Here is a 144,179-nt window from a genome sequence, read left to right on the forward strand (position 1 = left end):
GGGCCGCCTGGGTGGCTCAGTGGGTTAAAGCCACTGCCTTCGGCGTAGGTCATGATCCCAGAGTCCTGGGATCGAGCCCCACATCAGGCTCTCTGCTATGCAGGGAGCCTGCTTCCTCCTCTCTCTCTGCCTGCCTCTCTGCCTACTTGTGATCTCTGTCTGTCAAATAAATAAATAAAATCTTTTAAAAAAAAATAAAGACTGATTTGAAAGAGAGGGGCATGTGTGGAGGGGGAGAGCAGACAGAGAGGAATAAGCAGACTCCATACTGAGTGGGAAGCCCATCACAGGCTTGATCCCAGGACTCTGAGATAATGATCTGAGCTGAAATCAAGAATCCAAGACTTAACTGACTGGCGCCCTATCCCTTTTTAAAAATTATTAATTTTTATATTTATCAAAGTAATGCTGTATTTAGTTACTAAATGGCAAAGAGCATTATAAAACTTACTACCAGAAAAGGGCTAGGGCACCTGGGTGGCTCAGTCAAGAAAGCATCCAACATGATCTCAGCCCAGGTCATGATCTTAGGGTTGCAAGACTGAGCCCCATGTCAGGCTCCACACTCATTGGGGAGTCTGCTTCAGATCCTTACCCTCTCCTTGTGCCTCTGCCCTTCCCCCTGTTCATACTTGCTTGCCCTCTTTCACCCTAAAATAAATCAATAAATCTTAATTTTAAAGATTTTTATTTATTTGACAGACAGAGATCACAAGTAGGCAGAGAGGCAGGCAGAGGGGGCGGGGTGTGGGGGAAGCAGGCTCCCCAGTGAATAGAGAGCCCGATGTGGGGCTCGATCCCAGGACTCTGGGATCATGACCTGAGCTGAAGCAGAGGCTTAACCCACTGAGCCACCCGGTGACCCAATAAATCTTAATTTTTATTAAAAAAAAAGAGCTGATTTCTTTCTTTTTTTTTTCTTTCCAAAGTAGGCCCTCTGCTCAGTGTGGAGACTGAACTCACCACCCTGAGGTCAACAGTTACACAATCTTAGGACACCAGGATGGCTCAGTGAGTTAAGTGTCTGCCTTCTGCTTAAGTCATGATCCCAGGGTCCTGGGATCAATCCTGGCCAGCTTCTCCCTCTCACTCTGCCTGCTGCTCCCCCTGGCTTGTACCCTCTCTCTCTCAAATAAATAAAATCTTTTTTAAAAGACAAAGAAAAAAAGAGTCACATGATCTACTGACTAAGCCAGTCAGGTAACCCAAATAAGAGCTGATTTCTATGTCATACCCTAGTATAATTTCCCAGAGGCAGTCATTTTCAAAACGCTTCTAGCACTATAAATACCTCATTTATTTTTTTAAATGATGCTTTAAAAGATTTTATTTATTTATTTGACAGAGAGAGAGAGATCAAAAGTAGGCAGAGGGGCACCTGGGTGGCTCAGGGGATTAAGCCTCTGCCTTCGGCTCAGGTCATGATCCCAGGGTCTTGGGATCGAGCCCTGCAGCGGGCTCTCTGCTCAGCAGGGAGCCTGCTTCTCCCTCTCTCTCTGCCTGCTGCTCTGACTACTTGTGATCTCTGTCTGTCAAATAAATAAATAAAATCTTAAAAAAAAAAAAGTAGGCAGAGAGGCAGGCAGAGAGAGAGGGGGAAACAGGCTTCCCTGCTGAGCAGAAATTCCCCATGTGGGGCTTGATCTCAGGACCCTGAGACCACGACCTGAGCCAAAGGCAGGGGCTTAACCCACTGAGCCACCCAGGCACCCCTAAATATCTCATTTATTAAAGGATTTTTATTTATTAGGGATAAAGAGAGAGAGTATTCAGGCATAAGCAGAGGGCGGGGAGAGGCAGAGGGATAGAGAAAGAGAAACCCGAGGGGACTCCACACTAAGAGCGATCCTGATGCAGGGCTTGATCCCAGGACCCTGAGATAATGACCAGAGCTGAAATCAAGAGCCACTACTTAATCAGTTGAGCCACCCAAGTGCCCATCTTCTTATTTTTAAATAGAGCAATATGCTTGTACAGCTATTTCTTGATTTAACAATTTTGAATAGTATTCATTAATGTCCTTTTATGTTGGTTAAGGACTTAATTCTCTCTTAACAGCAACCTCCACACTTTCTCTCTTCCCACCTTCCCAATACAGTTATATCATAAAGAAGTGTATGCCTATACACAAATGGTCATAGCAGCTTTATTTTGTAATAGCAAAAAACTGGGAACAGCCCATCAAATGGTAAAGGAACAGACAGATTGTGACACATTCATACTATGGAATACTACTTCGCAATGAAAAAGAAATGAACTATTAATACGTGAAACACGGATGAGTCTCAGAATCCTTATACTGAGTAAAAGAAGCCAGATGAAAAAAAGAATACATACTGTATGGTTCCATTTTTTTAAAACTAAGGAAATGCAAACTAATCTAGCATATCAGTCTTTACTTGAATTCAGGGGTTGTTCAGAGGGATGGATTATATGGGAACTTTGGGAAGTGAGGGAAATATTTACCTTGGTGACGGTTCCATAGGTGTCTACTCAGGAAAAAGCTCATCAAACTGTATACTTGGCAGTTTATTGTAAATCAGTTCACTCAATAAAGCTGTTTTTAAAAACTGTTAAAGCTAATTGAAGGTTTTCAGCATGGGGGAGATGCATTAGTGGGGTCCTGTCCCTAATATAGGGATGATCAGATGAGCTGGTAATTTCTTTTTTTTTTTTTTTTTACAGATTTATTTATTTATGTATTTATTTGAGAGAGAGAGAGAGAGAGAGAGTGTGTGCGAGCGCACAAAAGAGAGCGGAGGGGCAGAAGAAGCAGACTCCCTATGGAAGAGGGGGCCTGACATGGGATTCTATTCCAGGACCCTGGGATCATGACCAGAACCAAAGGCAGATGCTTAAAGGAATTGAGCCACCCAGGCTCCTCTAAATTCCTGTTTTTCATGGTGCATTGTGAGTTCATAGAAGAATGTACTAAAGGAATCTGCAAACTTACTCTCAAATGGTTTATTGAGGGGGGGAAAATTGCATTGTATTTGTGATTCTTCTTATGTCTGAGATTTCTGTAAATTTGAGTCCTCAAAATTAAACATATGCAGCATTAATTAAAGTGTTACAAGTTACAGTCAAGATTAGAATTATCTCTTAATTGGAATGCCTGGGGTGCCTGGGGGGCTTAGCGGGTTAAAGCCTCTGCCTTTGGCTCAGGTCATGATCCCAGGGTCTTGGGATAGAGTCCTGCATTGGGCTCCTTGCTCAGTGGGGAGCCTGCTTCTCCCTCTGCTTACCATTCCCCCTGCTTGTGCTTGCTCTCTCTCTCTGACAAATAAATAAAATCTTAAAAAAAAATTGTATATTAGAATTATCTCTTAATTATTTTTGATTAGACAGTAGTATTTCTTTGAGTCCCTATTCAAAAACTAGGTACTATGACTTACTTAGTTGTAGCCAGTTGATTCTAAAGAATGTGTTAATAGCTTTAAGTATGCCCACAGGGGAGTGAAGAGACTAAGAAAAAACATTGTCAGTATGTGCCCAATACAGTTCGAAGCTTTCTGAGAAAAGGCTGGAGAGAGGGGAGAGGAAACCTTGGCCGACTAGATAACCAAAGTATTCTGGACTGAATCCCTGTTTACCAAACAACTCTCTGGTTACGACTTGATTTTCCAACTGTTGTAATCTTCAGAGCAATTATACCCTTATTGTAAATAAATAACTTAGCGAGTTGCTTTATGTGCTTCTTGGAAGTCTTATTAGCACGAGGAGTCTGTGACCCTGAATCTGCTCACCTCTGGGTAAACCTGAAAAGTCAATTCTAGACCAGTGTGATGCGATGGAGATAAAAATGTGTAAACCCTGCCTGCTAACCAGCTGGCTTCTTTTTTTTTTTTTTTTAAAGATTTTATTTTATTTATTTGACAGAGAGAGATCCAAAGTAGATAGAGAGGCAGGCAGAGAGAGAGAGGGAAGCAGGCTCCCTGCTGAGCAGAGACCCCCGATGCGGGACTCGATCCCAGGACCCCGAGATCATGACCTGAGCTGAAGGCAGCGGCTTAACCCACTGAGCCACCCAGGTGCCCCACCAGCTGGCTTCTATCGTTGCCTCCTCTGGTTACTAACCAGAGTATTTGCTCCAAAGTTGAAAACAAAACATCCCAAAATTTTAAGCCCCGGAGGGGTGGTTTCATGAGATTTTCTCCAGTGTTCTTTGTATTATTTTTCTGTATAATGTGGCTATATTAAATACATTTCCTGCCTCCCATCAATCAGGTCAAGGAAAGAAAGCTGAATGAGACCAAAATTAGTGTCTTGGACTTGTGGACGTTTCCTTTTGATTTTTCTTTTTTTTTTTTTAAAAAGTTTATTTTTGAAAAGTTTTTTTATTTTTAGAGAGAGAGTGCAAGCCTGAGTGGGGGAGGGGGGTGGAGAGGAAAGGGACAAAGGGAGAGAATTCTCATGATTATCCATCCACTGAGCAAGAAGCTTAATGCGCAGCTTAATTCCAGGACCCTGAGATCATGACCTAAGAAAAAATCAAGAGCCGGAGGCTTAACAGACTGAGCCGCCCAGGCACCCCAGTTTGTTAGTTTAAGTAATCTCTACACCCAACATGGGGCTCCAACTCGTGACCTTGGGATCAAGTATCACAGGCTCCTCTAACTGAGCCAGCCAGGTGCCCCCAATTTCTCTCTCTCTCTCTTAAGATTTTATTTATTTATTTATTTGACAGAGAGAGCGCATTGAGATCACAAGTAGGTAGAGACACAGGCAGAGGGGGGGGGGGAAGCAGACTCCCTGCTGAGCAGAGAACCCTATGCAGGACTCGATCCCAAGACCCCAATATCATGATCTGAGCTGAAGGCAGAGGCTTAACCCACTGAGCCATCCAGGCGTCCCTCTCTCTTTTTTTTAAATTTCCCACAGTAAAGTCTTCTGGGGTGGGATCAAATTCTATTCAAATGAGCTTTAGAAAGCACACAGAACATACTGTGTTCAAGAACATTTAACAAATGTTTTTTACTGACTCAATCCATGCGGAAACCCTCCTATCTCCTTGGACCATTTGACTCTCTTTTCCCTTGATTTACTGTCAAAACCTCTGTAAAGGTCAACATCCTAATTCAAGCCTCTGTCATATAGCTGAACTAATGCCTATGGTCTTTCCTAATTTACTACTCCATCCATCTATCCTACGGATTTTCATTTCACTGAACAAATATTTATGGAGAATTTACTGTTGCCAACCCCTACTTTATTTTTAATGAATGTTATTTATTTTAGAGACAATGTGTGTGGGTGGGTGGGGAAGGAGCAGAGGGAGAGGGACAAGGAACCCTGTGCTGAGCTTGGAGCCTATAGGGGGCTTGATCTCAAGGCCCCTTGCAGGACTCGATTTCATAATAATCCTGAGATCATTACCTGAGCTGAAATAAAGAGTCTGGCGATTGCTTAGCCGACTGAGCCACCCAGGCGCCCCAGACTCATCACCTATTTTTGTATGACCCCCTCAGGGAATAATGATTTTTATTCTTTAGTTCTTTTAAAGAGGAAGGGAGAGAGAGCTCATGGGGCGGAAGGAGAGGGGGAGCAGAGGAAGAGGGAGAGAAAGAGAATCTTTAAGCAGGATCTAGGCTCAGCACAAGCCAGACAAGGAGTGGATCTCACCACCCTGAGCTCATGACCTGAGCGAAATCAAGAGTCCCCTGCTTAACTGAGCCACCCAAGCACCAACATTTTTATTTTTAAATAGCTTTACAAGGATGCAAAGAATATTTTGTGACACGCGGAACTTATGTGAAGTTCAAATCCGCATCTGTGAGGTTTTATTTGCACACGGTCACGCCCATTTACCTCCGAGTTGCAGCCGAGACAGGATGGCTCACGACGCTCCCACGTTTTACTACTTGCCGCTTACAGAACGAGCTTGCTCACACCCATCTTGGACTTCTGCCCGGATTGCTGTACCTACCGCTGGTCCTGCTCCTGGCTCATTAGACTGCGAGCTTCGGGTGGTGTGCTCTCGTCTGACCCTCTGAGCACGGTGCCTGGGTCCCAGTAACCTTCTAAAACGTCTGCAGCTGCGGGGACGTTCCTTTGCCGGGGAGGTGGGATAATGACCATTCAAGAGCCGTCTGGGTGGAAATTCCGACGGCTTGACAAAGTGGATTCCCCTCTCTGCCCGTTTCCTCCTCCGTGAAACGGAGACGCAAGGGGAGCTGGTCGTGAGGCCCAAATGCGAAAAGATGGGACAAGCACTCTGCGAGGTGCAGTTACTAAGCTTTCGCTGACCCCACGCGTCTCTGGAGGAAGCACTGCGGTCGGACGCTGAGCGGGAACCAGGCTACCGCCGCGTGGTCTCGGCGGCGGGAGGCGCCGGGACCCGGAGGCAGGTCTTGCGAGGAGCCGGCGCGGCTGTCAATCAAGGCGGCTGTGGGGCGGGGCGGGGCGGTGCTTCCGCCTGCGCGTGGTGAAGCCCGGCCGCTCGCCGGCGCCGGGGACTGTGGGGGAACCGCGCCCGCAGCCGCCGGCCGTGCGGCCCGACGAGGGGGTGATGGAGCTGGAGCCCGAGCTGCTGCTGCAGGAGGCCCGGGAGAACGTGGAGGCGGCGCAGAGCTACCGGCGGGAGCTGGGCCAGAGGCTGCAGGGGCTGCGGGAGGCGCGGAGGCAGGTCGGAGGGCCTCGCCGGGAGGGGTGCTGAGGGCGCGGGGTGCCGGTCGGGCGGGTGGGTGAAGGACTAGGAGGGCTCCAAGGGGCGGGAGCTGGGCGGAGGCTCTGAGGGTGCAGGGAGACCCAGCAGGGTCTGGGAACTAGGGAGGTGGTGCGAGCTGGTGGGGGGGTGGGGTGGGTGTGGAGGAGTCTTAAGGGGAAAAGACAAGTTTGGGGGATCGAGGGAGAGAGTGAGGGGCGTTCCCTAAACTGTATGAGGCGGTCTTGGTGATAGGGGCGGAGGTTGGGGGAAGCGAGGGAGCAGAGCAAAAACGGAGGCGTCGGCACAGAGGGCACTGGGGACTGGGGAGAGTTGGGGGGAGGTGGACATCTTTGGGCAAACCTGTCTTGGGGATGAAGACTGATTTTAGAGAGCCCGAATGGGATATATGGAAGGGGAGGACTAAAGAGAGAGCTAATTGAGAAGCAGTAGAGTTAACACTAAATGAGTGGGATGAATGCCTGAGAGTAGTACTTAATTTATAACCTTGAGTGCATTAAAAAAATTTAACATAACCCTATTCTAGATGGTTTAGAATTTTTTAGGTGGAGCTGTGTTGGAAGGGCAAAAGAAGGAAAATTGAAGTACTTGAGGGCTGGAGTACAAAAGTGTAAGGAAATGGAAAAAGATTTAAAGAAAGGAGTGCTGAAAGGAAAAGCTAACTATGCTTTCAAGTGACAGCATTATCTCTTCTGTGGGGACATGGTTATCAAAGACATAGGAACACCCTGGAACATATACAGAAAAAAGATACAACCCACTGCCAATGTGTAATAGCACAGATAATCCTCAAAGAACTATTAACACAGGATCTTCATAAATGTTTTACCAGTGAGTTGGGTTCCGTCTGAGTAGAATCATTTGAGTGAGTGGGATTTTTCTGTATCACACTTAATATTAATCCTGTGGGGTTTTTTTTTTTTTAAAGATTTTATTTTTATGTAATCTCTACACCCAGTAGGGCTGGAATTCACAACCTGGAAATCAAGAGTTGCATGCTCTTCCAACTGAGCCAGCCAGGCACCCACACTTCATAGTAATCTATGTTGTCATTCTAATAACTCCCATACTGCACTTATTCTGAAAATGTACAGCTGGTAGAATAGTGCTGTGAAAACAGTGCTTTTGGAGATCCTCATCATTAAGAATACTTGGCATGCTCTAGGTTTTCTATATTTTGAAAACCTTGTAGAGCTCCTATAGGCTGGGCATTATTTGTAGTCTAGTCTCAAAACTGGGAGCGAAACCTAGATATGATTATCCAGTTTGGTGAATGCTTTTCATAGCCTTCCAGTGTATTCATCTTGACTTCCATTTGAAAATCTCTGCCTTATTCCTTCTGCTGTTTTGAAGTAGAGTTTCTAAATCTAGGACATTGTTTCAAAAGAGATTAAAGTATCTCTTATTATATGACTAATGTTTCAGCCAGTTAAGGTATCTTCTATATGAGCAGGATGTTTACTTAACTGTGTCTGCAACTAAGAAACAGTAAAGTTGACATTAAATGAATGAGCTTAGCACCTGAGAGTAGTACTTACTAATTCCTAGTGTAATTTTGGATTCACTGAACACATTTAGAATGATCACATTCTGAATGGCTTAGAATTCAGTTTCCAGCCCTGTATTCTTTTAAATTTTATATCCAATAATATAAACACAGGACATACTTTCCTATAAGTTAGTGTAGTTCAGAATGGGTTTTTGTTTTGTATTTGAGGCCCACTGTCTCAGGCTGGAGGCCGAAAACACTAAGAGAATATCCATCACAGGTCCCTGATGACATTGCCCTCTGACTAGACTAATAGTGTAGTTCTCTTTTGTGAACTGAATTGTGTTTTGTGCCAGTTACAAGGCATCTCTCCTCAAAGCTAATTCTAGTGGCCTGTGTATATTTGGGTTTGTAAAATAAGTCCTCTGTCAGCTTGGATTCTAAGGAATGCCCGTGTTACAAGAATGTTATCAAAATAAGCAGCTGCTTTTGTTTGGTGGTTAGGCTATTTTTAGGGTTTCAGTCATTTTCAGAATAACTACCTAAAATTTGGCTTTTTAGTGAAAGATTTTGCATGGGGGAAGGATGAGCAGAGAGGAGAGATGCTCCCCTTTGTGTATATTTTTTACTTGCTGATTTTATTTCCTTTTGGTGTATGATTTTTTTAAATTGATACATAATTTACATATCATAAAATTCATGCCTTAAGATATGCAATTCAGCATTTTTTAGTATATTGACAAAGTTGTGCGACCATCACTACTACCTAATTCCAGAACATTTTCATGTTTCGGAAAGAAATCCCATACTGACAACCAGTAAACTACTTTCTTTATTCGGATTTGCCTGTTCTGAACATTTTGTATGAATAGAATCACAACTTGTGGCCCCTTGTGACTGGCTTCTGGGACTCAGCATGTTTTCAAGGTTCGTCCGTGTGGTAACATGCGTCAGTACCTCAGTCCTTTTTATGGCTGAATAGTATTTGTTGCATGGATATACCGCATTTTATTTATACATTCATCAACTGGTAGACACTTGGATTACTTTCACTTTTTGGCTATTATGAATAATGTTGCTGTGAACATTCGTTTACAAGTTTTTATGTTGATATGTTGTTAGTTCTTTCAGTATATACTTAGGAATCGGAGGGTTGTATGGTAACTCTGTTTAACTCTTTCAAGCCCTTGGGATCCTTTTTGTGTTTGCCTTTGTTTCTTACGCTTTAAAAATCTCTGATGAAATTTGTCTCATGTTAAGAAGCCATGTCTAGGGGTGCCTGAATGGCTCAGTGGATTAAAGCCTCTGCCTTCGGCTCAGGTCATGATACCAGGGTCCTGGGATCAAGCCTCACATCGGGCTCTCTGCTCCACAGGGAGCCTGCTTCCTCCTCTCTCTCTGTCTGCCTCTCTGCCTACTTGTGATCTCTGTCTGTCAAACAAATAAATAAAATCTTAAAAAAAAAAAAAAGCCATGTCTAGAGCGCCTGGGTGGCTCAGTGGGTTAAGCCACTGCCTTCGGCTCAGGTCATGATCTCGGGGTCCTGGGATCGAGTCCCACATCGGGCTCTCTGCTCAGCGAAGAGCCTGCTTCCCTTCCTCTCTCTCTGCCTGACTCTCTTGTGATTTCTCTCTATCAAATAAATAAATAAAATCTTTAAAAAAAAAAGCCATGTCTATGAAAATCGAGAAGGGAGAAGAGCAAACATACGTTGTTCTTCTGTCAAAAACAACTGCCAGCATGTGGCAGTTTCTCTTCTTGTGGTTAAGTTAGGCCCCACCCTCTGTCTTTATAGAAAAGGAAGTGCTGTGTAGGAATGTACTGGTAGTCTGTAACTCTTACTGTTCAAATAAGTTAAAGGCTAGAGAGGTGTTCTTGTTGTCTTCAGGAAACCAGAAAATATTTACAGCCAACCTGGCCTAAATGATGTTGAAATCATTAAGAATAGTTCTCTATAGTTCCCTGGAATCCTTGGTACTGAGATGTAAATACCGAAGAAATTAACACCCACTCTTCCTAAATTCATTTGTTCATTCACCTGGTAAATATTTACTGGGTGGGTCAGAGATACTTCTAGCTCTTAGAAATACCATGGTGAGGGAAACAGATTAGTATTCTCGCAGATTTACTCTTCCCTTTGTTGGTGGGTGTTGGGACCATTACTCCTAAAGACAAAACAAATAGGAAAAACCTAAATTCTTGTGTCTTCATTTTTAGATTTCACTTCCGTTGTGTTTTTGTTACTTATTTATTTGTACAGGTTGGCTTTCCCGCTCGTTGTGATAGCTGATCAAGATGTCACATGGTGATGTCAGCTGGCCAGTCAGATGGGCCTCACAGAGTGATACCACCTGGACAATATTGCCATTGTCTGGGGCCTAATCCTTAAGCTTTGCAGGTCCAGAAACTCCTTTGTACATTACCAAAGGGGGATTAGTTTGCGGCATGGAGGTGCCTATAGTGAGAGATACTACTGTTCTCGTCTGTATACAGTTATAATTCTTGCTAGAAAGTGAACGTGTCGGCCTTCATGTGCCTTTTAGTGTGAGTCAGTATCTCTCAGGGTGTTGATGAGAGCAAGCAAGTCTCTTCTCTTCAGAGTAAAGGGCCAGATCCTGTTACCTAATTAAGATACTATTTGCTGAGGAGCCTACCTAGCTCCGGCCAGTGGTGTCCTTTTGATCCTTGCTACCACAGGTGTGGTCCATTACCTGAGAGCTCGCGAAGAATGCAAGAATCAGGCCAGACCTAACTAAATCACAGTCTACTTGAACAAGATTGTCAGGTGTGATACAAATGCACATTAAAAATCGAGGCACAGGGGCGCCTGGGTGGCTCAGCGGGTTAAAGCCTCTGCCTTCGGCTCAGGTCATGATCCCAGGGTCCTGGGATCGAGCCCCGCATCAGGCTCTCTGCTTGGCTGGGAGCCTGCTTCCTCCTCTCTCTCTCTCTGCCTGCCTCTCTGCCTACTTGTGGTCTCTATCTGTCAAGTGGATAAATCTTTAAAAAAAAAAAAAAAAAAAATCGAGGCACACTGCCTTAGAGTATACCATTACCAATTTGTCAACTCTGCACTGATTTCTATAGTTTAATCAAACTGTAAGTGTGTTGTTATAAATTGCTGTTATTTATCCTCAAGATTAAAACCTGGCTGGCTCAGTTGGTAGAGCACATGATCTTGATGTTGGGGTCATGAGTTTAAGCCCTGCGTTAGGCATAGAGCCTCCTTTTTTGTTTTGTTTTGTTTTGTTTTTTCCCTAAAGATTTTATTTAGTTATTTGACGAAGAGAGAGACAGCAAGAGAGGGAACACAAGCTGGGGGGTGGGGAGTGGGAGAGGAAGAAGCAGGCCTGCTGAGTAGGCCCAGTGCATGGCTGGATCCCAGGACCCTGGGATCATGACCTAAGGCAGATGCTTAATGACTGAGCCACCCAGGCGCCCATAGAACCTCCTTTAAACAAAACAAAATGTCATTTGAAATATCATGGGTTTGTTAGATAATTATGCAGTGATACACAAGTGAGTAATTGACAATAAGCTAGTGCTTGTCCTATCATGTCTTAATATCTTAATGTGACCATTTGTCTTTATAGTGTTTTTTCCCTTTTTTAATAGTTGATTTCATACAATTTTTTGAAGATTTAACGAGCAGTCTTGATACTCTTAATATACAATACCATGTCTTCTCTAGGTGGTTATTCCCACAGGGTTTGAAAACTCATAGCATACTAGTTAAAGACTGGGACAGATCTAGAAGTCCGTGAGGGGGAGAAATGTTATTTCAGAAAACCAGGGCAGGAAGCCTTAGTAGCTCAGCAAAGAAAAGAACGCTATTATTGCTTCTTTTATCTCCCACTTCCCCTTCTGTTACCCATTTTCAAAACAGCCCAAAAATCTGTCTGAAAATGATGTTACTGTAGTAGTACTTACCGAATTGTCCTAAGGAAAGGTTAAATCTAGAACTGATTTCTAGATGAACAGATGAACCAAGAACAGATGAAACAATTTAAAAATAACCTATAATTTTACTACTTAGACAACCACTGTTAACATTTTGGTGTGTCCTTCTAGACCTATTATTTTGCAAAATTAAGAGACTACTCTATATGCAACTTCATATCCATCTCTTTTTCTTTGGGTTAGTAGTATATGGAGCATTTAGCAACTTCTGGAGCATTTGTTGGTGGTAGGCTGAGATGTATTGACTTAGGTGTGCCAAAATACTGGAAGCAATGCTCTAGAAGCAAAACTAAATAGTCAACAGCCAAGAGTGGGGAGAAAAGCTGCACACACATGTTTGTGTTCAGAAGACCACATGTTTATATTGGCTTTTCAGTCGTCTTTTTTCAAATAAGTCTTTTCACAAATGTCTTTAAACATGGCACTCTGAAAGCTGCTTATTGAGTCCAAAACTCACTTGAAATATAGGATATAGATGAGAATTAAAACCTGTATTCTGAATCAATAATGTTAAAATCAGTGATGTTAATGATAAACTGTTTGTCACAGAGGTGCCCAGGTTTTCTCTGTGTAGATATTTTTTTCAATGTAACTGTAGTATAGGTACATAGATTTTGATAAAGAAAGGGGCACCTGGGTGGCTCAGTCAGTTATGCCTCCAACTCTTGGTTTTGGCTCAAATCATGATCTCAGAACTGTGAGATTGAGCCCCGTGTCAGGCTTTGGGCTTAGCACAGAGTCTCGTAGAAATTCTCTCCCTCTCCTTCCCCCTTGCTCTTCCTCCTCTGTCTCTCAAAAATAAAGAAAATCTTTAAAAATTTTTGATGGAGGAAGTGCTGAGTGGCTCAGTTGGTTAAGTGTCTGTCTTCAGCTCGGATCATGATCCTGGGGTCCTGGGATCGATCCCCGTATCAGGCTCCCTGCTCAGTAGGAATCCTGCTTCTCTCTCTCCCACTCCCCCTGCTTTTGTTCCCTTTTGCTCTCAGTCTCTGTCAAATGAATAAATAAAATCTTTTTTTTAAAAAAAAAAAGGAACTTAATACTTTTTGTCGTAGTTACGTGTGCAGGCAACTAGCTCCTTTACCAGAATGACAGTTTTTTTGAGGTCATGGCTATGCTTTATTCATCTTTATAATCCCGGCTCCTGGCACATACTAGATCTCAATAAATATTGAATAAGTGCTTTTATAAATGTCATGGGTGTAATTTTGCAGATATTTTTAGATTGTTCGTGGTCTTGATCATACACACCCTATTCATTAATGCAGATAATCAAGAAGTAAACTTTTGTTTTCTTGTATGGTTTGGTTATTTGTTGCTACCTAATAAACTATATCAAAGCGTAATGCCTTAAAAAGCCATCCTACTTGCTTACTATTCTGGGGAGTGACTGGGCTTGGTTGGGCGGTTCTGATTTTGCTGGTAACACCCAAGTAATTGCAGTCAGATGGCAGCTAAGGCTGGAATGCTCAAGAAAGAACATTCACCTACCTGTCTGTAGCCTCAGTGGCTGCAGGACTCCGTTGGAATGCTGGCATGGCTGGGCCTGGATGCCAGCCTTCTTCCCTTCTTCCCAGCCTTCCCTCTCATCTCCCCCTTCCACTCTCCAAAAGGGTAACCAGATATCTTACATGGTGGATCAGGACCCTCAAAAGTGCACGAGTGGCAGTTGCTAGGCTGCTAGACCTGGAGCTGGCACAGCCTCCGTCCCACTCTGTGGCTATGCACATCAGCCTGCAAGTGCTCGTCACAGCCCTGCTGTGCTCCTGGGGGCAGGACTGCACGGCGATACAGTATCAGGACAGGGGGTTCGTGGTTCACTGGGGGCCACTCACATAACAGACTGCCAAATCCTATAATGAAGATTTTCTTTCTGAATGTTTTCAAATAGGCATTAAGAAAAAGAAAGCCAAACTGTAAGAAAGGCAAGAAGGACATGTGGCAGCACTCACAAGTCCCTAAATGGGTCATACAATTCAAATTCTGTCACTGTTCTCGCTTTCTGATGTGGGCATGTTTATGTCTCTGACTCCACTAAGTTATTTATAGATGCTTTCTTCATAGGGTTGTGGTAGCATTTAAGTGAGACCATGTGTGTAAGGGGCTGGCACAGGTGTCCAGTAGATGATAGCTGTCGCCGTATTACTATTGCCGTACCATCGTCATCGTTATTTTTAGCGACTAAGGTCTTGGTGTCAGTGTGAAGATGAAGAGCTGATGCAGTACATTTCACATGAACCAAGAATAAACATTTTGGTTAGTTTTTTCAATTTCAGTTGACTATTTTATATATTTACTTTGTCTTTTATTTTTGATCATTATGTTCTTATTAGCTAAGTGTTTAAAGCCATTGTCTAATTTTAAATAGTTTTGGGGTGCCTGGCTGGCTCAGTGGGTGGAACGTGTGACTCTTGATGTCAGGATTGTGAATTTGAGCCCCACCTTGGGTGTAGGGATTACTTAAAAAATGAAATCTTAAAAATAAAATAAAATCATTTTAGTTTCTTATTACTAGTTGGGAAAATAAATTCTTAAACTTGGAGGTTAAAAATTATTTTCTTCTATAAAGTTATAAAAATGCATGTTTTAGGGGCGCCTGGGTGGCTCAGTGGGTTAAAGCCTCTGCCTTTGGCTCAGGTCATGATCCCAGGGTCCTGGGATTGGGCCCCCGCGTCGGGCTCTCTGCTCAGTGCAGAGCACCGCCTGCCTCTTTGCCTACTTGTGAGCTCTGTCTGTCAAATAAATAAATAAAATCTTTAAAAAAAAATGCATGTTTTAGGGTGCCTGGGTGGATCAGTGGGTTAAGCCTCTGCCTTCAGCTCGGGTCATGGTCTCAGGGTCCTGGGATCGAGTCCCGCATTGGGCACTCTGCTCGGCAGGGAATCTGCTTCCTCCCCTCTGTCTCTGCCTGCCTCTCTGCCTACTTGTGATCTCTGTCAAATAAATTTAAAAAATAAAAAGAAGAAGAAGAAGAAGAAAATGCATGTTTTAGAGGAGATAGGGGAGATTCTGGTACTTTTTTCTAAAATATGCTGTTATATTTATTATTATTGTATTATATTGATGTAGCAATTTTATATTGCCACTGAAGACCACAGATGTTTTAAGTCAAATTCTACATAGGTTTTATGAGCTTTTTAGTAGCTAAACTGGAGGAAAATGTGTCAGTCACTGTTGTCTTGGAGGGCTGTGAAGTATATATTTACTAGGCTTTTGCAAACCTTAGTATCGATGTGTAAACTTGATGACTCTTTGGCATTTTGTGAACTCATCCTCCTGTTAAAACTTTAAAAATACAGTTGCTTAGGGATTAAACTGCAATAAAGGTAAGTTTTTTGTTTTTGTTTTTTTGGTTTTTTTTTTAAGATTTATTTATCAGAGAGTGTATGTGTGCGCGCTCAGGAAGAGGGGTAGAGGGAGGGGGAGAGAGAGTGCCTATCAGACTGTACAAAGTTCGGAGCCTGATGCAGGACTTGATCCCACAACCTGAGATCATGACCTCAGTTTAAATAAGAGTTGGATGCCCAACCAACTGTGCCACCTAGGTTCCCCAGGAAGTGAGTTTTAATGGTCTATTACAGTAGAGGCTTTAGTGAAAAATTGGTTTGAATATTATTAATCAGCATAAACAGTGTATATGACAGTTTCCTTTTTAAGACCTTGAGTTGTGTATCATTTGTTCTACTTAAATCTGCTTTGGGGGCGCCTGGGTGGCTCAGTGGGTTAAGCCTCTGCCTTCAGCTCAGGTCATGGTCTCAGGGTCCTAGGATCGAGCCCCGCATGGGGCTCTCTGCTCAGCAGGGAACCTACTTCCTCCTGTCTCTCCACCTGCCTCTCTGCCTACTTGTGATCTCTCTCTCTCTGCCGGATAAATAGATAAAATCTTAAAAAAAAAAAAAAATCTGCTTTGTTACTAACATCGCAGTTGTTTTGCCCTAGAAAGGCTAGGTAGCATTTGGGGCTGTGTGGTTATCTACCCCATGATTTTTGGTATGCAAGGATAAGAAATACAAGTTACAGCAGGAAGTGTTTGCAGTCCGTACATCATTTATAGGTTTGCCTGGGAACTTCTGAAAATGGGAAAAGTGGGAAGACCATGGTCCTTGGAGTCAGACTTTTTCTGGCACTGTGAAACCTTGGGAAAGTTATTTGACTTCGTCAAGGTTCACCCTCTTAAGTGTAGACAGTAGAGACCCACCTCTCAGAGTCCTTGTGAAGTTAATGAGCAGACAGGGCACACATGGACCATGGTACCACATCAGATAAGAAGAATCACTCAGCAGAGAAGTCCGCATAGTTTATTTCCTTCAAGCCAAGCAAATGAAACAGCAGTGGCTGGTGTTCTATAAACGAAAGGGACTATGTTTATAATGGAAGTATAGGAGGTGCGTTTGGAAATGGAGTCTCCCCTGCCCAGTCTTCTCAGTGCTTTATGTTCACGTACTTCCTCTTTTTCTTTCCTCTGCGGTTCTGAAACAAAAACAAAACATAGTTGCGCACTGAAACTGTTCAAGCTTTTGAATTCTTTCTAAAGAGGAAATTGACTTTACCTAACCAATGCACTTCCTGTGTGTGCCGTATCCGTTAAAGAGTGAGACGGGACCTCATTGTATGCTTCTCAACTGCAGAATTTCCTCTTGGTGGTGGGGGTGTGAACTGTATTACAGTGCTTCAACATGTCTTCGTTTATTTTGGTATCTATAAGGTCTGTCGTGATTCACCTGGGGATCTTGTTTAAAATGTCCGTACTGATTCAGTAGTTCTGGATGGAGCCTAACGGTCTGTATTTCTAACAGTATTCCAGGCGATGTATTAAAATCATAAGACATACTCTCCCTGGTTCCTTAAAAAAGGTCTTATGTGGGCACCTAGGTGGCTCAGTTGGTTGAGCGACTGCCTTCCACTCAGGTCATGATCCCAGAGTCCTGGGATCGAGTGCTGCATCAGGCTCCCAGCTCTGCGGTGAGTCTGCTTCTCCCTCTGACCTTCTCCCCTTTCCTGCTCTCTTTCACTGTCTATCAAATAAATAAATAAATAGAATCTTTTTAAAAAAATGTAAAAGGCCTTATACATGTACACAATTAACTTCATTTTTACTCAACAACATTTGTTTCCCAGGTGCTATGTATGTTAGGGTGTGAGTCTTAAGGACCCAGGATCCCACAGATGAGTAATGAACCAGAACATTTTGAGTACAGCCCCCTCCCTTTCTTTTTAAATTTTGGCTTTGGTTTATTTCATGGAAACTCCCTTGTAAGTGTACAGAGACTACGTAACAATTAAACTTATAGCAGGGTCTCTCTTTTTCTTTATGATTTAACGAATTCCACTATTTACTACACATATACTGTTGTAAGTTGCATTACTGTCAAAAGGAGAAAAAATATTTCCATTATCCACTTCGGCCAATCACACTCATCTTTTTTTTTTCCCCTGTATTTTGTTTTTGTACTCCTTGAGCATTGACACCTTTTGTTTTTACATGGTTGTGAACGTTTCTGGAAAACAATTTTGTATTCTGCTTTTTAATTTTAATTAATTAATTTATTTATTTATTTTTTACTTGATAGAGCACAAGTAAGCAGACTGGCAGGCAGGAGTAAAGAAAGAAGCAGGCTCTCCACTGAGCAGGGTGCCTGATACGGGGCTCCATCCCAGGACTCTGGGATCATGACCTGAGCTGAAGGCAGACGCTTAACTGCCTGAGCCACCCAGGCGCCCCTGTATTTTGCTTTTTAAATTTAGTGTTAGAGAATAAATGGAAAACTTTCTAAATTTCTCTATTAACTGTTGAAATCCTGTGCTTTGTGGATTTTCTTGGACTTTAAACTCTCTTGGAAAGATAAAGTTAGCCAGAGGGTTAGAGTAGTAAATGTAATAATGTCATTATGAAGCTAATATGGTAATATCACCAAAGTAAAATGTGTGTTTGCTTTGATTCACAACTATTTGGTTTTTAGAATTTTCCTGTTAAGTGAGTGACTTGTGTGTTGTCTGTATCTTAGAAAAAAAAAGGTGTTTTATCTGTGTAGACAACTGGTTTGTTTTCAAAATATGTGTGAGCTGTAAAGATTTCCCTGTCCTATCTCCCAGAGCAGCACCTCTTAATCTGAGCTCTGTGGACCAGAGGGCAGTGTTTCTCAAAGTGTGAGCTGCAGAATCACAGGGGTGCTTGTGAACAAGAACTCCATCCATACCCTCCAGCCCTCTTCAAAGGTTCTGGATCAGTAGGTCTGGGATGGAGCCCTGCACTCTAAATTGTATCTGGCAGCCTACATGATTCTTCTATAAACCGAGTTTCAGAATTACTGCTGCAGGCCAGCCGTGGTTGAGATTTGAGGGAATTTGTAAGTTCTGTAATTGAATTAATTTCTTTAGGGTATGGAGTATGCATTTACTGGGAAGATAGGGTCTGTAAACCTTTCATTGAGATTTGCAAAGAGGAAAATGACTCAGAAAAGATTTAAATTATTGTCCCAGAGGTGTGTTTTCATGAAGATTTTCTGCCTTCTATGAACCCCTTTGAATTTTAAATAAGTTCTTAGCTTTCTCTTAGTATAATGAGAGCATTTTATCCCTTAGGTGATTTTTTTTTTAATTATGGCTTTTATTTATTATTTAGTTTTTATTTATTTTAGAGGTGTGGAGGAGTGGAGGGAGAAGAAGGAGAGACAGACTCTCAAACAGACTCCATGCTGAGTGTGAGTCTGACACAGGGGTCTGTCCCACAACCCTGAGATCATGACCTGAGCTGAAACCAAGAATCAGATGCTCAACTGACTGAGCCCCGCAGATGCCCCTATAGTATGCTTTCTGATTTACCATTTATTTACTACTTTTCAGTAAAATGAATTTCAACCCCCTCCTACTTAAAAATTGTTTTGTACTGAAACATACTATTGCCAAGAACTACTTTGTGTGATAATGATACTTTCTAATATTTTTTAAAATTGGGAACAACAATGTGCCAGTAATTTTACAAAGCATAATACATAGATTATTTAATCCTGTTAACAGTAACTCCATGAAGCAAGCATTATATTCATTTAACAAATAAGGAAATTGAGGTGTGGTGTGCTTAATTAGTGTGACCAGACGGATGTAGTTTGTGAATGACAGAACCACGGTTTTGAGTCCATTCTGTCTTACATGAAGGCCAGTACTGTGCATTTCTGCAAGTTTGTGCAAATGAATCACATTTGATTTGTCAACAAATGGAAGGTGATCGTTGTGTAGTGCCTTGGGATTAGGGGTGATACCTGGGGATTAGCCTTTTCTAGAGATTCTAATTCTGAATTTTTGTTTTCTTTCTTTTCAGATCAAAGAGAGTGCATCACAGACAAGAGATGTCCTCAAACAGCATTTTAATGATTTAAAGGGAACCCTTGGGAAGCTCCTGGATGAGCGATTGGTGACCCTTTTGCAAGAGGTGGACACGATTGAACAGGAAACCATTAAACCTCTAGATGACTGCCAGAAGCTCATAGAGCACGGAGTTAATACTGCAGAGGACTTAGTCCAAGAAGGTGGGAGTCCAGGGAGCCTATCAAGTGGGGCACATTCAGTTTGGCTCTTTGCTAATTTCTCAGGGTGCCAGCAGGTTTGTTGCCATCTGTGGGGCACTTAGCATGTTCCTACCTCAGAATAGTTTGTAATATAGGATGACAGATACACAGTGAGGTCTCCCAGGGTGAATGTAGTTAAAGTGTTAATTACAATCAGTTTTAAGACAAGGGATAATGGTTTTTCTCAAATGGTTTTTTGGTAGTATCTTATTCACTGCTAACACTGTGACTTTTTTTTTTTTTTTTTTAAGATTTTATGTATTTATTTGACAGACAGAGATCACAAGTAGGCAGAGAGGCAGGCAGAGAGAGAGTGAGAGGCAAGTTTCCCGCTGAGCAGAAAGCCCGATGCGGGGCTCGATCCCAAGACCCTGGGATCATGACCCGAGCCGAAGGCAGAGGCTTTAACCCACTGAGCCACCCAGGCGCCCCTAACACTGTGACTTTAAGGTCCTTTTGAGTCTGTTCATGTATTTTTCAGAGTGTTCATAGAATTTAATTCCATTGTTAGTTTTAGAAGGTTAAAAATTATATTTGGTGTTTACTCCTGACATCGTAGTGGTTATATACCTATCTGCAGCCAATTACTGTGGTTAAAGCATGCCCAGATCTTGCCTTGCTATCTTCCTGTCTTCATGTCCACTTTCCTCCCTTCACACAGATCTTTGTCAAGTACATTAAATAAAAAGGTAGCGGTTCTGCCTTTTGGGGCTCACAGCACAGTGAGAGGCATACGTGCTGAGAGAGATCTAAGACCTACAGGAGCAGGGAAGGGAAAGCGCTTCACTGTGGGAGAGTGAAGGGTAGCTTTCTGTGGGAGGAGTTCACAGAGGCTTGAAGGACTTCATTAAGTGAGGAAGAAACGGAGGTAACAGCACGACTGGAAGCAGAAGTAACATCACGAGTGAAGTGAATGGCATATCAGGGGTCTATTGAAGGTATTTTAGGCAGCAGAGTTACACAATTGGATTTGCATTTTTTAAAAAATGATGCTGCCTGTAGTTTGGAGATTGTATTAGAGGTCCTAGGACTGGAAGTCAAAGAGGCCAGTTGAGAAGATGTAGCACTACTCCAGCAGGAAATGAAGAAGGCAGTGGGCTTCATCATGGTGGAGACAAAGTGGGGCTGATTTTAAGACTTTTCAGAGTTAAAATTATTGACGAGTTTACCTATCAGTGAGTGTTGATTATTGGTGATTGCCTGGAGCTAGGTTGGAGAATAAAGGGAGGGGTTTAGGATGACCAAAACCAGCCAGATTTGGGATGAGCAGGTTGAATTATGCTGTTTACTGATGTAGGAAACAAAGGAGAAAGGTGGGCTTCAGTGGGTAGTGAGGCATTCAGTTTGGGGCGTGTTGAATCTGAGGTGCTCAGGATGCCCAGACGGTAGTTGGGCATGTGGCATGTGGCTTAGGAGAGAGATCAGTGTGGCAAGATGGTAATTGGTGGTGTGTACATCAAGTTGGACTCCGTGGGAGCTAGTAAATCTTCCAAAGCTAGTGTGTCCTATGAAGAGAGAGCGTGGTAGACGATGCCAGCATTGAAAGGACAGTTGAGGAAAAAGGGCCAGAGCCAGAGCCTGAAAAGTACCCGTCCTGCCCTGAGTGCTGTGAATGGCATGGGACGAAGAGGGTGCTCGGCTCATGGGTCTGTCACTCTCACTGGAAATTCATCCCCTTTCAGTCCCATTTAGAATGTGGCACTGCTGTTATCTTTACGTGCTGATGACATTTTGTCTCCTCTTCAGAGAGAGCTGGTTCTTTGCCGCTGACCCTAACACTGCCTTTGAGAAATTCTTTTTCGTGGGGCCACAGAGTGTCTTTCCTGAGAGACTTTGTATTGGGAAACAAACCCAAAAGCAGTTCACAGGTCAGGAGTGTCTCCTCCTCACCCTGAGGACTGAGAAATGTTCTTATTTTAGAAAAGAAATCCTTTGAGGCACAAACTTGTTTGTTACAGCATCTGATGCTTAAATGGTTTTAGACTTCAGAAATATTTGGAATTTCAACCTCTTTCCTCCCTCCCAAGGGATAAAAACTTATTTATGGAATTTTGAGGACTTTGAGGCAGGGTTCAATATGTCCTGTTTTCCTCTTGCTGAGGGAGAATGTCCTGTCCTATGGTCCCAAAAAACTTGAGGCATTCCAGGGCACATTCAGAGGGAATGGGGATGTGGAAGGCCATAGAAGTTGGTCATTTTTTTTAATGCCTTTAGATAATTTTTCTTCTTTATTTTTCTGTGGAATAATTTCTAATATGTGATACTCATTTAGGAAAACAGCTGTATCATTTGATTTTATGAGACCTCGTGCCCGTGGGGCATCTGGGTGGCTCAGTCAGTTGAGCGTCTCCCTTCGGCTCAGGTTATGATCCCAGGATCCTGGGACTAAGCCCCGCATCAGGCTCCCTGCTCAGTGGGGAGTCTCCTTCTCCCTCTTCCTCTTTCCCTCCCCGCATCTTCTCTCACTCTCTTTCTCAAAGAAAAAAAAACAACAAAAAAACCCCATGCTCTATTTTTCTATCAGCGTAATATCTGTCCTGGCTCGTGTTGGAGTTCTGTAAATCAAGATTCTGTAGGAGACATGGAAAAAAGGACCTAGACCCTCTCCTTTGTGTAAAAATGGTCAACAGATCAGATTTCTTCATACAGAGCAGAATCTTTCATTCCTGGTAAAATGTTACCATTATTTACCCCTTTTATTTGTGAGCTTTACCTTAGAGTCACTTCTAAAATAGTTTTTACTTTCACTTTTTGGGAATTTGACTGTGGAATCACTTAAGAATTATTTGCAAGAAAACCAGAGACCACCTAGACATGAGCTGTAGTGATTACTTTATAATGTGACCATTTTTTGGTGTATTTATTCTCTTATTCCTGATTGTAGGGGAGATTGCCATTCTTGGTGGTGTAGGAGAACAGAATGAAAAACTGTGGAACTTTACCAAAAAGGCCTCACACATTCAGTTGGACAGGTAAAGGAGTTAGTGCTGTTCAGGCTTAGTTTTAAGCATTCAAACTGCTTGCATTCCCTCTCCTTCCCCCCCATTAAAGATTCTGAGTAAATGAGATAGAAAATATATATTTCAAGTTTCACTGCCCAGTACCAGTATTAGTGGTATGAAATAACTGCCATTGTAATTTTTGGTATAGTATTACTGTAGATTTTCTTCAATTCTAATGTGTAAAAGAATTACCAAATTTTAAGAAATTCTAAACATACTGAAACTGATTTTTTGGTATAAACTTGACAGTGGTGATCCTACCAATTTTCTCTTCTCTTGCTTATATTTATTTGGGAAGAGGATCTTTATGTAATGCCTTCCCCAGCCCCTACTGTCATCAGCATTATTTCCTGAGGGCTTCAGCATCATTATGTAGTATGTGACTGATCTAAACTGTGCTTCATATTCTTAACCCTTCATTAAAAGCCTCGTAAACACATAAGCTTTGTTTCCTCAGCTTACCAGAAGTGCCTTTACTGGTTGATGTGCCTTGTTTGTCCGCTCAGTTGGATGACTCAATTCTGAACATAGTGAAAGACCACATTTTCAAGCATGGGACAGTAGCGTCTCGCCCACCAGTCCAGATCGAAGAGCTAATAGAGAAACCAGGAGGCATCATTGTTCGATGGTGTAAGGTGCGTGATTAAGAATTGTGGAGACGGCTTCAACATTATGGATGTGAAATCTGAGGGCCTTTTAGAGTTTTTTATTAACTACCTTTGGACATTTTCTTCTCTTCGCAAACAAAAGTCCCTTTTGCTTTACAATTGAATTCACAGGAACTCGAAAGCAGGTAGCTCTTCCCATTTGAGGTAAATTGTTTTTGAAGGTACATTTAACAATCTCTATATCACAACAGTATTTCCCGTCACAGATTTCCTAAAGTTAACCCTTAGTAAATTGAAGATCTCTCCCATTTCTGTTTATTACAAAAGCCAAAAGATGATAGCTAATATTGGGTATCTGATATTTTCTGTTCCACACTGAACTGATACTTCTGAAATAAAATCCTGGGGGCACCTGAGTGGCTCAGTCAGTAGAGCATCTGCCTTTGGCTCAGGTCATGATCCCAAGGTTCTGGGATGGAGCCCTGCATGGGGCTTCCTGCTTGATGGGGAGCCTGCTTCGCCCTCTCCCTCCACTCCTCTACCTGCTTGTGTTCTCTCTCTCTTCCTCTCTTACTCTCTCTCAAATAAATAAAATCTTTTAGAAAATCCTAAAATGTGGTTTCTTCATATTCTCAACAGTGCTGAGAATTTTCTGTATTAAATCATATTATGTATATGAGTTACCTGTAGATAGAAATCATGTCCAAATGAGTCATAAGTGTCTTGGCTGTTGACAAACACATCATTCAGAGTGGGTACTGAGTGTCTGGAAATGATTGTTTTTTCTTAAATGGATTTTTAAAGAAGATTTTATTTATTTGAGAAAGAGTGTGTGCCCGAGACAGCGAATATGAGCAGGGGGAGGAGCAGAGGGAGAAGAACAAGCACTGCCCTGCTGAGCAGGGAGCCTGACACAGGCCTTTGTCCCAGGACCCCGAGATCATAACCTGAGCCGAAGGCAGACATTTAACCAACTGACCCACCCAGGCGTCCCTCAGTGGATTTCTTTTTAAAGATTTATTTGAGAGAGAGACACACACAGAAAAGGGGAGAAGGGTCTCCTTCCTCTCCCCTCTGCTTGCAAGGATGAGCAGAGTCCTTGCCAAGCGTGGAGCCCAGGGTGGGGATGAATCTCAGCACCCTGAGATCAGACCTGACCTGAAACCAAGAGTCGAATGGTTAACTGACTGAGCCACCCAGGTCCCCCTTCAATGGATTTTTTTACTGAAGTCTTGTTATAGAAGAAAGAAATAGATGTTTTTGTTGGTTCAAAACAAAGACTCTTACTGCATTTTTATTCTTTTCCCTGTCAGTGGATCTAGGGTTTCTAGTTTTTTTGCTATAAACAGAAGATTCATGTTCCCTTGTATACATGGCTAAGAATTTTCCTCAAGTATATACCCGGTAAAATTTTGAGGTCCCAGAGTATTGGATTTATACTGTACCAGAAATGCCAAATTCTTTTCAAGGTGATTGTACCAGGGTTTCCTTCTACCAGCAGTGTATGAGTTCCTGGTACTCTGCATCCTGACCAATGCTCGGCGTTGTCCCACTTGAGCGTTTTTGGCGATATGGTATCTCATTTTGGTTTCAGATTGTATTATCCATATTACCAATTAGGTTAAATAGTTTTATGTATTTTTTGGTAGCATGTATTTCTAATTCCTTAGAATGCTTATTTGTGCCTTTTGTTCATTCTCTTACCGGGTAAGTTTTAAGTTTTAAAGGAGTCCTTGACATATTCTGGATATGAATTATCTTGGTTTTGATAGTTGTGGGATTCTTATCTTTGAATTCCCAATATTTTATCTTTCACCTTATTGTATAGAAAATAAGCCATTTCAGAGCACCTGGGTGGCTCAGTCGGTTGAGGGGCCGGCTCTTGATTTTGGCTTAGGCTGTGATCTCAGGCTCCTGGGATCGAGCCCCACATCAGTCTCTGCACTCGGTGGGGATTCTGCTTGGGGATTCTCTCTCTGTCCTTCTCCATGCATGACTCCCTGCCTATGCTCTCTCCTCTCTCTTTTAAATGAATAAATACACTAACATTTATTTATTATTATTATTATTTTTAACAGTGTATTCCTTTATGAGGGGGGTTGGGAGGCAAGGCACCATGGTGAGGAACAAAACCAATTAAAGGAAATACAGGTATAGGAAGCAATAATGTTAAAATAGTAATACACAAAACGGGTAACTGTAATCACTTTCTTAAGAGGACTTGTGGAAAAAAAACTTTAATTGCTATTGTAAAAAAAAATCTGTATGAAGTAGAAACTGGTTTCAGTAATATTAGTAGAGAATATGTTCTGGAAAGTGGAGATAACAGGATGTAGAATCCTGGCAGCAGTTTAATAGAACAGTCCCAGAGGATAAGGCTAAGGCCAATACCTCATGAAGACGAGAGCCTTGTCTGTGGGGAATTTTGGATGATACCTGCAGAAATATTCCACTGGGCGTAAACCAAATTGAATTGTTTTCACAAGTGCTGTAAAGTTTCGTATAATAAAAGTTTTTTTCTACATGAACTTCAATTTCACAGCAAGAGTGGAATGGGATACCTGAACACAGAAGAGCGCATTCATGCAAGACAGCTAACTCCTTGATATAATAATGCATACAATTCAGAGATTACACTATCATTACAGTTAGGTTTTTGCAGCTACGAGGTGGTGGCTATGGAAAGCATGTGGCCCCCGATATCAATATCTAAGAAGCAGCCGCCACCTCCTTCTGTGTGTGTCTCTTTTTGTGGTTTTTTCTTCATTTTTATTAGTCAACTCTGTTGTTGTTACTGCTGCTTGGGAAAACTGGTAAAAACAAAATTGTAACCACTGAACCTAGGCAGTGCTCTGGCAATCAAGATGTTTAAGGCCTTTTAGAATGAATAAATAAGTCTTTAAAAAAAAAAAAGAAAAGAAAACATGCCGTTTCTTCAAAGGAAGCCAAGTTCTGCAAATCCGACCGGGAAGTATAGAACACATGGTTCAGTAAAGAAAAGACGGGCAGTTAGGATGGCTTGTTTCCTATGACCTCCCTGAGAGTAGCCCATGTTCAGCACGTGGGCTTCTGTGCATGGCCCCAGAATTCTTAAGCCGTGATGCTGAGAGAAACTGCTCCCTGATCTTACCTAACACAAAGCCTTTCTCCTTAGGTGGATGATGACTTCACGGCCCAGGATTACAGGCTGCAGTTCCGCAAGTGCACTTCCAATCATTTTGAGGACGTATATGTAGGCTCTGAAACCGAGTTCATAGTGTTGCACATAGACCCCAACGTTGATTATCAGTTCAGAGTCTGCGCCCGAGGAGATGGCCGGCAGGAATGGAGTCCTTGGAGCGTCCCCCAGATGGGTCACTCCACGTTGGTGCCTCATGGTATGCTGCTGCCTTCTCTCTCCTGAAGCCCAGCCGTGTCTCAGAATGCTGGTGCCTGTCTGTGCTCGAGGCAGCACGGTGTTTGCACACCTCCAGCCAGGTTTTCTGACCGTAAAACCTGCATTGGTGAGAACAACGTGGAACATCTCCTATTCAAATTACTTGATGGGAATTTTGAGACCTTTTCATCCATTCTTATCTCCAGAGTCCAGAAATAGTGCCAGGAGGATTATCAGCATCCCTGAAATCTAAAGATTTGAAGGGTTGTGACAGGATACTGATTTTCCTGACCTTCAGTGACTATCTGAATGGAGGTCTTATGATTTGAAATCGGTCTGTCCTATATAACTGTTTTAAAATATTCAGACTCATTTGTTAACTAGTTGTTAATCAGGCTTGGATTACACTCAGACAGTTATGCTTCACCCTGATTTCATTAGCCAGGAGACAGCACTCATTTGATCTTCTGTCTGTTCCTGTCAGAACTCTGCAGGAATAGACTAACACATTTTTTGTGATTTTTTTTTTTTTTTTTTTTTTAAGATTAACCAGGATACCCTGTCACTGAATCTCTTCCTTTACAGAACTTGCCCATGACCCCTAAATGTAGCCTCTTCTGCTTCCAAGTTTTATGTAGTGTGTCTGTGTTGAAGTACTCCTCAAAAGGTTTTAATAATTTTTTATCTCTTTGCTTTCTAAAAAGAGTGGACAGCTGGCTTCGAGGGGTACAGCCTGAGTAGTCGAAGAAATATAGCCCTCCGGAATGATTCTGAGTCCTCAGGTGTGCTCTACTCCAGCGCTCCAACTTACTTCTGTGGGCAGACATTGACGTTCAGGCAAGTAGATGTTACAGTATCTGTTGTCATGCCTCAGGCAGTAAAGTGACGTGCCTAGAACACATACAAGCTTTGGATTCAAAGTAGCCTGGAGTTTATTTCATCATTTATAAGCAGTGTTCCTCTGGGGAGAGTTCCTCTTTTCTCTTTGTTGTGGTTTTCTCAGACGTGTTCATAGAGCTATTACGAGGATGAGCTGAGATAAAGTGTAAAAAATGCCTTGCTTACGTCTCATACATAGCACATACTATGTTTATGTCTCTTCTGGAAGGATAGAGGTAAGTAGACTACCTCTCAAAAGTCAGTCCTAAAAAAATCAGAGTCCAAGAATTTTTTTCCTTTGTGAAGCGATATGAGCAGGTCTCTGTGAGAGACAACCCTTCAGTGTAAATGTACTGAGAATTACATACATAACATATATAGTTATCCATAAAATACATGTGTATGTACATAGATATGTGTATAATTCTCTGTAAAACCAGAAGCAAGCTCTCCTACCACCAATCTGTTTTCTATTTCTTCATCCATTTCTTCCTGTATTAAATAATTTCCCTGTTTTCATGTTCTGAGATAGATTCTCTATAGCCCTATTTCTGAATAGCTCATCCTAGAAAGCAAAGCCCAGTTTATTTGTTTTGAAGATTTTTACTTGAGAGAGAGGGAGAGCACTTGGTGGGGAGGAGCCTGTTGAGAGGGAGAAGCAGACTCCCTGCTGAGCAGAGAGCCCAATGTGGACTCAATCCCAGGACCCTGAGATCATGACCTGAGTTGAAGGCAGACACTTACCCTTCTGAGCCACTCAGGCATCCACAGTTTTGATTTGGAAAATTAGGGTAGCAAACTCTCCTCTAATTTGTAGTCCTTGAGATCATGAGGTTTTATGGTGAATGCTTGCTCCAAGTTCCTGTTCTCAGTCCCTGGTCATATGAAGCATGGAGAGTAACTGAAAGCTTCATGTATGCTAATATGGGCATGTTCTGTACCAGCCAAGTCATTTCAACTGTCATCAGTTTCAGAATGCACTAGTTTATACTTTGTCTCATTTTTAAAAATTTTATTAACATAGTAATGTTTTATTTCAGGGGTACAGGTCTGTGAATCATCAGGTGTACACAATTCACAGCACTCACCATAGCACATATCCTCCCCAATGTCCATAACCCCACCACCCTATGCCTCCCCCCGTCCCCCCACTGTCTCATTTTTGACATCTCTCACCCCTTAAATTATGAAGAATGACTTAATAACCAGAAAAATACTGACAAAGAGAGGGGGAAATAAAGAGTCTAGTACCTGAAGTCCACTTAGTTATTTCCCAAAGGTGAATTCATGAGTTTTATATGCTAACAAGCGCTTTTTTGGCTTGTGTCCTTTGTTTCTAGAAATACTGCCATTAGTGAATCTCCGGAGAACATTGTGCTCCTGTCTAATGGTAGGGCTTCCTGCGTTGATCTCTTCAGGTCAGGTGTCTCGGCAGGAATAGTAATCATAGGAATACTAATTGCAGTTAATAATTAAATAGCACTTACTGCACATGAGGTACTGTTTTCAGCCCTTATATCAGCTCATTTGATTGTTACAATAACCCAATGAAATAGGTGTAATTACCCATTTTAGGGATGAGAATACTAAGGCACACAGAAGTTAAGTCACTCACCCAAAGTCACATCGCTGGTAAATGGCAAAGCTAGCCTGTATCTTTTCTTTTTGTCTTTTTCACAGCAGAGTGAGTAAATGTGATTCTAGTTAGTGTTGCAATCTATAGTTTGTCTATGTCTGTATGCTTCCCTCTTTTGCTTTTCCCTCCTCTATGACCCTTTCCCCCCGGTGATGGTGACCTAATGCTCCCCTGATTTTAAATCCTTCCTCTGTGAACACAGGAAGGTCTAATAGATGGCATACTTCTGTTTTGTTCTTTTCTGTCATTCAGTAAATATTTAAGACATTGGAAATTACCCAAATGGATGAAAATCCACTTACTATCTCTAGGTAGTTAAGTGGATTTAGTGCATTTAGTAGGCCTCAAGAAATCATTGGTTCTTCCTCCTTTTCCAAAGATGTCTAACCAGGCCCCATTTGGAAGGGTGATTAACTCCAACTTCATTCGGCTCACTATTACCATAGCCAGACCTTTGCATTTTTGTCATTTTTCTTTTGAATGTGGAATGGAAATGTCTTCTTTCCCTGTTGAAAGGAATTGCAGGCATCAGCAGTGAAGCCAGAAGATGGGGGTGCAGGGTGGCCTCTATGGGGGAGGAGCACATGGGTCCACTTGAGTACAGAAGGTAAAACTTTATTCAGCTTTTTGAGGGTGTGTGAACGCATCGCAGAAGGAAGATTCTACTCCTGCAGGCAGTGCCTTGTTACTCAGCTCAGTCGGTTCCTGCTGAAGTTGCTGGAATGCGCAGAGTTGTAGAAGCCAAGAAACCTGTTACTGGCGGGCTCTACCAGTCTCTAGAGCCTGGTCTCATTTGGCAACCAGGTCTCCTAAGCAACCCTCTCCTGCCAGGCCGCTTCTTGATTTTCTGTCTGAACAGTCCTACTTTCCCTTTCCTTGCTTCCAAGATTTCCTGATCTTACTGTTTTGTTTTGTTTTTTAACCATATTTTTACTTTCTCCTCTCTACCATCTGCTTTCTTTAAAACAGCATCCTTTCAAACAGCCTTCGTTAATCCTCCTAACCTAGGAGGTTACTGTCTTCCTTTTACAGATAAAGAGACAGAAGCACAGGGACCATGGGACGTTTAAGTATTCAAATCCTGCCAGTCTAGCCTGGAAAGTCTGTGCTCTTAACCTCCCCATAGGTCATGTGAGGTGGGGCACCAAGAGCCGATAACAGGCTAGCTATTTTTTGTTATAAACGTTTTCTTTAAAAGAACATAAAAATTTAATATTACAGTTACAGTTATTGATTGCTGTGTAACAAACCACCCCAAAACTCGAAGCTTAAAACCGTAGTCATTTATTTTGCTCAGGAAGCTGCAGTTTGCAGAGGTTGGTGAGGACAGCTCATCTCTGCTTCTGTTAGTAGCTGCCGTAGTTTGATTAGAGATGGTGGGTCTGCTTTCAAGATGGCTCGCTCACATGGCTGACAAATGGATTCTGGTTCTGGGTGTCTCTCCCCATGCAGACCTCTCTGTGGGCTGCTTGGGCTTCCTCACAGCATGGTGGCTGGGTTCCAAGATTGAGCATCCTAAGAGATAGGAAATGGAAGCTGCAGAAGCTGCCAGTTTTTAAGGCCTGGGCCTAGAAGTTGACATAATATCACTTCTACCATATTCTACTGTTCATTCAAAGTCTAGATCCCAGAGGAGGGACATAGATCCCACTTTTTTTTTTTTTTTTTTAAAGATTTTATTTATTTATTTGACAGAGAGGTCACAAGTAGGCAGAGAAGCAGGCAGAGAGAGAGGGGGAAGTAGGCTCCCCACTGAGCAGAGAGCCCCACGCAGGGCTCGATCCCAGGACCCCAAGATCATGACCTGAGCCGAAGACAGGCTTAACCCACTGAGCCACCCAGGCACCCCATAGACTCTGCTTCTTGATGGAAGAAGTGTCCAAGAATTTGGGGGCTTTACTTTAGAAATGCTGTGGTTGATAACTGTTAGGGGCCATTTGGTTTAATGCTTACCTTTGGTTAAGTGTTAGCATGCCCTTTTCTGAATAAATTTAAGCTTAAGGAATCTTTTTTTGTATAAGGCTGGTTTCTTTCATTTCATCACCAGGTATATCTTCAATTCTAACTGTTAGCTCCTCATATTAAAAAAAAAAAAAAAACTTACTAATTTATTCTTTCCTGAGAAGATTAGGAATAGGGCATAGTCCCTACTAGGATAAGGAAGTTAATTTGTTTTGGGGTGACTGTCTGGCTCAAAGGAGCATGTGATTCTTGATCTCGGGATCATGAGTTCGAGCCCCACATTGGATATAGAGATTACTTAAATAAACTTAAAAAAAAGTTAATTTAGAGTCTTTGAAATCTTGTTGGTTTCTCCTTATACTGAGAGAGAATGCATTGTCCTGGGAAGAATACAGCTTTGTTAGGATTTATGTTTTGCTAAAGTGGTTTCCTCTAGAATATGATACACAGTCCTTTCAGTTTAGAGTTTGATTCTTATGACAGATATGGGAATGCCAGACAGAAGAGTTTTCCCCCATGACTCTTGATTATATAGACTTGGGTGAGGTAAGACAGCTGGTTTCCTAAGTAGATGGCCTTTAAGATTATATACTCTGGGGCGCCTGGGTGGCTCAGTGGGTTAAGCCGCTGCCTTCGGCTCAGGTCATGATCTCGGGGTCCTGGGATCAAGTCCCACATAGGGCTCTCTGCTCAGAAGGGAGCCTGCTTCCCTCTCTCTCTCTCTCTGCCTGCCTCTCTATCTACTTGTGATCTGTCTCTGTCAAATAAATGTTTAAAAAAAAAAAAAAAAAAAAAAAGATTATATACTCTGGCTTTTAGTTTGTCTCTAGATGGAGTGTTTCATGATATCATGAAGGTGTATCTGCTTTGAAGTCTTCACCTATAACAGTTCTTCCATATAATATAAGGAATGTTTCTTAGGCCTTTTTCCTACCCATTTTCTCTCTGTCTTAAACTACTTTTCTAAAATGTAAGGACAGATCTTCTAATCAACTCCAGTCTTTGAATGAGGGTAGTGATTTCTGTTCAACCTTTTCTCCATTCACATGGTATCTATAGTACTTGGCTGGGAATGTGGCATTTAAGAAAAAAGGCGGGGGAAAACCCCAGAATCTTTGACTCAACATAGAGTAATGCGTTTATAAATTAGTATAAGAAAGATCCAGGGGCGCCTGGGTGGCTCAGTGGGTTGACTGTGAATTTCGGTTCAGGTCATGATCTCAGGGTCATAAGATTGAGCTCTGTATCAAGCTCTGAGCTCAGGGTGGAGTCTGTTCGTCCCTCTTCCTTTCCTCCCCCAACACACACGCTGTCTCTTTCACAAATAAGTGAATAAATAAAATCTTTAAAATGCTAAAAAAAAAAAAAGAAAGAAAGAAAGATCTAGACTGCTCTGCAATGCAGAGGAAGGAAAAGTTACTTTTAGTTGAGGGATTGGTGAAGGCTTAGTGCAGCTAGAAGTGGACAGGACAGTTCAGGTGGGGAAACAAAGCAAGAACCAAAGATATGGAGCAGGAAAAAATACAGAGAGCAAGTAGTAAGTCTGGATCAGGTTAATGGAGACAAGCAGTATGGTCAGAGAGGGTCCCAGACAGGTAGGAAAAGCCTTTGAACAAGCTGTATATATCTCTTTTTCTTTTTTTTAAACATAGGCATTTCTTTTTTTTTTTTTTTTTGAAAGATTTTATTTATGTATTTGTCAGAGAGCACGCATGAGAGAGAGCACAAGGAGGGAGTGGGAGAGGGAGAAGCAGGCTCCCTATTGAGCAAGGGAGCCCAGTGTGGGACTCGATCCCAGAACTCTGGGATCCTGACCTGAACTGAAGGCAGATGCTTAACTGACTGAGCCACTCAGGTGTCCCAGTATTTCGTTTTTAATTACTCAAACATATACCCTTTGGGAGGTCGCCTGTGCCCATTTACAGGGAGGATATTTGATACTGCAGAGGTCTCCATCCCTCCCCCTAACAAGACAGGTCTCACCAAATCAGGTTTATGTTACATTGTTTTGGGGACAGGAGCATGCTTTCCATTTGACTTTTCATGAATTCACAAGTTGAGCTAGACTATACAAAATGTTAATAGCCAGCTAGCATTTGTTGAACCTTACTGTGTGTTAGTTGTTTTTTTTTTTCTTTTTAAGATTTTATTTATTCATTTGACAGAGAAAGACCACAAGCGGGGGAGTGGCAGGCAGAAGGAGAAGCAGGCTTCCTGCTCAGCAAGGAGTGCAGTGTGTGGCTCCATCCCAGGATCCCAGGATCATCACCCGAGCTGAAAGCAAATGCCCAACTGACTGAGCCACCCAGGCCCCCCTGTGTGTTAGTTCTTAAGTACTTAATGAGTTGATGTCTATAAATCCTCATTACATTCTCATGAATTAGATATATTTTATATATATGGAAACTGAGATGTCAAAAGATTAAGCAACTTGGGAGGCCTGGGTGAATCCGTTAAGTGCCCTACTCTTTTTTTGTTTTTTTTTTAAGATTTTATTTATTTGAGAGAGAGATAGCAAGAGAGAACACGAGTGGGAAGGAGAGGGATGGCAGATGCTTAACTGACTGAGCCCCCCAGGTTCCCCAAATGCCTAACTCTTGATCTCAGTTCAGGTCTTGGTATCAGGGTCATGAGTTCGAGCCCCCCATTGGGCTCCACACTGAGCATGGAGTCTACTTAAAAAAAAAAAAAAAAATTAAGCAACTTGCCTGAGGTTGTGCAGGTTATTATACTAGTGTCAAGATTCGAATCTTGACAGTCTGGCCCTGTAGGACTCTGCTGTGACTTTGTGAGGTGGAAGACCATTGGAGGACATAGAGCAAACCTCACCCGACCTATGTTTTACAAGTCGATTGGCTGCTGTCTGGAAAATAGTCTGGGAAGTGGTATGGGTACAGGCCGGGAGACTAGTCAGGAAGCTATAGCGATAATGCTGGTGAGAGCTAATGGTGGCTTGAACCAGGATGGGGCAGTGGAGGTAATGATGAATGGTCAGAATCTGGTCAGATCTATATATATTTTAAAGATTTTTATTTATCAATTTGAGAGAGAAGGAGAGAGAACGAGTAGAGGAGAGGGGCAGAAGGAGAAGCCGACTCCCTGCCAAGCAGGGAGCCCCATGCAGGGCTTGATCCCAGGACCCCGGGATCTGACCTGAGCCACACAGGAGCCCCTGAATCTGGATATATGTTAAAGGAAGGACTGGCAGGATTTACTGGTGGATTGCTTGTGGTAGGTGAGTCAAGTGTGACAAGGTTTTTGGTCTAAATAACTGTTGGGAAAAATTATCATTTACTGAGGTTTGTAAGACTGTAGGAGGAGCATACTTCTGGTGAATAATCATTTTGTTCTATCAAATGTTAAATTTAAGTTCCTCATTAGACCTACAAGTGAAGATGCTGAGGAGACAGTTGGAAAATCTGGAGTTCAGTGAAAAGAGCCAGGTTGGAGAGTTTTTGATAAAAAAATTTAGATTAAATGAATAATCTTGGATTGCGATTGCTGGGTCAGATTAGGTTTATCTAAGGAACTATCAAACTCTGTTCTAAAGTGGCCATGCCATTTTCCATTCCCACCTGCACGTATGAGATTTTCGGTTGTTCTTCATCCCTACCCGCATTTGGTATTGTCAGTTGTTTATGTTCTTTTTTATTTTTATTTTTTTTTTTTAAGATTTTATTTATTTATTTGACAGACAGAGATCACAAGTAGGCAGAGAGGCAGGCAGAGAGAGAGTAAGAAGCAGGCTCCCTGCTGAGCAGAGAGCCCGATGCGGGGCTCGATCCCAGGACCCCGGGATCATGACCGGAGCCGAAGGCAGAGGCTTAACCCACTGAGCCACCCGGGCGCCCCTATGTTCTTTTTTAAAAATATTTCATTTTATTCTTCTAAGTAATAGTGATCAGTGTGGGGCGTGAACTCACGACCCCAAGATTAAGGGTCACACGCTCTACCAACGGAGCCAGCCAGAGTATCCCCCCTTATTTTTGCTTTCAGCTATTCTATATACATGTAGTTGTAGCTTATTGTGATTTTCATTTTCTTTTTGATAGCCAAAGATAGTATCTTTTCCAATGCTCATTTATTGTCCATTTGTATATCTTTGTTGGTAAAGTGTCTTTTCAGATCTATTGCCTATTTAGAACAATTTTTTTTTATTATTGAAATTTGATGAATATAAGTCTTCTGTTTTTGTTTTTGTTTTTATTAGTCTGAGGCTTGTCTTTGTGTTTTCTTAGCAATGTCTTTTATGGATTATAAGTTGTTAATTTTGATGAGATACAATTTATGCACTCATCCAGTGCTTTTGGTATTGTATCTAAGAAGTCTTTGCTGTAATACTAGGTCACAAGATGTTTTTCCTATGTGGGGTGCCTGGGTGGCCCAGTCAGTTAAGCATCTGCCTTCAGCTCAGGTCATGGTCCCAGGGTCCTGGGATCGAGCCCCACATTGGGCTCTCTGCTCAGCGGGGAACCTGCTTCCCCTCTCTCTGCCTGCTTCTCTGCGATGAGGGATGTGATCTTGTGATCTTGTGATCTCTCTCTCTGTCAAATAAATACAATTTAAAAAAAAATAAAAAAATAAATTTTATATTCAGATCTGTGAGACATTTTGAGTTACTCTTAGTGTAGTATATGAAATATGGGTTGAATTCACTTTCGTTTAGCATCTAGTCCAGTAGTTCCTGCACTGTTTGTTGAGAGACTGTCCTCTCTCCATTGAATTGCCTTTGTCAAAGATCAATTGATCGTATGTGTAGGAATCTGTTTCTGGACTCTTGTTTCATTGAGCTGTGTGTTTCTCCTTTCCCAAAACTGTAATCTTGATTACTATACCTTTTTAGTAAGTCTTGATATCAAGTAGTAGGATTCTTCCAACTTCATTCTCTTTTTGTTTTAGTATTCTAGTTCCTCTTTCTTTCTATTTAACTTTAGATTCAGGTTTTCTATTTCTAAGAAAATTTTTTTTACTGGGATTTTAATCAAGATTGACTTATGGGGCGCCTGGGTGGCTCAGTGGGTTAAGCCTCTGCCTTCGGCTCAGGTCATGATCTCGGGGTCCTGGGATCGAGCCCCGTATCGGGCTCTCTGCTTGGCAGGGAGCCTGCTTCCTCCCCTCTCTGGCTGCTGCTCTGCCTACTTGTAATCTCTCTCTCTCTCTCTGTAAAAAAGAAAAAAAAAATTTTTTTTTTCTCCTAGGGTGACTCTAACGTGCTGTGGAGTTTGAGGACAGCCGCTTTAAGTTCATTAAAAAAAAAAAAAAAAAAATTTTGACTTAAATCTATAGATCAGTTTGGGAATAATTGGCATTTTAATATTTTGATTGTTTCAATCTGTGGATATGGTAATTTCTTAATTTAGTTTTTTAAAAAATGTCTTTCATCATTGTTTTGTCATTTCTCTTTTTCCTGTCTCATTACATTATTATTATAAGAAGTGTGATTCTGAATAGCAGTGTTGAAAGCTTACATGCTTATTCCACATCTTAGCAGGAAAGCATTCAGTCTTTCACATTAGGGATGATGCTAGCTATAGGGGTTTTTTGTTTGTTTTCTTAAGGATTTTATTTTTAAGTAATCTCTGTACCCAGTATTGAGCTGGAACGTAATTATAACCCTGAGATCAAGCATTGCATTCTCTACTGACTGCCAACCAGGTGTCCGAGCTGTAGGTTTTTGTAGATACCTTCGGTGAGGTTAAGAAAGTTCCCTTCTTGCGGGTGCCTGGATGGCTCAGTTGGTTGGTGTCTGCCCTTGGCTCAAGTCATGATCCCAGCATCCCTGGATTGAGCCCCACATCGGGCTCCCTGCTCAATGGGGCGTCTGCTTCTCCCTCTCCTTCTGCTCCTCCCCCGCTCATGCCCTCTCTCTCACTTTCTCTCTCAAATAAATAAAATTAAAAGTTCCATTTTAATTATGCTTTGCAGGGAGTTTTATCCATAAGTGAATGTTTAATTTTGTCTAATAATTTTTATACTTTTCTTAATGTAATTATGCTGCTTTTCTTTTGTTAATATGGTGAATTAAAGTGATAAATTTTTTGAACATTAAACCAGCTTTGCATTCCCCATAGAACCTCCACTTTGTCTTATATTGTCTTTATATGTTCTGCCAGATTTGGTTTTTAATACTTTTGGGGGATTTTTATATCTCTTCATGAGAAAGCTATTTCTCTTTTTTCTTATGATGTTTTCGGTTTTGGTTTTAACCAGACTAGAAAGTGAGGTGGAGAGGCGCCTGAGTGATTCATTCGGTTAAGTGTCTGCCTTGGGCTTGGGTCATGATCCCAGGGTCCTGGGATTGAGCCCCACATTGGGCTCCCTGCTCAGCGGAGAGCCTGCTTCTCCTTCTCCCTATGCCTGCCACTCTGCCAGCTTGTGCTCTCTCTCTCCGTCAAATAAATAAAATCTTAAAAAAAAAAAAAGTTAATTGAGGTGGGAAGTGTTTCTTCCTCTTTTCTTTCCAGAACTGTTGGTGTAAAATTAGTATTATTTCTTCCTTAAATGTTTGATAGAACTCACCAATATGCCATTCTACAATTTTCTTTGTTGGAAGATTTCCAATATCTGTAGTAGATAGAGGACTATTCATGTTACCAGGTTTGTTTTGAAAGAGGACAAAAGCTATTTTAGGATTTGTATCATGATCATTGTATTTCTGTTTCAGATATATTTCAGAAATCCTTCTTTCCAATGACTTGTTAAGGCACCTCTTCTTTCTCTTATTCCTGATGCGTCAAGCCGGGCAGGGATCTTGTTGATATAAGGCTCATTCTCTATTCCTTGGGCTAGTTTTCCTGTTAGTGACACACAGACTGACTGTCTGTGTTCCAGGGAGCACTCTGCAATGTTCTCAGCAGTGTGCGAGGGTACTGATGTCACTGCACCAAGGTAATTGATGTCATACTTGTCAGAATTGAGTATTGTTGTTTCTAATCAGTCTGTAGCTGATAGGCTAAAATAAAAATTTCATTTTATTTCTTATATTTATCATAAAGTTGGATATTTTTCATATATTTATTAGCTAAGCAACTGAATTTTTGGATTTTGCTCCAAGCATTCACTGTGAAGAAAAACCTTTTGAGACTGTGTAAGAACGAGAATGTGTCACTTAAATCCAAAGTGGGGCGCCTGGGTGGCTCAGTGGGTTAAAGCCTCTGCCTTCGGCTCAGGTCATGATCCCAGGATCCTGGGATCAAGCCCCACATTGGGCTCTCTGCTCAGCTTCCCTTCCTCTCTCTCTGCCTGCCTCTCTGCCTACTTGTGATCTCTGTCAAATAAATAAATAAAATCTTAAAAAAAAAAAATTCTGTCTTTGAGTTTGGACAATTTGATTATAATGTGTTTCACTGTGATTTCTTGGGTTTATCCTATTTGGTGTCTATTAGGCTTCTTGAATCTAAATGTCCATTTCCTGCTCCATATTTTCAGTTGTTATTTCTGTAAAGATTTTATTATTTATTTAATTTGACAGACAGAGATCACAAGTAGGCAGAGAGGCAGGCAGAGAGAGAGGGGGAAGCAGGCTCCATGCTGAGCAGAGAGCCCAATGAGGGGCTTGATCCCAGGACCCCGAGATCATGACATGAGCCAAAGGCAGAGGCTTAACCCACTGTACCACCCAGGTGCCCCTCAGCTGTTATTTCTTTAAATGAACATTCTGCCCCTTTCTCTCCTCTCCATGAGTCTCTTAGACTTTCTTCATTCCTTTTTCTTTTGTCCCTGTTTTGGATAATTTCAAATGACCTGTGTTCGAATTTGATGTTTCTTTCTTCTTCTTGGTTGTGTAATGTTACACTTCTCTTGTGAATTTTTCAGTTATTATTGTACTCTTCAGTTCCAGAATACCTGTCTAGTTTTTTTTAGATATATATTTTTCATCTCTTTGTTGGTATTCTAATTTTACTCGTGTCTTATTTTCTTGACCTTGTAGAGCATCTTTATGATGGTTGTTTTGAATTGTTTGTCAGATAATCCATGTCTCCATTTTATTAGGATAGTTTTTTAGAAGACTTTATTTATTTGAGAGAGAGAGAGAGAGAGCGTGCATATGAGCTCAAGTTGGGAGAGGGAGGGGGAAGAATTGCCAGGGGTGAGTGCAGAGCCCGACATGGGGCTTGACCTCACAACCCTGCGAGCATGACCTGAACTGAAATCAAGAGTTGGATACTCAACCAACTGAGCCACCCAGGTGTCCTCATTAAGGATAACTTTTTTGAGATCTACTTTAGTTTTTTATTTGTTTGTCCCATGTTTTCCTGTTTCTCCAAATGTTTTACAATTTTTGTGTTGGGATCTATACATACGAGAAAACATCCGCCTCTCCCAGTTTTTGACCTGGTTTTATGCTGGAAAAGACCCCGCAGATGAATTCAGCTAGAGATGCTGGGAGCCTCTGACACCTCTCTTGGGAGGATGTGACTTCCCTGTGCTAGGGAGTGCAATTTCTCAACCAGAGAGCTTCCTGGGTCTTTCAGGAGCTCGTATCTCTTGCTCCCTCTGGTGCCTGTTTGTGGCACTGCCTATTCTGATGTTTCAGCAGCAAGCAGCCCTGTTCTGTCTTGTACTCAGTGGCCACCAGGCATCCAGAGTTTGCCAGCTCCCCATCAGTGCCCACATGCAATGAGACAGATAGCATCCCTTTGAGCATCCCTGTGAAAAGCTGGTGCAGAAGAACATTCAGTTCTTTCTTCCTCCCAGGGTGAGAACTCAAGTTATGCACCTGCTCTGAGTCACACCCAAGTTGACTCCTCTTGTTTCTTTGGTCTTAGCAGCATTCAGGCAACCATGCTGTGCTTGTTCTGTCCATGCTCTAAATGAGGCGCAACAGAAATCAGTCCTTCAGGCAACTTTCCAAAGAGCTGGAATGTTGGATGCATGCTCCACTCCTCTTTCTCTCCCTGTCCCAAAGGAAAAGTCAGAAGCCCGGGTGTTCTTGCCAGGCACTGAGCTGTGTAGCTTTGGAGAGGGACTGACTTGGGAAAGTGAAATTTCTCTTCTTAACCATTTCACTGCAGCTGTTTTCAGCTTGTGGTCCCTTGAGGGACTGCAGCCTCTTAACTAGATTCTGGAAATCTCATAAAGGTTTTTTGGTCTGTATATCACTGTTAAAGCAGTGTTTCTGTGGTAGAAGGAGGACTGGGACTTAGGAGTCTGCCATCTTGCTGACATCAGTCTCCTCTTCTCCGTACTTCTTAAGACTGCTGGTTTAGAACTAAGTGAAATGACTTCAGAAACCTGCCCACATGTTTATTTTGATCCTATGTGTTTGCCACTTTGTAACAAAGACATTTTCAGGACATAACAAGTATAAATAATCACCTCTTCCCTTGGTACAGCTACATTCTGTTCCTTGCTAATTTTTCTTTTTCTATACTTGCAAAATCTGGCTTTCTGGAACGGAGGGAAAGATGCATCTGGTAGTAGAGATACAGGTTGACTTTATATGTAAGTTTCCTATTTCTAGAATGCATAAGGATGTATTTTGAGACTAAAACACAAAAAGAAATGCTTGAACCTTCCACATAGGAAGTTCAGCAAGCAAAATGTGTTAGTAACTATTTTATCTACTTCTTAAAATTTATGTCTATTTTTAGAGGCTTTTAATAGTTGATTAACAGTAATCAAACCACTGCATAGACTCTCACTTTGAAGGTTTAGGTGTGATGGCAGGCAAGTATCATGGCAAGTATGACAAGTTTTCTGTGTGTCTAGAGCCAGAACCTAAAAATGGGAATGCGCTGTCGTAGCTGTGAATAGCTACCGTAGGCGTCTACAGTCAGAATGCCTCAATTCCTGTCTTGGGTCCAGCACTCAGCCAGGTGAATAGGGTCAGGTTACTTAGCCTCTTTTTAATCTTGTTTTTTCTCATGGATAAAATGGGTATGGTAATAAGAGCACCTACCTCATGGGTTATTAGGGGAATTCAATGAGATGTTTGATATAGATATAAAATTTTTAGATCAGTGCCTGGAATTTAGGAACTGCTGAATTTTCGTTGGGTATTATTAAGAGCAAGTTTGATGAGATTGCTCTTTTTAACCTTAGTGACTGTTAGATATATAAAAAAAAGGAGAACAAGGAGACGATTAATGATCTCTCTCTACCTCATTTCCAGAGTTGAAACCGTGGGGCAGCCAGACAGAAGAGACAGTATAGGAGTGTGTGCAGAAAAACAGAATGGATATGACTCTCTGCAGCGGGACCAAGCCGTGTGCATCAGTACAAATGGTAAGAGACACACGACTGCTGTTCTCTTTGAAGTACGTGAATTGCTGGAGTAAGATGTGAATCTGTCCCAGCCACCACACGTCTATAGCAGGAGATGAGAAAGTTTAAGTCTTTATGATATACCTGTATGGCTACTATGTGCCAGGCATTACTCTCTTCCCTTTACAAAGAATAAATCATTTACTCCTTTTAGCAATTTGTCAAGGTGGGAAGTAGTATTCTACCCATTTTATAGGTGATGAAAACCAAGCCACAGAGAGGTTGAGTGACTCGCTTAAACTCCCATAGCTCAGAGGTGACTGAGTTGGGATTTGCACTAGGCAGTCTATGTCTGGATTCCGTGGGCATAGGTCATCTGAATTCAACAATTGGTGAACTGAAGAGAGAGTTTACTTAATTTGTTATACCTCCCTAGGGTTCTTTGGCCCCTTACTCGATAGTCATCACACATTTTTTTTTTTTAATTTTACTTTTAAAAAGATTTTATGTATTCATTTGCAAAAGAAAGGAGAAGGGAAAGGGAGGAGGGAGAGAGAGGAGCAGACTCCCCGCTGAGCAGGAACCCAACTTGGGCTCGATCCCAGAACCCTGATATGACCTGAGCTGAAAGCAGACACTTAACCAATGAAGTCACCTGGGCGCCCAGTGATACAGTAATCACACTTTGGAAATCCCCTCTCCAGATGTGTTAATATGTTGTGGTGTGGGTCAAGCAGTAGGTAGAACAAGATTCTTGTTTATTTCATGTGCAACAATATTGCTATTCCACAGGATATAATTTTGTAATGGAATCAAGTTTCTTTTGATGCCATCCATGTGGGAAACTCAGTCTCTCTCCATTCTAGAAGAGTAGAACCCTGAATCAGAATTCTAAAATATGATTAAAGCTTTAACTTTTTCTCCTGCCTCGGGGATGGGGGTTAATTAACATGTTGAAATGCATTCTCTTTGATCAGTTGGCATTCCAAAATGTTTTCTTGATCTGAGTTGGGAAATTACCTATGTTATTGGTAATCTAGAATCCATTTCCATTCTTCATTATCGCTCACATGTAAATGACTCTTTACCTTAACATTTTAGGTGCAGTTTTTGTAAATGGAAAAGAAATGACTAATCAGTTGCCAGCAGTTACTTCTGGGTCCACTGTCACGTTTGACATTGAAGCTGTGACTCTAGGATCCACCAATAATAACGAAGGAGGAAACTTCAAGCTTCGAGTGACTATTAGCTCAAATAACAGAGAGGTGGTTTTTGATTGGTTGCTCGAACAATCTTGTGGTTCTCTTTATTTTGGTTGCTCGTTTTTCTATCCTGGATGGAAAGTGTTGGTATTCTAGATTTTGGGGTGATTACTTTGGTTTTGCAGGGTTTTAAATGTAGCTGTCATCAGCTGAGTTTAATTATAATTGGTTAAAAAAATTGTTAGATTCATCTCTCATTTAAGCCATTGGAAATGGAAATTGTTGACTGGATTTATTTTGGAGTATTTTAGCGACAAGAGATTTGACTATTGTGGACAAAATTGTAGTGCAGTCAGTCTTACAGCATAGGGTTAATTGAAATATCAGCATCATAATACAAATGAAATTGGCTTTTAAAGTATGAGGAGATACAGGAAGCCCGACACCCTTCCACTGCGTACTTCTTAAAAAGTTGATTATTAGAACACAAAAACTTAATGTAACATTATCTTACTAAATTTCTATCCTTTTTAAGGATCCCAGGCCATGTAACACTTTAGGATCAAACAGTAGAACTAGAGCAGCCAGAAGCTGGAGTTCTGTAACTTACAATCACTCGTGTGCTCTCCGCATGAGTGGTCAATATGCTCTCCATGTTCAGGTATTTGTAAGCAGTATTGAATTTTATCTCACGTTCAGTAATCTTTAAAGTCCCAAAAGTGTGATAATTTTTGCATTGTTAAAAATTACGGAGCAAATGTCTACAATAGGCAGAGTATTTTCTTTCTTCTGTCAGTGCAGTTCGATCCATGCTAGACTAGAGGACTTTTACAGGGTAAAACTATGCATGAAAGTAGTATGTGATTGCAGCAGCGGCCGTTCACATCGATGTGACGTGCACGTGTGCATAGCCCGCCTCAGCCATGTGCATGTTACTACCCGGAGGGTATGAGCTTCAGTCCAGTTTAATGTCAGTTTTATAAACGGTCTTTCAGTGGACCAAACAGATACAAGATAAATACTTGACCTATTTTTTTGAAAGACTTAAAATTTGTTTAAGATATTTATTTGAAGGACCTACTTAGTATGTAAAAATGATTATCTTAACTCGCTCTACCAGCCTACAGATTTTTTTTAATGTGAATTTTTTTCCTTCATTTTTAACAGTACAAATGTGGAAAAGCAAGTTTGATATTTTTGTAAGATAATTTATTTGGGGATTCGGATTCCCTGTTAGACAATCATGACCTTTTCCCCTTGCCTTTTTATATATAAGTCAGCCGTCTTTCATTTGTCTAGTGGTTGTTAAGATGTGCTAGAACGTCCAGCTGTCGGAAACAAAATAAAAAACTGAAAGTTAAATGTGTGTGTTTTTTCTTCTGTGAGATTTGATGAATTCAATTTTAATCTTTTAGGTAAAGGGAGAAAAGGATTTCTAATGTCTTTTTTTTTTTTTAGATTTTATTTATTTGACAGAGAGTGAGAGAGATCACAAGTAGCAGAGAGGCAGGCAGAAAGAGAGGGAGAAGCAGGCTCCCTGCTGAGCAGAGAGCCCGATGTGTGGGGCTCAATCCCAGGACCCTGGAATCATGACCTTAGCCGAAGGCAGATGGTTAACCCACTGAACTATCCAGGTGCCCCTGTTTTTTGTTTGTTTGTTTGTTTTTTTAAGATTTTTTTTCATTGGGGCGCCTGGGTGGCTCAGTCAGTTAAGCATCTGCCTTTGGCTCAGGTCGTGATCTCAGGGTCCTGGGATCGAGCCCCATGTTGGGCTCCCTGATTGGCAGGAAGCCTGCTTCTCCCTCCCCCTCTCCTTCTCCTCCCCCTCTTTGTGCTCGCTCATGTGGTTTCTCTCTGTCCAATCACGACTTAGAGAGAGAGAGCTTGAGAAAACACAAACTGGGGGAGGGGCAGAGGGAGAACAACACTTCCCACTGAGCACAGAACCTGACAGGGTCCCAGAACCCAGTGTCCCAGGTCCCAGAACCCTGAGATCATGACCTTAAGTCAAATGCATAACCAACTGAGCCACCCAGGCGCTCCTTTCTCTGGTCATTTTAATACAGTATCATTGTAACTTGTGACAAGTTACTTATACTTTCTTATATTCTGTGTATCGGATACCGAACATAGTGCCCGACACATGACATGTGTACGGTAAATGTTGGGTTGAGTGAATGCGGATGGATTATTTTCTCTAGAACATCTTCATCTCGTTCGCTTCATTTGTCAAATATTTACTGAATGTCATTTTTTTCTTATCCTCCACAGGAGAGTCACGTCTTAAATTTATATGTATAGGATCTGCCTTTTCGCAGAAATGATTAAAACCTAACTTATTCTAGATGGGTGTGGATTGTAATATTTTGACCTTTGAAAATAATTTAAATATTGCTTTCTTTTTTGAAGACTTATTTTTAAGCGATCTCTACACACAACATGGGGCTTGAACCCACAACACATATGATCCAAGAGTTTCATGCTCACTGACTGAGGCAGCCAGGTGCCCCTGCCCTTGAACTGTGAACTTACGATTTTGTTCAAAGCCAACTCATTTTCTTTAAACAGATAAAGGAACCCTGTATTGCAAATCCATTGTGTGCTTGGAGGGACGAGAGAGTTTAGGTGATGATAATTATAACAACTATAAGAATTGACATTTATTGAGCTCCTACTCTGTGCCAGGCACAAATGCTAGATTTTCAAAATACATTTATTATATCATTTAATCCACATGTGCTCCTTACTGTCCTGTTATTACCGTTGTTTCACTCTACAGACAATAAAACTTAGGTTCAAGAGATGTGAACTAATATATCTAAGGTCCGGACCAGTAACTAGTCTAGTCGGGATCCTAGCCCAGAGCTGATCCACTCTGCGGCCCCTGCTCGTAACCATTGTGCTCCCAGGAAGAGTGGACACTAAGGGGAAAGGCTCAGGGGTAGATAAGAATCACCAACGGGATCCAAGGTAGCAGTTGCTGGAATGGCACTGAGAAAGGAAAGGCTGACTGTCTCTGCCTGAAGATCTCAGGGAGCAAAGTCAGTCTCAAAAGGTGAGTGGAAATTGGTGAAGCCCAGCGCTGGCATCTGAAGCAGAAGGGAAGGAACTTACCATTCTGGCGGAGGTGGGAACTGCGTGTGTCACGGCGAGGGGCATGGTGTGTGAGGTCTCGGTGAGGGGCTGAGGGGTGCGGAGAAGTCGCATGGCATGTTTGTTTTGAAACTGACAAATTTGGATACCTGGGTGGCTGAGTGGGTTAAGCCTCTGCCTTCGGCTCAGGTCATGATCTCAGGGTCCTGGGATCGAGCCCCACATTGGCCCCTTTGCTCAGCGGGGAGCCTGCTTCTCCCTCTCTCTCTGCCTACTTGTGATCTCTGTCTGTCAAATAAATAAATAAATAAATCTTTAAAAAAAAAAAAGACTTGCATATTCTACTATTAATGGGTAGAATGTTTGATCTTGTAGAGTTCTACTGTATCTTTGCTGGCTTTCTGTCTAGTTGCTGTATCCGTTCTCCAGAGGGGAGTGTCAAAGTCACCAGTTATAACTGTGCATTCGTCTGTTTCTCCTTTTAGTTCTTTCCATTTTTGACTTATATCTTTTGTAGCACTTTGTCTTATGAATACACACTTAGAATTGCTGTATCTTTTTGGAGGATTGACTGTTTTATCTTAATGTCCTTCTCTGTCTCTGGTATTTTTCTTTCCTCCAAGGTCCATTTTATCTGATAATAATCTAACCTCTCCTTTCCTCTAATTAATGTTTGCATGATACATATTTTCCATCCTGTGCTTTCAACTTTTCTATATTAATATATTTGGAGTTAGTTTCTTGTAGATAGCATATAGCTGAGTCATGGGATTTTTTGTTTCGTTTTTAATTTGTTCTGTCAATCTCCAAGTTTTGTTTGGTCTATTTAGACCATTTACTTTTAATTTTATTATTGATATGTTAGGACTTAAGTTGGCCATTTTTCTTTGTTGTTTTCTGTCCTCTCTGTTTTTTTTGTTTTTGTTTTTTTTTAGATTTTATTTATTTGACACAGACACAGCGAGAGAGAGGGATCACAAGCGGGGGGGGGGGGGGGGGCCGGGAGTGGGAGAGGGAAAAGCAGGCTCCCTGCTGAGCAGGAAGCCCGATGCAGGGCTCTATCCCAGGACCCTGAGATCATGACCTGAGCTGAAGGCAGAGGCTTAACCCCTGAGTCACCCAGGTGCCCATGGCTCTCTTTTTTCTGCCTTCTCATGGGTTGCTTCAACAATATTTTGGAATTCCATTTTGATTTATCTATAGTGTTTTTGAGTGTCTCTTTGTGTAGCTTCTTCAGTAATTGTTCTATTAATATTATTATTATAATATTATATTTATTATATTATATATATTATATTATATATATTATATTATATTATATATAATATATATATTATATATTATATTTATATTATATATATTATATTTATTATTTATTATATATTATAATTATATTATTATAATAATATAATATAATAGTATAATAATATAATATAATAGTATTAATATGTATATATAACATACATATATACATAATAAACATATATATACATTAATATATGTGTGTTATATAACATATATTGTGTATGTGTGTTTATACAGATCTATGTGGAGCTATATCTACATTAGTATGGTAATGGCTTTTTTAATAATCAGGAAAGTTTTGGATTTCTGTGCATTAGCGAAAACAGGTACTAATGTAGGTCTTTGGTAAAGTGAAGTGGCGTAATGTGACCTTTCGGAAAGCAGGGGATATTGTTCACTTTACCCTGTTTGAGCTTATGAAAAGTGTCGTGGGAACACTCCGCTTTCAGAGAGCAGGGGATGTAAAACTTACCAGTTAATCGGTGTCATCGTTTCATCATTTCAAGTGAAATAATCCTTACATCTCTTTATCTTTCTCCATTTACAGCAACATTTTCTTTAAATATTTTCTCTATATACATTTAGAACCTTGCTAGACAATGTTGCCTTGATCATTAAAAAAAACTTTCAGAAAACTCAAGAGAAGCAATGCTTATTGTATTTATCTGTATTTCTCCTTACTGTGTTCTTTTTTCCTTCATGCTCTTCCAAGTTTCCTTCTGTTACTATTTCCTTTCTGTTTCAAAAACTTCCTTTAGCCATTCTTTTATGATAAGTCTGCTGGTGAAAAATTTCTCTTTGATTTCTTCTGTATGAGAATGTTTTGATTTTCCCTTTATTCCTGGAGGTTGTTTCACTGAACATAGGATTCAAGGTTGAAAATTCTTTTGTGCGTTTGTGTGTGTGCTGGGGGGGGGGGGGTGTCTTAAACTCATGACCCTGAGATCCAGACCTGAGCTGACATCAAGAGTCAGACACTTGGGTGCCTGGGTGGCTCAGTGGGTTAAGCCTCTGCCTTCGGCTCAGGTCATGGTCTCAGGGTCCTGGGATCGAGCCCCACATTGGGCTCTCTGCTCAGCAGGGAGCCTGCTTCCCCCTCTCTCTCTGCCTGCCTCTCTGCCTACTTGCGATCTCTCTCTGTCAAATAAATAAGATAAAATCTTTAAAAAAAAAAAAAAAAAGTCTGACACTTGACTAACAGAGCCCCCAGGTGCCCCCAACAATTCTTTTCTTTCAATACTTGGAAAGTATTACGTGACCTCCATGGCCTCTGACGAAATATCTGCTGTCATTTTCGTTGTTTTTCCTTGTAGATAAAGTGTCATTTTTCTGTAGTTGCTTTCGATATATATGTATTTTTTTGTCTTTAGTTATTGGAAGTTTAATTACGATGTGTCCTTGTATGGGTTTCTTTAGGGTTATCCTGTGTGTGTTCTTCAGCTTCTTGGAATGTTGGGTTTATGTAATGTGCCACATTTGGAAAGTTTTTAGCCATTATTTCAAGTACTTTTTTCAGCCCTGTCCTCTTTTTCCTTCTAGGACTCCATTGACACAAATTTTACATCTTTTGTGTATTCCCACTGATTCCTGAGGTTTTGTTGGTTTGAAGTTGGTTTTTTTCTCTGTCATTCAAATTAGGTAATGTATGTTGTTCTACTTCCAGTCCCCCGAGTCTGGCCTCTGTCACGTCCCTTCTGCTGTTGGGCCCATCCACTGAGCTTTCCATTATTTATTTTGGTTATTGTATTTTTCAGTTCAAAAATGCCCATTTGGATCGTCTCCGTACCCTCTCTTTCTGTGCCAGACTCTCTGTACTCTGCTGAGCCTGTTCATTTTTCATCTGTTTCTAGTGTGTTCGTAGGTGCTCGTTGAAACATTTTAATCATGGCTTTGGCAATGGGGAGTCTTACGTGTCCGTTGCACTGGGCCAAGGGATGTTCCGATAGCTAATTCAAACATCCTGGTGGTTCTGTGAGGGTGTTTCTGGAAAAGATTAGCATCTGAGCTGATGGACTGAGGAGAGCAGGTGGCTCCCCCGTGTGCTGGGCCTCACCCAATCTGTTGATGGCTTAAATAGAACAAAAAGGCGGAGAAAGGTTGAATTTGCTCTTTGCCCATTGAGCTAGGACATCCTCAGGGCTTCTGGTTCTGGGGCCTTCATTTCTGGACTGGAATCTACACCTTTGGCTCTTGGGCCTTTGAACTCCATCACCTGCTCTCCTGGGCTCCTAGCACGCAGACAGCAGATCTTGGCACTTCTCAGCTTCTATGACCGTTGATTGGTTCTGTTTTTCTGGAGAGCTCAATACGGTGCTTTTAAATCGTCAGCCTGGTGTTAGTATCTGTTGTCTTTCTTTATTCAGTTTGAGATCTTTCTGATTCTTCGGATGACAAGTGATTCTCTTTTGAAACGTGAGCATTTTGTGTTATGTTCTGAGACATGGGATCTTAATTAAACCTTGCCTTTCAGCTAGCTTTCTGACACCAGTCCAATGGGAAAAGATTGAGGGGAGGGGCACTGCCTCATTACTGCCCCGTAGGAGATGGAAGGGTAGCTTCCCCTAGGCCTCCATGGACAGCAAGAGGAGAGGCTTTGTTACTGGTGGCGTGGGCATTCCAGTTCCTTGTGTGGTCTGCAGTGGGGGTGGCCTTGTTCCTCTAGGTAGTGGTAAAAGTCCGGAGTCTCCACTGGTTTCTTCTGAGCCTTCATATCAGAGGGAGAGTGATCCTGTTACTGCTGGTGGGGGCAGAGGTCCAGGACAGCTCCTCCCTCACTCTGGAAACTGGGTGGCCTCATTGCTGCCCGGTGGGTGATGGCGTTGCCTGCTGGGTCTTCTCTGATGCCATTCAGCAGAGTGTTGGGATGTCTTGGTATGGCCTCATGAGTGTGGAAGTCTGGGTTCCCCATTTGGCCTATGCCAGCACAGGGCAGGGTAAGGACACACTCTCTGCTGTAGTTGTAGTTTCCTAGGGCATCCGTCACAAATTTCCAAAGTTTGGGTGGCTTAAATGGACAAATTGATTCTCACAGTTCCAGAGGCCGCTTGTGTGTGTGTGTGTGTGTGTGTGTGTGTGTGTGTGTGTGTGTGTGTGTGTGTTTAAAAAAAGGGGGCGCCTGGGTGGCTCAGTGGGTGAAAGCCTCTGCCTTCGGCTCAGGTCATGATCCCAGGGTCCTGGAATTGAGCCCCGCATCGGGCTCTCTGCTCAGCGGGGAGCCTGCTTCCTCCTCTCTCTCTGCCTACTTGTGATCAGTCTGTCAAATAAATAAATAAAATCTTAAAAAACCAAACACAAACAAAATATTATGAAGGCAGATTTGGGAGTCACTTCTCCAAAGTAACTAAAAGTCCCCACCATGATTGTTTTGCGAATCTAAATGTGTTCTGCTGGAGACTGCCCTTTATTCTGAAATAATCTTTCCTGTTCTTTTTGTACTTTATAAAATGAAAGTGCCAGTAGATGTCAGACAGGTTTGTTTGCAAATCTCACCAGACAAAACAAAAAGAAATGTGAAAAAGATATATTACTGGTCTATGAAGAGCACAACTCCAAGGTCTGCTCAATAGCCCACATTGCCTGATACATGGCCATCTGAAAAATATTTTAAAAGTTAAAAAAAAAAAATGGGGGCACCGGGTGGCTCAGTGGGTGAAAGCCTCTTCCTTTGGCTCAGGTCATGATCCCAGGGGCCTGGGTTGGAGCCCCGTATCAGGCTCTCTGCTTGTCAGGAAGCCTACTTGCTCCTCTCTCTGCCTGCTTCTCTGCCTACTTATGACGTCTGTATGTCAAATAAATAAATAAAATCTTGGGGCACCTGGGTGGCTCAGTGGGTTAAGCCTCTGCCTTTGGCTCAGGTCATGATCTCAGGGTCCTCGGATCGAGCCCCATGTTGGGCTCTCTGCTCAGCGGGGAGCCTGCTTCCCCCTCTCTCTCTGCCTGCCTCTCTGCCTACTTGTGATCTCTCTCTGTCAAATAAATAAAATATTTTTAAAAAATAAAAAAATCTTAAAAAAAAAGTTAAAAAAATTTTGGGGGGCGCCTGGGTGGCTCAGGTGTTAAGTGTCTGTCTTCGGCTCAGGTCATGATCCCAGAGTCCTGGGATCTAGCCCCGCATCGGGCTCTCTGCTTGGCGGGGAACCTGCTTCTCCCTCTCCCACTCCCCCTGCTTGTGTTCCCTCTCTCTGTCTCTCTCTGACAAATTTTAAAAATTAAAAATTAGATCTTTAAGAGAGTGGGTGTGTGCGACTGGTGGGGGTTAGCAGAAGGAGAGGGACAAGCAGACTCCATGCTTAGCACGGAGCTCAACATGGGGCTCGATCTCCAATGATCATAACCTGAACCAAAATCGAGCCAGACACTTCAATGACAGAGCCACCCAGTAAATACTTTCAAATGAAAGTGAGTCATTTTCTGTTTAAAAGACAAAAACTCTATTGAGTAAAATAAGACTAATCTCTCATAAACGGTTTTAATCCCATGAAATTTAATACTGATTAAAGCAAAATTGACTTTTCTATGGAGTTTCTACTTATTAGTCTTACATTAATTACGTTACACAGAATTAGACTAGGTCCATACAATCTTGGCAGACGTTGGCATCTTCTGAAAATAGCTGTGGAAGAAGAAACTTACCGGAGCGTGTGATTGTCTTTGGAGGTGAGAGTGGAGGATTGAAGCTGGCAAAACCATATGGTTGTAGGAGAGGGCATGATGGTGTTAAGCAAGAGCAGGCTACCGTGCCAAGTACCTTTTTGAAGGAGGTGTCTTTATCTATTTTACGGTTGAAGAAACCAACTCCGTGCATTTAAGTAACTTCCTGCATTCTGAAGCTGCCAAAGCAGCGCGGCTGGCGTTCAAATCCAAGGCCGTCCACTCTCAGCTCTCCGGCACCGGGTGGTGTCCACACTAGCCTTTGTCCCTCAGGACACTACTTTGATATTAGATACTTTGGAAAGTGGTTTATCAACAGATAGTTGAATGTACCCCTCTCTGGGACTAAGATTCACGAGGACAGGAACAATGTCTGTCTTATTCATCTTTGTATAATCATGCCTAGCGAAGGCAAAGGCCATAGTAAGTGCTCAGTAAGTAATAATGAATAAATAAGTCTCCATAAGCCTAATTACATGGTAACCCTGGTCCTACTGTGAAGCCTCACAGAAGAACCAACCCCCCAGAGAAGCGAAATAGGGATACTACAGACAGAGTCCACTCAAAAGAAAATTTTAGTTGGATTGTGAAGAAGAAAGGAGCTAAGCTTTATTGCTATAGTGGGGTAGTTTACTAGGTGACTCATAGTTGAAGTCAGAAGATAAAGAGCTTTTCTTCTGATGCCTTTGTAACTTCACCCTTTCTTTGCATTTATAAGCAATGAATCTACTTAAATATAAGTTTATTCAGGGACAGAAGGAAGAAGTAAATGACTCTGGTTCTGACCCATGAGACCCTGGGAGAATTCTTAAAACAGGTTCTGAGTCTTCAACCTGTCGTTCCCAGTGCTGGCGACAAGTGTTGGCGTACATTTAATAGACGAAAGAATGGCTGCTTGTGGCCACATGCTAGAAGGGCAGATAGAAGCTCTTTGGGTGCTGAAAAAGGATAGAGTAGCTTAGACACCAATGTAATGGTGCACCTGTGTGTGGCCCTTGGTCGAACGAAGCTTTGCCATGTGAATAGGATGGTAATCAAAAATGCAAAAAGATAAAATACACTAGTCCAGGAGGTATCAACCCTGCTCCCTAGAACCAGCTTTATAGAATGATCCCATGTGACATTTTTTTTTTTTTAAGATTTTATTTATTTGACAGAGATCACAAGTAGGCAGAGAGGCAGGCAGAGGGTGGGGAAGCAGGCTCCCTGCGGAGCAGAGCCCGATGCAGCACTCCATCCCAGGACCCTGAGATCATGACCCAAGCCGAAGGCAGAGGCTCAACCCAGAGTACACACTGAGAACACCAGAGCGCATGCATGTGCTTAAATTCTTACAACCCAGAAACCGTTAATGCTAAGATCTCTGCTTTAATATGGTACGTGGCATAATTAACAGAACCTCATATATTTCCACTTTTCTAGGAGTGACCTATGTTACTTTAACGAAATACAAATTGAATTTTTAGAAACTATTATTCACAATGAACTTCCTGTTTTACTTACTAGAAATTTACCGTGTTCCAAGCTCTGTGCTAGACCCTTTCTGCCTTTTCCCCCAGTATGAACATCATCTTTCTTGAACTCCCTTTTCTAAAATTTTATGGATTTAATTTTTAAATTTAAGAACTATAAAATTAAAAAATAGGTAGTAGATTGCAATGTCTCAAAAATGGCAGTGAGGGGCGCCTGGGTGGCTCAGGGGTTAAGCCTCTGCCTTCAGCTCAGGTCATGATCTCAGGGACCTGGGATCGGGCCCCACATCGGGCTCTCTGCTCAGCGGGGAGCCAGCTTCCCCCCCTTTCTCTCTGCCTGCCTCTGCCTACTTGTGATCTCTGTCAAATAAATAAAATCTTTAAAAAAAAAAAAATGGCAGTGAAAAGCCTGCCTCTCATCTGTTCTTTTCTCCAGATTATCTTCCCAAAAAGCAATGTTCTGTGTATCCTTTAGACACATGCTATAACCAAAGCAAATACGGGCACCTATTAATTTTTCAGTTAAAAATCTGAAACACACTTAGGAACTGTTCTGTACCTTTTTTTTTTTTTTAAGATTTTATTTATTTGACAGACAGAGATTACAAGTAGGCAGAGAGGCAGGCAGAGAGAGAGGAGAGGAAGCAGGCTCCCTGCTGAGAAGAGAGCCCCATGTGTGGCTCGATCCCAGGACCCTGGGATCATGACCTGAGCCAAAGGCAGAGGCTTTAACCCACTGAGCCACCCAGGCGCCCCTGTTCTGTACCTTTTATCTTGGCATTTGTTCCACATTGGTTCACACACACAAAAACAAAACACTTATTTATCCTTTTTTATTGCTGCATAGTATCCCATTTACATGGATCATATGACGTACCCAGTTCCCTACCGATGACTTGTGTCTAGTCTGTTTTCAACAGTGGTGACAATTTATCATTTTACATGAGTTCTAGTTTACTTGTAGGACTACCTAAAGATGGAATTGTTAGACCAAAGGCTGAAGGCACTTTTTTTTTTTTTAAGATTTTTATTTGAGAGTGAGAGCAAGAGCGATCAGAGGGAGAGAGAAGAGCAGTCTCCCTGCTGAGCAGGGGAGCCTGATGTGGGGCTCAGTCCCAGGACCCAGGACCTGAGCCAAAGGCAGACACTTGACTGAACCACCCAGGCGTCCTACATTATGATCTTAATAAAAACTACCAGATTGCTCTCAACATTGTACCATTTTGCCACCAGAAGGGTCCTGAGCGCTTGTTAACAGGCCAGCAGTGAAACCACTTCCTATTGACAGCAAGCCAAATCCATCTGTGTTCTTGCTCATTCCTTCCTTTTTCTGGTAACTTTCCGGTTTCTGTATTCTGCAAACATGGAACCTTCCCATCCACTCTCCCCCAAATTCTTAACTTTTCCTGTCTTGGTATGACCCCATTTTCACACACTCTTCCTCTCCACCTCATTTCCCATGTGCTAGATACTTTAAACCCGTGTCCTTATCCCATCACTACCCTGAAATTGCCGTCATAACTCATTTTCTGTGCTGCAGGAGGACTGCTGCTTCCTCTCTGAAACCTTCCTGGCTTCATCACTCCTCCGCCCTGCAACCACACTGACCGAGGACTTCAGGCACTTACTTCAGGACAGGTAGTGTTCTAGTAAGTAGTTGGAGGGTTCACCTGGCCCACTACTACAATAGCCTCCGAGTGGTGGCTTCTTCCTCTGCAGAGCCTCTCCTCTCCCCAGTTCTTAGAGCCATGGCTCACGAAGAACACAGATTGGTTTGTGTCCTGTGCTGTAAATCTCAATACTTCCTATTGCCTGGAATCCAAACTCAGCACAGCTTGTAAAACCCTCCGTTCATGTCACCAAGTATCTGAGCAGATACAAGTATCTGAGCAGTACAAAGGTCAGTGAGAGGGACCTTGCAATGTAATGAAGAAAGCAACTGTTCAGAAGAAACCTCTAGAATGAGCACTGGAAGCAGAGGGGTACTCAGCTCAAAGAACACAGAGCAGCATGCGCACAGGTGACACTATTACTAGGAAATAAAGCAAGAAGAACTCACCTGTCCCCTCCTCGGTGAAGTTTCCCCTAACTCTTCCAGAGTTAACGTCAATGACTACTAACCTCACAGAATGTTGTAGATAACTTTATATCATTTTACTTTATAATTCTCATTTGTATCCCAGTTTATGAGCTTTCTGAAGGCCAAGATAAATTCTTTTTCATTAAAAAGAAAAAATCCACAACCAAATATGGATAGCTGTTAGGTTAACTAACACTGACATCACTCTGAACTTATAAAAATGTTTTTTGATAAATAACATGCCATTTGCAACGGATGTTACTAGAACTGAAAGTAGGATTTTTGCACTGGGTTCTTCCCCCCACCCCTTAATTTCTTACTAACTCTGACTGTTGGGTGTACTTTTCCTGGATCCTTACTATCCTAGCCAAATGAAAATTTTAGTACACACATTAACAATGCATAATAATCAAAACCAAAACCAAAACAGAATACAGCTTTTATATTATTGAACTTTATGTACAAAATCATTTGATTTCAAATAAACATTTAATGTAAAAACAAACGTTCTTTTAAACTGAAATTTTTTTTACATCTACTGTACCATTCAAATGCTTTATCATCTTACATGATTTCTTCAAAATCTCTTACCAAGGGTACATATAGAAAAGCATTTTTTTTTTATAAATAGAAACAAAGGGATTTTTTCAGCTTTTATTATAAGATGACATAAAAAGTTTACTCAACAGAAGTAATTTCATTACTATTTGGGGGAGGGAATCACCAACTTTTTGTGCAAACAATGCTAGCCTTCTTTTAAGCATTAAGAGCATAACTGCTTAAGAAATGACATAAGCAATAATTCTACACCTACATCTCCCCTAAAATAATCTATTTTTTTTTACATATGTGCACAGCTTTAGCAAATTAAAGCCCGAGAGAAATGCTCGAGATTCACTATCCAGAGGCATGATCAGAGTTTACTGTAACTCATCACTGAGAGAGCTTACCAATCAAGGAGTCTGTAATGAAAGCTGCAGTTTCCCTCTTTCCTATTTTTCTTAACACAAAAATCAATGACTAAGAACTTAATACTGGATGACAAATCACACCCACACTATTAGTTAAATAGCCTCACAGTTAAACACATCTTAAAAGACCAATCAAATCAGTATTTACATTTTATAAATTTCTGAAGTCACCATTAGAAAGCTTATATATCCCTTCATTAAACAAAATAGGGAACTGCATCTGATGGTGGTGGAATGAAATTAAAAAATTAAAAATACCTGTATTTACAGCAGCATTGATCCTTTATAAATAAAGAATATGAAAATGCAATTATCTTTAAGGATAATAAAAAATTGAGGTGATGTTACTCAACCACAGTGCTTGGAGTTGGAATGAAAATCTATTGGTGCTTGTTAATGTGCCAGTAGTGAAACCACTTTCTGTTGGAGAAAATCCAACCGCAAATATGCGCATAAAAACACATACATCACAGGGCAAAACTGCTCACAACAATTCAAGTCAGCTTATCTGTATTGGATATTCTAATCATGAAATACATTACAAAGACATCCCTTGCAAATAAAAAAACAAGTTATAGATTTTCTGGTTCATTTTTATAGAACATTTCCTTCCTAGAAAGTGGCATCTTAAAAATCCCAAACTCATTCTTCCCTTGGTTTTTAATGAAAAGGTGGACAGCTGAATTTTTCAATGTGATTACCATATCGAAAAGTAAAAAAAAACAAACCCAAAACAGCAATAGTTTTTCAAGTTTAAAAAAACATACTGGGTAAGCAATGCAGTAAAAGTATCCACATAAAAACGAAATGGTCAATAACCTTTTAAGCCAACATGACATTTCACGGTCAACAATGTGAAAAATTGACATTTTCTCAAACAGGCATAAGATGAAGAAGTGCTATTTTAAAATTGTAAAATAAACTTCTATAAAGAAGGACCTTATGTTGTAATTTCTCATTCCAAATTGATAAATGATTTCAAAATCAAGGATCAAGGTTTGAATGCAATAATAATGCAACATAATTTCCAAAAATCTTCAATTTCTAAAAAGGAATCATACTCCAAATTTCCCTCCCCAAAAAAGGTTTCACAATTACGAAGTAGAAAAATGGCCAGTCACAAATGCTAAAACCATTTAATTTAAATATATGAAATAATTTCTAAATTATCAATTCAATGTATTTCATAAGACAATTGCTGAAGTTAAAAATACTTTCTTTGAACTATTGCTTTTCATGCTCAAACTAGAGTGTTGTAATGACATCAATGAAATGGACATCCATGTAATGCTGCATGACAAAGTGAAGTCGAGCCCTGACACAAATACCCTTGTTGAAATCATTTACTTCATCTAACAGTGCCTGTTTGAAACCTATGATTACAAATGAAAACAAAATTCTTCCTAGAGGCTGAATTCCCTAGAATGCAATTTCAGTGTTTGTCCATAACACGGGGTTAGGTTTTTTCTTTTCAGAGTTTTTGTTTTTTGCTCTGTTTTGAAACCCCTGAGACACCATCTGCTTCCAAAGCTTTCTCTTTTGAGTTAATTTCACTAAATCCATTTGCTGTCCCATTTTGTTCTTCAGCGATTTCTTCATTTGCAGGGGAAGCAGATTCTCCTTTTTCTAATTTTTGCTGCATTTCACGGAGCTTGGTAACAGCTTTATCTATTGACATTATGCTAATAAGATTAAAGTCATGCATGCTGACTAGATGAAGCATGAAGTTTCGACATAAATTCTTCTTAATTATTTTCTGTCCATAGTTTTCTACAAACAGCATACAGGCATGATTCATTTGATTGTCAGCAATAAACCTATTTAATAAAAATAACACAAACATCAACAGTGATATAAAGCATTTTTGTCAAATGCAACATGGTAACTGATAGACCAGTAAGTGATGATTTAACAATTAGTAAAACTACAGTGAATCTGAGATTCAATGACCTGAATGGACTTACCATTTTAAAAATTTAAAGAGATTTAATTTAACCAGAACTTCAAAAGATGTCATTTCTGTTTGTCCTAATGAAACAGCATATGAGAGTATTAAAAGTACAGAGCATTTTTTTCTTGCCACCACTTTCCTTAACTCTCTACATACACACTAACTATCCTCTTTAGTTTCTCTCTTGACCTTGACATACTTTCCTATTTCAGAAGCAGTGTTTTTCACTTCATGGAAAACCTTTAAAGAAACAAAGATGTCACATTTGTAACAATGTGGATGGACTGAAAGCATTAAGCTAAGCCAGACAGAAGAACAAACACCTTATGATCTCACTTATATGTGGAATCTACAAAAACAGAGGTGCCTGGCTGGTTTGGTTGGTAGAGTGTGCAACTCTTGATCTCTGGGTCCTGAGTTTGAGCCCCATGATGGGTATAGAGATTACTAAAAAAAAAAGAAAAAGAAAAATCAAATCTGAAAACAGTAACAAAACTCATAGAAAAAGAGATCAAACTTGTGGGTACCAGAGGCAGAAAGTGGGAGGAGGAGAGATTAAGGGAGGTTGTTCAAATACTCAAGGGCTCAAGTACTAGGCATATAATGTACAACAGGATGACAACAGCTAACACTGTTGTGTAATACACAGGAAAGTTGTTAAAAGAGTAAATACTAAGAATTCTCAACAAAAGAAATGATTTTTTCCTTTTTTTCTTTTTATTGTATCTATTGAAGAGGGATGTTAGCTCAATCTAATGAAATCACTACACAATAAATATAAATCAAACCATCACACAGTATGTCTTAAACTTACAGTGATGTATGCCAATTTTTCAATAAAACAGAAAAATAGCCACATTAAAAAAAATTTGAAGATGTCACAATGAATGTGGTTAACAGTGTGGCTGTGTTGATAGAAAGCAAGCAAGATGCACCCACAATGAATAAAATTTGAAAAAAATCAAATCAAACCAATAAGGAGAAAGGCTGCTCAGTTATCCACCGAAACTCAGTGTCTAACAAAGTCTATAAGGCCTGCCTGGAGATATTTTAAAATCCAAAGTTTACCCAACAGGTAAAAACCCCTATTATACTAGCCACTTTACAATGCTAGTATAGCACAAACCCCAACAGTCGTTATGCTACCAGAGTTAGATCAAGGAATGAAAATGGAACTCAATAAATAGTAGGACTAAAATTCCATCTTGAAACTGACCTATCAGGACAAAAGAAAAAAAAGACTTAACCTAAGTTTCAAAATACAGAAATTATTTATGACTGAGTTTTAATGACTACACCAAGGACCAGACAAACATTTTCTCTAAAAGGCTAGATAAGTAAATATTTTAGGTTTTGCAAGCTATATGCGATCTGTTGTCTTCCTCTTTTTTTTCTCCAACCCACTGAAGATGCGAAGACTATTCTTAGCTTAAGGCAATGTACAAGAAAAAGGTTATGGCCCATGCACTCCAGACATCTGGGCTGGAATTTATGCACCAGTTCCTCTTTACTCCCTAAGAGTAAAGAAACAGAAGTGTCCCTTACCATTTACTTCATTATAAATAAAAACATTTTGGCTGCTCATGCTATAGAAGAAAACCTTCAATGAAGATCAAATAATAATAATGAAGGTACAGAAGAAAAATATATGTATTGAAAGGCAAATAGTTCACACAGTGGGAATGAGGCAAATCTGCAGGAAAAATAACACTTTGGAAGATACTTTTAGCCACAATGGCACAAGAAATAAGTACTGTTCTACTCTGACCTCTATGCAATGGTAGTAAGAAATCAGAAAATCTATTTATATTTTGTTCTCCAGAATTAAGCAATTTTAAAAAACTGTAGTAATAGTGTGATAACCAATCTTCAGGATTTCCAGGTATGTACCAAGGGACCTAATTTTTTTTTTTTAATCCTTGGCAATAAAATAAATGAAAATTGGGTCATTAAAAAAAGGGGACATATTAAAAATGAGAACTGCTATTAGAGCTAACACCTTTCTTAAACATAAAACCATTTTTCTTTCTGCAGTTATAATACTTTGGATTAGGATAAGATTTAGGGCACACTGTATCTAAGCTAATGGAATTTTATTATTATTTTTTTGTGTGAGGAGAGGGGAAACAGACTCTTAAGGAGGCTTCACACTGAGGGCAAAGTCCAATATAGGGCTGACTGCCCGACCCTGAGATCACGACCTTAGCAGAAATCAAGAGGTGGAAGCTTAACCAACTGAGCCACCCTGATGCCCCCAAGGCAGTGGAATTTTAAATAAATCTCAAACATAGATTTACAGAATGGAAGCATAAAGGAAATAGAATATTTAAATTTATAAATACCCTACCCATGTTTCATGACATGGAGATTCCACAGTTTCATCACTTCTTTCTCTCCTTCATTAACATCAGAAAATTCCTCAATTTGCTAAACAAAAAGAAAAAAAGAAAAAGAAGGAAAAAATACCTATTAAATACAGAAAAAACAAAATTGGTATTTCTAAAAAAATTATGAGACTATCAAAAACAATTTTTGTAATAATATCAACTTATTTATACAGCAAAGTGGCAACATTTGTTAAATAAAACTTTTATTCAAGTAGTAATTTTAAAAGGGAAACCCTAAGTTATAAATAAGTTCCCTACTTCAAAAAAACCAAAACACGATACAAAATCACAAGAAGAAAATCTGTATGACCTTCAGATGCTAACTATTCAAATGACACAATTACAAAAACTGTGGATTCCTAAATTCCTTTATTTAGAAAGGAGTCCTTCACACTAAGTTAAGAGTTTAATTCATATTAAACAACTAATAGTTTTTAAACATGAATTACTTCATCGTAAGATTCTAAAATCATGGTCAGTGGTGATAATAGTAATACTCACTGTAATGGTTTTTTCTCTTAGCCATTCAGGATCTTTTTCATCTTCACTATCTACTTCCATTTCTTGTGGACGGAGAGGTAAGCAAGTATCACTATGGAAATAAAGACGATTGTGTCCACTACTATACGTTCGCTGCTGTTCCACTTCTCCGTCTTCAGATTCAAGGAATTCAGACATGCTTGCTTTTGTTCGTTTTGGTCTAATGAAAAGAAATGTTGATGTAACACTAAGTGACAGGGATAGGATTCTTTCTATTTCACACCTCTCAAATAGAGTACATTCCTCTGGTACAGGTTCCTCCCTAGGCATGCATACAGTAACTTCCACTGGGAGAATTCTTTAATCCCTCAAAGCACTGTAGAAGTAGTGACATTAACATTTAAGACACAGGAAAGTTCTAAGGAGGAAGTGAGAAAATCACTACAGGGGCTGGAGAGAGTTATAATACAGTATACCACCCCAGACACTTAGCTAATAATCTGAAATAATGATTCCCACCCTAAACAGTAGCCCTGTCTGGCTCTCCTTTGTCTCCATCACCGGTAGAAGTCAGAGAGTAAGTTCTGTTGTATGACGTTTTTACCTACCTACACACAAGAATATGTGTGATAGGTGTTCTCTTTACTGGTCCATTGCGACTAAAAGCAAATCCAGGTTGGCGATGAATATCCTGAGGATTTCCGGCATACGAGCCATCGTAACACTCGTTGATAGAAACATCTATCCTAGCACCTTTCGGATGATACTGTAACAAGAATGCCAAGATGCTGAGAATAAGGAAATATTATCCCTACCCTAAGTATCTATCACTCTAATTTCGTTAATTAAAAAGTACCTGTAGCTCTTAATGTTTTGAAAACTAAAATGAGCCACACATGAGAATGGTGAAAGGGAAGTCAGAAGACCTGGACCCAAGAAGATTTGTGTTAAAATCCTGGTTGTGACAATTACTGGCTTGGTAACTTTGTACAAATTATTTCTTGTTTGAGTAAGAATAAAGAAATCACCACTTAATTCAAAGAGCCAATGTGAGGATTATATAAGTCAACACAGGTGCACTATGCAAATATATGGAAGCCGATCACTGTAATTCATGCATATAGCAATCCACCAAATGCAAAGATTTTGGCATTTTGTGTAGAAGCACAATTTATTATTTTTATTTTTAAAGGTTTTATTTGAGACTGAGAGAAAGAACGTGGGGGGAGGGGGGCCTCAGTGAGAAGCAGGAAGCCCGACATGACTTGATCCCAGGGAGAAACCTGGGATCACAACCTAAGCCAAAGGCAGATGCTTAACCACCTGAGCCACCCCAAGAAGCACAGTCTTTGAAAGTCAGATTGTCTTATATATTATTGGTAAGAAGAACAGAAAAAGTTACTTACAACATAATTGAAGATAAATCTGCTGTGGCAGAGTTTCAGATGCTTGAGTAAACTATAAAGTTTGCGGCAGTTCAGAGTACACCATGGGCAATGTAGATCATCTCTTGCTTCCGTTTGTTGTCTTGTATTGTTGTTATAAAGGAACTTTAAAATAACAAAAACCAAAAAAACAACAAATCTCCAACTTAAACATCTCAAGATATTTTGTTTCAACATCACCTTTAGAAATAGTTAAAACAATTTAAAAAGAAAACGAAATTAGAGACATTCTTTTAAATATGCTGAAAGGTTTCAGATGTAACATGCAAAACAAAGGCATTTCATGATTACTTAAAAAAAGGGCCAGCTATGTTTACCTGATAAAATATTCTTAATTTTTGTCGGTTTTCACTTGAAGTATCTTTTTCTTTTCTTGTTTGTAGGTCTGTATTCAATGATTCTTTAACAGCTGAAAATATACACTTTTATATTTAATGCAAATACATGCTATAAAAAGTGAAATGATGTATCTTGTAAAACTAAACATTAACGTTTTCACATAATTCTATCTGTGGTACTTAACACTATTTCTTTAAAATTTTTTTTAAGATTTAACTGAGAGAGAGAGAGACTGTGCATGCACACACACACACAAGCAGGACGGGCAGAGGGAGAGGGAGAAAGAATCTGAAGCAGACTCCACGGGACTGCAGAGCCCTATGCGGGGCTTGATCTCGCAACCCTGAGATCATGACTGGAGCCGAAACCAAGAGTCGGACACTTAACCAACTGAGCCACCCAGGTGCCCCACTTAACCACAGTTTTTGTTCTCATCCTCAAGTTATTGGCAGGAGCCACTTTTTCCCTTAAGAACTCCATCTCTCTCTTAGCGGCACCACCCCACACCGGCCTCTTAAAAAAAAAAGAAAACAAAACCAAAAAAACCTCTTATATTCTAAACCATTATGAAAGTAACTCCAGGGGCGCCTGGATGGCTCAGTGAGTTAAGCCTCTGCCTTCCGCTCAGGTCATGATCTCAATCAAGGTCCTGGGATTGAGTCCCGCATCGGGCTCTCTGCTTGGCAGGGAGCCTGCTTCCTCCTCTATCTCTGCCTACTTGTGATCTCTCTCTGTTAAATAAATAATAAAATTTAAAAAAAAAGAAAGAAACTCCAAATAATTATATGTAGTCACTATAGTTTAAGCACTTCCTGAGGTCAGAGGTGGTTTTGATTGGTCTTTGTATTCTCAGTGCACAACAGTGAGCAGATATCCATGTAGTGTTGGTTTAACCAAAACTAAATTAAAAATGATTGTATTAGTATCACCCCAAATCCAAAAGATAATGGCCATTAATAATTTTGGTATATTTCTTTACAGACTTAAAAATAAAATGTTATTTTCTCTGACACAACTAACCATTTCATATGTACAATTCTGTATAAAACTTTTTCTCAGTTTCTCTGAAACACTTAACTTATTAAGACTGGCCACAGAGTATTTTAGGACATGCCCAGAGCACAATGTACTTGAGAAATCTTTGCCCTGACACAGGCCATTTCTCACATCCCTTTGACTCTAATGATAACAGACACACAATGAGTGGACATGAGTGGTCAATGTCAAAGACAGCTGTCTTAAGCCTTCTGTCTTCTTTAAATAGAGTTAAATAAAAACACATAGATGCTCTTAATTGATGACAATGTTCCTATCAGGCAGATACAAAATGACAGAACACTACAATGCACCTGAACCTTAATTCAGCAGAGTTAACTCCATTTCTAAGTGTTTTTCCTCTAAAAATTTCCTACAAAATTTAACCTGGTAAAATTCAAGTTATGATGATCATCTTCCAGCCCTAAAACTGTAAAAACCACTCTGAAATACTGATTCAGTTCTATAACATATATAAATCTTCACATGATTTATAAAAAGCATTCAGTTACAAAACCATTTATATAGCTGCAGTTCCAAAATCTAAAAAGGTATGAAAACCAACTGTTTTTTTCATGAGCTTGAGAGAAATTTATATGGTGGAAAAACTTGTCCTAAATTGACATGAAGCTATCTAAAGATGGTGTTATATAACATATGGCGCATATACACACACACACACGTGTGTGTATATATATATATATATATATATGTTATATATACACTATATATTTCATCATGCTTTTAAAGTTTTTTAAAAAAAATTCCCAGACACACCAGTCGTAGAACATAAAGAACTGCTGATATTTCCCAAAGAATAATTATTAGAGCAAACGGCAAACAAACTAATCTGAACCCAAGTCCTAACTCTGCAAAACATTATTATTATTTTATTTATTTCTTTTGGTAACTGCTACACCCAATGTGAGGCTCAAACTCAAAATCCCGAGATCAAGAGTTTCGCATATTCTTCCAACTGAGCCAGCCAGCCAGGAGCCCCTGCCAAGCACTACTCTGATAGCAGTGTTATCTTACCTATAGTCTGAGTAGGTTTAACTGAACCAGGCTTGTTTTCTTGATGAAGACTCTCTGAATTTCTAGTGGCAAGAGGCTTGGCAATAGGAGCTGTAGATTTATCATTGGTTTCTCCTGTCCAACGAAGAGTGAACTGCAACGTAGGTCCCTGAGAAAATGTTTCAAATGGAGGCAGCCTCTAAAAAAGAAAACAGTATGAAAAGAGTGAAGGTTCCACATAATGAATTGAAAGAAATCATAGGAATAAAAAACCCTCCCGATATGTATTATGATAAATTAACATGGATCTGAAAACCTAAAATGCCTACAGAGATGGCCAGGCAGGTAGAGCACACAAATGGCACAGGACAGACTTGAAGTACCTGAGAGCTCAGGTTGCCCAAAGAGCAGCCACATAACAGCAATGGAGGAATTGCTGCCATGCGCAAGCCGAACCCCAGTACAGCCAGATTTTCAAATTTGTTCAAAAGAAGTCAGAAATCCAAGACCTCATGGGAAATATTCCTATTCTTACATGTTGGTAATCAATGAAAAATGATTTTAAAAACAAACTGTTGGTAAGCAAAGCCTGCCAGTGTGCAACCTGTCAGATGACCAACTACTTTCTTTTTGTAAACTGAACACTTACAGCAATTAGAAATTGTCCCTGAGGGGCGCCTGGGTGGCTCAGTGGTTTAAGCCTCTGCCTTCGGCTCAGGTCATGATCCCAGGGTCCTGGGATCGAGCCCCGCATCAGGCTCTCTGCTCGGCGGGGAGCCTGCTTCCTCCTCTCCTCTCTCTGCCTGCCTCTCTGCCTACTTGTGCTGTCTGTCAAATAAATAAATAAAATCTTAAAAAAAAAAAAAAAAAAAAAAAAAAAAGAAATTGTCCCTGAAGGGCGCCTCGGTGGCTCAGTGGGTTAAAGCCTCTGCCTTCGGCTCAGGTCATGATCCCAGGGTCCTGGGATCGAGCCCCGCACTGGGCTCTCTGCTCAGCAGGGAGCCTGCTTCCTCCTCTCTCTCTGCCTGCCTCTCTGCCTACTTGTGATCTCTGTCAAATAAATAATAAATAAAATCTTAAAAAAAAAAAAAAAAAAAAAAAAAGAAACTGTCCCTGACTTCTTCAGCTTCAATGCCAGCTGCCCTGGTTTTTCCTTTTGGGTTCTGGGACTCTGAACTCTTTTGGCTTTCCTCCTCAACCTCTAATCACTTATAAGATGACTCTTCTGGTCTCCTTAATTCCTAGCTAACATTTAGCCATCTGCCCTAATCTCTCACCTATCCTTAAAGATATACTTATTAGACTGATGATCACAAATTGATTCTCCATTCTTTATACTTGAGCTCCAAAACTGTGTATCTCAACTGCCTCTCGGACATTGCCACTTGGATGACATCAATGTCACCCTGAACTGAACTAAAAATATGTTTAGACATGAATCTATTTTCTTTCCGTCCCAGGTATAATTAGTTTTGTTTCTAGCATTATCATTTTACTAGTGACCCTAACCTAAAAACTTCAAAATTACATTTGACTCTTATTTTTCTTTTGTTTCTCTTATGTAATCTTCAAGTATAGATCCTTACTACCTTATTACTACAGTATCTTAGCTGCTCTCCTCCTAATTTTTTACTTCTCAATTTATATATAGAAGACCAAATAATCTTTTGAAAAACTGCTTTCATGCTATTCCACAGAAAGCTGTTTATTGGGGCGCCTCGGTGGCTCGGTCAGTTAAGGGTCTGCCTTCAGCTCAGGTCATGATCCCAGGGTCCTGGAATAAAGCCCTGCATCTGGGTCCCGGCTCAGCCCGGGGTGTCCTTCTCCCTTTCCCTTTGCCCCTCCCCTCTGCTCATGCTCTCTCTCAAATAAATAAAATCTTAAAAAAAAAAAAAAAAAAAGAGGGTCGCCTGGGTGGCTCAGTGGATTAAAGCCTCTGCCTTTGGCTCAGGTCATGATCCCAGAGTCCTGGGATCAAGCGCGTCGCGCTCTCTGCTCAGCAGGGAGCCTGCTTCGCTTCCTCTCTCTGCCTGCCTCTCTACGTACTTGTGATCTTTGTCTGTCAAATGAATAAACCAAGTCTTAAAAAAAAAAAGAAACCTGTTTATTTTACTGCCATACAAGCCTAAACTCCTAAATCTTTATTACAAATAATCCTCTTAAAACTATAATTCTGGACAGTAATAAAGTAAAAGTGTGCTTTTATAAACCAGTTTTGAAAAAGTAAGTCTCTCCATATCTAGGTATTTATCTCATAAAAATACTTGCAATGCATAAAGATACATGTACAAGTATATTCACATTTGTGAAAAGGTAAAAAAAAAAAGTTAATAAAACTGAATTATCCATCAAAATTGCATTGGTTTAGTAAATTATGGGATATTTATTTAAAAGAATACCACAAGGCTTTTAAGAAGAACCAAATCTAGATGATTTGACTTTAAAGAGATGCCCATATCATAGTGCTTCAATTTCTTGGGAAAAACCAACAACTCCTATATTTTCTTGTGAATAAAAACGTAAACTTTTAATAAGAAATTTAAAACATAATGAACACCTGCATGAAATTCGAACACCACAGATAAGCATAAAAAATAATTTAAAATTTCATCACCTAGAAGTAACCGTTAATTTTAGAAAAAGTAGGAATATATACACAATATTCAGTAAAAACTAAATACCATGGAAATCCTGTCAAAGACAATCTTTTTATATTTAAGGTATTTCCAATTTCTCACTACTTTAATATTTTTGACATGATCTGTTGCATCTTTTCAGTTAACCAGTTCCTAACCTTGTGACAAAATTGAGAAGGTGGGCTTAATTGCTAATGCCTACAAACACAATTAAAATGTCATCCAAGTTGCCAGTCTGCCCCCACCCCGAGTAAGGCTGCCCCCAGTTATTCTCACATTGAAGCATTTTGTGTCCTCACATCTCCAACTAGAAACTGTCAATCTTTCTGTCAAACTAGTAAAGTAGTATCTCCGATTTTTACATGTCTTTGAATACTAGTAAAGTTGAGTATCTTTTTAAAAGCTTGCTAGTTAGTCATCTATACTTGTCACCTTAAGAATTGCATGATTGTCCTTTAACCATTTTTCTAATTAGATTGCCTATTTTTCTTATTGATTTATAAAATTACGGATTCATAATAGCTTTTTGTATGTTACTTCTTCCTTGGCCTATCATTTGTTTTTAATTTTAGATTTTTATACTGGAGAAATGATTCACTTTCATTATTAACTTTCACAACATACTTGGAAGAGCTTTTTTCATATTAAATTATATTAATATTCACCTTCATTTTTTCAAGTTGTATAATACTAATTTTTACATTTATGTGTCTTCTGCAATTTATGATGTCTAAGTTTATTTCCAGATGGCTAGAGACCAGTTCTGTCACAATGCATGGTGTCTCCCACACAGACCTAACACCAATTTTATCAGAGACTGGAGTCTAAAAGCACATGAAACTATTTTAAAACAATGTTTCAGTGATCCCACTCATCTATGTTTACTGTACCATACAATTTAAAGGTTTGTGGGGTTTTTTTGTTTTTTTTTTTTTCTTTTTCTTTTTTACCTTAATAGTATGTTCTACTATCCGGTAATTAATGTTTTTAGAAAACTTCCATAATATTCCTTACTATTATTACATGTTGTCCTAGATTAACTTGAAACTCATTTTAAGGCTTAAAAAATCCTGGGATTTTGCTTGTGATAGTACATTGACCTAATATATTTGGAAATGAATGACATCATTATTCTGTTGCTTCTGCCTACCCAAGAAATATATTTATTCTTTTAAGTCTCAGAAAAGTTACTTTAAGTTTGATTCATCTCAGTTCTGCAGATTTCTTGACAAATGTATTACTGGTCATCATTATGTTGCCTGCTGTTACGATAAGCAGGATTTACAACAGTTTGTTGTGGTGGTGGTGGTGGTGGTTTTTAATTCAAGTTAGCTAACACATAGTGTAGTACTGGTTTCGGGTACAATAGTAGTTAACATTTATTGAGCACTTATTTTATGCCAGGCATGGTGCTAAGCATATTTATTTCATTTAAATCAATCAATTCTATGCCTCGTTTTCTAGATGAGAAAACTGAGACAACAAAAGCTTAAATAACCTGCCAGAATGCCACACAGCTAGGGAGTGAAGATCTGAACCTGGCAGTCTGGCTCCAAGATCAGCACTTCCATTGAATACTCTGACTAGGCAATCTTTATTTGTATCTTTCAAAGTATAAAAACGAAGGACCCTTTACTTCCAACATGAATTTGCATCTGGGAAAGAAAACATCAATGAAAAATGGGAGTTCATGACTATAACGTGCTCCACCTTCTAAGCAGTCCATACCTTCCCATCAAGAATAGTCTCCCATGTTGCTCTTTTCTTGCTTATTGGACATTCTTCCATTTCCTGCATGGCTACTTCATATTCCCCATCTAAAAGCTGTAAGCGCCTGTTAGACAAACACATACACTTTAAAGTAACCTGTGTATTATTATAAGTACACAAACTCTACATAGATTTACACTGAAAAGCATTTATTAAATTTATAAACTAGCTTACACACCCAACAAAACTTTGAAATATACCTACTCTCCATTCCTAACAAAAGCAATTTTAATGTTTTGCACTAGTAACTATTACTACTAGAGAATTACTTCATTACTGTAGCTACTCAGACATAACTTATTACGTACTAATATATAATAATATGCCTAAATTCTCAAAACTTGGTACATTTTAAACATTAAGTACAAAGCACGAGTGTAGGCTTTATACTTTAATGAAATGGGATAACAACAGTATTATAATACTTGCCTTAGGTAACCACTAAGAATTATGCCTCTGTCATTTCTGACTATTGAAAAGATTTGAACTAGAATTCTTGACCAATAAACCTGATGATTATGACTCTGGTAACTATAAGATCCTGGGGGCACCTGGCACATATAGGTGCTCAATAAACATTTCATGGATAAATAAATGAATAAAATACCAGTTGAATCAAACAGTGCAGTTTTAATGTATGTGTACATATATGTGTGTTTACATACAGTTTGTATTACCTTTTTTCATACCTTTAAACACTGGTAACACTACCAACCTAAACATCATTCTTCAACCATGCTCAATAATTAATTGTATGTCACAAGAATCTGGCTTCTCCTCATCAGTCTTGGAATAGTTCTGCTAGGTGATAACAACTAACATTTATTGAGTGCTTACTATGTGCCAGGCATTATTTAAAAGACTTCACATGTATCATTTAATTTTCCCAACTCTATGAAGTAGATTATTCCACTTTTCAGAAGAAACTGAGGCAGAGAGTTTAAGTAGCTCGCCTTAAGATGACGAAGTAGCCAGAGCTAGCAACTGAATCTGGGTAGTCTAAGTCTAACCTTAATACCAAATGATTTTGAGACTTAAGAATTTTTGTCTTTACACTGTGAGCCTTGAGTTATTCTACTTCAACAGTATAGCAGTAAAGCTATTCAACTAAACATTTTAAAAAGCTATTCTTACGTATTCGTATAGGTAATAATACACTCATATACTTCTAAACTGAAATGAAGCTTCCCTCATGCGTTTACATGACTATATGATATTGTTTTATAGTTGTGCATTTGATAGCTACAATCCAGTTTGCTCTCCTACCTGTAGTGCAAGAGGAGGCCCTTTTTTCCCCACAGCCTCATCAACAGTGCTTTATCAGTTTTTTGATCTCTGCCAAACTGGTAAGTGAAAAAATGACATCTCAGTGTACTTTTATATTCAGATGTCTTATCTTTAAATGTTCAAGAACCACATATATTTTCCTTTTTTGTAAACATTTTAATTTTATCTCTTACTCATTCTTCTACTAGGCTGTGGTATTTTTCTTAATGAGTATGATCTTATTATATTAAAGAAATGAGACATCAATCTATAGTAGGAGTTGAAATAAATTCTCTCTTGTCATTTTTTTTTTGACTTAGCTTTTGTTTTCAGAGTAAGTTTTTAATTTTGCTCTGTATTTCATACTATTTCTGTATGGCTTTTGAATTGTGGTCATTGTTTAAGGAGACTTTAACTTCTCTGAGATTATAAAAAGAACTTTTTACACATCTAACTCCTGAGATCTTGGGTTGTAAATACTTTTCCTCCATTAAAAGGAATCAAGACTAGGAGTGTCTGACTGGCTTAGTCAGAAGAACATGCAACTCTTCATTCCGGGGTTTTGAGTTCAAACCCCATGCTGGGTGCAGAGATTACTTAATGTTACTGGCCTCCCACCACTTAAAAAAGGAGGGGGGGGGGTAGGAGGTTAGGGGCTCTTCTGGTTTAAGCAGCTGATTCCTGGTTTCGGCTCAGGTCATGATCTGAGGGTCATGAGATCAAGCCCAACCACGTTGGGCTCTGCACTGAGCAGAGCCTACTGGAGATTCCCTCCCTCCCCATCTGACACTCCCCTTATTCCCACTCATGCATGCTTGCTCTCTCTCAAATAAATAGACTCTTAAAAAAAAAAAAAAAAAAAAAGGAATCAAGACTCTGAAGAAATGGCCAATTCCAGAGTAGAAGTAGGAGAAGGAAAATGTAAGCCTGGGGTATCTTACATTTCAGAAAATAAGGAAAACAAACAATAAATAAAAGTTAAGTAATAAAGTCAAATAGGACCCTATTTAGAGGGGCTCCTCCAGAGTAAGTCTGGGACAATTTGAGCATTAAAATGAATAACAACATGAGTATATTAAAGCAGAATGAATAAAAATGGCATCTGTTATTTGATTAAGAAGAAATACTGATTAAAATACCGATAAAAAATGAGTTGAGGAATGTTCTTCTATTTTATAGAAAAAATGCCTGTAAACATGGAAGAAATGACGGAATGTTTAACATTTTGGCAACTGCCATAGGAATAATTTTTTCAAACAAGAATCATTGATGGATGCTACCCTATTGGGTGGAAGGTTGTTGGGGAGAAAATGCACATTTACCCAGTTCAAAGTGAGATTACCAGAGATGACGTATTAATTAATTTAAAGGGAAAAGATATCGGGGAGCCTGGGTGGCTCAGTGGGTTAAAGCCCCTGCCTTCGGCTCAGGTCATGAGCTCAGGGTCCTGGGATCGAGCCCTGCATCGGGCTCTCTGCTCAGTGGGGAGCCTGCTTCCTCCTCTCTCTCTCTGCCTACTTGAGATCTCTGCCTATCAAATAAATAAAATCTTAAAAAAAAAAAAAGGGAAAAGATATCATTACAATGGAGAAATACTGTGAACACCACCTTAACCAAGTGATCAAACCTAATTTTACCTGCATCTGTGATGTACACAGAGAACACATCACCATTCAGTGTATCCTTCCCAAAATGTTTAACCTGAATCTAATCATAAACTGACAGACATTTTGGAAAACTAAAGGTCTGTATTAAAAAGTGTCACAAATAGGGCGCCTGGGTGGCTCAGTGGGTTAAGCCGATGCCTTCGGCTGAGGTCATGATCTCGGGGTCCTGGGATCGAGTCCCACATCGGGCTCTCTGCTCAGTGGAGAGCCTGCTTCCCTTCCTCTCTCTCTGCCTGCCTCTCTTGTGATTTCTGTCAAATAAATAAATAAAATCTTAAAAAAAAAAATTTAAAAAAAAAGTGTCACAAATAATAACGAAAAGAGAAAGACAGACTCATAAATACAGAAAATAAACTAGCAATTGCCAGAGGGGAGGAGTGTGGGGGATAAGCAAAATAGGTGAAGGAGATTACGAAATGAAAATTTCCAGTTATTAAATAAGTCAGTCACAGAGATGAGAATTACGACATACGGAACACAATCAATGATACTGTAATAACTTTCTATGGTGACTACAGTTGTGGTGAGCATGCAAAATGTATGGATTGTTGGAACCACTATGTTGTACACCCGAAAGGACAATCATGTGTCAACTAACTTCAATGTAAAAAAAGGCAATATACGAATTATAATTAACAATAAAAAGTGTCACAAAAGGCAAAAAGAAAAGAGAAAACAAAGGGTTGGAGAACTATCCCAAACAGAAGAAGAATGAATAGATATGGCAACTTCCCACAGATTGCAACCCTTGGGGTAGGGGTGGGACAGCTAAAAGAGGCATTACTGTGTCCAACTGGGGATAGTATTTGTTGTGTTATGTTAAAGTTACTGAGTATGACAGGTTTATTGTGGTTATGAAGGACTGTCCTTGCTTTTAGGAGATACATACACTGAAATATTTAGCAGTAAGGAATGAAGTAGAGTGTCACAATCTAACTTTCAAATGGTTAAGCACAAGAATAAAATACACTCACAAGTAAAGCAAATGTGATACAATGTTAATGACTGATAAATCTAGGTAAGGGTATGTGGGTATTAATGATTTTTCTATATTGTTCGACTTTTTCATGGTTTAGAAATTTTCAAAATAATTGTGGGAAAATTCTCCCATGGTTTCTACTTGGTACCTTTACTCATTAAATAGAAAGCAGTATTTTATACGTACAAGGAATAACTTAATACATGTGTAAGGCAGAAAGAATTTTTAAAAAGAACACAACACCCATCCCCATGCTGCCTAAAACAGAACACTGACCAACACCAATGAAGCACAGTGTCATGTCCTAGTTGCTTCTCCCACAGACATAACAATTTCCTAAAATATGTTTCTATTGTTTCCTGTGTAAATCACTAACCTACAAATTCCTGACTTTAAAAAGACACTATCTTGGTTTAATATAAAGTGATATATTTGAATAGTAATATTAAGTGATTTATTCTAAGACAATACAGCAATACAGTAGCCAGCATTTATGGCATTATTCCTAGCCATCTTTGCTTTCCTATTAAAGCCTTGTAACTTTCTTTACCTGGTGGCTAATGGACGACACTCAGTACTTTTTAAAGAGTAGGAGGAATGTACTAATTGCTTTACTTGCCTCTTTCCCCTGGGCATAACAGTGAACTGCGTTAATTACCAGCAAGCAGCCGGAAACAGAACTCATAGCACATTAGAGGTTCCATTCTCCGATGCTGTCAAAAAAGAATGCTGCCTTTGCCTCCTAGATATTCTTTTACTAGAACTAAGACGCTTCACTCTCTAGAGAAAGAAAAACTGGAGAGATGATGACAAATTCAGGTATTCTTTGCTACCCTGTACCAAATGCACAGAGCCACACGATGATGACACACAGATTTCTTCCTTAATTTTGTAAGTAAATACATAACCTCAAGATTTACACAGGGCCCACTTCATTCAGGTCTCTTTCAAATATTACCTTCTCCTAGACCTACCTTTCTCTATAAAACAACCATTTATTCTTTTTCTTCACAGCACTCACCAATAGTGAGTTGGTGTAATTTTTGGGTGATGGTGTGTTTCTTCCACTAGAAGGTAAGCCCCATGAAGGCAGGATTTTGATGCATTTTCAATGCCTACAACAGTGTCTGACAAAGTGTAGACACTCAGAAGTGGCACGCCTAATAAACAATCCTAACTAAGCCATTCAAATAGCAACTCATCTATGTTTATTGCTTTCTATGTGACAAAGAGAAAAATTCAGTTTTTACAAACTTGTTTTATCATTTTTAAGAATGAAGAGAAACAGGCACCTAGGTGGCTCAGTCATTAAGCGCCTGCCTTTGGCACAGGTCATGATCCCGGAGTCCTGGGATCGAACCCCGTGTCAGGCTCCCTGCTCAGTGGGAAGCCTGCTTCTCCCTCTCCCACTTCCCCTGCTTGTGTTCCCTTTCTTGCTGTGTCTCTCTTTGTCAAATAAATAAATAAAATCTTTAAAAAAAAAAAAAAAAGGAATAAAGAGAAACAAAGGCAAAGAAAACACCACCACTATATTATCCCTCAGAATAAACACATTTCTAGAACATATGGGATCCTCAGGTGTCCATCAACATTACCTGTTTTTATCAAATACTGTCATTTGTGCAACAAATGTCTTTTCCCCATCTTCGCGATTTCGTTTTCTTCTAGCTGGAAGTTCTTCATTGACATCTGAATTCACAAACATTTCTTATAAGTCAAATATTCAAACACAAAGGTATTTTTTTATATGGTCCCTAATCCTAAATTAGGTACAAATTACAATTACTTTGTGATATAATGTCAAGACTTAAACTTTTCAATTTTATGTTTTACCATATGCGTATGTCCTTACTAGGCAAGGAGAAAAAATCCTCACCTATGGTTACTTTTCAATTTCAAAGGTTACTTCAGGACTCAAAGATTATTTCCCCAAAGGTGTCTCTCACTGAACTTCACATATACCTCTATTATCCCACTCATGATTTTGCTACAATTATTTATATCTATCTCTGCATGCTAGATCAGCTTTTGAGAGCTTCTGGAGGACAGGACTGAATATTTTAATAATTTTTGTATTCTGAGCACTTATGTACTGGTTGAATGATTACCTCAAAAGTAGATTCAGCTGGGAAGATAGAGGGATATATGTGATAAGCAAATACAATAAAATCTTAATTACAGAATATAAGCGTAGGTAGACAAATGTTTACTATATGAAATTCTTTCGACAGTTATATACATATGAAATTTTTCACAATAAAATGTCGTGTGTCGGGGGTAGGAATGAATTCATTGTTTTGTTTGCTGAGGGACTAATGGGAAATACCAGTCTTGTCTTCTCCATCCAGTGTTCACTATATATTTTTTTTTACTACATGAAATGTTTTATCATGTAAAAATGAGAACTTTACAGATTAAATACCTAGTACAGCACAACAGCCAACCATTTAAAATCCGAGGTAATCTACCGTAAAATTAATTATCTCATCAGACTGTAAAATATCTGCAAATAAAGGTCATTTCATGCCTTTAGAATGCGTGCAATTTACTTCTGGTTCTGCACCATTTTCTTCCTTGGGAAAGCAAAGTTTAAGATAAAACTATTAAAATAAAAATTACCAATATTTTCATTGGTTTCTCCATTAATCATTCCATTAAACTCTCTTCTTCCCGGACGAGTCACTCTAAATAGCAATGAGTAAGACTTCACCATATGGCTGTTACTAGGTTCAAATTCATTACTGGAAACTGCAAGGGACGGGAAATTTCCAGGTTTTGTTTGATTGAGATCAGGATTCAAAGGCACCTGCTTTTTACCTGTAGGAACTTGCCTTATTGGACAACTTACATCCTGCAAAGGCAAAGATTATGAAATTATACTTATTTATGCATATGCAATTATTACAAGAATTAAAATAAAACTTATAATCACAGATACAGAAAACATCATTACCAAATGGCACGCTAAAATTCTAATCATACTTCCGAAAATTGTGATGAAGCAAAAAGAAAATCTGGAACAGCTATATCCCAAATATTAACAACTGAGGATTTCTCCAATATAATGAAAATAATGATATAGTATATAAAATATTTAGCTGATGGTGATCTGAAGTAATTTCGAATTAGACATATGGAATTAAAACCATGCTTAAAATGTTACGCTCATATAAATTAATAATCTTTTCCCTTAAATTTTCTATTTTAACAAAATAATTGATAGGACCATTAGAAATGAAAAAAGATCATTATAAAAACACCACTGTCAATGTTGCAAAGTATTAAATCCATGTATTTAAATGTTGCTTAATAGGAGCAATATTGTTCATCTTATGAATAATCTATAATTATATAACTGGAGTTCTGCTTAAATAGCTGAAAAATTGGAAGATATGGAAGACCTTTATAACAAGAGAGTAGCTTCTTTTTGAAAACCAAATACATTCTTATTCTAACAAAAAATTCTACTCTACAAGAGTATAAAGTGAGAAATATTTAAGTTTCCCGCACCTCCTCCAGAGATGACTAATATTAGCAGTTGGTTGTGTATATCCTTCTAAGCAAATGTTTACACCTATTATTTTTTGAAATACAAAAAGGACACTACAATTGTATTCACATTTTTTTGCCTGCATCTTCAAGAATGTTCACATCACTGTTTATCATGCATATGGGGATTGCATGGGAGGGAGGAATGGTATTTCTTAACTTTGAAGTTTTGAATATATACTTAAACTGTTGTCTCCTAATCACCTTAGTCCACTCCGTATGAGTGCTTTAGTAGTGCCCAAGCCCTGTGTCACCTTACTATGATTTTGGAAGAACGTCAAAACAGGAATCTCTATACAGGTCATTCCTAATCCTAAAATACCCAAGATCTTGAGGCTACTAAAAGTACTGGTTGCTGAGAAAATTTAACTATCCTAACACGTGTTTCTGTGGTGAATGATTTCACCTTATAAATAGAAATTTGAGGCAATGTATTAATAGGTCAATGGCTAATAACACTGGCAACAGAATTTCTTTGCTTGAGAGTAGTGTTACAAGATGTAATCCTTTTGGGAAAAACTCTCACAGCCCTTATTTAAATTTCAATTGGTACAAACTGCTAAAAAGCTAAGAGATCAAAGTGATAGGGAAGCATCTGATTTTATGTCCTAAGATGCTAAAAGATAGCTTCTTCCCTTCACTGTCAAACTCCTATAGCAGAAAGTTTTATGCAGATACTTCAGCTGCTCAGAAAAAAAACAGGAAGATCTAGGAGGTTGGCAAAAAAGGTTATCGTTTAATTCAGCCATCAACATCTTTAAAAGCTTTCAAGGTATGGGGTACTTCAGTGGCACAGTCGGTTGGGCACCCGACTCTTGGTTTCAATTCAGGTTGTGATCTCGGGGATGTGGGATTGAGCCCCACCCTGGGCTCTGCCCTCCGTGCTTATATCACAGAGTCGGCTTGGGACTCTCCTCTCCCCCCTCCCCTGACATGCTCTCTCTTAAAAAAAAAAAAAAAAAAAAAAAAAGGAAAAGCTTTCAAGGTTTAAAAGCACAATATATATGCATGAACATACGCAATTAAAAAATTATTCCACATAATCTACCAATATTGTGTTATATGTTACCTTTCTTTTTTTGTGGCAAACTTTCACAAGCAGGACTTCCAAGGTAACAGAATTTTGTTCATTTTCTGAGTTTTGTGATGGCTTATCTAAATAGAAAATCAATACTTTAAAATGTTTTTGTTTAAAAACATAAACACCATACTCATTTTCCTAAGAAGTCTGGGAATTTCAGACAAAAAGACTTCCTATAATAAAGACTTCCCACAAGTTTACTCATTTTTTGCCCCAAAACCAGTTCCAATTTGTAGCAAACTCTTTAAAACCCTTTATATATAAAGTCATTTAAACAAACTTTTCACAATATAATTATAATAACCTTCCTACAATACTGTGATTTTCTTTTGATTCAAATAAGATGTTCAATTATTTTAATTAATGCTAAAACATTTACTGATTATATGGATATAAAGATTTAATATTTAGGGGCGCCTGGGTGGCTCAGTGGTTTAAGCCGCTACCTTCAGCTCGGGTCATGATCTCAGGGTCCTGGGATCGAGTCCCGCATCGGGCTCTCTGCTCAGCAGGGAGCCTGCTTCCCTCTCACTCTCTCTGCCTGCCTCTCTGCCTACTTGTGATCTCTCTCTGTCAAATAAATAAATAAAATCTTAAAAAAAAAAAGATTTAACATTTATGATAAAAAATGAATATAATAAACTACTAGACATAAATATTTTTGACAAATACAGTTAAAGCTTCTTGGCAGAAAACACAAATGAAATATTCAAGAGACAACCACACAAACATTTAAAATTTTTTTCCTTCTCCCACAATCTATTAATAGAAAAATTACTTAAAGATATACTTAAATTGAACTAGTTAGTACTATATGTTTTATTTTGAATGCACAGCGATAGCAAACCAAAAAGTTCTTGGATTTGACTAGGACTTATGATCAAAGGGATTAAAATAATGGATTTCACATGTAAAAGTTATATAAACAATTATATTATCATTTCACAAGAAAGATAGCTAGTTCTTTACTTTTTCCCTAGAACTTCTCTAAAGCCTGAGCAGGATAGCTAAATTTAGGATATTATTTACTACATAGGGGAATCTCTCAGTTTACAAAGTTCAGGGATTTTAATTTTAAAAAATCATTTATATTCTCTGTATCAATTAACTGACAAAGGCTTTTGCAAATTAGATTACTTCTCTGTAACTTACTTGTCTTTAATCCCAGAGGCATTAATAGTTGAAACTATTAAATCAGTCATTACTAGGTTGCAATAATATACAGAACTACTACAACAGATGAATCTACAAACATAAAAATAATTTTCCTTCTGAGATTTTGCACAACGCTTTTTTCTACTTAAAAACATTCTTATGTAGGGTGTGTATATAAGATACATTTCAATCAGTCTCTTTGAAAGTTGTAAACTTTCAAAATAAAAAAAACTTTAATATGGAAAAAAAAAATTCAGTGTTTAAAATGCAGTAACAAAAATGCTCTCCAAACCATAATCACCATGAAAATAGTACCCTAATAATTTTTGTGTATTCATTCTAAGCAGTTTCAAGTAGTAATAGCTAAACAAAAGTCTTCATTTAAAAACAAAAGGAAAAAATAATCAGATTTTAGGGATCTTGATGTTGGTTTTCTATCTTGATTTCTTAAAAATATTATTTAAAAAAAAACTACAAATATACCTTGATTAGACAAGAGAGGCAATATAGCTGCTTCTTCCCAACTTCCACTAATTTTCAAAGTTATAATGGGAAATTATTTTCTGGAAACAGAAGTATCAACAGAGTTTACTTTCTCATTTACCTCAGTAACATCAAGAAAAAAAAAACTTCAAGTGAATTTGAGCAATTCTGAACTCTATGTGTCATGTAGACAGGAAAAAAGTTTAATCCAATGAATTTAAACTAATTCAAGTAAAATTAATTCAACTTAAATATTAATCAAGTAACAGTATTAATTAGTAAATATTCATTAATATCCATCATCTATTTCAGTTATGGATAACTTACATATATTTTATGTATGTCTCTGGGAACAAAGGGCTAACAAACCTATAAAATTCAAACTATAAGCTTTTAAAGTATTAGAGTCCAGGTACTTTAAAAGTACAACAGAAAACCAAGTATAAAGAATGATTAGAAATAAGGACTCTATAAGATGGTTATAAGTAATTAAGGAAAAAACAAAAAAATGCTACTCAGTTTACTTCTATATAAAAATGGATCAAATCTAAGGCAAAGCCAGAAGTTACAGTAGTTAATAGAGCTATGACCAGATTTCAAACTACTTACATAAAAAACCTGACTTAGTTATCAAACTATTCTAATATAACCATATTATTATTAAACTTTGTTTCTTACTAAACAATACCAAAGATGATCACCTTGACATGTTTCTTAAAAAGATGTCATTCCATTACACAATAAAGATGGATTAACTCGAGCAGCATTTTACTCAAATTGAAACCAACTGAAACTTTACCTAGCATGCTTTTACCTCTTTTAATGAAATACATTTAAGACTATATACTTTTCTTTGTAAAATATTGAAATACCCCTTTGGTAGCAGTGGTTGTTTCTACTGTTTTACTAATGTAAAAAAAACACAATGCAATACCATCAACTAAAAATGTTCATGCAGAAAGGATTCTACTCAGGGGACTCTTCACCTAGTTCAGGTTCCAAGACAATTAATTTAAAGTCCAAAAAATACTGGAAATAAAAAATAGTAAAACTTAAGAAGTTTAATTGAAGATTTTCCCATTATTTTCTAGTTATAATCTCTAGGAAGATGATGGCTCTAAACTGAGTAAGATAATGTTATATAGTTTTTTTTTTTAATATCAACAGTTAGTGTCCTAAAAAGTATGGTTTTTTTAGAGATAAGAATTAGAATTTCATTTTAAATGTAAGCCACATAGAGAAACATTTACCTTTAAGAATGATTTCACACAACACTGAATAATTTTAACAATTTCAAAATCTACTTAAAACTTAAATGGCTAGCAGGAAGCAATAAGGAAACCAGGCTATGAACAGGATTTTATATATATGGTCTACCTACCAAAGCTTTTAAGCCAGTTTTAAAAAATTTGTTCCTCAAACAACCTATTTCTAAATCATCTTGGTGCTTTATTAAAATGCAGACTCCTAACTGTATCAAAATCCTACTAGATCCAAGTCTTCGTCCAGGTATACAGATTTTAAACAAACTGCCAAAACATTTCTATACACACAAAATTTAAGAACTTCTTAGTTTTAAAGTTTAAACAGGTACAAGTTACATCTTCCACATCCCACCATCGACCACATAAAGCAGTAACTGAAACCGCTGGATAAGTCAACTAAAGAAAATGAATTATCAGAATCAACCTTTCTTCCACTAAGTATAATTTTATAAATTTACACACACACAAAATAATTTCTTTTTGTACATTCACAAAGGTGTTTTACTGTTAGAATGCCAATGTATTTACATTGTACATGTACATACCATTTTTGTGGAAGAAACCAGTAAATGTAAGCTGCAGATGGGCTGACAAGCTAAAAAAACAAACCAAAAATTTATCACTTTAATGCTCTATAATAAAAATATCCCTAATCTTTAAAAAAATAACACTGAAATCAAAGTTACTTCAGCTAATTAATAATGTTTAATTTTCTTATTCTTAACTCTTATGCAAGCCCGTGACTCTACACATTGTCTATACACATAAAAACAAAACAACCCAACAGAAAACAACACACAAAAACACCAAAGGAGTACGTCAGAAAAAAAAACAGTTTACCAAATGAGGGGCAAGAATATTTACTGTGCTTTAGTACTCTACCCATAAAATGTGGATACATTTCCTCTCCCACCCCTGAAAAGAAAATTTTGATAAGGGTATCTGAGTTCATACAAAAGTATCTGACTATTTTAAAGGTATGGAAATTCAATCTCCTAACAAATCAAACAAAACCATCACTTTTTTCTTCCATTAGAGGTAAAATAATAGATCTGCTATAGATTTGTAATTTATTGTTTCAACATATCCTTTTCATTTACTTTTAGAAGCAATAGAAAAGGAAACAAATTATACTGATCCTTTTGAAAGTTATCAACTAACAACAGAAAAACTATTAAGACAGAATAAACAAAAACATTCATAGGTTTCTATAGTACCTTTAAACTGCAAAAGAGAGCAATCAGTTAATTAAAAGCCATTCAAAACTTTCTAGAACACAGTTTTTGTCATGTGATAGACACCAGATTATAAAGGGCCAGACAGAACAGATGTTGGGGGAATGGAAGCAATACTGATTCCTTACCAAACAAATGTACTAGTGTAAAAGGCAGTAAGGTGACATTCTAGTCATTCTTATAATCAGAGGCGAAGAGTTATAAAAATACATTGAGACCAGAGAGTTTTAAGGAGCAAGAAATGATTGAAAACAAGGACATATTAATGATCGAAAACAAGGACATATTATAAAGAAGTTAGCTTTAGAACTCTACCCAAGATTCGTCTTTCTTAGAGAAGTAAGAGGACAGTGATCCTTCAACAGAAGATGTGAGAATGCCTCTATCTTCTTACTGAGGTAAGCCATGAAACTGTATGCTAAAAATGTACAGGGTGGGGGCGCCTGGGTGGCTCAGTTGGTTAAGCAACTGCCTTCGGCTCAGGTCTTGATCTAGGGGTCCTAGGATTGAGTCCTGCAATCAGGCTCCCTGCTCAGCAGAGTGTGCTTCTCCTTCTCCACTCTCCCCTGCTTGTGCTCTTTCTCTCTCTGACAAATAAAATCCTAAAAACAAAAAAACCCAAAACCCCAAGCCAAACCAAAACAAAAAAACTACAGGGTGGAGGTTCTCAAAGGGCATTTCCAGAACAGTACTAAGAAAAGTATGTCAGAATATCAGCAGAGGACAAAATGACTATGAACGGTGCAACCAGAGTTCTGAAAGCATAAATATGAGAGAAAATGAAGAATAACAACTATAACTTAAGTATCAACAAAATAAAAATGGTACACAATGGGATTCTTGAAAACAGGTAATTCATGTATATTACTTTCAGACATGAATCAGATATATTTTGAAAACACATAAGGAGTGGGGAAAAGGAGGGTGGACCATAAAACGGACATGAGGAAATTTTTAGGAATCTTTATCTTGACTGTGGTGCTTGTTACCTATGTACAGTTGTCCAAATTTAGAACTGTACACCAAAGAGACTGAATCTAACTGTATATAACTCATACTTCAAAACAAGTACATTAAGGGGACAGACTGTAGAAGCCCAAAGGAATTTTTCATGATGATGGAAACATGCTACATCTTGATCATGGTTATGGTTATGGTTAAGTGTATACATTTGTCAAAACTCTAACTATATACTTAAGGTGGGTGTATTTTACTGAATGTTAGTTATACCCAAAACTGATTTTAAAAATTGTATCTGCCATCTACAAAATCTACGTGCCATTTTACTAAAAAATAACTAGTGTTCGCCTATAAAAATAGTTCCATAAATGTTACCTTACAAACCAGAAATAGCAAAACTCCAAAACATAACTGAACACAAAGAGGAGTATTCTATAATTTCCACATGTTAGAAGATAATCTATTAGTCACAACTAATCTATCCTATTCTTACTTGCATGATTTAAACGTACATACCAAGGCCACGTTAATTTTCTTAAAACCCCATTCTGAATGTATCATTCCTCTCCCCAAATATTCCAATGAGTCCCCAAATGCCAAGTCTTTTGTCTAATTGCTATCTGTAATACAGCTCCCATTTCTTTTTATCCCCGCTAAAGCCTATATAGGAATAAACAGGTCAGGATGGTAGACAGAAAAATCCAAGTTTAAGTTCTGGTTCCAGTTATTAGCCATGACTTGGTATCTATAAGATGAGGAAATGACCTCTCTTAAGATTGTGAGGCTTACATAAAACAATAAAGTATCCATCAAAGTACTGTTTCCCTCTTCTATAATGACTCCATCCCCAACCATCCCCGAGCTTAATGATCACAGCTTAATCTCAAGTATTTGTATATACCACTTTTTTGTCACTCTTTTTTCACATACACATTACCTTTTGAGACAATCTTTTTATTACATCAGTGTCCCTAGCACCTAGCAGTGTCTTACAGAAAGGTACTCAACATACTTTCAGAAGAACAGCAATGTCCTCCTAGAGCAAGATTTTTTTGTTCTTAAACTCTATGTCCAATATGGGGCTCAAACTCATGACCCTGAGATCAAGAGTCACATGCTCTACACAATGAGCCAGCCGAATGCTCCTAGAGTAACAGATTTTTAAGGTCAGGGATCATGACCCATTACACTGTAGTGCTTATAGTGTTATTTAGATTGTTTTTATAGAAAAATGTGGTTGTGGGACGCCTGGGTGGCTCAGTTGGTTAAGCGGTTGCCTTCGGCTCAGGTCATGATCCCAGCGTCCTGGGATCGAGTCCCACATCCGGCTCCTTGCTCAGCAGGGAGCCTGCTTCTCCCTCTGCATGCCATTCTGTCTGCCTGTGCTCACTCTAACAAATAAATAAAATCTTTAAAAAAAAAAAAGAAAAGAAAATGTGGTTCTAAGTTCTAACTCTGAATGCCAGGAACATCTTGCACTCATCTACCCCCCAAAATATTTCCAATTAGTGTTACTCAACACGTAGTCTCAAAACTGAGGTAACTAAGGAAACTTGTTACCAATCCACAAGTAAGAAACTAAGAGTAAGACTTAAAACACTTTTATAGAAATTTAATGTTGCCATAACATCCTCCAAGCTTGTGATCAGTAAGTATATTTACAAAAACATCAATCTATAAAAGATTGAAAATTAAGCACAAAAAGTCCCTCACCACAGGTGGTTTGAGGTACAGTTTTAAATGATAATGTTTTAAGTTAAATGAGATAGGAAGCACATCCTAACATGTTGACCAATAGGAGGCTATCATTCTAACATTGTTTCTTTAGGAAAAGGAACTCCAAATTTCAATTAACCAGCTTAAAAAATAACTTTGTGAATGTGATTTGCTAAGTACAATTTCCTCTCTAACTCCCCCTTCTAAAAGTAAACACTCTAATATGTACCTAGAATAAAATAAAACAATGAGGCCTAGTTTCTCTTTTCCATAGATGGTTTCATTCAAGAAAAAAGGGCAGTTTTCTTTCCCTTCCTGATTTACCCTCTTCCCTCTCTTGTGGCTCTGTCCATATCTTAACTGCTAAGCTAAATCAGAATGGAAGGCAAAGAAACATGTAGACTGGTCAGGCCTATTTGGTTTCAGGCTGCATGTGATCTAACTTAATCAGGATTAGATACCAGGGTAAGGATTTGGCTCATCTTTGATATGTGCCCTATCTATATCTTCTGAGGAAGCAACCAATGGGGCAATAGGAAACTAGATGAGGAATTGAAATTTTGAGGTAAGATTTCAAGCATAAACATCTAACAATTCTAAAACTGTCTACAGAATGAAATAAATTTAAATTCATAAGGGACTAACATTCTGAGATGACATTCATTCACGTAGGACACTCAAATTTTAAGAATAGCCAGATTTCACCAAAGGTCCAAGATTTTATGCTGGAAACAGACCAAGATTAGTGCCTCTACTTTGTACACATTAATCTAACAATGGCAGGTGTAAGGCTTCATTTCTAGGGTTATGGCTGTATTACCTCATAACAGGATAAGCTATTTGGCATCAACACTGTTAGAAGTTAGTTACCCAACTTTTCTTATACATTTCATGCTATGATGTGTAAAACTGAGAAACTGGTGACTACATCAAGCCCATTATTCTGGGAATCCAGGGTTTCTTCTAAGGTTGGGACACAAGGATAGGAATACTTTGTAATGAGAAGATAAAGTTGAATGAGGGGATGGAGTCCTTTACAAATAAATAAATCTCCTTTTAGAAGTATAATAGACAAAATATAAAGGAATTAATGTAAACTCAAAGATTATACACGGAGAGACATCTTAATAATTTGTTCTTAAACACTTAAGAATTGGATATGTTCAGTAGCGACTGATAAGGCACCTTCAAGAATAAGTACATAAAAATAATCTATGGCCCAAGTTCTCAAATAGGAACAACTAAAACTCAAACATGAAAAGATGCCAATTTTAAAAATAACTTCAAAACTTGTAGCCAATACAAGATTGTTAAAAAAGAGAGAAAGGGGAGAAACACATCAGATCTCATTAATGGTAGAAAAGACATAAAACTGAGCTAAGAAGCAGACTTAAGTTTTAAAAATGCAGTTAAATCTACAAAAGGGTAGGGAAACACCAGTAATTCAATAAATCTATTTAAAATATTTTTTATGGGGCACCTGGGTGGCTCAGTGGGTTAAGCCTCTGCCTGCGGCTCAGGTCATGATCTTGGGGTCCTGAAATTGAGGCCCGCATCAGGCTCTCTGCTTGGTGGGGAGTCTGCTTCCCTGTCCTGCCTGCTGCTCTGTCTACTTGTGATCTCTATCAAATGAATAAATAAAATCTTAAAAAAAATAATAATAAAATATTTTTATGGCTTTCTTGGGATAAAGACCAACATTCTTAAATAGCCTCCAAGGCTCTACATTATCTGACCATGGTCATCTGCTCTAGCCTTAGCCACTCTCCTTACTCTTTCTAGTCAGCTACTCTGGCCTCAAATGACATACCTATACTATTCCCTTTATTCAGAATCACCTATCTGTTCACCCTCTCGGTCCCCATTTTACTCCTATATCCATCCTTCATATCTCAGCTCATTTTTTTAAGGAGGCCCTCCCTGACCACCAATCATTATTCCCAAATCCAAGATCCCAAGAAAGAGCTAGATCGCCTGCTTCATACATTGTTTCCCTATTTTTTCTTTCCTAGCCGTTATTTTACAACTGTACATATTATACGATTATATCTTTTTCCTCCATAAAGGCAAGGTCTTCATCTGTTTTGTTCACCATTATATGCCCGAAGACTAGTATAAAGTTCTGGACCTGGTACACTAAGAAAACTGAATCTCAGAAAAAAAAATAGATCTGGACTTCTTTATACAAAAGATGCTTAGAAAAGAAAGATTACTAATTCAAAAGCTTAGGTGGTAACAACAAATAAGAAGTGATGAGGCGGGGCGCCTGGGTGGCTCAGTGGATTAAGCCGCTGCCTTCGGCTCAGGTCATGATCTCAGGGTTCTGGGATCGAGTCCTGCATCGGGCTCTCTGCTCTGCAGGGAGCCTGCTTCCTCCTCTCTCTCTGCCTGCCTCTCTGCCTACTTGTGATCTCTCTCTCTGTCAAATAAATAAATAAAATCTTTAAAAAAAAAAAAAAAAAAAGAAGTGATGAGGCAATTTATGTTATCAACCTACTAAAACTTGAAAATGTCCCTAGTAAGAGCTCTAGTTCTGGTATCTTTTGAGGGGATTTCTCCAGCTGCTAAAAGAGAACCAGGAATGGATGATGATTAAGGGGAAAAGAGAGGAGACATTTTGCTTTTCATTTAACTCAAATACTTTTGCACACAACTCCAATTTGGAAATCCCTTCATGCTATCTTTCAGCCAATGGACATGCACTTAAGTCAAAGGAGTCAGGACTACAGAATTCCAAAACTGGTAGTACTAATAGCACAAAAGACTCCTGGGATCCTGCTAGGATAGAAAACTAAAGAAAGACCAGAAATTTATTCCAGTAAGCCACAGTACTTGGTCAAAACTCAAAATAAATTCAAAATCCAAATAAGAATTGAAGAGGACAGAATACAAGGAATTATGTCAGACATTCTAAAAAGAAAATAAAGATATTTTAAATATACTCCATCACACCAAAAAGGCAAGGATAAACAGCAGGAAAAACTTGAGAGACTGAAGGTACAACCACTACAAATTTCTAAAATCTTCTAATTAGTATGGAGTTTTCAGAAGCCATTCTTCAAGAAAAGAAACAATTTTTTTTTTTTATTTATTTGGGGTGTCATTAAGCATCTGCCTTCGGCTCGCTTACGTCATGATCCCAGGGTCCTGGGATGGATCCCCGTATCAGGTTCCCTGCTCAGCAGGAAGCCTGCTTCTCCCTCTCCCACTTCCCCTGCTTGTGTTCCCTCTCTTGCTGTGTCTCTGTCAAATAAATAAATAAAAAGGTTTTATTTATTTGTCAGAAAGAAAGAGAGGGAGTGAGCAAACACAAGAGGGGAGGAGGGGGAGCAGCAGGAAGAGGGAGAAGCAGGTTCCCCGCTGAGCAGGGAGCCCAACGTGGGGCTCAATCCCAGACCCCCAGGATCATGACCTGAGCCAAAGGCAGATGCTTAACTGACTGAGCCACCCAGGCATCCCAAGAAAAGAAACAATCTTCAAGGACAATAGGGTTTATTATTGAGGTAGGGTTACAATGTCAAATATGGCCTACTGCCATATGTTGACTGACATCTTCAAGAAGTAAAAACCATGAAATGTCCACTTTTTTCCACCATCAGTTGCTTACCCTAATATGTTCTGCTAATATCTGTGACTAGTAAAGACAACGGTAGATCTCAAATGTACGTCAATAAAAGATCCTTGAACACCAACTTCATTTTGCACCGATAATGCTGGGAATTTGGCCTGGTTTATAAGTTACTACAAATGACATACATAAGTCAGGTAGTTGATTGTTCTACTTTGTGGCTACAGTATTACAGTATTTGTATCTTGATATTCCACTGAACTTTGGAGAATGAAATACATGGGATATGGGAGTAGAGACATTACAATTTTGCAAGTGCTGAAAGAACATGAGAACCAATGGAAGACTCCCAGGCTATCACGGCTGAACAAATCCAGGATCCAACTAAACTGAATAAGATCTGTCTGAGATGGTACAGAATAAAAAATATAAATGGGAAGACAGATACATTTTTGTATATGACTTAACTTCTACTAATTAATGTCAGGGAAAAACAAAGATTAATTTTGTTTTCTTGTAAAAGAATTTGACCACAGATTTTACAAAGTTTTACAGTGCAGGCATGACATATTGGTGTCTAGGGAACTTCTAACAGTGCTATGTGATAAGTTTAATGGAACAACAGGATTACGCCTAATTTGAGATGAGAAATACATTTAAGTGATTTAATAATACCAAGCCTTGGGGGTAAACGTAAAACAAAGCAATACCCCAATTTATTTTAGTGTCTCTGGGAGTGACACTACAACATTCATAAAGATCCTGGGGGATGGAGTGATGCTGAAACACTTAGCACACAGTAACTCAACACCTCTGGGGCCTAAAGTGCCTTGCAGGACATTAAGCTCCAACATAGTTAGGTCTGCTATTTATTTATTTATTTATTTATTTAAAAGATGTATTCATTTGACACCGAGAGAGCATGCGTGCACACAAGCAGGGGGAGCAGCAGAGAGGGAAGGGGAGAAGCAGACTCCCCACTGAGCAGAGAGCCTGATGCAGGGCTCAATCCTAGGACCCTGGGATCATAACATGACCTGAGCCAAAGGCACACTCAAACAACTGAGCCATCCAGGTATCCCTAGGTCTGATATTTTATTTTGAAATTTTTTTAAAAAATATTTTATTTATTTATTTGATAGAGAGAGATCACAAGTAGGCAGAGAGGCAAGCAAAGAGAAAGAGGGGAAGCAGGCTCCCCACCAAGCAAAGAGCCCGATGCGGGGCTCGATCCCAGGACCCAGCGATCATGACCTGAGCCAAAGGCAGAGGCTTTAATCCACTGAGCCACCCAGGCGCCCCCCCCTTTTTTTAAAATATTTTATTTATTTATTTGACAGATAGAGATCACAAGTAGGCAGAGAGGCAAGCAGAGAAAGAAAGAGAGAGAGAGGGAGATGGATCGATATCTTGGGGGGTTGAAATGGCCAATTCACTAGTCTCATGTGGATCCTAAAGACTGAAAAAGTTGTTTTTCAAAATTACAGGAAAGAATTCTTGCAACCCTCTGATGCTTCTGTGAGTTAAAAACACCTCTGTTAAGAGTACTGGCCTGGGACGCCTGGGTGGCTCAGTCGTTAAGAGTACTGGCCTAGCTATTGAAACGACTGGGTCAAAAGGAGAAAAATTAATGGGTGAGTGATTATTCAGACAGAACTGACTAGTATTACCTATCTCCCTTACAACACATATTCTAAGGGAAGCTCTGTAGTAATTATCAAAGCCAATGTCACAATGAGATACCAGTAGGTTTAGCAGTGATAAAGATAGAGCCTTAATGGGAAAGATAAAGAAAAGGGTCAAGTTTTCTTCTTGGTTCATTCTTCCTTCCCACACAAACTCTGAAAGACCTGGAGGGCAAATTATTAAAATGTTCGAGAGAAAAGAACCAGGAAACCTCAAAGATGAGGCTCTGACTACAGCTTATACTTTACATAAAAAAGGCCCTGAGGATCCCAAGAACTCTGTCTAGGGTAGGTGACCAGACAGATCTGGAATAGAAATTCAAGCAACAGAAAATACATATACGGAGAACAATCTTAGTTCTATGTTTTAAGGTACTCCTTGGGCAGAACAGACAGATTCGGTAAAGATTTGGGATCTCAGCTTCTAGGATGGACTATCACAGTTTATTTACAAGTCAAGATTGCCTAGATATGGAAATATAAATTATAGTTCAATCCTGCAAGATACATAATTAAAAATGTGATTTTACAATTCAAGTAACAAAATGACCTAATTCAAAAGCCAAACTTAAAATATAAGCAACTGTAAAACTGACATACCAGTTATTAAAATGAAAAATCATAAATAAAGTATCATTAAGTCAGTGTACATCCTATCTTAATCGATAAGGTATGATTTAAAATTTTGAGAGACAACAATCTGTTGTGGCAATTAAAAAAAATTTTTTTTAAAAACCAGCTTCATTTTTTAAAAGATCTAACATTTTTAGTTTTGTATTCTCCCTAAAAGTAGTCAATGAATAAACAACTACCACCCAAGTTCCTTTGTCTCTTTAGAATGATACTCAACTTTCTTTAGTTTACATATCAAAGAAAAAATGGAAGCATGCTGTCTAGCTTAGGCAATATAGTCAGAACTTTTAAGGAATAGCTCTAGGTATTACATTTAAAAACATACAATAAATAGCTTCTGTTTAAAGGGTCAAGTTTCTGGAATTCTTATGTGATAAACATATTTCAAATATAAAGTTAGGAATACTTTGAAAGGCCTAAATACGGGGAAGGACAAGATGAAAAGACAACCTCTTTCAGATTTGAAGACAATTATTTAGAAGAAATGTGATATTGTGAAGAACCTGGCATACCATCTAAAAAATAGTAAGTATACCACAAATATGAGTCTCCATCCCTCCTTATGTGAGGTAGTAGGGTTAATACCGACTGCAAAAGCTACAGAATCTTTGAGTCAACATGCAAGAAACTGGTAAATAAATAATAGTGAACACAACTGCCCTTAGAAAACAGTGAGCTGCCAGATTGGAGGTATTCAAGATGAGGCTTAAGGGTTCTCTGCCACGAATGCTATAGAATTAGTAATTCCTTTTACATATGAGTTTGGACCAACTGACCTTTAAGGTTCCTTCTAACTCCTTACAATATTGGGGTGATCACTAGAGAAATGATCACTAAAATTTTTTCCTCTTTCCTCAAGTATGTCACTTAATGTAAACTGATAGGTTATCTTACCTATGAGATTCTTGCTCTCCTTTCATTTTCTCTACTTTTGATAACATATCATCAACTTTAAATGTTTTCCTGAAAGAAACAGATAAACAAAATAATCACTTCTCGACTGGGGAAAAAAAAAAAGATTATACTTTATTGTCACTGTAATAGGCAAGTTGGAAATCTGATTTTGATTATTTTTAATAAGATAAATTGTGGATAGTTAGCCATAACAATGAATACTACATTGAAACAGTGTACGTTATAATATAGCAGACAACCCTTCAAGTGCCATCTCAAAAGCTATCTTTTCCATGAAACCTTTTGTAATTAGTCCCAAACCAGAGTGATTTCCCCTTACCTATGACACCTGGCTTATATTTATTTTGACATATAGTCTCGTAAATGTGAACTTGCATAAATATTTTATTTCTTCTCCTAGACTATAAGCTCCTGAAGGGCAGAGACTGCTTTTCTTCAAGGAAAGCCACATCATTGTACCTTACATTTGAAAGGTATTCAAGCATCTGTTGGACTGAACCAAACAAATGCAAATCACATATTTTGAAACATTCATCTATTTCTATTAAGTAACCTGACAAATATGTGGTAACACTATTACATAAAAATAAATATTTTATAAAAAAAAATCTGAAATAAACAAAACATCTTCAAAGATTATTAGCAACGGCTAAAGTTAAATGATATGTCATAATAAAGAGATGGTTATCAACCATCATGGGAAAATTTTGAAGTTTAGGGGACATGCCCATCAAATCATAATAAAATTATTAGCTTTTAACTCTAGAAGTTTAAGAGAAAAAAGTACTTTTTCCACAAAACAGAAAGTTATGAATAACTCCCATATACTCCCAAGCAATTTAAGAATGGACTCTAAACAAGCCTTATCTTAGTTCTTAAGGTGGTCTATTATATTTGTCCTACAGACAGAAGCTAAAAATCTAGACCCACATATGTTAACTGGAAATGAATATTTCTTCTCAACTCATGTATTTTCTTCAAACTTAAGACATGAAAAACTTAATGTACTCCACATAAATTACTTTGTAAACATTGAATTCAGACACTAGAAATTACTAACAGGCTCATTTCCTCATAACAGCTACTGTACTCAACTACTATAATAAAAAATTATCAGTACAGAAATGTTAGTGTAAATATTACAATAAAATGCTAATAAGAGCAGAATTGATGCAATCTATAGTTCAGGTGAAAAAACTGCCTCTGTCAACAAAAGATTGTTTAAAAAAAAAAAAAGCTTCTCTCTTTACCTTTAGAGTTACTGAAAACTTCAATATTAATGTTTCATCCAATAGAGCATAAAGGAAGTACTTTAGAAGGATGGCAATACATTTTCAATCTCCACAGATAAGAGAGAAGAAAGAAGAAAAATGTAGGATTATTTTAGGCTAGTTACAAAGAACTTTCCAGTATAAATACTGAAATGTACTACTGAGAAAGGTTGTAAAGTTACTGGAAACTTTTAAGAATAACAAGTTTTTCTTTACGCAATGATTAAGAAGAAATCCTGTCTGTAAGAAAAGTTAAGACTGTAAGTCACAAGGTTCATCTCTTCTAACATTACGGAGGTGTGCATAGGAAAGCTGAGTGTTAACAACCATGCGAAATAGGTTAAGATAATATAAGCAATCCAGCCTTCTTTGGGAAAAAAACAAAACAAACCACATAATCAACAATACAAAAGCAGTCTCATTCCCAGCACCAAGTATGTCTGTTCTATAGAAACATACTGCTACAGCAACTCAGATTTAACAAGGGAAACAGTTATCAAAAGACCATCAAAAAGGAGAATATTTTTAAAATTCAAGAAATTCAAGAAACTCCAGGAAATTTTCTTAGGAGGATTCAGAAACAACTTACATGAACTCTAGTAAAATGGATTCAATAAAAGATGCCCTTCTCCTCACAAATATTTCCACTGTATGAGTGTTGTGTTAGTCTATGGAATATGAATACCTCTATGAAGTGAAACTAAAGTACAAGGTGAGTTTAACAAACATACTAGAATTAATATCACAACTGACTGTATGACTTCAAAGGGAGTGACATATTTATTTCAACAATGGATATTATGCTGTTATAATAATAAAAAAGGAGTCCCAAAAACACGTTTAACAAAGACTGCACCATTAGGCTAAATTCACCACCTTCCAAAGCTACCAGCTACTTTGAAAAGAACAGCACTCATTTGAGGATTTATAAGTTGTATAATTTGTTAAAAATTAATTTCAATGTCTTTTATAAGCCAGGCATATAAGAAAAGCATTAAGTGACTCCTAATGCATTTTTGCATGGAATAAAAACTATGGGATTTCTATGTTTATTGCCTGGTAAACTGCTGCAAAACTCCCCCGAAAGACAATTTTTTGCCTAAAGAGCAATAAATTAAGTAATTTCTTCTACCAAGTTTTAAAATCTGTCCCTACGTATTAGCAGACAACAGAAGTGTATCCCACAATGAGACAGTCAAATAGTCTGATAAACAAACATGACAATAATGAACTTAGATTTTAAGCGTATTTTTTAATTTATGGATTAACTCATTATTTTGAAAATACTTAATAACTTAAAAAAAAATGTTTAAGTAACTTCTACATCCACATGGGGCTCAAACTTACAACCCCAAGATCGAGAGTCTCATGCTCTACTGACAGCCAGCCAGGCACCCCCAAACCTAATCACTTTTAAATTAAAATCAGGCAGCATCCTAAATGATAACTGATCTTCCATATTAAAAATACTAGAGGAAAAAAGTTAAGTATTACTTGATCAAAATCTCCTAGTTTCATAGAATAAATCAGCACACCATGAACCACAGGCCAAATCCTGCCTACACCCAAACCACAAGCTAAGAATGACTTTTATGGATAAATATTTGCAATTGATTTGAACAGTAACTAAACCCCAATTAAGGTAAATGCCATCTCTTCCCACCGCACAAAAATGAAAGAGTCTCACACTTCTCACTAGCAGGCATATTTTACAAAACAGTGTACTCAATTATTAGATTTTAAATTTTATCAATAAAAAAAATTGTGAATATTTTTTTCTTTTTGTTTAAGTATCTACTTACATTCTAGCTAATAATCTTAATTCTGCCTCCTGGACCACAAAGCCTAAAATATTTACTATCTGTTCCTTTACAGAAAAAGTCTGTTGAACCTTGGCATAGATCAAATAATTACACAGACAGGCAAAGAGCTGACAAATTTAATTCTGTTGCCTAATCCATCATCTTCTTCTCCTAGTTATTTAGGCTCTTGGCAAGCTTCACCTATTAAATGTAACGCACACAAACACGCTTGCATACCCTCTCTGTTCAGAAAGATTACCAGAAGACAAATAGTTTTAACATTTCAATCCTTCGAAGTACACCTACGTATATATACAAAGCTAAACCAAGTCTTGCCATAGAAACATGATGCTTACTTAATAATCAGTAGGAGGCTCCAAAGGAGTCTGGTTTCAAAGTCTATTGGGATAGCTTAATGGTTTTAGTGAGTCAAGATTAACAATACCAAATGCTTAATACAACCTCTTTCCTTTAAACTTAAATTGTTCATTTGATATACTCAGTCACCTTGCATGTAGGATAAGAAACTAGCATTCCATAATTACATATGGTTAAATATTTCATGTTTTAAACAAAAATAAGCTCTGATCGACACCCCCAGAGTCCACCTGAAAACTAGATAATTAAGACTTCTTGTTTTTTAAGGACATTCAATCTATGGAGTTCAGAAATATTTCCTCTTCTAGAAAGACCACCACCAAAGATATAAAATCAGACTTTCTGAACCTATCATTATAGAAGCAAATTCTTCACTGTTAGAACATATAAGAAATATTTAAAAATTAACTTAAAGTTATGTATTGAAGATAGTTTCCCTGAGCCCTTTAATATTTAAATCCTCAGCTTTTACCAAACTTGAAAATACTCATAGCACAATATAAAAATATTATTCAGTAAAATTACTTCATTCACTCCACTACTGTATCATTTCTACTAGGAAAAAAAATCGGTAATAAACTAGGATTTTTAAAAAAATGATACTATTAAAAATCGCTTGGCAACCAATTCAACCAGCCACTTTTTCATATTTAATCTTTAATTACAAACAGTACCTTAAAATAAAACTTTAACATTGTTTGATCAACTCAAAATAAGATTCATAAAAATGTACCTTTTGATGTTTGTTCTGGAGTTTCGATGAGACATGTAAGTAAGAGTCCTGTGCAAAAATATTGGCTACAAAAAAAAGTTTTAAAAATATTAAAATTAAATAGGCAAAATTCTAAGAAAAAAATAATATTCATTAATTTTATTGACTACTTACAGCTATAAGATTTCGAGTTCGAAGAAATCTATAGATCTGCGTTGGTTCTAGGTAATAGGAAACAAAAGGATTACTTAAGTTCTCAAGAAAATAACCAGTCCAGCCAGTATTATAACCAATGTAAACCAATCACCTGTATGAAAATCAAGTACTAAATAGTGACATCAAGAAAATTAGTATGCACAGTAACATCAAAAGACATTCATTCTATGGCATATAGTCATAAAACTCAATTACATTTATTTTAAATTTAAGCTTATCTACAATCTTGTGCTTAAGCCTTGCCATTTCTAAGGTAGCTACCTTTTAAACTAGTCTGTATGCAGAACTGAAGACTAGTTACACTGATTTAATGAAGCTAATTGAAACTATAACCCATCTCCTCCCAAAAATGAGATGAAATGAGATAGCTGGATTCAGCAGAATTTATTGATGCTAAATAACAGAATAAATTTTCACTTTTTAACTGGTCTTTTAAAAAATCTGTAGTATGCTGAAACAGAATAAAACAGTTTCGTAGATGTCCTAATGAAGATATAATGAAAGTCAGCCAAAACTGAAAGAAATGAGACACAGACTATACCTAAAATTTCCAATGAATATTTAATTATAATTGAAGTTTTTGTCTATTTTGTTCAATATAAATATGATCCCAATATGTAAATACTAGCTTAACACATATTTTTAATCAACAAATCCCTAGGCTTTTAAATGCTCTTTAGTTAAAATTCGTTTGCCTTTAGAGATAAAAAAAAATATATATATATATATATTTATACAAATACAACAATACCAGTTCCTTTAATTTAGTAGTATCACATTTCTTTAAATAAAGGAGTATCAAAAGGAACTAAAGATAACTTACTATATCAGTATATATGTCAAAGCATTTTAACTTCCCAGAAATTAAGATCAATATTAGAGAAGAATAAAGTTGTTTTGTAATAAAATCTAGCACTTAATGACAGTTTACTCCTCCAAGGTAGACTCATCAGAAAGCAAAATAGCTTAAACTTTTCTTGGCAGCTTTGTCTCTGCATCACATTTAGAAAGAAATGCTTACATTTCCACTTAATCTTCAGTTAGTTTAGTTTTAGTGTCAAATACATAAAAAGGAGAGAAGATAATTTAGAAGGGGTACAAACATGTACGTTTATTGTCATCACTGCCCTTCAGTTCTCCACTATTTTTCCAATTTAAAGCACTCCAGATTTTTCAAAGTAGATTAAGCAAAAGTAAGACTGTGAATCTCTCAAGCAGGTTCAATATTCGTTTCAATAAACACTGAAATTCCTTGTATTAAATTCCAATTAAAATTTCAAGCACTAATAAGAGAGAATGAAAAAAGGGTATTAAGCAACGTAATACCTCTTTTCAAGCACAGCTGATACCAAGCCTTTAACATATGCCACGGTAAAATTGTAAATAACGACATTCGGCGGTAAAGCCGAGTTTTTTCAAGTTTCTGTTATTTAGCTATTAGCGATCGTCCAAATTATAAAATGTACACAAAAGCAAGAAGGAAAACAATCACGATTTAAAACTCATTAAAGGACAATTGGGATTATTTACAGTCATGATGTTTTTAATAAATTCTATTGTTTGTTTCCAGACACCTTGCCTTCCTTTCCAAATCAAGCCATAGTTCTGCCCCTGAAACAAGACCTTAAAAGCCAAAACTGACATAAGAAAATGTTCTGGAATTAAGTACAACGGGCAAAATTCCGAGGCAGTCTCAAGAGCAGACACTCCAAGCGCTACCTGACTCAGTTTATGTACCCATGGAATGGGTGGATAGATTTGAAAGGTTTCAAGCATCCAAAGGTGCCATGTTAACGTGCAGCACCCAGTTAGTGCGAAAGCATTTCAGGCAAATGACAATTGGGTCGGTTTTCCTGCACTCCTCTCTTCACAAGCTTAATTTGACTCCTCAAAACGTACAACAGAAACCCCTGTACTTCTAGAGTAAGAAAAGACAGGAAAGAAAGCAAGAACTAGTCTCGGGATCTGACTGCATCCTCAGTCCAACTGTAACCTCCCCATCTAAAAGCCTGCTCTAAACGTGGGGCCCCAATGCCCAAGCTCTCGGGTAAATCTTCGGGGAGTCAAGAACCTCACCTGCACCCCCAGGTCCACCTCCCCTAAGGCCCTACCTAGACTTCGGACCCCCCTGCCCGTAATCCCTCAAGTGGGAACAGCCCCCTCAATTTCTCCCTCCACTCCCAAATCAAGTCGAGTCCCGGCGAGGAAGGGGGGGGGCCCAGCACGAGTGTCCCAGCCCCCTAATGCTGGAAGAGGGGGTATTCCTGCCCTCAAAGCCGCACACACACTCACTCTCAAAGGCCTGGAGGAAAAGCTCGTGGTCAGCCTGGACGTGCTCCATTTTCGGCTTCTTCACCGGTAACACCGCGGTCCCCGCCGCTGCCGCCGCGGAGGAGGAGGACGAGGCCGAGTAACTGCCGCCTCCTCCACAGCCCCCGCCGCCGGATTTGCCGCCCGACGCCGTCGCCGCCGCCACCGCCGCCGAACCCCCGAAGCCGCCTCCCCCGGACCCCGCGCTGGGCCCCGAGCCGCCCCCTCCCCCACCGCCGTGCTTCTGAGGCGCCATCGCGGTTCCTGCCTCCTCCCCCCGCCAGCTACCCGCCGGGCGGCCCCGGAGAGTAAGCGCCTGCAATACCAACCGCTCGCCCCAGCAGGCTCCGGCGGACCGAGGGGGGAAGGAGGAGAGAGGGGAGGAGAGGGGAAGGGAAGGGAGGAGGAGAGGAGGGAAGGAGGGAGGAAAAAAAAAGTGTCTCCTCCTGAGAGCCCCGCTTCGCTCGGGAGGCCGCTCACCCTAGCCTGGCCTCGCTCCGCCCACTTCCCCCGCCCGGCGTCCTGATTGGCCGGCGGGAGCGCGCGCCGCCCGGCCGCCCAGCCCGTTGGCCCGCGGATTCTCCCGTCAGTCACGCGGAGGCGCTTCTCGCGGAGGCGCGGCTTGGTTGGCCCGTGCGCGCTGCCGATCGCGGGCCCGGCCGCCTCTTTGAACTGAATTCGCGGGAAAATTAGGGGTCGGAGCGGCCTTCCTGCTGGCCCCGGTGCATTGTGGGGAGAGAGGGACCCGGCGAGCGGCTTAGGGAGCCGTTTCTCGCCTTCTGAGCGTCGTCAGTCACCGCCCCCAGGGGGGTAGAAGACCCCTGAAGAGAGGCGGGCCTCTGAGGAACTGGGGGCGCGGGGCCTGTTAAATGAACGGAGATCCACTGCGGGTCATCGAGTCTCTAACTTCGCAGGGAAGGGGCCTGACTGGGAGATGGGTGGGTCGTTTCTTGGTAGAGGGGCTCCCGGGGCGGGGATCGCGTCCCCGATCCCCTAGCCACCACGTGCCCCAAGCCACCCCTGGCCGAATCCCACCCCGCAAAGCCCTTGAGAGGATGGGCGGGGGGGGTGGGGGTGGGTGAGCAGCCCGGGGGCTGCGGCTGCAGCTGTCGGACGCGATCGGGCTCCACCAAAGAGAGCGGTTTATGTGTAACAATCACCTATAAAATGAGGAAAACTATTTTTGGTAGGTGATTTGAGGCTTCAGGATCGTTACTGAGAAAGTGGTGGCTTCTCGACTGCTGGAAGCAAGACCTAGATACTTGAACCCCCCCCCCCCTTCAGCCCGCCAGGCACCATAGGAGGGATCAGAGGGGTAAACTGATTTCTTAAAAGTACATATAACCTCGAGAACCTATTCATCTTGCGCTGAAAAACTTGAGAGGGAATCCGTTGTTTTGCCCGTCCTGCTTAAAAAGACAGATGCAGAGGCCCAATTTAGTCTCCTACAGACAGGTTTGGAGTTGAACTAATACTCAAAAGATTTGAATTTCACGTTGGACAAGGTGATCTCTGAGATGTTCTAGCCAATTCAAATACAGTGATCTTGTATTCCATTAAAAGGAAACAGTATTTTCCAAAGTCCCAGCCTACAAACACAGAACCGTTTCATAACTTCCAATAACATTTTTCAAAAGTCTACTTTGGGACCTTTATGAAAGTTAACTGCAAACACTGTTTACAAAACAAGTGTCTTTGGAATGGTTATTCAAGCTGTTTCCAAAACTAGTGTCTTTGGAACAGTTATTCAGACATCTGAAGTACCGCTTTTATTTTGTTTTGTTTTTATTTTTTAAATTCTGTTTATTTATTTGACAGACAGAGATCACAAGGTGGGGGACGGGGAAGAAGGCTCCCGACGCTGGAGTTGGGCTTGGGGCTCCATCCCAGAATCCTGATCCAAGGGCAGAGGCTTTAACCCACTGAGCCACCCAGGAGCCCCTGAAGTACTGGTTTGAATCAAAGCATTTGCTACTTAAGAAAGTGAGCTCTAGGGGCACCTGGGTGGCTCAGCGGGTTAAAGCCTCTGCCTTCAGCTCAGGTCATGATCCCAGGGTCCTGGGATCGAGCCCTGCATCGGGCTCTCTGCTTGGCTGGGAGCCTGCTTCCTCCTCTCTCTCTCTCTCTGCCTGCCTCTCTGCCTACTTGTGATCTCTGTCTGTCAAATAAATAAATCTTAAAAAAAAAAAAGTGAGCTCTACACATGATGCGTTTAATATAAAATTTGACATTTCAGGAACACATCTGAAATAAGGTATACCTTTGCTGATTTTTAAGTACAGCCTATATTTTCAGCCAGATAAGAAGTTCAGAATGCTCTCATTTGTTCTACTATTCTGTACTCTCTACTACTCTCTACTTCCAAAAAAAAAGTGTTTTGAATCGCAGTAGACAAGTCACAAAATATCAAGTTATAGACCAGACGGCTATTTTATTAACAGTAAATATAACCAGCAAATGATTCCTCATTTTTACAGGGTTTTCTCTTTGCTGGGGAGTGTGGGGGACAGGTACAATCCAAAAAAAAGGAAGTCACAGGTTGTCATCCGTCTTTGAAGAACAGAGAAATAGAGCTAAGGAAGTCAGGATGTTCTTAAAGGGTCTTTCCCATGAGAACTCCATGTTAGTGTTCTTGGCCTCAGCATGGGCCTGGTCTTAACGGACAGTGGTTAACCAGTACTGGTCATGAGGATCCAAACCAACCATGCTGTGGAAGAGGCATAGTAATCAATTCTCTCTTTTTTGTATTCTTTGTCTTGAATGTATGTAGAACACTGAAAATACCACATAACCGGGGACAAGGTAGAGTTAATTGATGAGTTACCTTTTTGCTCCAGAGATCATCACCCAGTTGGTTGTTTCTGTGGCCAGCTAATTTATTTTGTGTTGTTTTTTATTTATTTATTATTATTATTATTATTATTTGCATTTATTCTGTGTAGATTTACTCCCGGGCCATAAGTTTTTGTTTCTTCAGTTTCTTCTGGGATATCTTTTTCTTCTGTGCAACCTCCTTTTCTGGTTTAGGAACAATCTGCTCTTTTTCAGTAAGGATCATCTCAATGTGGCAGGGAGAGCTCATGTATGGGTTAATCCGACCATGAGCCCTGTAAGTCCTACGCCGCATTTTGGGGGCTTTGTTCACCTGAATGTGCTCAATGACCAGAGAATTGACATCTAAACCCTTAAGTTCAGCATTACTCTCTGCGTTTTTAAGCATGTGCAGTAAAAATTCAGCACTCTTCTTGGGCCACCGACCTTGTGTCCAGCCACACTGTTTGGCCTGGGCACACCTACCAACTCCACCATTGTAGCGACGGAATGGCACACACTGCTTCTGCAAAGTGATGTCTTTCAGATACTTGGTGGCTTTTCAGATATGCATACTCTTGATGGCCTGGGCAGTTTCACGTGTGTTCTTAAAGTGAACACGGAGATTTGAACCTCTTGACTTGCATGATTTCGTAGGGTTTTCCGGGTCAAGCGAATAGCGAACCATTTTCAGAGGTCACCCCACACCGCTGAGAGGAAGAGGTGTGTTGTTATTTCTTAAGTGTGAGGTGGCGTTTGTTTTTTAAACTTGTCATGCCAATTCACCGTCAATGACATATGTATGTTTAGTTCCCTACTTCATATGGAATTTGAATTGCTTTCCAGGTTTTGTGTGTTTTAGCCTTCAGGACATATCCAGAATCGAACTGTAAACTCCTAAAAAAGCAAAGGCCATTGTCCTTTATATATATATGATATATTATAGACTATATATATATATATATATATATATATATATATATTTCCTAGCATAGGATTAGATTTGTGGACAAGGAAAGAAGAATAGCAACTATTTTAACCTTTATAATTATCAATATGCTTTTATATACATTATCTTACTTTTTCATAATGATCGTATGAAGCTGGCATTATTTTCGTTTTCCAGATGAGAAAATAGGCTCAGAGAAATTACATGCTCATTTAGTAGCAGGGCTGTGACGAACACAGCTTTTTAAACTCCAATTCCTATGCACCTTTGCAATCAGAAGAAAGTTATTCTTTGAACCTCAAAAGTTGACTTTTTTTTAAAGTTCGTTTTTAAAATCGGGGCACCTAGCTTCTCTTACAAAACAGAATCGTTTTTATACTCCTCCCTATTGTGCACTCTTTCATTAGGGCCCCCAATCTTCCTTACACAGACTTCTGTGCTGGGATTTTTAACCTTTCTTATGCCATGGACCCCTTTGGCAGTCTGTTGATACCTATGGACAGACCCCTTCTTTTAAAAATGTACAAAGATGGGGTGACCGGGTGGCTCAGGGAGTTAAGCATCTACCTTCAGCTCAGATCATGATCTTAGGGTCCTGGGATCAAGCCCCAGGTGGTGGTGGGGGGTGTCCCTGCTCAGTGGGGAATCTGCTTCTCCCTCTTCCTCTGCTCCTCCCCAACTGCTCAAATGTGCGCTCCCTCTCTCCAATATAAGTAAAATCCTTTAAAAATGCATAAATAAGGGCGCCTGAGTGGCTCAGTTGTTAAGTGTCTGCCTTCAGCTTGGGTCATGAACCCAAAGTAATGGGATTGAGCCGCGCATCAGGCTCCCTGCTTTGCGGGAGGTCTGCTTCTCCCTCTCCCACTCCCTGTGCTTGTGTTCCCTCTCTTGCTGTGTCTCTCTCTGTCAAATAAATAAAGTCTTTAAAAAATGCATAAATATCTATCAGATTATGAAGAAAATCATTTACAAACAAACCAAAATAGTAAAAAATCAAGTTGTGATGTAGGTGCTTCTTTCTTTTTTCTTTTAATTAAGCATTATGACCAATGTGGAACTCCAACCCACAACCCTGAGATCAAGAATCGCATCCTCCACTGACTGAGCCAGCCAGGTACCCCTGTAGGTCCTTCTTTTTGAAGGTACTAAATAAAATCTAGCAGCAGATCCAATCTAATAACTATCATTATTCAGAGTAATGATGAGGACAAATAATATTTTGAGATACCTGCAAGAACTGTAATTCGATATGGAAATATCTGTAATTTCTCCTGGAAACAAAGCCACAAGCACTGCTAACATATTAGTGATTTATCACTAACATCGTAGTTGAAGGAAATACTAATTTCAGTTAGAGACTCCTTGAATCTGATTCAAATTAACCCCGTGTTGTTGTTGTTGTTTTTAAGATTTGTTTAATTTAGGGAGAGCAAGTAAGAGAGAGAACACTAGCTGGGGCGTTGGGGGTGGGGTGGGGAGAGGCAGTGGGAAAGGAAAAAGCACTGAGCAGGGAGCCCAATGCAGGGCTCCATCCCAGGACCCGGGGATCATGACCTGAACAGAAGACAGGCACTCAGTCGGTTAGACTGAGTCACCCAGGCACCTCAAACCCTGTGTTTTAGCACCAAATCTTTTTCTTTCTACTTTGCTCTAAGATCTTGAGTGCAGGGATATTGGGCGATTTGTCTTAATAACTCAGGTGTCTCTATGCCTGTCATTGAATAGGGGCTCATCCAATGAGTTTGGATGCATAGGATAGACAGTGCACAATTTATATCGTTATACAAATAACAATAATAATGATTGAGTGTTTACTGTGTGCCAGGCAATATTTTAAGTTTTTTTTTTTAAAGATTTTATTTTTGGCGTGCCTGGGTGTCTCAGTGGGTTAAGCTTCTGCCTTGGGCTCAGGTCATGATTCCAGGGTCCTGGGATTCAGCCTTCCTTAGGGCTCCCTGTTTGGTGAGGAGCCTGCTTCTGCCTCTCCCTTTGCAGCTCCCCCTGCTTGTGCTCTCTCACTTGCTCACTTTCTCTCTCTGTCAAATAAATAAAAAATCTTAAAAAAAAAAGATTTTATTTTTAAGTAATCTCTATACCCAGCGTAGGGCTTGAACTCACAAACCCAAGATCAAGAGTCACATGCTCTTCCAACTGAGTCAGCCAGGCGTGCCAGTATTTTAAGTTTTTAACATTTCTTAAAATGATTTTTTATTTTTTATTAACATATAATGTATTATTAGCCCAGAGGTATTCACAGGTGTGTGAATCGCCAGGTTTACACACTTCACAGCACTCACCATAGCACACACCCTCCCCAATGTCCAAAACCCCACCACCCTCTCCCTAACCCCTCCCCCTGGCAACTCTCAGTTTGTTTTGTGAGATTAAGAGTCTCTTATGGTTTGTCTCCCTCCCAATCCCATCTAAGTTTTTAACATTTTTAACACATTCCATCCTCACATCAACTCTCTGAGGTAGGCAATTATTATTATTGTCATTTCATAGATGAGGAAACAGTGCCAAGATTTGTTAAATAATTTGCCCAAGATAAGTAATGGAGCTGATATTCTAAGCTAGACAGCCTGTCTCCAGAGCCCTCACTCTTGACCATCATGCCATGAAACTAGAGTTTTAGAGATATAAGATACTGCACGTGTCATTTCTAGGTCAGGAAAGATCAGTAAATATTACCTCTGATCTGCTGAGATAATCATCAGTACTGAACGCATTTGCTGAAAAATAACCTAAATATCAGTTTTCCTTTTTTAAAAAAATATTTATTTATTTGACAGAGAGAGAGGTCACAAGTAGGCAGAGAGGCAGGCAGAGAGAGAGGGAGAAACAGGCTCCCCACTGAGCAGAGAGCCCGATGCGGGGCTCAATCCTAGGACCCTGAGATCATGACCCGAGCCGAAGGCAGAGGCTTAAACCACTGAGCCACCCAGGCGCCCTCAGTTTTCCTTTTTAAATTGTACAGTGTCTACCTTCTGTCCACCCCATCATGTTAAGATTGAGTCCTGAGACTATTAAAATAAGCCAATAACTGCTGTATCAGAAAAAATATGTATAAATCTCTAGGAAACTAAAAAGTTACATTTGTTGATAAGTTCTTAGAGAAAAGGGCACCTGGGTGACTCAGCTGATGGTAAGTGTCTGCCTTCGCTTCAGGGGATAATCCCAGGGTCCTTGGGATCAAGCCCCACAAAGGTTCGTTCCCTGCTCAGTGCAGAGCTTGCTTCTCCAACTGCTCCTACCTGTGCTTGTGCTCTCTCTCTCAAATAAATAAAATCTTTTTTAAAAGTTCTTTAGGAAATATAACAAATTTGACTTTAATAAAGGAAAGACCTCCCCAGTAAAAATAGCAATAACCTTCCTTTTTTTCTCTCTTTGAGAATAATTTTATTTATTTATTTATTTATTTATTTATTTGAGAGTGAGAGAGACACAGCGAGAGAGGGAACAGAAGCAGGGGAGTGGGAGAGGGAGAAGCAGATTCCTGTGGAGCAGGGAACCTGATACGGGGCTTGATCCCAAGACCCTGGGATCATGACCTGAGCCGAAGGCAGATGCTTAATGACTGAGCCACCCAGGCGCTCCCATTTATTTATTTTTAAAGATTTTATTTATTCATTTGAAAGAGAGAGAGTACAATGGGTAGGGGGAGAGGCAGAGGGAAGGGGAGATGCAGACTTCCCACTAAGCAGGTAACCCCACCTGGAGCTAGATCCCAGGACCCTGGGATCATGACCTGAGCCAAAGGCAGAGGCTTAACCCACTGAGCCACCCAGGCGCCCTATTTCTTTTTGTTTGTTTTTTTTTTTTTTAAAGATTTTATTTATTGGGATGCCTGGGTGGCTCAGTTGGTTGGGCAGTTGCCTTCGGCTCAGGTCATGATCCCAGCGTCCTGGGATCCAGCCCACATAGGCCTCCTTGCTCGGCAGGGAGCCTGCTTCTCTCTCTGTCTCTGCCTGCCACTCTGTCTGCCTGTGCTCGCTTGCTCCCTCTCTCTCTGACAAATAAATAAATAAAACCTTTTTTTAAAAAAATATTTTATTTATTTATTTGACAGAGATCGCAAGTAGGCAGAGAAGCGGGCAGAGAGAGAGAGGAAGGGAAGCAGGTTCCCCACTGAGCAGAAAGCCCAACGTCCCAGGACCCTGGAATCATGACCTGAGCAGAAGGCAGAGGCTTTAACCCATTGAGCCACCCAGGTGCCCTTTGATTTATATTTCTTAGCATACCACACTCTAGTTCCATTTATGTTGCTGCAAATGGATTAATAAGCTTGCTAATGAAAGTTACTGTAAAAGGATAATTTCAGCAGTTCTATTTGAAATTTAAAGTCAAAAGTTAATTTGTTTTTGTTTCCTTTATCTAGAAAAGAAAAACATGAGAACCATGGAACGTTCACTGTGTACTATGGAGTTTTTGGTAACAAACCTCTGATTTGTATGTGTGTGTTTATCTGGAGTTAACTAGATATAATAGGGATGGTAGTAGGCCATAGTCAGAACCCCTGGGACAAGAAGAAACTTGACACTAATAACCTGAGGGAGGGAAATCCACCTGAGACAAACTGGAAATATTTTGGAAGGCCTACGCCTAGAGAGAGCTATTATGCCCATTTTTTTTTTTAAACTGTGGGATAAGCTGTTTTATGTTTAATTGCAAACAAAAGCAGAAGCAGACATATTTATTGAGCATCCTATCCTTACAACAGTCATAAGCAATAATGTTAGTTGCTATCTTTGACCTCACACATGTGTAACTGAATCTGAGAGATTAACTTATCATCCCATAGCTTGTAAGGGGGTCAGCTGAGATTTGAACGCAGTTACAGGGGACTCAAAACCCCATGTGTTTTCCAGTACAACAGAGGTATCCAGGCTGTCATCTCAAAAGCCCCAGAGCTTCAAGAAGTTCCTCTGGGAAAAGGCAAGGCTGCAATATGGTAGGATCACCCCCAGTCAGCTACTCTGCTTTTATTTGTTTTATAATTTGCTCTAAGATAATGGTTATAGTTGCTAAAAAAAAATTTTTTTTTTTAAAACACCACATTGCACTATGCTGCCTTTCCAAGTCTGGTAAAGAGAAACAGTGAGTTAAAGTGGTGCTAATAATATATTCTGGGCTATACTCACCTCAAAAATTAACAACAATAGGGACGCCTGGGTGGCTCAGTGGGTTGGGCCACTGCCTTCGGCTCGGGTCATGATCTCGGGGTCCTGGGATCAAGTCCCGCATCTGGCTCTCTGCTCAGCAGGGAGCCTGCTTCTCTCTCTCTCTCTCTCTGCCTGCCTCTCTATCTGCTTGTGATCTCTCTCTGTCAAATAAATAAATAAAATCTTTAAAAAAAAATTAACAACAATAAAACGAACCTATTATAAGAATTACGAGGATCACTTCATTTCATAGTTATGAAATACAGATGGAAAAAAGATCAATCTGTGTGTATCTTATGCATACTCTGCCCAGGGGAAAAATAATTAGTCTTGCTGTTTTTACCTCAACTTGTGTGTAAGCTTATTGTTTCCAAAACAAATGTGTTTTTCTTAATTTTCTGAGGAAAAAAAGAACATTACTATGTTGGTATCCTTCATAAATCATGACAGTATAATTAGGTATTATAAGCACTTCCATAAAAGTGCTATAGTCTGCATTTTCATTTAAAGAATAAATTCATCTTCATTTCATTATTACTAATTACTACTGTTAATCAGAATAACTTCAGAGATGAGAGGGACCTTTATTTTTTAGCTAGCATTTATTAGAAATACCCTTGTTGGGGGCACCTGGGCGGCTTAGTCAAACCTTCAGCTCAGGTCACGATCTCAGAGTTCTGGGATGCTTCTCTCTCCCCCTTTGCCTCCCTCCCCTGCTTGTTTTCTCTTTCTCTCTCTCAAATAAATAAAGAAATCTTTGAAAAAAAAGACCGTTATTTCCGTGATGTGATTTTTGTTTGAAGGATATATTTAGCAATTACTATTAAGAAATTAATTTGATATATGGAGACACATGTATAGCTAGAGGAAATTTAGGTAGAATCTAGTTTAAACCTCTTCATACACTGGAAGAAACAGAATCCCAGAATCTCACTCGCCAAGATTGTGCCAGAGGTTAAGTATTATGTTGAGAGACAATCTGTTTGCGGAAGAGTTGTGTCCTAGCTTAGAAGTTCAGTGTTCTGGGGCACCTGGGTGGCTCAGTAGTTAAGGGTCTGTCTTCAGCTCAGGTCATGATCCCAAGGATCTTGGAACTGAGGCCTGCATCATGCTCCCTTCTAGGGAAGCCTGCTTCTCCTTCTCTCTCTACCCTGCTTGTGTTTCTCTATCGCTGAGTCTCTCTCTGTCAAACAAATAAATAAAATATTAAAAAACAAAAACAGAAACAGAAACTCAGTGTTCTTTGAGATGTTTCAGGTACTTCATACAAAAAAATACCTTCTCCCACCTTACTCTACTCAGGATTTTATTTCCGCTTACACACTATTCAGTGGAAATAGTTCCTGGAGAAATCTTCCTGTTATATCTGGTCAAACTACTTTTTTTTTTTTTAAAGATTTTAGTTATTTATTTGACAGACAGAGATCACAAGTAGACAGAGAGGCAGGCAGAGAGGGCAGGGGAAGCAGGCTCCCCGCTGAGCAGAGAGCCCGATGGGGAATTCGATCCCAGGACCCTGAGATTATGACCTAAGCCGAAGGCAGAAGCTTAACCCACTGAGCCACCCAAGCGCCCCAATCTACTATTTTTTTAATTGTACTCATGGCTTCCTATCCTTTAACCTTAATCTGTAGGAAGATCTCTCCCTGGACCTTGTAGCAATTTGAAATTTGCTGTGAATCCATTGAAAAGCATTGTCATTCCATATTGCCTGCACTTCTTAGCACTTGAACATAATTTTTCACATGGAAAATTATAGCAACTTATTTGAGTGACTAGTTTTATAACGTTGCCACCTTCATGACTGAGCTGAGTAAGAGATGTACTGAAGAGACCACAGAATGATTTAGCAGCTGTTTTTTGATAGAAGGACAAGGGCTTATATGTTGTCACTAAGATAGTTTGTACTGTATGTGGCTGGAAGAAAGTCCCTGAGATTATAAAAGCATTCAAGAATAGAACCCAGAATTCTGTAACCATTTTCTATCACAGAGGCACTGTAAAGAGAAAGAACGATTGGAGGAGTAGGACTTCTACTTTATATCAAGATAAATGAAATTTCTAAAGTAACTTTCGGTAGATTGGGATCAAATTAACACATAGAGGCCAAGGAATTTTTATTTGGTTGGGCTTTCTTCAGAGAGAAAGAGAGTTTTCTTTGAAGAGAGTTCTCTTAATAGGAGAGAAGCACTTCTGCCTCCATTTCTATTTTTAAATCTTTTTTTTTCTCAAGTTCCACTTTGCCACAAACTTAGGAGAAAGAATGTTATATTGTATGATAAATCAAGAGTTGACTTAATTGGGGAGCCTGGGTGGCTCAGGGGGTTAGGCCTCTGCCTTCGGTGGGGTCATGGTCTCAGGTCCTGGGATCAGCCACATCGGGCTCTCTGCTCAGCAGGGAGCCTGCTTCCCCTTCTCTCTCTGCCTGCCTCTCTGCCTGCTTGTGGTCTCTCTCTGTCAAATAAATAAATAAAATCTTAAAAAAAAAGTGTTGACTTAATCACTAATTCACAGTGGATTTGAGGAAGTTATTTAACTTCTTTTATCTCAGTTTTCTCAAATTTAAAAGAAGGTTTCATTTATTTGGATCAGTGATTTTTGACCATATCAGAATCCCTGGAAGTTAATGGTTCATGTGTAACTTAGAAAATCATATTCAACATTACAATTTTATTTTCGGCAAGCAAAAACAAAGTCGTCTATTGTTTTTACAATATAATTGCTGAAAACGAATTCTTTATTAGTGGATATTTGGATAGATAGTGTTCTTAAGACACATCCTTCTAGAGACAGAGACATAAATTTCAGGGGTAAGGGAATAAGAATTTTTAAAAAATTAGGAGCGCCTGGGTGGCTTAGCTGGTTGAGCAACCAACTCTTGATTTCAGCTCAGGTCTTGATCTCAGGGTTAGCCCCGCATCTGATATATGGAGACACATTTGTAGATAGAGGCAACTTAGATAGTATCTTGTTTAAGCCTTTAAGTCCACTCCCAGCGTGGAGCCTACTCAAATAAATACAAACATACATACAGACAGACAGAATCAAGTTAGACATCGAGAAAAAAAAATCAAGAAACAATGATTTGGCTTATTGTTAAAGTTATCACAGTTCTGTAATTCCAAGAAAGTAACAGAAATTTCATTGTGCTGTACCAAAGTTAAATTTATACTAATGTTCCTTTTCTATAAAATTATATAACTGTGGATGCCTGGATGGCTCAGTCGGTTAAGTGTCTGCCTTTGGCTCAGGTCATAATCCCAGGATCCTGGGACCTAGGCCTGCTCTGGCTCCTTGCTCAGCGGGGAGCCTGCTTCTCCCTTTGCCTCCCGCTTCCCCTACTGTGCTCTCTCTGTCTCTCTTCCTCTCTTTGACAAATAAATAAAATTCTTAAAAAAATTATATAGTTTGGGTTCCAATTTTGGTTCCTGAATGATGAATAAACAAAAGGCGAATAGCATTATCTCTTCTCCAATGGAACAGAAACAAATTCAGCTCAAAACATGTTTAATGATGTCAAAGAGTGCCCAGTGAGGAGAGCTGGACAATATTTAGAGTGGGAAATAAAAAGGAAGGTTTATATTGCACTTATTATGTAAGAATCTAAAAATCCTCTTTCACAAATCAAGACAAAAATATCAAAAAATACAAAGAGTACAAAAAGAAATGAGGATTCTGTGTTACCAATAGATATATGCATCAAAAAATAGAGCTGTTTGAACTTTTCTTCATTTTTTTTAATGTTCCATAATTTCTTTAACCAATCTGTTATCAATCCTGTGTTGCACTGTAGTGAGGAAAAAAGGCCTGTATAATTACTGTTTTTGAGAATTTTCAGGGTCTGAAATGGTCAATCATTTTAAATATTTCATTGATGTTTAAATAGTATGCATATTTTCTGTTGGGTAAAAGTTCACTTTTATATCTATCTACCTATGTCTCTATCCATCATCCAGGATATCACATGAATATTAGTCTATATTAGTCTTCATATCTCCTTAATCTCCTCTGGTCTGTGACCTGTGACAGTTTCTCAGACTTGCCTTATTTTTGATGACCTTGACAGTTTTTTTTTTAAAGATTTTATTTATTTATTTTGACAGAGAGAGATCACAAGTAGGCAGAGAGGCAGGCAGAGAGAAAGGGGGGGAAGCAGGCTCCCCGCTGAGCAGAGAGCCGGATGCAGGACTTGATCCCAGGTCCCTGAGATCATGACCTGAGCCGAAGGCAGAGGCTTAACCCCTGAGTCACCCAGGCGCCCCGACCTTGACAGTTTTAAAGGGTCCTGGTCAGGTATCGTGTAAGAATGTTCCTCAATTTGGGTTTGTCTGATGTTTTCCTAATAGAGGGGGTTATTGACTCTGGGGAGGAAGATCACAGATGTGAAGTACCATTCTCCTCACATCATATCCAGGGCACAACTTATCAACATGATTGTCATGAATGACATTAGCCTTATTACTAGACCAGCTTAGTATTTGACAGTTTCCTCCACTGTAAAGTTACTTTTTCTCCCCTTACTGTACTGTATTCTCGAAGAAAATCTTCAGGGGCAGCCCACATTCGTATGGTGAGAGTGGTTGTGGTGGTGGATTAAGCTCTATCTTCTTAATTGGGGAGTATCTAAAGTAAATTTTTTCTAATTCTTTCATACAGGAGATTTTTCTCTTTTCCCTCATTTCTGTATTTATTCAATCATTTATTTGTATCAGTATGAATTGTTGGATATTTATTTGATACTTGGGGCTATATCTGATACTACACTATTTATTTTCTTTTTCAAATTAGTCCTCTTTGGCCACTGGGAGATTTTAGTTTGTTCCTCTGTCCCTTTGACATGGCTCCATCATTGTGGGTTTTTAATTTCCTTTTAGCAATTCCTTATTTTCTTGTATTATGAACAGTACCAGTCTCATCTTTTATATGCCCTACCCCAGTTCTAGATCAATCATTTCTCCAAGGAACCCTGGTTCCTTTTACTATGATAGTATGATATAGAAACCAAAATGTGGTGCTAAGTGTGCTCATTGCCTCTGGGGTGTCATTGTTTCTAGGCCCTCTCGGTGGACAGAGCTAGGAAATATCTGTGTGTATGTACAGTAACACATATATGCATACAAATCTATAATTACTTCTGTATCTATATCTATCTATCTCTCTTGGCTAAACATGAGTTCATACTGGTGTCTCTGACCCTAATCCTTTTTTGTTTCTTTGTTTTTAATGAGAAGAGTCCTATTTTTTTCACTCTCTCTTTCCTGGGCACTTATTCCGAGGGGCCCCAGTTGGTGTTGTTAATATAATTACACATGTGTTTAACAAGCATCACCATATTTTAGTGAGAAAAAACTGATTTCATTTTCTCAGGAGCCTTGAAACGTCAGGGAGGAGATATATGACAACCAAATTCTTTTTTTTTTTAAAGATTTTATTTATTTATTTGACAGACAGAGATCACAAGTAGGCAGAGAGACAGGCAGAGAGGGAGGGGCAAGCAGGATCCCCGCTGAGCAGAGAGCCTGATGCAGGGCTCGATCCCAGGACCCTGAGATCACGACCTGAGCTGAAGGCAGAGGCTTTAACCCACTGAGCCACCCAGGTGCTCCTGACAACCAAATTCTTGAGTTAAAGCTTACACAGCCCTGCTCCTGGCCCTTCCCAACAATCGCTGGTAAGGAAGAGGAAATGGGGGTAAAAAATGAGTTGAAGGTCTACTTAGAAGTGATGCCTCCTCCTCATTGGCAGAGTTCACTCTCTAGACTGAGAACTTCCTTTTTACTTAAACATGAGTCCCTACCATAAGGGGCATGTTTCAGGTTTCTCACTTTAAGGGCCCCTGGAAAATGATTATTATCAACTATATTCACATGATTGTAATTATGTTGCTTATATGCTCGATTAAAGCAGAGTTCCTTTTTTTCTCATTAGAAGCTACTTTTGATTGCTTAGAAATCTTAAAATTTTACTGATGTGTCTGAACAGAAGGAGGAATAACAGAATATAACATGAACAGAGAGAATGAGTTCACCAAAAAACTCCCAAACAGAGCTGGGGAACTTGTTTTATTCTGGGCTAAATGTTTCCTGACTCTGTGAATTCAGATGTATTTCAGAGGGAGGTATAGCATGAAACAAGTAGTGTAGAAGGCCATAAATCTTGAAGACTTTCTTGAATGCCTAAGCTACTGATTCCTGCCTCAAACTACCTTTAGAGCCTTTTGCAAAGTTAATCAACACCCTTAATTCCTCAGGTAAAGGCCCTGCAAATCAGAGTCCTTCCTACCCTCTTATCTCACTTCTCTCTCTTCCTGGTCACACTGTCAGACTAGGTTCAGCATTATTCTGTGAACATTTGTTTCTACACCTTCTTAATATGCTTGAAATGCCTTCCTCCATTCCCTTGCCAAAATTCTACACATTCATTGCTTTAACTCAGATGTCATTTCGGGCATGAAAATAGCTCCCAATATTCCCTGATAGTATAAATTACCCACAATGCATATGTGCCTGTCTACCCTATTAGCTAATGTGTAATTCATCTGTGCATCTCTATGGCTCTATTGTAGGATTGGCACTCAAAAAATGTTTGTTGAACTACTCAACAAAGGAATGAACACATGGACATAAAGTTATTTCTCTCGTGCTTGGCTGACATCAGAGCTTGTCCCTAGGTAAATATTTGAAGTATTTTGATGAAAAGACACATTGAAGTGCGAGCCAGGACACCTAAGTCCTCTGATCCTAGCTCAGCCAACACTTAGGTAGCCTTAGAAAAGTCACCTCAACTTTTTGGGCCTATTTCTTTTTTTTTTTTTTTAATTTTTTATTTATTTGCGAGAGAGACAGAGTGAGAGAGCATGAGAGGGGAGGTCAGAGGGAGAAGCAGACTCCCCATGGAGCTGGGAGCCTGATGTGGGACTCGATCCCAGGACTCTGGGATCATGACCTGAGCTGAAGGCAGTCGCTCAACCAACTGAGCCACCCAGGTGCCCCTGGGCCTATTTCTCTACATAACTCAAAGATTCTACTAGATCCTTTATCCTCACTGTGGAATGGGTTCACAGCCCAAAATATTTTGGGTCAGAAGAATCTTTGTGATCTTCTGACGATCACCAATCCTATGATATCATATCTATCTATATCTATATATTTATCTCCCATATATATATGATTTCTGGGAAATAGTTCAGTTACATCTTTTTTTAAAAGATTTTATTTATTTGAGGGGCGCCTGGGTGGTTCGGTGGGTTAAAGCCTCTGCCTTCAGCTTGGGTCATGATTCCAGGGTCCTGGGATTGAGCCCCGCATCGGGCTCTCTGCTCAGCGGGGAGACTGCTTCCCCCTCCCTCTCTGCCTGTCTCTCTGCTTACTTGTGATCTCTGTCAAATAAATAAAATCTTTTTTTAAAAAAGATTAAAAAATCTTTAAAAAAAAAGATTTTATTTGAGAGAGAGAGAGAGAGCACAAGCAGGAAGAGGGGGAGTGGGAGACTGAGAACAAGGCTCCCACTGAGAAGGGAGCCTGATGCCGGGCTCGATCCCAGGACCCTGGGATCATGACCTGAGCTGAAGGCAGATGCTCAAATGGCCGAACCACCCAGGCACCCCTCAGTTACATGCTTCAAGTATATTTTTCCACTGCCATATACTCTTATACTTCTATTTATTTATTTAATAAGATTTTATTTATTTATTTGAGAGAGACAGAGATAGCAAGAGTGGGGAGGAGAGGGAGAAGCAGGTTCCTGCTGAGCGTGGAGTCTGACACAGGGCTCAATCCCAGGACCCTGCGATCATAACCTGAGCTGAAGTCATATGCTCAACCGACAGAGCCACCCAGGTGCCTCACTTCTGTTTATTTTTCACGTTATTTCCATGGCACTTCTTCTATTCATATTTGTCAATACTCCAGAAACTTAGCAGTACATACTTTAATATTCCTACCTTTCCCATATATTGATAGCTTGAAGAAATCCTTTGTTAGTTCAGCCTAAAATTCTGAATAAGCAGTGTATTCTGAGTACATCTGTCACTTAAAAAAAAAAAAGAGGGAGAGAGAGATTAGCAGTCTTCAAAATGAAAACTACACTTTCCCTTTAGGGCTTGTGATGAGAAAGTATATAATGTTTAATGAAACAAAAATCCCAACTCACTAGTAGACCTGAAAGACAAGGAAAGACAAGCTGAGTTTTCCCTTGGCATATCCCCCAGGCTGAATTAGTCATTTGCTAGGCATTCCTGTAGTACTTGTGCATACTGTTTTTTACTGTACTTATCACATTCAATAGTATGTATTTAAGTTTTTCTTCTCTTACCCTGGGAGTATCTCAAAGAAAAGAAATGTATATTATTCATCTTTGTATTCTCAGTCTCTTGCTTAAGACCTTGCTTATAGCAGATACCTGATCAATGTTTGTTCAGTGGGGTCGGGGGGGGGGGGAGGCGCCTGTGTGACTCCATCAGTTAAATGTCTGCCTTTTGCTCAGATTATGATCCCAGGATCCTGGGATCGAGCCCCACTTCTTCTCCTCTCCGCTTGTGTTCTCTCTCCCTATCTCTGTCTCTGTCTCTCTCAAATAAATAAATAAAGGTCTTTAAAAAAATATGTTCCATGGAGAAGTAAGAAAGGTGGGATGTGAATTGAAGCTTGACTCTTGAGGGTTTCGGTAAGCGAAGAAGCAATAACATTTTCACATAAGAGACTAATGTGGTCAGAACTGTGTTTAGATTACTCTGATTTAATTTTATTATGTTAGAGACTGTCTTTTTTTTTTTTTAAGAATGACAGTGACATATGACATCCTGAATGTTTTGGGTTCTTTCTAAAGATGTATTTATTTATTTATTTGACAGAGATCACAAGCAGGCAGAGGCAGGTCCAGGTAGAAAGAGAGGAAGGGAAGCAGTCTCCCGGCTGAGCAGAGAGCCCAATGCGGGGCTTGATCCCAGGACCCTGAGATCATGACCTGAGCCGAGGCAGAGGCTTAACCCACTGACCCACGCAGGCACCCCGAGACCGTCATTTTTTATTCTGAAGCAATTGTTTGTAGGAACTGTCTCATACCAGCTTGCAAGACCAGGTGTTGAATTTTCTTGCAAGCCATTTGTTAAGCACAGTCATTATTCAAAGTTAGACAATATAAAACTACAACTAAATATATTAAAAACAAAATTAATACTCAAAACTCATCACTTCCAAATTACTTTCCTATATACATTGTTATCTATGTTCTTAAGGTTGTTTATCTATTACGTTTAATACTGATAATATACTGTGCATCTAATAATATGCTGTGCATACTAATAATATATGGTGCATCTCTTCCAAATCTGCATTCAGTGATGTCATTTGGTAGCTTGAAATTAGCCATGTTGGAAATATTTACACTATGGAAATGGGCAAACACCACCAGTCAAGGCTTCTTTCTCCCCTTCAGAGTTGGTTGGTAAACACTTACTAGCACACCATTATGTAGAAGGCAAAGTGCAAAATGGAAAATGGGAAGTTTGGAAAATAAGAGTTGAGGAAATTTGTAGACACCAAGAAAAAAAGAGAAAGGAGAAATGGAAAAAAAAAAAGGGTGAGAGGATTAGAATTATTTGCAGATTGCAATATACAAATAAAAGGAATTTGAGAAAGTAAGAACAGAGAAGATGGGTGGGAATAGAATGGGGGCAGAGTATAGGTGTGTAGAGGGGAGAGATCTCATGAGCAATACAAAGGAAAAATAAAGTGATGCAAGAAATTTTCCAGAACTGAAGGGCAAGAGTTTTTTTGTTTTGTTTTGTTTTAAATTTTGTTTATTCATTTGAGAGAGAGAGTGACAGAGCACAAGTAGGGGAAGAGGCAGGGAGACAGGGAGAAGCAGATTCCCCACTGATAAGGGAGCCTGATGCTGGATTCCATCCCAGGACCCTGGGATCATGACCTGAGCCACAGGCAGATGCTTAACCATCTGAGCCACCCAGGCACCCCAGGGCAAGAGTTTCTAAATTAAAAAGGCCCTTGGGTGTCTAGCACAATGAATGAAAATATGCATATCAAGGCATATCATTATGCATTTTCAAAACATCAAAGATAGAAGATGATCAAAGCTTCCAAAAATAGTAATAACAATAGGGTAATACACATAGGTATATGGGTCATGTACAAATGTAAGAATTTCATTAGAATCCTCAGAAGTAAGATTGCAAGGTAGAAACCTCACAGTTCTAAGAAAAAATGAATTCCAACCTAGAATAATATACCCAAACAAATTATCACATCAGTCAAGAGAGGAGGTCAAATAAAGATATATTCAGGGGCACCTGACTGGCTGAGTCCAAACAGCATGTGACTCTTGATCTTGGGGTTGTGAGTTCCAGTTCCATGCTGGGTGTAGAGGCTACTAAAAAACAAAAATGTAAAAAAAACAAAAACAACAACAACAAAAAAAACCAGATAATGATACTGATAATTTCAGAATTGCAAGTTCTCAAAAAAAAAAAAAAAATTACCTCCTTTACACTCTTTCTCACGAAGCTACTGGTAGACGTGCTGTACCAAAATAACAGAGAAAAACAAAACACGGAATCCAAGGACACAGGGAGTCCCAAATTGAAGCAAGGAAAATTCCCAGGATGATCATGAAGGGAAATCCCGGAACAACAGCTGTGCAGTTGGCCTAGTGAGCAACATTTAAGATCGGAATAGAAGGAATAGCTGCAAGGAAAACAACAACAACAACAACAAAAAAACCAAAAACCAAACCACCAGACGTATTACCTGACGAGATTGAGTGAATGGAAATTTACAGTTTGGTAGGCCATTGGGAAAAAATTAGTGATAGATCCGTAGAAAACAAAGAATGGAGACAATGATTAACTGCAAGGAGAAGAAAAAAAAAGAAAAAAGCCTGATGGGAAAGGAGATATAATCGCAGTCTATTACCCAGACCCACTGTGAAAAATATTTTCCAATTCATACTAACGTAAATTAAACTGATAAGAACAGATACTACACTTGATCTTGGGAGGACGGAGGAAGCTAGGTGTGTATAGAGGAGGGCACAGCTGGCAAAGAGCAGTGAAAGTATACCACACTTCGTCGAAACAGACATTACCCCCTCTCCCCCCACCCCCATAAAAAAGGAAATCTCCCTCCGAAACTGCTCAAGCCTTGGACCGCCTCCGCCTGATGAAGACTTCAACAGGGCTGCGGGCCTGCGGACCCCGCCCCCGATCTTGGCTGAAGGGGCAGGAGGTGCTTCCAGGGGCCCTGGGATCGAGCTGCCCGAGCCGGGAAGCCTGAAGCCGCGGTGCCCGCCCGACGCTGAAGGCCGGAGGCGCCTGCGACCTGTCCCGCCTCGCTCAGGGAACCGTCGCCGCGACAGGCCCACTGCGCCGTGGGGCAGAGGCTGTCGAGTTGGGCTGGGGCTGTCGGCGCGGAGTGGCGGCGGGGACGAGGCCGGCGAGGAGGTGGGCGCCCTCTGCTCGCGAGTGCGGCCGCCCTGTCGAGGGCCCGCGGGAAAGCTGCAAAGGGCCACAGCGGCCGCGGCTGAGATGCGCCCCCGGAGCTCCGAGGAATCCCGACGGCCTGACGCCCCGTCCCCCCACACCCAAACCCCTCACCCAAACCCCTCACCCTCCTCAGCCGCCGCCGCGACCCCGGCCTTCGATCCCGCAGTCGGGACCGGCACCCGCGTTCCCGGAGGACCCCACTCCTCGCCTCACGACCCCCGCTCCTCCCGGACACCCCCGACCCCTGCCTCGGGCCCTGGCCCTCGGCCCAGGTCTGACCTTTGCCCGCCTGACCCAGCCCTCGCACCCCGCCCCGCATCCCAGACCCCGCCTCGGCCCTCACCCCCTCACCCCGATCCCCACTGACCCCCAACTCTGACTTTCGTCCCCTCCCTCCTGGTCCTCACCACCGATTCTGACCTCTGACCCTCGAACCCAGAACCTGGCCTTCGCCCTGCGACCCAAGCCCTTGCCTGCGCCGAGGGCCCTCGCCCCAACCCCAGCCTTCGCTCCCCGACCCTTGTCCCCCAGCCCCGGCTGTTGGACCCCCTAGACTCCGGATTCTCGTGTTCGAGCTATCGCGGGGCCGTTGCCTCCGGACTGCGACCCTTGCTTCCGGACCCCGAGTCTCTTCATCGCCCTACGCTCGCTCTGCCCGCCTCCCACCCCCGACCCGCAGCCCGGGAAGGGTCTGGACCAAGGGCGGAGATGCGAGGCCCGGCTCAGCGGGGGGAGGGTGGCTTCTCAGCCCCCGCCAGGCTAGTCACCGCGGCGCTCCTGCTGGAGAGTGGGAGAGAACGAAATCAGAGTTTTCAACCTGAGCAGGAGGGCGACCCCGTGCAGAGCGTATAAAGGCACCCACGGAGGTGACAGTGGGGTGGTGTTTTGGTGATGCCATGGTTGAGTCTGTGCAACACAGGACTCATCCCTTTAGAAATATAGGGCGGTGGACCAGGAGACATAGCTGAAACCGTTCCATGTGGTTTGCACAGGAGAATTATAATAGGAGGGAAAGGACTGATGGGGTGGGAGAAGGCTGTTTTTCTTTGCATTGTTAGAGCACTGTTTTGTTCTTTCTTTTGATCCGAGGACCCTGAGATCATGACCTGAGCCGAAGGCAGAGGCTTTAACCCACTGAGCCACCCAGGCGCCCCCTGTTCTTTCTTTTGAAACTAGTTAACTAGAGAAAGAATCGTTGGTGACCTTTAGTAACCCCAAAACCTAGATTTCCTAACAGGCTCGCCCTCCTACTAGCCGTGTGACCCTGGGCAAGTCACTCTACCTTGGGAACTTTGGTTCGCTCATCTGTTAAATGAAACTACACACACACACACACACACACACACACAGAGTTACTATGAGGATTAGTGACAAGGTAGGCAAAAGTGCTTTGTCAGAGCCTGTGATGGGCACAAACTAGTTGTTCAGTGAACCTTATGAGCGAAGTTATTTTAGAATGAATAAGGAGTTTGCAGCCAAAAGCGGCCTCTCGCCCACAATACCTGGGTGCTGAGGGGCTGGAGTGGATGTGATCCAATTTCAGTGTGGGTTTTTCAGCAGACCAAGGCTGTAAAGGAGAGAGCAATAATAGAGCAGCTTGTGTGAACAACTTGAAGTCTTTTTAAATGTTAATTTGTACCTGGACAGCTCCCAGGTTGTGGAGGCTTGGGGTGAGATGGGGAGAAAAGGGAGCAGGATTTGCGAAAGAGACAGAATTTGCCCTATTTATTACCGGTATCTTATTAGCAAACAGATAAGTTAGGGAGTGAAATCATTCACCTTACAAAATCTGTTCCTTACATGTAAAACAGATCACAAGTCCCTTAAGGCATTTAAAAACAATAATGTATAAACAAAAGCTGAGATTTTTTCAAGCAATTGCTGTGCAGGGTCAGCCTGAAATTAAGACAAAGCAAATTTTCATTCTAATATCCCAAGTAACTCTAAAAGGTTGATGGAGCTGGGACTGGAACCAGAATTTGATTCTGAAGCCTCTTCCATTTTTTTCTTTTCTGTTAAAATATTTTATTTAAATAGAAATTACAAAAATAATATGCCTTTGTTATATTACTAATATACCAAGGTATAAATTCCCCATTCTACTTCTCAAAGGTAACGAATGTGTGAATGGTTTGGTGGGCAATCCTCCAAACTTTTTTTTTTTTTTGCTCATAACACGGATATACACACATTTAAATGAATTATACAACAACTACTGTCCTGCAACTTGCCATTTGATTTAATAATGTGTAATTCATCTTTTTTTCATACACACACTCATTTCCTTTAATAGTTGCATAGTAAGCTTATGTATGGATGTACTATAATTTCTTTAACCACGTGCCTGATAGACAATTTAGGATTTTTCCAATGTTTTGCTGTTCCAGATCGTGTTTCAGTTACCTTCCTTAGACGTACGTTTGTGTGCTTTTGTTAGTATTTCTGTAGGATGGATTTGTAGACATTGGAAATGCTGAGCCTTAAGAGACGTATGTTTAAAATGTTGGTAGAACTTACCAAAGTGTACTCAGAATAACGCTGATCGTCTTAACGGTTATGCCCCACTGCCCCTCTAGCAAGGTAGCAGGTGCATTTTGAAAATGTTGGCTTTCTCTGTGGTAGTGACAGCTGTGTGGACCCATAGGGGAGGGCTACTAATGGAGAAGGAAAGAGAGAAGGATTGTGACCAAGTCTTTGAAGCAGAAAGCCCTTTGCCTTAGATGCTTTGATTTTACGGAAGCCAGTGGTATTCACCAAAACGTAAAGGGGGAGCTTTAGGCTGATGGCTCTCTTTTGGTCCATAAATCCTCGCCATTTAAAAGAATCTGGGATTTGAATTTCTAACAGTGTATTACTCTTGTAATAAAACTGATAAATAAAAGACTGTTAAAGGTGACCAGGTAATAATCTACTGCTGTAAATCCAGAGTTTCAAATTTGTTTAAAGCGAGGTACATTCACACTGTTAAGTTGATTCTAGCTTGCCAGTGGAGTATGACTTTAAGGGAAACCAAATGGCTCCAAAGAGAACATTTTTCCCCTGTACTTCTTAATAAGTGCTCAAAACTTCAAGGGTCAATATCTTTTGGTCGAAAACATGAGAAAGCAATCCGCTCACACTTCTACCCGGGACGGCAACTGTATGAACTGAGTTTGCGATCTAGTAGGGTGGAAGGTTGTAAAGAACAGAGACAATTCCTTAAGGCACCTCAAGGGATTAGGTCTTATTGTAAGCTGGCACAGAGAGCAAGGAGGAGCTTTGAGAGAACTGTAATCAAAAGATTTCAAAATGGGACCTCAGTTGCATGAGTTCATCCCTCCTGGGTGCTCTTCTTAATTCAATTCAGTGACTCTGCATTGTCTTCTAGGTACTGTGTTCCTTCTTGTCCCACCCCTCTTCACTCTGTGTACCTTTTCCATATTTCCTAGTTTCTACTTACTCATAATTTCTGCTTCCTTACAACTCGGGCTTGCCAAGTTCCTCAAGCTTCTATCTCTGACTCATGGATTCTCTTTGTCTTTAACTCCAATGTTCGCATCAAGTAATTCTTTTCTCCTTCTAATTCAGAGTCCAAAGAGGGAGATTTAAGGTAGCCCAGTTCCTCTTTTCATGCCAGGTTTTTGGCCAGTCAGTAGATGGGTTGTCCTTGAGTCAGGAGCTTCCTTGTGGTCTGATGAGTAATGGGAAATTGCCCAGAGTCAGGTCATAAGAAAAAAGTAGCTGTGGGTAGATCAGTTTCCTTTAGGAAGGGTTTTGGGCATATTAAACACTATGAGTGACTTTTATAACAGGTGTTATGCATAATGTAGAGTTGTTTCTTTTTGGTGAATGTTTTTTGAGTATCTGTTGTTTTCCATTGCTAGATTCTAGGGTCTTCAAACATAAATAAGCTACTAATTCTCTCTCTCATGGAAGTCACGGTATTATGAAGCGTAGGCATATAAAGACATAGACCATACAAATTAAGTAGTGCCACTATACAAATATTCATTCAATTATTCAACAGATATGTAATGAGCACTTACTACGTGCCTAACTCTGGAGATTCAGCAGCAAACAATTTCAGCTCCACGATTTTATGTTTCAGTGTATGTGTGAGCAGAGATAAATAATAAACACTACTATAGTTTAGATGGTGATCATTGATACAGAGAGGGGGAAAAAAGCATATAGAATAAGAGTCATTGAGGATAGGAAGTGCAGTTTTAAAAAAAATTTATTTATTTAGAGAGAAGGTGAGCAGCAGGTAGGGGTAGAGGGAGGGGGAGACAAAGAATCTCCAGCAGACTCCACACTCAGTGTGAAACCCGGCAGGGGGGTCGGTTCCAGGACCCCAAGATCATGACTGGAGCCAAAATCAAGAGTCAGACGCTCAACTGACTGAGTCATCCAGGCACCCCAGGTAGTGCAATTTAAAATATGAATGGTGTCTTTGAGACAGTGACATTTGAAAAGATCTGAAGGAGGTGAGGGAATGAGCCATGAATTAATCTGGGAAAGAGGATTCCAGGCCGAGAGAATTCCAGCCAGTGCAAAGGCCCTGCATGGCCACGTTGAGGGGATAACAAGGAGACTAATATACTTGGAGTGGAGAAAAGTAGAGAGGAGTGGGAAATAGGGCCAGACAGGAAAGGCAAGGGCAGGGCACCAGACCATATGACACTTTGTAGGCAAGTACAAAGATTTTAGTTTTTACTCTGAGTCCAGAAGCCATTGCAGGGCTTTGAGCAGAACACGGTCTGACTTATATTTTATGGTATGACTTACATTTAACTTTGGCTGTTAAGAATAGATTTCTGGGGGCGCCTGAGTGGCTCAGTGGGTTAAAGCCTCTGCCTTCAGCTCAGGTCATAATCCCAGGGTCCTGGGATCGAGCCCCACATCGGGCTCTCTGCTCAGCGGGAGCCTGCTTCCCCTTCTCTCTCTGCCTGCCTCTCTGCCTACTTGTGATCTCTCTCTGTTGAATAAATAAATAAATAAATAAAATCTTAAAAAAAAAAAAGAATAGATTCCTGTTCAGAATAGCCTCAAGAGGGCCAGGGTGGACAAAGGGTGGCCATCTGGAGGCTAGAGCAAAATCCAGGTGAAAAGTGATGGCGTTTTGCACTAAGATCATAGCAGTAGCAATGATGGGGAGAAGTCATAGTCTGGCTATATTTTCTACAACAGACTGGACTGCTGACAAATTAGATGTGGAGTCAGGGACAACTCCCAGGCTTTGGCCTGAGAAACCAGTATAAAGGAATTGCCACTAACCAAGAAGGAGAAACTGGTAGTAAGAGAAGGTTTGGGGGGAAGAGCATCAGCAGCTTGGTTTTGGACATACTAATTTAGAAATGCCTGTAAGATCTCCAAGTGGAGATACTGAGTAGGCAGTTGGATGTACTGGCATGAGTCTGGAGTTCAGGGGACAGTTATTTATTTATTTACTTACTTATTTAGGATTTTATTCATTTATTTGAGAGAGAGAGCACGCGCGAGAAAACACGAGAGGTAGGGACAGAGGGTGAGGGAGGAGCAGACTCTCCACTGAGCAGAGAGCCTGATGCGGGGCTCGATTCCAGGACCCCAGGATCATGACCTGAGCCGAAGGCAGACCCTTAACCAACTGAACCACCCAGGTGCCCCTGTTTGTCTGTTTGTTTATTTATTTATTTTAAAAAGATTTATGGATTGGTGCTATGAAGTTGGCTGTCCAGGGACACCCGGGTGGCTCTGTCAATTAAGCATCTGCCTTTGGCTCAAGTCATGATCTTGAGGTCCTGGGATTGAGTCCTCCTTCGGGCTCCTTGCTTAGTGGGGAGACTGTTTCTCCCTCTGCTTGCTGCTCCCCCTGCTTATTCTCTCTCTCTCTCTCCATCCCTAGTAAATAAATAAAATCTTAAAAAAAAATGGTTGTCCAATGTGGCAATCACTAGTTCCATGTGACAATTTAAATATATAATTAAATTACATAAAAATTCAGTTTCTGGGGCGCCTGAGTGGCTCAGTGGGTTAATCCTCTGCCTTTGGCTCAGGTCATGATCTCAGGGTCCTGAGATCGAGCCCCACATCTGGCTCTCTGCTCAGCGGGGAGCCTGCTTCTCTCTCTCCCTCTGCCTGTTGTTCTGCCTACTTATGCTCTCTATCCCTCTATCAAATAAATAAAATCTTTTTAAAAAATTCACTTTCTCAGTTGCTCTAGCCACATTCCAAGTACTCAATAACTGCATGGGGCTCATTGCTACTGTGTTGGACAGTGAAGATATAGAATATTTTCATCATTACAGAATGTTCTATTGGACAGCACTGAAGATGACATTTAACATTATGGGTCTAGATAAGATCACCTAAAGAATTAGTGAGAGGGGAAAAAGATTCAAAGACCAGGCCCTTTATATAAATGTATATAAGTACACAAATTGTGGTGATGGTGGGATGGTGGGGTGTTAAGGGCAGACTTCTTTTAAAAAAAATTTTTTTGGGGGGCGCCTGGGTGGCTCAGTGGGTTAAAGCCTCTGCCTTCGGCTCAGGTCATGATCTCAGGGTCCTGGGATCGAGCCCCACATCGGGCTCTCTGCTCCGCGGGGAGCCTGCTTCCTCCTCTCTCTCTGCCTGCCTCTCTGCCTACTTGTGATTTCTCTCTGTCGAATAAATAAAATATTTAAAAAAAATAAAAATAAATAAAAAATTTTTTTTTTCATGAACTTAATGGATACTAGGACACAAGACATTCCAGGTGTAAGGGAATAGTGTGTGTTAATAGAAGTATAAAATAACATGCATGTTATGGTAGGGAAGTATAAGAAAGTTGACATTTCTGGAGCAAGACCATTTTATTTTAGTATAGTTACACACACACACACACACACACACTCTCTCTCTCTCTCTCTCTCTTTCTAAACCTCTTCTTTGCTTAAACAATTTGGGACTGAGCAGCCATGTGGTGCTGAGGCTAATCAGTCCAGGTCTAATTGGAGGACAAAATGAGAAGGGGAAAAATTTTTCCTTATCAACTTGAAAATTGTGAATAAAAATGGATGTAGGAATTGAATTTAGGGAAATGGCTGTTTATCACATACCTGATGCCTCCTGTTTCTTTCTGCGATAAAAAGTAAATGCGATACTCACTTTCAAGTTTCTGAAGCTTTGTTTGATAAAGACCTGAAGTTACTTCAGCAGGGACTGGGTTTCTATCTGGATTAAGGGCAAACTGAAACAAAGTTGATGTACCTAATCAGCGCGGGCTTTGATGGAATGTATTCATACACAATCGCCAAGCCCCATCCTGGAAGCCAATCATTTCAGAACATGTTTTTTCAGGATGTCAGTTTGTTTTAATAATAGGTTGCTATCCCCAAACTACCATATTCCTGGTTTTCTTTTTGTTTTTCCTTTTTTCAAGTTTGCAAAAAGCAATAACTTCAGCCACAAGAAAAAACCCACAAAAATGCTTTTCACCAATTAAAAGAAACTCTTTCCATTTACATGTGTTTTGAACTAGAATAACCTAAAATTTTTTAAAAAGACTTCATTAGAATAAAAAAACTTTAAAAAGTGGAACCTATTAGAATCTCACGTTGTCATTCTATGCTCCTACAGTTAAAGACTATGTCATTATTTCCATTATACTTACCTCCTAATTTTCAGGGCTTATTAGCCCGGCTGTAAAAACTTGCTTCAGTTGAAATTTGGCAAGCTGACAAGGCTGCGTGCCAGAAGTAATTTACTATCCAGTGTGGTTTGCAAAGTAAAAGAAGCTATATATAATAGAAAAAGAAACGAAAAGTTCCTGCTTCCAAATATTTTAATGTGCGTAATGTGTGTCACCTCAAACTTTTCAGCTTTTGTTGTGAGCAATGTGAGATAACATGAAAGGTTTGAAAAGTACAGATGCTTTGCATTCACATCAAACTGAGGGCTCCGATGTTCTTAGGCATCAAAGAGCAGTCTGGGTCTATCACTTCTGTTTGACTTTGAAGTCTCCCAGGGCTCTGTGTGGGAGAAGTGGGCAGAGGACTTGGAACAAGGTAGGGGGAGGGGATTCCAGGTGTCTCACCTCTCATTATCACTGAAATTAGGTTCTTCTCTTTACCTAATAATGATAATAATAATAATAATAACAATAATAATAATGGAATAAAAAGAGAGCATTTCTTTGTTGTTTATAAGCACTGAGCTGTTCATAAACTTAATCTTTGGATGTAACAATGAATATCCTAAGGAAATGTTCAAGTGTATTATGAAGTTTACATGTAAGTACTTTGGGGACAAGAATAGATGTTTTAACTTGATTTGCAAACATCTAACTACTGTTCATCTGTTGGAGTCCTTAGGAGATTGTCTTGGGACCTCCCCCTTTTCTGTTTTCCAAACTGGCTCATAAGCACTACAAAGGCACCAAGTGTCTCTCCAACATGGGGTGAGCAGTGTAGGCCCTTCTGGGATTACTCTTACTTGACAATCTGGAAAAAAAAATTACAAACATTTATATTAAAATGGATACTAGGACCTCCTGGTTGGCTCCGTCAGTAGAGCATATGACTCTTATTCTCAGGGTTGTGAGTTTGAGCCACATGTTGGGTATGGAGATTACTTAAAAAAATAAAATCTTAACGGGGTGCCTGGGTGGCTCAGTTGTTAAGCATCTGACTTCAGCTCAGGTCAGGATCCCAGGGTCCTGGGATCTATCCCTGCATCCGGGCTCTCTGCTCAGCGGGGAGCCTGCTTCCCCTTCTCTCTCTGCCTGCCTCTCTGCCTACTTGTGATCTCTGTCTGTCAAATAAATAAATTAAATCTTAAAAAAAAAATTTTAGGGCGCCTGGGTGGCTCAGTCTTTGGGTGTCTGGTTTCACCTCAGGTCATGAACCCCAGGTCATGAGCCCTCACATTAGGCTCCCTGCTTGGTGGGAAGCCTGCTTCTCCCTTTCCCACTCCCTCTGCTTGTGTTCCTTCTCTTGCTGTCTCTCTCTGTCAATTAAATAAATGAATGAAATCTTAAAAAATATCCTAAAAAATAAATTGTAAACCAAAATAATTTAAAAAATTAAAATGAAATTAATATATTGTGGCTAGAATGTAAAATTTGTATGAACTTTTTTGCAGACGGAGAAAGCTGTGGTCATTTGTGTTTCAGTATTTTGACCCTGATGCATAAAAATGATAGTTGAAGCTCTTGAAGAGAAAGGCATCCTGAAAGAGAGGGTCTGGTCATTAATGTTTTCTTTTAAAGTGTAGCTTTCATAAAGTGCACAATTTTTTTTTTAAAGATTGTACTTATTTATTTATTTGAGAGAGAGTGTGCATGACTGGGGGAGAGGCAGAGGGAGAGGGAGCTAAACAGACTTGCTGCTGAGCAGGAGGCCCAATATGGGGCTTGATCCCAGAACCCTGGGGTCATGACCTGAGCCAAAGACAGATGCCTAACCAACTGAGCCACCCAGGTGCCCCCATAAAGTACAGAAATCTTAAGTGTGCACCTCAATGGATGGATTTCTACATATGTATACACCCATTATGTCTATATCTATATCTATATGCACATAATGACCACCAAGATCAACCAGGAACAGAACATTTCTAACATTCAGAGGTCTCCCTGATACCAGGTAGTACCTGTTTACCAATCTGAGATCCATGGTGAGTTTTGAAGATCAAATAAAAGACTAAAAGAAATACCAAGTTTTCTAAGGTGCACCTTAGAGATCGAGATTCAAGTGCACTTTTTCTCTGGACCTGTGGTTCCTTCACTAGGTGCGCTTATCTAGGTATTCTTTTTTTTTTTTTCAAAGATTTTATTTATTTATTTGACAGGCAGAGATTACAAGTAGGCAGAGAGGCAGGCAGAGAGAGAGGGAGAGGAGGAAGCAGGCTCCCCGCTGAGCTGGATCCCAGGACCCTGAGGTCATGACCTGAGCCGAAGGCAGAGGCTTTAACCCACTGAGCCACCCAGGCGCCCCTTATCTAGGTATTCTGAGATTCAGTTGGCGTTATTCAAACACAATTTCCTCTGCTATATGGGCTTTCTATAGCAGGTGTTGTTGTTGTTGTTTTTCCTCTTCAAAAGCTTCTTGAGTTGTTATTTTAAAATATTTGTGATCAGAGTAGGTGAATTAATATATAAGGAGCTTAGAACAGTTCACATAGTAGCTGGGCATCTAGAAGCCCTAGGTAAGAGAGAGCTACTATACTGAGATGCAGAAGAAACAAAAGATAGCTTTGCCATTATTATTATTATTATTAATTAGGGATTTTGTTTCTGAGAGAGTGCACCTGTGCACGCTCACACACAAGAGGGTGTAGGGTGGGGCAGAGAGAGAAGCAGACTCCCCCACTGAGTGGGAAGCCTGATGCCAGGCTCCATCCCAGGACCCAGAGATCATGACCTGAGATGAAGGCCTGTGCTTAGCTGACTGAGCCACCCAGGCGCTCCTGCCTTAACATTATAATAATTGTTAGAGCAAGATAAACATAGATGCAAAATCTGAAAATAAGTGAGGAGAGTATTTATAGCTGAGTTGATTTAAAAACCATAGTTATCTATCAAATTTGCCTTGAAATGAAAGATTAAAATCTTTCAGCTTGCTGAGCCCCTTGAACCTAAAGAAATCTAGCAAGTGCCTTTTGTTATTCTGTCATGCATTTATTTATTGAGTGCTTATTATTTTCTAGGCACTGTTCTAAGCTCCCAGATGTCTAGTGAACAAAACAAGTATTCCCTACCTATTTGGAGCTTATTGTATAGTAGCATCCCTACTTTCACTGTTAACAGAGGCTGGGGATTTTCTTACAAGGAAATTTAATCTTTGCTTTACATCCATGAGTTTCTTCCCCTCTACAGCAGAGGGATCAAGAAATGTAGCCGAAGCCAACCTTTGCCTCAATTCCGAGACTAGTGGGGTAAAATGTGAAAGGAAAAAACAAAAAAAAAACCCCCCAAAACCCCAACCATTGAAAAGGAAAGGCACAGAGGTGAACATGGTTAATTGCTAAACCTATTCCCCTTTATAAATCACAAGGTGCTAACGCCAATGTTGAAATAAACAGGTCTAGCAAGAACTCCGGCTTTCGTTTTCTTAATCATCTTCCAGAACTTAAAAAGAATTCAGCCATGTAGTTATTTTAGGTTTAGTAATTATACCAACAATGTCACTTCCAGGCTGAGTTGTCTGATGGTTCCCTTATAAATGCTAACTTGCTTGGGCAGTGGTTTAAAGAGAGTCTATACCTTAATAATTTATTTCCGTAACTCCCAAAATTTTCACTACCAAGCTCCCCTTTTCTAAAAACATACATTTTTTAAAAAAAGATTTTATCTATTTATTTGACAGAGAGAGATCACAAGTAGGCAGAGAGGCAGGCAGAGAGAGAGAGGAGGAAGCAGGCTCCCTGCTGAGCAGAGAGCCCGATGTGGGGCTCGATCCCAGGACCCTGAGATCATGACCTGGGCTGAAGGCAGCGGCTTAAACCACTGAGCCACCCAGGCGCCCAAACATACACTTTCTGATACCCACCCAGGGCCACGTGTTTTAAAAGATCTTGTGGATGAAGGCAGAATTATTATTTAAATAATGAAAAGTCCTTCCATTTAAAAATTAATCGGCCAATTAGAGATTCTAATTGGCACGTGAAAAACCGGTGTTATCACACTGGTTTACCAAGTCTAGCCGAAAGCAGAGCCCATAGTATTACGAACAGTCTGCCAGTTTCAGCGTCCTTTATGATTTTCATTACTGACATTTTCAGACGTTCGCTATTGGAAAGCGAGGACGGCCGCACAATAAAAGGAGACAATATTTCGCAGAAAACGCAAAACACGTCTCTCTCAGGTAACCGCTCTGGACCTCCAGAGGTGTTTTCTCGGATCCCCGCCCACTTCTAGCCAAGCGCACGTTTAGAACCGCCCCCACTCCGGCTCCGCCCCTCCCCTCCCCTCCCGTCCACGTGAGCACTCCTGCTTCTAAGGGGTCCTCGCGGCAAGCCCACAATCCGCCACAGAGAGGTGACAGCCGCCGTAAGGGCCAGAGGGCCTTCTCCAACGAAGGAGGCGGCGGAAGCGGAAGAGGCGGGACCTAGGGCGCACGTTACGTCAGCACGCGCGAGCGCTAGGGCTGGGTCTCCGGAATAGAAGGTGGGCTCTTCCTGCGTGTGTTGGCGGTTGAGAAGTACGTTGGTGGGTTGTGTGGGCTTGTGACCTCATGGCGGAGATAATCCAGGAACGCATAGAAGATCGACTCCCCGAATTGGAACAGCTGGAGCGCATTGGACTGTTCAGTCATGCGGAGATTAAGTGAGAGAGAGTTGAGGTGGGGGGCTGGGGTGGGCGGAGGAGAGGGGAGGGAGTCTGTGGCGGGGGGCAGGGATGCGGGGGACACTTAATTGGGTTTATTTTTCTTAACGTGGAAGAACCCTATTTTCACATTTTGTTGATGCCTAGAATTTGTCATTCGGGGCAAGGTGATCTGTCCACTCATCCACGAAACGCCTGACAGCCCTTCATGGAGCCGGTTCTTAGGGCTGTAAGGATGATAAAACTAGGATGCCAGTATCAGGAGCTACCTGCCTTGCGTGTGCTGCGGGAGACAAATTAAACATTTTGCTTACACTGCGGCGTATTTTAAGTTGATTGTACTAGAGTGTACTGCCCTAGAGATGCAGAGTGCTGTGGGAGCCCAGGAGGAGTGGATAGGGATTCAGCTATTTTTTTTTTTTTAAAGATTCTATTTATTTATTTGATAGACAGAGATCACAAGTAGGCAGAGAGGCAGGCAGAGAGAGAGGAGGAAGCAGGTTCCCTGCTGAGCAGAGAGCCCCATGTGGGGCTCGATCCCAGGACCCTGAGACCATGACCCGAGCCGAAGGCAGAGGCTTAACCCACTGAGCCACCCAGGTGCCCCCAGGAGGAGTGGATAAATCTGCCTAATAAGACGTGAAGGTGGGGGGACCATTTAATTCAAATTCGTGTTCTACCCCAGGGCGTGGCCAGCAACATCTGGCACATGGTTGGCATTGAGTAATTTTTAGAAATAAGTTTAATGTTTTTTAATGGTTTTCTGTGATTATTTCTGCATTTTACTATGGTTGTGATTGTAGTAATGGGATTATGGGAGCCTTAAACATTTGTTAGTGAAATGGCACATAGAAGTGTGGACTCTTAGTGAGTGTTCAGTAAATGTTGTTATTGCTGTTTTTTTTTTCTTTTAAAGATTTTATTTATTTATTTGACAGAGAGAGAGCACAAGCAGGGGAAGCAGCAGGCAGAGGGAGAGGGAGAAGCAGGCTCCCTGCTGAGGAAGGAGTCTGATGGAGGGCTCCATCCCAAGACCTGGGATTATGACCTGAGCCGAAGGCAGATGCTTCACCAACTGAGCAACCCAGACGGCCCTGTTGTTATTACTGTTACCTAGAGACAGTTATTGGTCTTGCATATCTTTTGTTAAATTCCCCTAATACACACTTTGTGTTCTCTCTAGCTAAATACAATGAATATCTTCCTGTGAGTCCTTTGTAGTCTTAATAAACCTTCCTAGGTAGAAAGAGTAGGGACAATCTAGGTCATTTTTTTTTTTTTTAAGTCTGCATGTTGAAAACTCAGAAGAGGAATTTAGAAAAGATACTTTCTTATTAAAACCTAAGTGACCTGAATTTGGAGGAAAGTAAATCTTTACTAGTATCACATATAAATAATGTAAAGTACTTAACATTGTTTTCTTTGGTGGTGGGAATGTTAGTGGTCCTGGCAGTCTATTAAGATGATTTTCATGACAGTTTTAAAATACATCCTGATGCCCCTAAGCACACAGAAGTAATCATGTGAGAAAATAGTTGCTTACGAAGGATAATTATTTGGAATTTCAGGTTTTGGAAAATGTGTTTTAAGTATATTAAAAATAAACTTAAGGGGCGCCTGGTTGGCTCAGTCATTGGGCATCTGCCTTTAGCTTGGGTCATAGTCCCAAGTCCTGGGATCAAGCCTCAATCAGGCTCCCTGCTCAGTGGGAAGCCTGATTCTCCCTCGCCCACTCCCCCTGCTTGTGTTCCCTCTCTCGCTGTATCTCTCTCTGTCAAAGAAAGAAAATCTCAAAAACAAACAAGCAAACAAACAAAAAACCAACCTAAGAAAACCCCCAAAGTTCTTTAACTTATGCTCGTTTCAAATGTCACACCTGGATGTGAGGGCGATCTGGCTGCGACATCTGTCACCCCATTGATCGCCAGGGTTGATTCGGCTGATCTGGCTGGCTAGGCGGGTGTCCCCTTCCTCCCTCACCGCTCCATGTGCGTCCCTCCCGAAGCTGCGCGCTCGGTCGAAGAGGACGACCTTCCCCGATAGAGGAGAGGACCGTTCTTCGGTCAAGGGTATACGAGTAGCTGCGCTCCCCTGCTAGAACCTCCAAACAAGCTCTCAAATGTCACACCTTATTATTTATTTATTTATTTATTTTTAAAGTGTTACATCTTAAATACCTTTCTCCTCAGGGCTATCATTAGGAAGGCTTCGAATCTGGAATATAGAATACAGCGAAGAGCCCTTTTTAAGGACGACTTTATCAATTATGTTCAAGTGAGTGAATAAGTTCATTACTTTTTAACCCCTTCACAAATTTTAAATAAGTTCTAGAATGGTGCGCTTGATTGAGTTTTCTATGAAATTCTAGAATTGATGACTAAATGGTAATTTTTGAGCAGGAATAGAGGTGATTCAGGAATAACATTGCTTCACTACAGCTTCAGTCCTTGGCAAACTGAACTTTTCTTTATTCCTTCTATAGTGTTAGTAGATCAGGTACTGCCAAAGATATTGTGTATCAGGATGTCAGCAAGAGAACTGACATACTATTTTCTTGTGGGGGGGGGAAGGAGAGGGGGTTTGACAACAGTAGGTGGTTGGAAAGTTAATATTTATGTGTAAGTCTTGCTACTTTAGAGATGGGCTGCAAATTCTCAGTACTATAAATGGATAGAAGATTTGAGTGAATATAAAGTGTCTATGTTGGACCAATTTTCAGATGGAGGAGAATAGCTAATATGTTGGATAACAAAACCTAGCTGAGCCCAGTAGTAAGATGCAGTGTTACAAGACTGAAAGTTTTTGGTTTTTTTTTTTTTTTTTGGGTGCAAAATGGTGGTTTATTAAAGCACGGGGACAGAACCCAGGGGCAGAAAGAGCTGCTCAAGACTCAAAGTTCTGACCTTAGATTAAAAAAAAACAACAGGTGAACAAGTGAGACCTGACTACAAATCTTATGTTTGGAAGAGGTTTGGAAGCTCGTAGTGGAGCGTTTTACATCAAAAATATAATCTCTATGTCAACTATGCTTCAGTAATAAGTTTTAAAAAGGAAAAAGGAAAAAAAAGAACAAAAGTAGAGTATGTGGCAAGTTAGCTGAGGACATTGCAAACAGTAGGCATTGAGAAGATGTTAGTTTGAAGAAAAGTGTTTTGCACTTATCAGACCATGACTGAAGCATTGTGTTAGGCTTGACACTACAACCTTTTAGAGAAAAAAAAAAAATTATTTATTTGAGGGAGAGCACGAGCATGGGGACGGGCAGAAGGAGAGGGAGAGAATTTTTTTTTTTTTAAAGATTTCATTTATTTATTTGATAGAGAGAGAGATCACAAGTAGGCAGAGAGGCAGGCAGAGAGAGAGGGGAAAGCAGGCTCCCTGCGGAGCAGAGAGCCCGATGTGGGGCTCGATCCCAGGACCCTGAGATCTTGACCTGAGCCGAAGGCAGAGGCTTAACCCACTGAGCCACCCAGGGACCCCAAGAGGGAGAGAATCTTAAGTGGACTCCTCCCTGAGTGTGGAGCCCAGCAGGGGACTCAGTCTTGTGATCCTGAGATGATGACCTGAGCTGAAATCAGGAGTCGGTTGTTTAAGCCACTCAGGTGCTTCCACCCCAATTTTGTTTTTATTCTTGATTTTTATTTATTTTATGGTTTTAACTCAATGTATTTCTTGTATTTAAAAGGTTATAAATGTTATTGTTTTCTCTTTTTTTGTATGTTTTTCTTCCATAGTATGAAATTAATCTTTTGGAGTTGATTCAGAGAAGGAGAACTGTAAGTACATATTCTGGAAGTTGGAAAAATTTATTTATTTGAAAGAAAGAGAGAGAATGAGCAGGGAGAGCAACAGAGGGAGAGGGAGAAACAGACTCCCCACTGAGCAGGGAGCCCAGTGTGGGGCTCATTCCCAGGATGTCGGGATCATGACCTGAGCCGAAGGCAAATGCTTAACGACTGAGCCACCCAGGTGGCCCTGGAAGTTGGAAAATTTTAGAATTAAGTAGTGTGTCTCTATAGCTAGAGCTTGGGTTTGGGAAGCAGTTGGCATTGATAAATTGTGTGGTGACGTGCTCATAATGGCTATTTGTAATTATTTGTTTTATCAGTACTGTTTAAGATCAAGTAGGAATGTTGCTATAAATAAATGTGATTAATTTGAGGCTTTGTGTATGTCCTTTCTTAGCGCATTGGCTATTCATTTAAGAAGGATGAGATTGAGAATTCTATTGTACACCGGGTACAAGGTGTCTTCCGACGAGCTTCAGCAAAATGGAAAGTAAGCGATCAGAACATCTTTAATTGTAAGAGATGTGAAGATTTGTATTGTATATGCTGGGATTTAAATATTCAAATGTATTGTTTATTTTTGGGTGTGTCACTATTTAACCTAATTATGATATCATTATTTAAGACCACTTAACCAAACCATTAAGAAAATTGATCTTTCTCTGAGGATGGTACTGAAAAAGGTAGGTTTGATACATCATTAAGTATTAGAAATTGGGGATTTGTTTGGGTAAATCTCTAAGTGAAGTACATCACAGAAGATGAATGGTTAGAGTATGGGCAGCACCTCACTCACTTGATACTCTTCAAGTTGGGCTCTAGGACTGTGATACAGTGTATAGGGAATACTTTGGGAATGGCAGAGTACTTGGGAATGACAAATTTTGGGTTGCTACCCCTGACTGACACCATTTAAGACCTGCATTGAACACATTGGATAGACAACACATTTTGTCTTGGAGCATGGTAGGTGGGAGTGGTGGCCAGATGGAGTTACCACATTTAAGAGATCTAAGGCCTCAGTGAGGAAGAGCCTGTAGACAGCAATGTGTTATAACATTGGCCTTTCTGAAATGTACCTCTGTTTCTTTCTTCTTTTTTTTTAAATTTATTTACTTGACAGAGATCACAAGTAGGCAGAGAGGCAGGCAGAGAGAGGGAGGAGGAAGCAGGCTCCCTGCTGAGCAGAGAGCCCGATGTGGGGCTCGATCTCGGGACCCTGAAATCATGACCCGAGCTGAAGGCAGAGGCTTTAACCCACTGAGCCACCCAGGCGCCCCTGTACCTCTGTTTCTAAAAAAAATTAGTGCAAAGTTGTATTATATATAAAGTTAAATTTCAGACAGCTTACTACATTGCTTTTCTTGCAGGATGATGTTCAACTTTGGCTGTCCTATGTAGTCTTCTGTAAGAAATGGGTGAGTATTGGGCATCTCTGTTTTGCTTCCTTATTCCTTCTTTCAGTTAGTCTGCCTTATAAGAAGGCTGAACTTCTGTGTAACATTTATTTATCTGAATGACTTCTAAGCCAGAAAATGATTTTTGTGTTCTATTTGTTCAGTAAAATTGAAAATTTTTAGATATTTGGAATGTTTACATGTAGTGGTTTAGGTAGAAGAAAGCCATGAATGTATCTTGTATTTATATGTCCCTACAACAGCAGATCTTGCCCCACTGGATTTTAACTTGGTAAGGAAACAGTGCGAGATCACTTAGAGATTAGTAACAATGATTTTACTGGACAGGGAGTAGAATTGCTTTTTCTTTTTTACAGGCTACCAAAGCTCAACTTAGCAAGGTATTTTCTGCCATGTTGGCCATTCATTCAAACAAACCAGGTATGGTGAGATCCTCATCAATTTTTCTTCTACCCTTTATGTAGACTCAAGCTGTTTTGGAATTTATTTTTCTTAATAAACCTAAAAGAAATATTTTTGAGAACTTGAGCGTAGGTACTTTTGGTTTCGGAATAGCTGCCTCTTGGTTCATCCCTGCGTATTGTGTGCCACTTACTGGTCAGGTCTTGTATTTGTGGGTAAGAGGGACTAAGTTTCCTCTTATTTATTTGTTTTAAAAAGTATTTAATTATTTTTTTAAAACTATCTTTTATTTTGTTTTTTTTTTTAAAGATTTTATTTATTTATTTAATTGACAGAGAGAGAGATCACAAGCAGGCAGAGAGGCAGCCAGAGAGAGGGGGGAAGCAGGCTTCCTGCCAAGCAGAGAGCCCAATGTGGGGCTCGATGTGGGGCTGGATCCCAGGACCCTGAGGTCATGACCTGTGCCGAAGGCAGAAGCTTTAACCCACTGAGCCACCCAGGTGCCCTAATTTTCTGTTATTTCTTAAGGGAAGCTCTACACCCCGGGCACCTGGATGGCTCCCGTAGTTAGGGTCTGACTCTTGATCTCAGCTCAGGTCTTGATCTCAGGGTCATGAGTTTGAACCCGTGTTTAGTTCCACACTGGGTGTGAAACCTACTTTAAAAATCAATCAGTCAATAAATCAAGTAAGCTCTATGCCCAGTGTGGGGTTTGAACTCACAACCCAGAGATCAAGAGTTGCATGCTCTGTTGACTGAGCCAGCGAGGCACTCCACTAAGTTTGTTTTTAGATGATGATCAAATAAACTCTTTGGTCCTTTGAGGGACATTCTGTTTGGATGCAGTCACATTTAAGGAGTTAAAAGGGGAAAACTTAAAAATGTAAAGGGGAATATGTTAATACAGATTTTTCAAGAGTGGCTGGCCCGGGGTAGATACTCAGGTTTTCTAAGAGAAAGATTTCTCTCTTGAATACTGTGAAATGGTACATCATTAGCGGAGGTGCTCCAGTGTCAAGTATTAGGCTCAACCAAGTTCACACAGCACAGGCAAAGGTAGGCTACATCTGGCACCAGTTAATTCAGAAGGATACAGCAGGACAGCATTAGGTAGAGTACTCTTAGCAATTGGGAGGTTGGTCTCTGGTCCTCAAGGTGACAGTTAGGTATGAGGGAATGAGATCACATGAATTGGTAGAGGAGCCACTCTGGCTTGGAAGACCTGTGGAGGGGCATAGATAGCTTCCAGGAATCCTAGAGAGCGCTGTGCTCAGTCCAGGAGTCACACGTTTAAGAAAGCCTAGAGCAGTGGCTCTCTCCCGTTCACAACCCTTCTAGTCCAGACGTGGTTACCAACCGTGAGTCGTTTTTGCCAAAATCAATCTTGTCTGGTGACATAGTTGACTTATATTGAGTTTATTAAGTTGGGAAATAGCTAGAATGTTAAGGTTAATTTCTTGTGTAGAAAGACAAAGGTTTTTGTTTTTTAAAGCCTTTATTCCCAACAGGTGTGATAAAAATTTTATTTTAAAAATTAAATCATTAAAGGGGCGCCTGGGTGGCTCAGTGGGTTAAGCCGCTGCCTTCGGCTCAGGTCATGATCTCAGGGTCCTGGGATCGAGTCCCGCATCGGGCTCTCAGCGAGCCTGCTTCCCTCTCTCTCTCTCTGCCTGCCTCTCTGTCTGCTTGTGATCTCTCTCTGTCAAATAAATAAATAAAATCTTAAAAAAAAAAACCATTAAAAAAAAACTCATGAGCTACTTAAAGCAAAAGAGCAAAATATTTTTATTTCATTGATTCTAAAATGCATAATTTTTCAGCATTTTAACACTTTTAAAATTTGTATGTGATTTTTAATGATGTTGACCTCAGATTGGATGAGGACATAAGTATCCACGGATACTATCATTTACATCTGTGCTTCAGAGTACTCTAAATAAAGCAACAATACTTTACAGATAACCATTAGAAACACCCTCTCTCCATCCCTTTTCTCTTTTGGTAAGATTAAAAAAACGTTTTAAGTATTAAAATTAGAATTTAAAATTTCTTTTTTGGTTTTTCTCCGTCGATTTACTGAAGTGAAGTCTGATGTTTTTCATTGATAGCTTTGTGGCTTATGGCTGCCAAATGGGAAATGGAAGATCGTTTGTCTTCAGAAAGTGCAAGACAGCTATTTCTTCGAGCTCTGCGCTTTCATCCAGAGTGCCCGAAACTTTATCAAGAAGTGAGTTGCATACCTGTAAGATGAGAGAATGATGTCTTAGTTTTGGTCCTCTATGGACATACATTCTTTATTAAGTTAAAAAAGACTTAGATTTATGGAGGCTAGGGATAAGTAGGGATTGCTGCTGGGAAAAAAGGTAACAAAGATATTTCTTGGCCAGCAATACATGTTGACCATGTGTAGCTTCCATCTTGTTAGTGAGAGATGGGAACTCTGACCTGCTCATTATGGTTGGGAGGGATAGGGAACTGGACCCTACCTTTCTTAGTTGTAGGGCCAGAGTTCAGCCATCTTTACACGTTTTTAAAAAATATATTTATTTATTTATTTGTCAGAGGGAGAGGGAGAAGCAGGCTCCCCACTGAGCTGGGAGCTGGACGTGGGGCTTGATCCCAGGACCCTGGGATCATGACCTGAGCCAAAGGCAGACGCTTAACTGAGCCACCTAGGCACCCCCAATCTTTTTTTCTTTTAAGATTTATTTTAGAGCGTGCATCATGCATGTGAGTAGGAGGAGAGGACAGAAGGAGAGTGGAGAATCTCAAGCTCAGGGCATGATGTCAGGGTCATGAGATCAAGGCCTGCGCTGAGTGCAGAGTCAGACGCAGGCCTTGATCTCATGACCCTGACATCATGCCCTGAGCCAAGTTCCTTTTTATGAGCTGAGCTGAAGCAAAGAGTTGGGCGCTCAACCAACTGAGCCACCCAGGTACCCCAGGGCATAAACGTTTTCTAAGAACTTGTCATTTTCTGGGGCACCTGGGTGGCTCAGTGGGTTAAGCCTCTATCTTCGGCTCAGGTCATGATCTCAGGGTCCTGGGATCGAGCCCCGCATCAGGCTCTCTCTCTGCCTGCCCCTCTGCCTACTTGTGATCTCTCTCTCTTCTTTGTTAAATAAATAAATAAAATATTAAAAAACCCAACAACTTGTCATTTGCATATATCTTGTAACATAAAATTCAAAGTCCTAAAAATTCTGGAGAAGTCCAAGTTTATATGTTAGTTGTGCATTAGTTTTTCTTCTTATAGCTTGATGGTACATATTTGTTACTGATTTTTAATTTTGAAGTAATTATAGATTCACAGGAAATTACAAAGTACAGTGAGGTCCTGCATTCCACTAATCAGTTTCTCCTGATGGTTACATTTTATAATATTACATAATAAGAAAATCAGGAAATTGACATTGGTAGATGTGTCCATATGGTTCTATGTCGTTTTTTTTCTTTTTACATGTGTAGATTTGTGTAACCACTACCACAATCAAAATACAGAGCTGTTTTACCACCACAAAGATCTTCCTCCTCGTAAATGTCTGCTAGTTTCATATCAAAATATACTACCCACAGACTTTCCCAGATCTGATACTTAATAGGTGAAAAATGGCACCTAATGTATTTCTGATTAAAAAAAAAATTTCCAAAGATTTTTAGTTTATTATTTCCCTTGCATAGTACTTTAGGATGGAGTTGATGCATGCTGAAAAACTGAGGAAAGAAAAAGAAGAATTTGAAAAAGCCAAAATGGATGTGGTAAGATTCGAATGTGTTGTCACACGTGAACAATTTGTAGTGTTTCGAATCTGCTTAGGAGTAAGAGAAAATTTTTGGAATCTATTTTTGTTCCCAATTTAATGTCTTACTTTGAAACTTTAAGATGAGTCTAGAGTTGATTTAATTAAATGGGCTTAGTAGTAAAAATGGAATTTTGTGCCTTAAAAATAGACATTTGGAGTAATTGAAGTAGTCCTCAAAATTATTTATTACCGATGGAATGGTAAATGGTTTTCTTTACTACTTTATGGTTTCATTAAATGACATACTAATGGGTTGAAGGAACTTGAGGGTTGTGAAATATGCGGTTGCTAGCCTCCTTTTTCATTTTACACAATTTTTTGGTGACAATTTGAAAGAAAAGTTTTAGAATAGAGCTGAAAAAGGAACTTGCTATCATCTGTTGTGGTTTCCAGCTGTGAACTTTGTTATTCAAATAAGAGTTGACACAGAGGGGTAAACGTGGTATGTAAAATCTGACCTGTTTCAGTCCAAGTAGAGAGTCAGGCCTTAAGCCCTGTGATCTTGCTATCACTCTGGGAGCCTGAAAGAACACAGTTGGAAGATCAGTGGTCTGGTTCAAGCTACACATTTTACAAGTGAGGGAACTGGCCCAGAGAGAGAGACATGATTTGACAGAGGTCATACGTAGTCTAGGACTGTTAATTTTCATCCTAGTGCTTTTTCTGGTTCCTGGCTGTATCTGTTAAGTTATATTTAATATAATACTCTTTAGGGGAATCTTGATTATCCTGAAGAAATCCTTAAGGGCGAGTTGGCACGGATCATCTATAAAAATTCTGTAAGCATAATTAAAGGTACGCATGTTTTGAAAATTTATCTATGATGGGGGAGTGAAACATTTTGTTTATAATAAGAAAGACCTTTAGCTAATTTGGAAAATTTCTATTAGAAATTCTGCTAGAACATGCATAAAAATTGTGTACAAATAGTGCCCTCTTTCTTTAAGAAAAGGTTCATTGCCCTTTAGGATATACTTGAACAGTTCAATAAGTTTACTGAGTATTTTATTCACATGGGGAGTTGAAAAGAAACAGGTGGTTTAGGACAGTTCTTTATCCTGGGAAGAAGTTTAGAAGAAAGGAAATGTTTATGAATACTCCAGAATATCAGTAATGGTTTTGCTTGAGTAGTGGGTGATGTGTTTTTCTGTTTTGTCTTATTTCTCAATTAAAAAAAAAACAAAAACCCAAACAAAATAACTCCAGCACATCAAGAAAGTAGTACTTTCTTGTAAAAAAGTGAAAGTGATACTTTAGAGTAAAATGATACTTGAGAGTCTTACTCCCCTCCCCCACTTTATTTAAATTTTAGGTGCAGAATTTCATGTGTCCCTGCTTTCAATTGCACAGCTATTCGACTTTGCCACAGATCTGCAAAAAGAAATTTATGATGAGTAAGTAAAGTCATGGAAAAGTGAATGTGTCTACTTCTAATCTTGTGGTAAAGTTTGAGATTGGGTGTTTAGAAAGGGGGAGAGAAGATGCCACACTAAATCCTTGGAAGAAAGCGAAGTTTTAGGACTGTTGTATCATAGTAAGTTATACTAAAAAAAACAAAAGCCTCCTGGAGAAATTGTTTGACTCCCTTATGGGCCTCCCTTGGGAAATATTTGGCCTTTATTCAATAACAAATATCCTACAGCTTATATCAAAATGTACATTCCTGCTTTGCCGGCACGTCTTTTGTCCGTAAAACCAGTGGTCGTTGTGAGTGTTTACAGTTGATGCTGCAGGCAGTTACATTCTTCAGTGTTTGAGCATATGGTTTGAGAATTATTTGCAGCCTGCCTCATGGGTACTTCCCTCTTAGGTAGCCCCCCTTAACTTCCACAGAAGATAAAATAGAACTCGGATCAGTTTGCTCTTTGGATTTTTCAGGGCTTCGGTAGAGGGTTAGGTTGTGCTGCTGCTTTGCCTCTATTATAGAGAAATCAAGAGCCTGGATATAATAAGTTTCTGCAGGGCTCGAAGAGTATTGTCATGTCACACATACCTGTTGATTTGACTTTGAGAGCTAACTTGAAAATTAACATTTGAGAATGGTATCTGAAACATGCTGAAACCTAAGAAATGTGCCACAATTCTGATCGATTGACAGAATTTATGCAGTGAGTGTGAAGGTATCGGGGTTCTATTAGGGAGTTGTCTCATGGTAATGGAATTGTTAAAGGGGTGTCCGGGGTACATTTTTAGAGCATAGGGAGCTGTCTCTGTTTGATAACTCTGAGTTAGTCCTGTGTCATAGGGCTGAATGCCGGTAAACTATTTTTCAGCCTTCAGGCCCTGCACACAGATGACCCTCTCACTTGGGATTACGTGGCACGGCGAGAATTAGAGATGGAGTCGCAGCCAGCCGGAGAGCAGCCTGCCACAAAACAAGCCAGAGCAGTGGAGGTGGGCCGGAAGGAGGAGAGGTGCTGTGCTGTGTATGAAGAGGCGGTGAAGACTCTCCCTACAGGTGAATTTCACCAGACCTTGGTGTGGTATGGCAGGGATAGTGTTCACAAACGTGAAACTGAAGCTTCTGTTCCTGTTACCAAAATAAATTTTCAGGGATCTCTCTCTGGTAGTTGACAGTGTGCCTGGCATTCCAACTTGTTCTTTTGTGGTGAAAAATGGAGCTTTTATGACCTTCCTTGACAGTAATCGTGTTAATATTCATCCCTTTGGGGGAGATGATACTTAGGAAATAGTAATTTAGAAGATTGTCCTTTCTTAATTATCTTTTAACATAGGTTTACTTCCAAATTTTGTAATATGGGGGTATTAAGGTAGAGGGGATATATAACATGGATAAGGTTTTTACTTTTTACAGTTAATTGGTTACTCAGTTGTTTTTCCCCCTAGTATTTGAGATGATTGATTGGCTGTAATGGGAATAACTAGTTTTTTTTCACCAGACTTGTTTAAATTCTTCTTCCGGGGAATATTCTGCTCATAGAAAAGATGTATGATGACTGTTAAATGGAGAGACTGGAGATCTGATCGGTGTAATCTCTCTGACTTTCCCAGAGGCCATGTGGAAGTGTTACATCAGCTTCTGCTTGGAAAGGTTCGCTAAGAAGACCAGCAGTCAGTTCCTCAGAGACAGGGTAAGGGATTTAAGTTCCATGCTTATAGTGGCTGACGAGAAGGTGACTGTTTTCTGGAAGAAGAGCAGACACATGGCTCCTTTGGGGCCTGGGACAGCTTCTAAGAACTTCATGCTTAACCTAAGGTCTTTCTGTCTGTGGGTGACTCGTCATTCTGAAGGTCTGAGTCTGCTGCATCCTTATTCGGGCCACTTGGTTAGGAGGCGCTCTCTTATTGGACTGTCTTGGTGTGGCTTTCTGACTGGTCTTATTATAAGTGAAACCACCTCAAGTTCCTTCTCTCAGTTTTCAGAAATGTGCAAAACTGTACTTGTTCCTGTCAGAGGCCAAAGACCCCCAAAGGGATGTTTGTAGCTAACTGAAGGATTTTTCTGATTTCAGAGGCTGGAAAGAACTATGACGGCATTCAGGAAGGCACATGAACTCAGACTTCTGCCAGAATTCCAGTATAAGCAGTGGGTAAGGACACATTCACTGCCAATAACATGTACTTAATTCCAGTTGGTACGTGCTGGTGTCATGGGTTTTAATATATAGTTTTATGACTAACCCCATTTGGAAGTTTGAAAGGGAAGATGTAGAGATACGATGTTTGTCTCTTAGTATTTGGTGTATGTCAAAAATGAAATGTTCACCAGTAAAGGGAGGAATGTTATATAGTGGAAAACCCTCGGAACAAGGGGTCACAAGTTAGATTTATTTTGTCTACCCATTGATCTTTTCCTGAACATCCTTTTCTGGTTAACCCAGATTAACCATCAGTATGATAACAATAAAGACAAATTAGATGGGTTCCTATGGTTCAGAAACTGACATTTCAGTAAGAAGCTTATTAACCCATTCCTGTTCTCTGGGGTAGATAAGGATTATTCCCTTAATTTCCTAAGGGAAACTAGGATAATGTGCTCAGGGAATACGTGGTCTGGATTGGGTTTTGTTGCTAAATAGGTAACTTGGGCAAGCCAC

At 39.9% G+C, this 144,179-nt stretch overlaps 3 protein-coding genes and 1 pseudogene across 6 annotated transcripts in view; 2 read left to right on the forward strand and 2 right to left on the reverse strand.

The window, feature by feature from the left end:
- Positions 1 to 6,415: 6,415 nt before the first annotated feature.
- CRLF3 (cytokine receptor like factor 3) lies at positions 6,416 to 43,911 on the forward strand. 2 transcript variants are annotated; one of them, XM_045984680.1, is made up of 8 exons: positions 6,416 to 6,625; positions 19,432 to 19,639; positions 22,563 to 22,650; positions 23,138 to 23,315; positions 26,443 to 26,665; positions 27,369 to 27,501; positions 41,256 to 41,368; positions 42,449 to 43,911. In XM_045984680.1, the coding sequence occupies exons 1-8, from the start codon at positions 6,509 to 6,511 to the stop codon at positions 42,703 to 42,705; spliced, it is 1,317 nt and encodes a 438-aa protein (XP_045840636.1). In that variant the 5' UTR covers positions 6,416 to 6,508; the 3' UTR covers positions 42,706 to 43,911. The 2 variants fall into 2 exon arrangements, with proteins under 2 accessions (XP_045840636.1, XP_045840635.1); XM_045984679.1 differs by lacking the exon at positions 6,416 to 6,625 and adding an exon at positions 14,264 to 14,369.
- Positions 43,912 to 55,571: 11,660 nt separating this feature from the next.
- On the reverse strand, positions 55,572 to 98,508 carry SUZ12 (SUZ12 polycomb repressive complex 2 subunit). 2 transcript variants are annotated; one of them, XM_045984676.1, is made up of 16 exons: positions 98,006 to 98,508; positions 95,672 to 95,718; positions 95,519 to 95,583; positions 91,314 to 91,382; positions 81,168 to 81,217; positions 77,708 to 77,793; positions 75,709 to 75,940; positions 74,685 to 74,778; positions 69,136 to 69,241; positions 64,793 to 64,970; positions 62,701 to 62,792; positions 62,345 to 62,488; positions 61,547 to 61,704; positions 60,960 to 61,158; positions 60,419 to 60,498; positions 55,572 to 57,937 (listed from the first exon to the last, which is right to left on the reverse strand). In XM_045984676.1, exons 1-16 carry the CDS (start codon positions 98,277 to 98,279, stop codon positions 57,592 to 57,594), a joined length of 2,220 nt encoding a protein of 739 aa, XP_045840632.1. In that variant the 5' UTR covers positions 98,280 to 98,508; the 3' UTR covers positions 55,572 to 57,591. The 2 variants fall into 2 exon arrangements, with proteins under 2 accessions (XP_045840632.1, XP_045840634.1); XM_045984678.1 differs by lacking the exon at positions 91,314 to 91,382.
- A 2,459-nt stretch (positions 98,509 to 100,967) lies between these two features.
- On the reverse strand, positions 100,968 to 101,552 carry LOC123929244 (annotated as a pseudogene).
- A 28,959-nt stretch (positions 101,553 to 130,511) lies between these two features.
- The window catches only part of UTP6 (UTP6 small subunit processome component), a 23,779-nt gene continuing 10,111 nt past the window's right edge, over positions 130,512 to 144,179 (forward strand). The window contains exons 1-13 of one of the 2 annotated variants that reach the window (XM_045985488.1): positions 130,512 to 130,710; positions 132,900 to 132,984; positions 134,445 to 134,486; positions 134,896 to 134,988; positions 135,869 to 135,916; positions 136,273 to 136,336; positions 138,427 to 138,545; positions 140,000 to 140,077; positions 140,835 to 140,916; positions 141,434 to 141,515; positions 142,395 to 142,579; positions 143,134 to 143,213; positions 143,595 to 143,672. In XM_045985488.1, the coding sequence (XP_045841444.1) occupies positions 130,619 to 130,710; positions 132,900 to 132,984; positions 134,445 to 134,486; positions 134,896 to 134,988; positions 135,869 to 135,916; positions 136,273 to 136,336; positions 138,427 to 138,545; positions 140,000 to 140,077; positions 140,835 to 140,916; positions 141,434 to 141,515; positions 142,395 to 142,579; positions 143,134 to 143,213; positions 143,595 to 143,672 (1,128 nt within the window). In that variant the 5' untranslated portion in view covers positions 130,512 to 130,618. Of the gene's footprint in view, positions 130,728 to 132,897; positions 132,985 to 134,444; positions 134,487 to 134,895; positions 134,989 to 135,868; positions 135,917 to 136,272; positions 136,337 to 138,426; positions 138,546 to 139,999; positions 140,078 to 140,834; positions 140,917 to 141,433; positions 141,516 to 142,394; positions 142,580 to 143,133; positions 143,214 to 143,594; positions 143,673 to 144,179 lie in introns of both variants that reach the window. The other variant, XM_045985489.1, reaches the window with a different exon arrangement.

This window comes from Meles meles, chromosome 18 (genome assembly GCF_922984935.1).
Source record: "Meles meles chromosome 18, mMelMel3.1 paternal haplotype, whole genome shotgun sequence".
Taxonomy (NCBI): Eukaryota; Metazoa; Chordata; class Mammalia; order Carnivora; family Mustelidae; genus Meles; species Meles meles.

Excerpts from the sequence above, each read along its gene's own strand:
- SUZ12 (XM_045984676.1), bottom strand. The coding sequence starts at position 98,279 with ATGGCGCCTCAGAAGCACGGCGGTGGGGGAGGGGGCGGCTCGGGGCCC. Across the intron at positions 69,242-74,684 it reads ACAGTATTTGATAAAAACAG|GCGCTTACAGCTTTTAGATG; the intron begins GTAATGTTGATG and ends TTTGTCTAACAG. Across the intron at positions 57,938-60,418 it reads CTCCATGTCATGAAACATGG|GTTTATTGCTGACAATCAAA; the intron begins GTAGGGTATTTA and ends TTTATTAAATAG.
- CRLF3 (XM_045984680.1), top strand. The coding sequence starts at position 6,509 with ATGGAGCTGGAGCCCGAGCTGCTGCTGCAGGAGGCCCGGGAGAACGTG. Across the intron at positions 6,626-19,431 it reads TGCGGGAGGCGCGGAGGCAG|ATCAAAGAGAGTGCATCACA; the intron begins GTCGGAGGGCCT and ends CTTTCTTTTCAG. Across the intron at positions 41,369-42,448 it reads CGTGTGCATCAGTACAAATG|GTGCAGTTTTTGTAAATGGA; the intron begins GTAAGAGACACA and ends TTAACATTTTAG.